Here is a 144179-nt window from a genome sequence, read left to right as displayed (position 1 = left end):
TTGCTTCTTTTTCTCCCCGTTTTCTTTGTTGATATATAATCATATAGTAGAGCATTTTTAGATCCAATTTCTGTCGGTAAAAGTACTTTTTTGTCCAGTTCCTCCTGTCTGGGATTCTCGCCAAGATCAGTCTCTTCACTGGATTTGCTGAATTCACTGGAGATTGATATTCCTGTCTCATAGATCTCCGATTCAGAGCCATCGGAAGCTTCTGCTGAAGCGTACCCCTTCGTAGCTCGGTTTATATTTGATAATTCTACTGAAGTGCTGCCTTTCACTTTCCACATATTTTCCTGTTCTAGATGTTCTACCTGGACTAAAACCTCATCTACAGCAGTTATGGTCCTATTTTGTAATCCTTGTTGATCCATTGTGATTGATGCAGTTTCATTATAAGAGCCGTTCTGCTGTCTTTCTTTAATTGCGGGGCTGAATATATTTGAAATTCTGGGTTGGGAGCCTGTTGAATGCCCAGTTATATTAGCCACAGCTTTTAGTTTTTTGATCGTCTGTAGTCTTTTGGCCTTTTTTGCTCCAATAGGTCAAGATTCTCTCTACTTGCCAATTCCTTTTCCTTTTCTATTTCTTTTACTCTCTGTTTTTCCTTGGCTTTCTTTTTTAATTTCTCAGCTTCCTTATTCCGTTTCTGTTCAATCTGTCCATTCTCGATGTTTCTATCTCTTCCATCAGATTTGATATCTCTCATTTTGCCATCGTCATTATTTTCGTCGTTATTTTCCATAGCTTTGTAGCCCCTGGTTTCGGGTCGTCTTTGTATTTCTTTTATCTTCTGAGATCCTTGTAAATTAAGGATCTCTTTGGTATTTCCTCTGTCCCGGTCCTCTAAGTTCTCTTCTCTTTCATAATTTTCTTGTATTTCCAGTTTTTCTTGAACAGCCTCACCTCCTTGAACCAGGGCCTGGGCCTTTGCTTTAGCTTTAGTATCGGTTGTTGTATTATTCTTTATCCCAGTCTGATTCTGTTTTTGAGTTTGAGTTTCATCTTGCGAAACAAAGTCACTGGTTCTATCATTGTTTTTCTCTTTCTCTTTATCTTTTTCCATATCTTTCTCCATGATTGTGTTAAAAGTTTGTATGGTAATTTCCGTTATTTTTACTAACAGTACTGCGTTACCTCTGGCCCCAGGTCCTCCGCCTTTAAATCTTGTAGTTGATTTAAGTAAACTTGAAAATCCAGCATACGCTCTTTTCCCCCAGAGAATCCTAGGTGCCAATTCCGATCCGGTAAAAACCGGGTACGAACCGTCGGACGGAGCCTTTTCTCCGTCCGACTCGTACCCGGTGCGAAATCCATCCGAAAATGCAAGTACGAATCATACGGAAACACCATTTCCGTACGATTCGAACAAAACACCGACCGAACAGAAACTAAACACAATTCCGATCCTGAAAGGAGCCGACGTGACGTCGGTACGCATCCAGCCTACGTTTCACGAACCAGGAAGTACGATTCGAACCGACGTCATCCCGCACGGAAAATATTTACCGGCTGCCAAAAACTGCCGGGAAATCAGGACGACACACGCAAGGAGCAGCTGGACGCGACGAACAGACATGGACCCGAACCTACGTGCCATCCCTGCCCTCCTAGCAGTCCACCTGGCGTACAGGAACCGACGCAGACGCCGCAGAAGGTCAGCACAACAACCAGGGGCAAAGGGGGGGGCAGGGGCAGGACACACAACACCAACACATGGTACCAAATCACACATGGCCTGGACATACCTGACCATCAGGGCCTGGTCACTTCCAGGGGGTGGGGGCAAGGCCAGCAACGCAAGCGTCCGCCACAACGGAAGTGGATGGTCACGCGAACCGGTACGTACCCTACCCAGGCCGCAAGAGCGTGGGTACGGAACGTACCACGCGTCCCCCTACGTCACTCCAACAATAGCGGTACGGCCCGTACCCACGTCAGAAAGGCCTTGGTACAGCTCGTACCAGCATTGCTGGGGTCATGTAGGGGTACGCGTGGTACGACCCGTAGCCACGCCCCCAAGGCCTGTGTACGGTGCGGACCCCACGGCCCGCAACAATGGTGGGACGCACCGTACCCACACACCAAAGGCATGGGTACGGCCCGTACCCAGGCACGCAGAGCGTGGGCAGGGGTATGTACGGACCGTACCCCCACCCGTGGAAGTACGGCCCGTACCCCCACCCGTGCATGTACGCCCCGAACCCCCACTCGTGTATGTACGCCCCGAACCCCCACCCGTGTATGTACGCCCCGAACCGCCACCCGTGTATGTACGCACCCAAGCGCCACCCGTGTATGTACGCCCCGAACCCCCACCCCACCCTGGTATGTACGCCCCGAACCCCCACCCGTGTATGTACGCACCCAAGCGCCACCCGTGCATGTACGCCCCGAACCCCCACCCCACCCTGGTATGTACGCCCCGAACCCCCAGCCGTGTATGTACGCACCAAACCCCCACCCGTGTATGTACGCACCAAACCACCACACCAGCCGTGTATGTACGCACCAAACCCCCACCCCAGCCGTGTATGTACGCACCGAACCACCACCCGTGTATGTACGCCCCCTAACCCCCCCCAGCCGTGTATGTACGCACCGAACCACCAGCCGTGTATGTACGCCCCCGAACCCCCCCCCAGCCGTGTATGTACGCACCAAACCCCCACCCGTGTATGTACGCACCTAACACCCACCCCAGCCGTGTATGTACGCACCGAACCACCACCCGTGTATGTACGCACCAAACGCCCACCCGTGTATGTACGCCCCCGAACCCCCCCCCAGCCGTGTATGTACGCACCGAACCACCAGCCGTGTATGTACGCACCAAACCCCCACCCCAGCCGTGTATGTACGCACCGAACCACCACCCGTGTATGTACGCACCGAACCACCACCCGTGTATGTACGCCCCCGAACCCCCCCCAGCCGTGTATGTACGCACCAAACCCCCACCCGTGTATGTACGCACCTAACACCCACCCCAGCCGTGTATGTACGCACCAAACCACCACCCGTGTATGTACGCACCAAACGCCCACCCGTGTATGTACGCACCAAACCCCCACCCCAGCCGTGTATGTACGCACCGAACCACCACCCGTGTATGTACGCACCGAACCACCACCCGTGTATGTACGCACCTAACACCCACCCCAGCCGTGTATGTACGCCCCGAACCCCCACCCGTGTATGTACGCACCTAACACCCACCCCAGCCGTGTATGTACGCCCCGAACCCCCACCCGTGTATGTACGCACCTAACACCCACCCCAGCCGTGTATGTACGCCCCGAACCACCACCCGTGTATGTACGCCCCCGAACCCCCCCCAGCCGTGTATGTACGCCCCGAACCCCCACCCGTGTATGTACGCACCTAACACCCACCCCAGCCGTGTATGTACGCACCGAACCACCACCCGTGTATGTACGCACCAAACGCCCACCCGTGTATGTACGCACCAAACCACCACACCAGCAGAGTATGTACGCCCCGAACCCCCACCCGTGTATGTACGGACCGAACCCCCACCCCAGCCGTGTATGTACGCACCAAACCACCACCCGTGTATGTACGCACCAAACCACCACACCAGCCGTGTATGTACGCACCAAACCCCCACCCCAGCCGTGTATGTACGCACCGAACCACCACCCGTGTATGTACGCACCGAACCCCCCCCCAGCCGTGTATGTACGCACCGAACCACCACACGTGTATGTACGCACCAAACCACCACCCCAGCCGTGTATGTACGCACCAAACCACCACCCGTGTATGTACGCACCAAACCCCCCCCCAGCCGTGTATGTACGCACCGAACCACCACCCGTGTATGTACGCACCAAACCACCACCCCAGCCGTGTATGTACGCACCAAACCACCACCCGTGTATGTACGCACCAAACGCCCACCCGTGTATGTACGCACCAAACCCCCACCCCAGCCGTGTATGTACGCACCGAACCACCACCCGTGTATGTACGCACCGAACCACCACCCGTGTATGTACGCCCCCGAACCCCCCCCAGCCGTGTATGTACGCACCAAACCCCCACCCGTGTATGTACGCACCTAACACCCACCCCAGCCGTGTATGTACGCACCGAACCACCACCCGTGTATGTACGCACCGAACCACCACCCGTGTATGTACGCCCCCGAACCCCCCCCAGCCGTGTATGTACGCACCAAACCCCCACCCGTGTATGTACGCACCTAACACCCACCCCAGCCGTGTATGTACGCACCAAACACCCACCCGTGTATGTACGCCCCCGAACCCCCCCCCAGCCGTGTATGTACGCACCGAACCACCACCCGTGTATGTACGCACCAAACCACCACCCCAGCCGTGTATGTACGCACCAAACCACCACCCGTGTATGTACGCACCAAACGCCCACCCGTGTATGTACGCACCAAACCACCACACCAGCCGTGTATGTACGCACCAAACCCCCACCCCACCCGTGCATGTACGCACCGAACCTGCTATAAGAATGGGGTGTGCAAAACACCCCCAGCAGTGCCCAGACACAGGAGGGGTGGGTGCAGGGTCCTCCCAGCAGTGCCCAGACACAGGAGGGGTGTGTGCCTATCACTCCCAGCAGTGCCCAGACACAGGAGGGGTGTGTACCTATCACTCCCAGCAGTGCCCAGACATCGGACAATATACCCCATCAACAAGTTCAGTGACCTACAAGGGTGATACCCCAGATGCAGGCGGAGACATCGCTGAGCCAGCATGGCTATATTGAAAGGCAACCCTCACACATCCAGGAAATGTAGACACAGCACAGCACAGCATTTGGGAGACACCCTGCAGGAAAAATGGGCTGGGCCACAGAGGACGGAACACACCTTGGGACAATGTCACCATACAGTGAGAGCAAACATGACCAAATACCATTTGCAGAGACCTTTGTGATGGCACGCAGATGGCAGGGTACACCCCATGAGCAGCACACTCCAACATTTCACAGACCCCTAACACATTATCACCACCCCAACGCAGGGAGCACCAGCACCAACAGCAAGTCCAGGAAAGCATCAGTGTGCAAAACAAAAAGAAAAGGCTTTATTCAGCAGGAAAATATATCAGAGAAAATGTCCACTATGTACAAGGGCCATGGGCCAGCCCAGCAGCAATGTCCGGGGGGGGGGTACACATCGGGACGTGTGTCCCCTAGCTTGGCTGCACAGTTCACAAGTCCATTTCATCCACAGAAGAGGGGGCATCAGGGGGGAGGGTGGAAACAGGCACCGCAGGGACAGGAGGGGAAAGGGTAGGTGTTGTGGGTGCAGGGAGGGATGAATCTGCCACAGGGGGGGTGCCAGCGCCAAAGGTGGAGGACAGAATGGCGCTGCACACGTCGGCAAGTTCCCCCAGCGACTCCCCCGTACCCAATCCAACCACAGGCCCCAAGGAGGGGGGGGGGGCAAAGGGATGGGTCGCAGCGCCACTGGGGGAGGGTGTGGACAGGGTGGGGGACTCAACTCCCCTGGCCGGGTCCCGCCTCCACCGCTTGCGGGGTGGTGTCATCCTGGGGCTGGGGGGCACACTCGCAGTGGATGATGCTGTCACTGACTGTTGGCCAGGAGAGCTAAGGGGAGTGGATTTGGAGGGAGTGGGTTGTGTGGAATGCGGACTCCCACTGTGGCTGCGTGTTCTACGTTTCCCCCCCGACCCAGTGGGTGTGCCTTCCTCACCCTGTGTGTGCGTGACAGGAGGTGTGCGCTTCGACTTCCCTGGTGGTGTGGTGCCTGTGTCTGTTGGGGTGCGTGCACGCTGACGTCTGGATGTGCGTGGGACAGGCACGGGAGTGGGAATTGGGGATGGGGCAGGGGTAGGGGGTGTTACGCAGCGCTGCAGGAGATCCAGTGCTGCAGTCAGTGTGGAGTCTATGGACCTCAGCAACTGCCGTTGGTCAGACTGCGCAGCCGACATGCCCTCCATGTATGCCTCCATCTGGGTCAGCACCTGGGTGTGGGCATGGAGGACATTTAGCATCGCAGTCTGACCAACCTGCAACTGCCTCAGGATGTCCACAGACTCCGCACTCACCGCAGCAGTGGTGACAGGGGCAGGGGGTGCGGTGCCTGGCAGGAAGGAGACATGTGGGGACCGAGCACGGAGGGAAGGGCCACGAGCATGTGGGAGGCCGGTGATGGAACCTGAGGTGGCGGGGGGATGTGGAGGGCTGCCATCAGCTGGGGGGGCAGACTCCGCCACCTCTGGGAGCTCAGCCTCGGACCCGTCTGCGTCATAGTCTGTGTTGGCAGTCAACAGGTCCTCCGCCTCACTCCCTTCGGCCTCCGTGCCACTCCATGTGCCAGACAGGACAGCACTGCTGGTACTGGTGCTCAATCTCTCCTCCCGGTCCGTGCTAGTGTCTCCTTCCGTGTCCCCCGGCGATGCTGTGGGCAAGGTGAAGAGACAGGAGAAAATCAGACACCTGTACACATATGTCACATGAGTCAAATATACATAGGTCACATTGCATAGCCTGAAAAGCAACAGGAGTAACACCTACAAAACAATGTACACATGTAGGCCATGGAACACACAGTTTTTCTACCCACCATGCCACTGAGACACAATGGAGATCATGACACAACAGCAAATCACTGCACCTGAAATTTTAGAGAGGAGTCAGCCTCTGGGGACAAATGTGCACAGCACCTGCACCACACTGCGTCGTCAAAAAGGGATGAGCATGAATCATATCCATTTACTCTTGCCGCATGCTGCAAAGGCAATACATGAAACCAGGCCACACATGACAGGGTCACTGCACCTTGAGCGTATGTCCAGTCAAACATCACACACAGGCTAAACCCAGCAAGGAGGATGAAGCTTCTGACATGTAGGCCTTGTACGCACAAACCACCCACACCTGAGACAATCTCATTGAGACGGAGAAAGTATGTACACCTCTTACTCTGGGATGGAAACACATGGCCTCCACTAATTCATGACTGTAAACACACAGCCCCTGGTGGCCATGTCCACACATCATTGACAGGCAAACATCATCAGATTGTCTCAACAACACACACAGGTAATGCCCACTGTGAGTATGCACAAGCAAAATGGGTCCCCCTGTACAGTGGACACATGTAGCAACCTGTAGGTCCTAACAGTTGAGCCCAGGGTACAATGCCACCCTACGCAACCCATGGCAAAGACACAGTGAATGGCCATATTGTTGGATGACGCACATGATACCTAGGAAGAGGTGCCCCAGGGCACAGTAGTGCCCACACTCCTCCATGGTCCAGGATGGACATGACTGCAAATTAAGCAACCGTCCCTGCACTTAGCAGGCCTCCCACTCAGGCACATCATGTCAGAGGGCACACAATTGGACATGCATGCTGGAAGGCTGTACATTTTGGAGACACACCCCTATGTCGTGATTCACAATCAGTGCCAAGTGACATGGACACCACAATGACTGAAATTGGCCATGGCACACGCAAGGTCCCCATACCTGTGGCACATCACCCCCACACATGATGCTGATAGCATAGGGCACCTGCATGAACTGCCTGCATAAATAACCTTGTGCAAGAGTGGCGACAGACCAGGGAACACATTGCAAGGAGGGGAAGGGAGGGAGTGAGAACAGCACTGTGCTACTTTGTGGAGAAGTTGACGCACTGCACAATCAAACCCTGGCAGTGTATCCATGCAACTGCACACTTACATTGGCTGGGGACACACAACTGACACACATGTACCTACCCCCTTCCTGCTGCTGCCTCTCCTGTAGGCGCCTGTCCATATCGGGGAAGACCACCGCCAGCACACGCTTCTGGATGTGGGTCAGACGACGGCGGCCACGGTTCTTACGGCTCTCAGGTGAGTCCCCCAGCAGGAGCCGTGCAATCCTCCTCGTCCAGCACCGGATGTCCTGCCAGCGTTTCCTCACCTGAGACAGGCTCCGCCTCCGACCCTCTGTACCCCTCACGGCACTGACGGCTTCCCTCCAGATCTCCCCCTTGGCAATGGCGCCTACCTGTGAGGATGCAAAAGAGAGAATACATTAATCCACATGAGCAAAGACACAGAGACACACATATAGAACAATCCTCATTATGAACAGGCCATGGTATGCATGCAACTAATTGCACCTTTGTCATAGGGACATTATCCACTGTGGAAGGCCAAATGCACTACGTGCCAGTGGAAGCACACGGGTGGCATGAGGGGTACCACACACTCACTGACCAGGGATCACACTGTGCCTCACAGGCTACACCAGGATTATGTACAGCACCTCACAGCAGTCACCTGCCCCAGCACACTGATGCTACCTCAGCAGAGTACACAGACACACACAGGTACAGGACAATCACATGGCATTGCCAACTGCGGGTACACACCTCACTCTGCCCATGTGCCAGTAGACGGGGGTGTCACAGGTGTGGGGCTGGCTCAGCACGGCATGCACACAGCACTGCTCCCTGCTCACATCCGATGGCCAGGCCATATCCATCCCTCATGCTGCTTGTGTGCAACACTCCCCATATGCACTCACCCACATGACAGGGGACTAACACACACACCAATGTGCAGGGGACGAACACGGCCTTTGGACACTCACAGCACAGGTACACTGAACAAACACACATCCATGGGTACTGACACCTGTCACACTGGGGGGAACACAGGATCACATCAGGACTGTGGAAACAACATCCCCAGGAGGAGTATGCAGGCAGAATGTGGCATGCACCTTGCATTCATTGTCACAGTAGGCACTATGCAAGTGAGGAGTGCACACAGGAAACACAGCATGCTCTGCATGGGTGACATGAGGCCTTCCACACCCTGGGACCCACTCCAAACAACAGTGCATGTCTGTCACACATGGACACAATGCCAGAAGTCACTGTCACACAAAAGGGGCACAGTCTAAGCTAGTGGAGTCTGCACTCACCTGAACCCCTGGTCGACCATACAGGCTCTGGAACTGTGGGAGGATCACATCTATCAGGGCAAGGTTCTCCTCCTGGGTGAATGGCTGTGACCTCTCCACAGTCCTGGACATGGTGCCAGAGGAATCACTATCAGCAGCAGTGGTAATGGATGAATGGATGTGCAGGCAAGTGCTCTCTCATGGGACCTGGCTGCCTTATATATGCCTGGCTGGCCTGTTCATGTATAGGAGTACAGATTGATTGGTCAGTCACATTAGCATCCTACGTTTCATCCAATCCCTTCAAACCTACCCCAGTGTGTGGCTTTGCATGGTTTCAGTTTTGATAATGATGTCAAGTCAACATCCACATTGCAACAATGTAGATTCTTTCAAACTGACTTCTGCTGTGCACCTGGTGCTCAAAATCAAAAATTTAACTCAGTCTCCATGGCAACCATCAGGCATTTAGGCCCTTATACTTGTCCCTCATGTGTCCCCTATGTGTTTTCATACATTTACACACAGGTACGGTGCGTTCCACGCCCTAGGGCACCCCACAAGCAGTGATACCGACCGTACATGCGCTTGTACGGTCCGGATCACAATATGGGCGCTGGCGTATGCGTACGCCACAGTAGTACGGACTGTACACGCGCTTGTACGGTCCGGATCACAATATGGGCGCTGGCGTATGCGTACGCCACAGTAGTACGGACTGTACACGCGCTTGTACGGTCCGGATCACAATAAGGGCGCTGGCGTATGCGTACGCCACAGTAGTACGGACCGTACAAGCGCGTGTACAGTCCGTACTACTGTGGCGTACGCATACGCCAGCGCCCATATTGTGATCCGGACCGTACAAGCGCGTGTACAGTCCGTACTACTGTGGCGTACGCATACGCCAGCGCCCATATTGTGATCCGGACCGTACAAGCGCGTGTACAGTCCGTACTACTGTGGCGTACGCATACGCCAGCGCCCATATTGTGATCCGGACCGTACAAGCGCGTGTACAGTCCGTACTACTGTGGCGTACGCATACGCCAGCGCCCATATTGTGATCCGGACCGTACAAGCGCGTGTACAGTCCGTACTACTGTGGCGTACGCATACGCCAGCGCCCATATTGTGATCCGGACCGCACAAGCGCGTGTACAGTCCGTACTACTGTGGCGTACGCATACGCCAGCGGCAATATTGGCCCAGGGACCCTATACACGCGCTCCGAGCGTATGTACGGTGCGTATTACAACTGTCAGTGGTGACAGGCGGCACACAGACAGGAATGGAGCGGACAGGTATTGCCAAGGGTGGACACCAATGCATTGTCTGTGCAATACCACCTGTGTGTGACACAGGTGTGTCAGGATGTGATGTGGCACTTTACCCCTGAGGTGTGGGCAAAGCACATGTACGATGAGCTGTGTACACATGTCGTGTGTGATGGTGCGCATTGTACCACACATCCCCTGCACTCCTTTGACATGTGTGCATGTCGTACACACTAGTGGAGCCATGAGTCACTTGCATGTCCCAGTCACGGACACCCGCACCTGTCCCCTGATGCCAGGTACACGGAATATTACATATGACACGTGTATGGCTGCGTTGCATGCTGCAACCATGTCATGTGTGTGGCATGTCTTTCCATGATTTTGCTGTAGGTGTGTGATTCAATGTGTCAGCAGTTGCTGCTGCCAACATGTGTCTGTGTGTCGATGGGCATGGCACACTGTTCCGCACACCAGCCCACATATGTGATTTGCCATGAGGTGTGTATGTATGCAACTACACGGAGTATCAACACAAGTACATATCCACATGCTCCCTATGTATGTTCTGTCTCGACATGTACTCCTCAAAGGCAATGTGTGTGGCCTGTCCTATTCCTATGACATGTGACCAGTGCATATCGCATCCAACTACCTGTCTGTACCATACGCATACTACTTCTGCACATGTGTGGATGTCTGTGAATCCTGTGATGCGTGTGCATGTTCACTTACACTGGCCCACAGCTAGTCTCATGCCATGTCATCGTGATCTTGCCCCCCTCCGTTAGTGGCTGTCCCTTGGTAGGAGTGTAACCTGACTGGCGTTCGTGTCCAGGAACTGTGGCACAGACCTGACTCACAACGTGGCATATGTGTATTGGCTGTGTAACATGTGCTCAGTGCATTGACGATGTTGTTGTACAGTGCTCACTCTTAGGTGTTCCTTCCATTTCACTGCAGGGCTCCGCCTCTCCCTCGACGTATGCCAGACATTGCTGCCCTGCATGAACGGGACTGTATACGCCGCTACAGATTCAGCCAACGGTTGATTGATGAGTTGACTGGCCGGCTGGAAGCACAACTCCTCCCGCGCCACAGGTATCCAAGTGCACTGACACCCAAGTTGAAGGTGATGGCAGCCCTACATTTCCTTGCCACGGGTACGTTCCAACATACCATTGCTGATGTCGGGGGCATGTCCCAGACGATGTTCAGCCGTGTTCTGCATGATTTCTTAGAGGCCATGTTGTTTCACCTGGATGAGTACATTAAATTCCCAAATCGTGAGCAGTTGACAGATGTCAAGCGTGAGTTCTATGCCCTGGGAGGGATGCCCCATGTCATTGGGTCCATAGATGGGACACATGTTGCGTTGGTACCACCACAGGCACAGGAGGTGGTGTATAGGAATCGCAAACATTATCACTCCATTAATGCCCTTGTGGTGTGTCTGTCCAACATGGTGATTTCACATGTCTGTGTTCGCTTTCCAGGATCAGCACACGATGCCTTCATCATGAGGCGTAGCAGGGTGCCAGAAATGATGCTGCAGCTGCGGAACGAGCGAGCATGTATTGTTGGTGGGTAGACTCTGGCAGTTCAGTGTTTGGCGTCATCTTCCAATCTCACTGCCTGTGCTGACACACTTCTGTCCATGATGTTTCCTTGTAGGGGACGCTGGCTATCCCAACATGCCATGGCTGATGACGCCTGTCCGCAACCCCAGCACGGCTGCCGAGCACCTCTACAACAACGCACATGGGCGGACCAGGAGAGTCATTGAGAGGACGTTTGGACTTCTGAAGAGCCGATTCCGGTGCCTCCACAAGACCGGCGGAGCACTCCCATATGCCCCGGTGAAGGTGTGCAAGATCATCATCGTCTGCTGCATGCTGCACAACATGGCAGTGGAGGAAGCTGTTCCACTCATACTGGATCAAGATGACCAGGACCATCCACCCGTGGAGGATGAAGGGCTTGGTGACGGGGCAAGTGATGTGGAGGAGGAGGAGGCTGTGGAGGACATGCGGAGTCGGCTCATACGCAACTTCTTTGCTTAGTGGTGAGTTCCAGTGTCTGAGTGTGCACGCATTGGGCCGTGTGTGGCATGTGTTGCAATGTGTGTGTCCATCTGCATGTCTGCCAAGTGAGTCAGTGGTGTGTATTGAAGTGTCACTCAAGTGATGGCGCAATGGAAGGATGTTGTCTGAGGGTCATCATTGTCACCTGTCATGTTAACAACATGATACGTGTTAAGTACATGCTTGCGGATGTGCTCCTTTGTGCTGAATCCTTGTGTGTCTCTCTTCCACAGGTCCATGTGCATGCTGTCTGCTGGTGGCATTGTTGTGCTCCTGCTACTCCTCATGAACACAGCGACATGTGCTGATTCAGCGTCACATGCACGGGCAAGTGTTGAAATCTCCTCAGGGTAAGGGATGCCTCACGTCGTTTTGGGTGTGTGAATTGTTTGTAGTCTGTGTGCACTTCTCCGGTTCATGTGTGTTCCATTTGCATACATGGTGATCCTACATGGGGAACATGACATGGGGCAGGCTTCACCTGGAGCCATGGTCAGACTTGGTGACTGTCATGTGGCAGGGGATTGGGGATTGTGATGAGGCCATCATTGTGTGTAACACTGGCCTCGGAAACATACAGGTTGCACCGGGTTGACATGGTGTGTGATTGCCCCATCAGGGCCTCAATGGTGTATAGCGGCCTCTCCGTGGCAGCAGGGGGTGTTTAGCTGTTATCCGTCACTTGTGTGCCAGGTCAATGGGATGCCAGCATCTGTGTTGCAATGGGGGGTGCCAGTGTTGCTCCCACATGTACATCCACATGACCTGTGTATGTGTTGACAGAGTATCATTGTCATTCCAACACACATGACTAATAAATTTGTCCCTCTGTCTCCAAGGTGCCTCTTCCCTGTCAATGGTGCCCTGTTGCCACTGTGCGTGCCGCAGGTCTGGCATAGTTTTCATAGGTGGTGCATATGTGTCTATGTGTAGAGTGACAAGATGCTAGGGGTTTGTCAGGGAGTGGGAACTGTATTATGCACAAGATGCACAGTTCCATCCACCTCAAGGCAAGAGAGACCATCCCCCAGGGAAACTACAACATCTGTGTAGAATCCTACCCTGCAGTCTACGGACATGTGCCTCACGACTCCCATGGTACTTGTCCATATCCGGAGTGCATCTGCACAGCTCTGCTACTGCGTCGGGCAACCAGGCCACATCAACGTCCTAACGGGATGGGGGGAATGTTTCACAGCCAGCTGCAGGATGACCTTCTAGATCCACGCCCACACTCATGATGCAGCCCACAACCCCAACACAACCATGTGGCACAGTGATCCTAAACTGCATTCTGGCATCTCCATGCATCCAACCTTGGCCTAGCCACCATTCTCAACATCCGCCTGACGCAAGCATGCTGCACATTGTAGGGACACATGTCTAGACATACCTGGGAGCGGCAAGCCAGGTCACTCCACATGATCCCTGACCTCTGCGCATGACTGTTGCTCCCCTGAATGTGTCTGTTGCCACAGTTGTGCGGGAACCACTCAGCTGGTTGGGCCCAGCACAGGTGAGTTTGGTACTCCATGTCTGTATCAGATGAGACATTGGGACCCATGTGTGTCCTGGGCAAGACTGCGACCCCACGGTTTGGATGGTTGGAGTTAATTCTGAGATCAGGCATGCTTTGACTGTACGACACACACATGTATTGTAATAATGTAGAATCACGGCATCATCTTGTAAGTGTGATTCATTTATTTGTGGTGGGGTACGGGTTTGTGGGGATGACAAGAGGTGCACAGCGGGAGTGTAGAATCCAGAGTTCACTGGGGGAGTTGGTATCCTTGTCGTAGCAAAATGTCAGAGTCCATGCCACAGTCTTCGTCAACATAGGTCAGACAGTGACCAGCAAGTCCATGTGGCAGAGAATGTCATGTGCTGCTATTGGGCCAGAGGGCCAGGTGCCAGGCCAGGTGACCTGGGAGATGGTGATGTTCTGCTGACTCTCACAGTCTTTTTCGTGGACGACCCACCTTCCTGCGGGGACCCTCGGAAGCAGTCCGTGACGATGTCTGTGACGCTCCGTCGGATGAATCCTCCTCCTCCTGATCCCTCCCTGTGTCTGGTAATGGCCTTCGCCTGGTGCCACAGGGAGGGTTGCCCATGTTGTCGGCAATCCGACGGAGTACACCGGTCATTTGGGTTTGCACCGCCACGAGCTCAGCCTGTCTATCCTCCATCCTTCCTTGGTGTTGCAGTTGACAGGCATGTTGCTGGGACTGCAGGCTCTTCATCTCCTGGAGGGTCCCCTTGATGTCATTGAGGGTGGACGCAATCTGGTCCATGCCCCTGGTGTCACGCCGGTATGTATCCAGGATGTTGCTGACCTGGGACACTACCGGGTCCTGAGCTGCCTGGTCAGGTTCGCGCCTCCGCCGTCCTCCACTCCCGCCACCCCTGCCCACGTGCACCTGGCCTGCCGTTGTGGGTGCATCGGGTCTCCGGGACCCCTGAGGGATGGCATCTGCGTTGCCGCCTGCCTCCTCCTGGGTGCCCGGAGGACCGTGTCCCTCCTGGGCAGACTGGCTGGGTGGTCGTGTGCGGGCAGGGCTCCTGGACGTCTCCTGGGATGTGGCAGGAATGGGGGTGGTGGTTGGCACAGTTGTACCTGACGCAGGTGCTGCAGGTGGTTGGACACCAGAGGGGCCAGGTTGGTCTGGGTCATCCACGGAGTGGTGAGAGTCATCGCTGGCGGTGGGGTCATCATCCCGCGGAGCCTGGTCCTGTGTGACTTCCCCCCCAGTGTTGGGGGGTGTTCGTCGACGTTGACCTGTGTGTGAGAGAGACAATGTTAACAGTGTCACATGTGGCATCCATGTTGCATGCATTTCTGATTTGGCACTCTTCCTCTGGGTAGTTGGATCTGTCCTGCATTCCTCTCACAGTGCACTTGTGCATGGCTATGTCCCTTGGCCACAGCTGTCAGGGCTTTACGCATGTGTGAGACACAATCTTAGTTGATGCATCTATTTGGGTACACAGTCAGCAGTGTGGTGTGCGGGCGTAGCGAGCCATGCAGAGGCGCCTTACGTGTTGCACTGTACGTGGCCAAATGGTGTTTTGGCAAGGCAATTTGATGTTGCAGGTAGGGGACTGAAGCATTTGTGACAGGGTTCTTACCGACACGGTGGGTGGGTATACTGGGTGTGTGGTTAGGTCTGTGCCTGCAGCACGGATGGACTCGTGCACAGATTGACACATGGACCGGTCTTCATCTACGGAAGGGGGGGTTGAGGCACTGCCAGACCTGGTCTGCATGCACACAGTCCACCGGCTGACGAGTGGACATGGCCACACCACCCAAGGGTGATTTAGTCTCCCTGTGTCTCCCTTCCTCCCTCCCTCTGTCACCCTCCTCCCTCCCTCTGTCGGTCTCCCTCTGTCACCCTACTCCCTCCCTCTGTCTGTCTCCCTGTGTCCCCCCTCTGTCTCCTTCCCTCTCATTCCCCCTCTCCCTCCCTCTCTTTGTCACTCTCTGTCACCTCAGGCCAGCTTCCTGGGCACACACAGTTAGCCGGTCTTTGAATGGCCATTGGCTTGTTCATGTGAGTTAGTCCCTGTTCTCCGGGCACCCATTGGGCAGTGTGTCTGAGTGTAGGCTGCTGCTGTGGCGGTGTGTGCTGAGACTCTATCAGAGCGATGCATCTTCATTGTCTGCTGTTATGTGCAAATTGTGCCTTCAGACCCATGGCATCCTGCATGGCAGCCATCATTTGCAGGCAAGACAGTACTGTGTGGGTACACACAGTTTGTATGGCTGTGCCCTGGGCCATATGGGCTGAGGGCATTGTTGTGTGCTTGTGAGTTGCTCAATGTTAGTTTTGCTGCCCCCACTCCCAGCATCGACCACATCCTGTGTTGTGTTGGTGTTTTGTGTGGCCTGTGACTTGGCATGGCCCTGATTGATGCATGGGGCATGGAGGTGCCAGTGGCATGTGTGTGTTTGTGGAGTGTTGTTGTGTCCGGTGGTGGCTTGGGGGGGGTGGCATGCATGATTGATTGTGTATGGCATCCCCCCCATGTGAGGTGAGTTGTTTGTGTACTCACCAGGGTCTGGGAGTCCTGGCAGTCCGTGTAGTCCCTCCACCGCCAGCGTGGACATCACCTTCTCCTCCCAGGGATGGTATAGTACCGGTCTGGGGGGCGGCCCTCCTCCAGTGATGTTCCCCTGGTTGTGATTGTCAGTCATCTTCCTCTTGACCGTCCTCCGCAGATCGTACCACCTGGATTGGCACTCGTGCCTGGTCCTTCTGGTTGTCCCAACAGCATTCACAGAATCGACGATCCTCTGCCACATGGCGGTTTTTTCGGATATGCTGGTCTGTCTGACCAATGTCCCAAAGAGCTGTGGCTCGACTCTGAGGATTTCGTCGACAAGGATCTCCAGCTCCTCCTTTGTGAACTTTGGATTCTTGGTGGTGGACATGGCGTGGGGTGTGGTTGTGGGGGTGTGGGTGTGGATGGCTGTGGGTGTGTGGGTGTGGTAGTGGAGGTGTGTGTGTGAATGTGATGAGGGGGTGTTTGTGTAGGTGGTTGTGTGAAGGTATGCAAGTGTGAGGTTCAAGTATGGTGGTGTGGGTCGTCTGTGGGCTCTGGCAGCAGTGGGTCTGTTGCAAAGGCTCATGGTTTGTGTGTGTGGTCCATTTTTATTGGTCCATTTGTGGGTGTGGCTGTGTTTGAAATTTGTGTGGGTGTGTTATGAGGAGTGATTGAGTTTTGGGCCTCTGTTTGGCAGTTTGGCAGTTGCAGGTGAGTGTATGTGATGTTTGTGGGGTTGTTGGGCCTGTTTGGTGGTGTGGGGAAACTCTACTTGACTCTCCTTGTGTAAATATGGTTTGTCCGGGTTCAGTACGTGTTTTTTTGGCGTCAGTACGGTCCGTACATGCACTGGTGGGGGTGCGGTCCGTACATTCCCTGGTGGGGTGGTGGTTAGGTGCGTAAATACACGGCTGGGGTGGGGGTTTGGTGCGTACATACACGGCTGGTGGTTCGGTGCGTACATACACGGCTGGGGGGGGTTCGGGGGCGTACATACACGGCTGGTGGTTCGGTGCGTACATACACGGCTGGTGGTTCGGTGCGTACATACACGGCTGGGGGGGGGTTCGGGGGCGTACATACACGGGTGGGTGTTTGGTGCGTACATACACGGCTGGTGGTTCGGTGCGTACATACACGGCTGGGGTGGGGGTTTGGTGCGTACATACACGGCTGGTGGTTCGGTGCGTACATACACGGCTGGGGGGGGTTCGGGGGCGTACATACACGGGTGGGTGTTTGGTGCGTACATACACGGCTGGTGGTTCGGTGCGTACATACACGGCTGGGGTGGGGGTTTGGTGCGTACATACACGGCTGGTGGTTCGGTGCGTACATACACGGCTGGGGGGGGGTTCGGGGGCGTACATACACGGCTGGTGGTTCGGTGCGTACATACACGGCTGGGGGGGGGATTCGGGGGCGTACATACACGGGTGGGTGTTTGGTGCGTACATACACGGCTGGTGGTTCGGTGCGTACATACACGGCTGGGGTGGGGGTTTGGTGCGTACATACACGGCTGGTGGTTCGGTGCGTACATACACGGCTGGGGGGGGGTTCGGGGGCGTACATACACGGCTGGTGGTTCGGTGCGTACATACACGGCTGGGGGGGGTTCGGGGGCGTACATACACGGGTGGGTGTTTGGTGCGTACATACACGGCTGGTGGTTCGGTGCGTACATACACGGCTGGGGTGGGGGTTTGGTGCGTACATACACGGCTGGTGGTTCGGTGCGTACATACACGGCTGGGGGGGGGTTCGGGGGCGTACATACACGGCTGGTGGTTCGGTGCGTACATACACGGCTGGGGGGGGTTCGGGGGCGTACATACACGGGTGGGTGTTTGGTGCGTACATACACGGCTGGTGGTTCGGTGCGTACATACACGGCTGGGGGGGGGATTCGGGGGCGTACATACACGGGTGGGTGTTTGGTGCGTACATACACGGCTGGTGGTTCGGTGCGTACATACACGGCTGGGGTGGGGGTTTGGTGCGTACATACACGGCTGGTGGTTCGGTGCGTACATACACGGCTGGGGGGGGGTTCGGGGGCGTACATACACGGCTGGTGGTTCGGTGCGTACATACACGGCTGGGGGGGGGTTCGGGGGCGTACATACACGGGTGGGTGTTTGGTGCGTACATACACGGCTGGTGGTTCGGTGCGTACATACACGGCTGGGGGGGGTTCGGGGGCGTACATACACGGGTGGGTGTTTGGTGCGTACATACACGGCTGGTGGTTCGGTCCGTACATACACGGCTGGGGGGGGTTCGGGGGCGTACATACACGGCTGGTGGTTCGGTGCGTACATACACGGCTGGGGGGGGGTTCGGGGGCGTACATACACGGGTGGGTGTTTGGTGCGTACATACACGGCTGGTGGTTCGGTGCGTACATACACGGCTGGGGGGGGGTTCGGGGGCGTACATACACGGCTGGTGGTTCGGTGCGTACATACACGGCTGGGGGGGGTTCGGGGGCGTACATACACGGGTGGGTGTTTGGTGCGTACATACACGGCTGGTGGTTCGGTGCGTACATACACGGCTGGGGGGGGGATTCGGGGGCGTACATACACGGGTGGGTGTTTGGTGCGTACATACACGGCTGGTGGTTCGGTGCGTACATACACGGCTGGGGTGGGGGTTTGGTGCGTACATACACGGCTGGTGGTTCGGTGCGTACATACACGGCTGGGGGGGGGTTCGGGGGCGTACATACACGGCTGGTGGTTCGGTGCGTACATACACGGCTGGGGGGGGGTTCGGGGGCGTACATACACGGGTGGGTGTTTGGTGCGTACATACACGGCTGGTGGTTCGGTGCGTACATACACGGCTGGGGGGGGTTCGGGGGCGTACATACACGGGTGGGTGTTTGGTGCGTACATACACGGCTGGTGGTTCGGTCCGTACATACACGGCTGGGGGGGGTTCGGGGGCGTACATACACGGCTGGTGGTTCGGTGCGTACATACACGGCTGGGGGGGGGTTCGGGGGCGTACATACACGGGTGGGTGTTTGGTGCGTACATACACGGCTGGTGGTTCGGTGCGTACATACACGGCTGGGGTGGGTGTTAGGTGCGTACATACACGGCTGGTGGTTCGGTGCGTACATACACGGCTGGGGGGGGTTTCCATAGCTTTGTAGCCCCTGGTTTCGGGTCGTCTTTGTATTTCTTTTATCTTCTGAGATCCTTGTAAATTAAGGATCTCTTTGGTATTTCCTCTGTCCCGGTCCTCTAAGTTCTCTTCTCTTTCATAATTTTCTTGTATTTCCAGTTTTTCTTGAACAGCCTCACCTCCTTGAACCAGGGCCTGGGCCTTTGCTTTAGCTTTAGTATCGGTTGTTGTATTATTCTTTATCCCAGTCTGATTCTGTTTTTGAGTTTGAGTTTCATCTTGCGAAACAAAGTCACTGGTTCTATCATTGTTTTTCTCTTTCTCTTTATCTTTTTCCATATCTTTCTCCATGATTGTGTTAAAAGTTTGTATGGTAATTTCCGTTATTTTTACTAACAGTACTGCGTTACCTCTGGCCCCAGGTCCTCCGCCTTTAAATCTTGTAGTTGATTTAAGTAAACTTGAAAATCCAGCATACGCTCTTTTCCCCCAGAGAATCTTAATGTTTAGACCTGACTTTTTCCCCAATTGTAGATCTGAATAGATCAACTGAGAGTTTTGGCCAACCACCAGAGAGCCCATACGTAGTTCAACTCCTTTTGCTCCTTTTCACTCCAGGTATATTATTGCTGTTGTATTGCTGTTGTATTGTATATGTTTATTTTTGGCTCTCTCTTTTTTTTTTTTTTTTTTGAATTTCCTTACTTTCCCTTGTTTTTTCCCATTTTCTGTTCCATTATTATTTGTCCAGAATTTTTTTTTTCAATTTCCAATTTTTTTCTGCCCTTTTAGTATTATACTATATTGTGCAGTGCTCTGTGCTCCTGTTTTTTTTTTCCTCTGTTATTCTAGGCCCCCCCGGGCATTCTGGGTTAAAGGCATCGTCTCCTTGGCAACGACGCGATCTCCCGCCTACATATCCCCCGCAGTCGTGTCTGCAGATGACAGATGATGTCAGTCAGCAGCAGCAGCAGCAAGCGGCAAGCGGTAAGCGGAGCGAAGCACAGGAATTTGGCGGAAAGGCAGAGAGGCAGAGAGGCAGAGAGGCAAAAGCAATTAGCACAAATCACGAAGAAGAAGCTTCGCTACAGATCAAATGGAAGGGAGAGCAAATCAACGCTGAGCGGAAGAGCAGGTAGAAATCCCTTATATCGTTTGATTTTCTTTTCTGACTATTTCCTCCCCCCCAGCTTACATCGCATCCCGGCTTCGCATCGCATCTTCACTCCTCACTCCTAGCTTTTCCATTATGGAGCCATGCGTAGCCATGTGTAGCAAGCAAACTCTGCTAGCGCTACGGCACCGAGGCAGTAAGTCCAGGGATCCGAGGGGGTAGCTGGTAAGTTATAACCGATAGTAAGAAAGTTAGAATTACCACAGCAGCCGCGTGATCGCGTCTTTTTTCCCCTTACGTGGCAGGCCTCAGCTTCTTTTTCCCAGAACAAAAAGTCTATTGCGCAAAGCTCATGTTGCAACAGTTACTGCCGCAATCAAACACGATAGAAGTGTGCCGCAAAAGCAATGGTATCCGCTTACATTTCACTTTTTCACTCTTCTTGCCACGCCACAGTCCTCCTGGCAAACATTGAACGTAATCACCATCTGAAGAGTCTTAGGGTCCGGCAGTTGAAGTTAGAGCTGACGATAGAAGATTAGGTTGACAACCAGCGTAGTACTATATTAGGCATCTTACAAGGTCCCAGGTCTCAGGAGCAGGCTCTGCAGCGACCTCTCACACAGACGCCATCTTGCCTCCAAGGAGAGTACCTTACTGTCCTTTACTCGTGGTGGGCCGGGACACTGTACTGCCTCCCTTCATTAACTGATTAGGCCTGGGACTGGTGCTGCTGCTGCCCGCCCTCAACCACGTCGTCGGGCTGACGTGAATGACGGCGTTGGGCTGTTCGTATTTTAACTGTCACAATTTTTATGTTTCAATTTTGGCTATTACTTTCTTTTTCTTTTCATGTCTGTGTTTGGTTTTAATGCACACTTGAGGTATTAATGCTGAGAGTGAAGATTATTAGGCCATCATTAAGGAAATAAATCCTGTACTTTAAAACCATACGTGTACACTAGTGACTAATTCAGGTATTCATTGTAGTACTAACCTATGTAGCATTGTTTCCCACAATATACAATTTTTATGTTTAGTCCATGCTTGATGGGGCACATATCAATATAATTCCCTAAATACTTAAAGGCATCCCTACATATTGGCATGTGAGCGTAGCTTTAAAAACTCTGCTCTTCAACAAATCTGTATAGTTCCTAACTATCTTCTTGCACGCGTTTGTCCGCAGCGCTAGGACGCCTTAGGGTAGCTATCGCGCTTAACAAATGGTCTTTTCATTTCATTCATTTCACATCATAGTTCCATCCTTCCCATCAATAGGGACCACCGGAGACTTAATCCAATTCACTGTGAGTTTGGCTGCATCAGCATAGAGACACAAAATTTGCATTATACGGGCACTGATTATTTGTGGGTTCTGCAGAAACAGTAGAACATCGTCTGCGTATAAGAATATGCAATCCTCTGGTTGATCCACCTACTGAAAGACATCCACTAATGCATATATCCTGATCCACTCTGTTAGGGGTTCAACTTCCAGGACAAATAAAAGTGGTGATAAAGGGCAATCCTGTTTGATGCCCCTCTTGATCAGGAATGTTTTTTGAAGAATACTGTTGACCCGTACATGTGCCCAAAGTGACCATTATAAAGTACGCAGGTAAACCAGAAATCTGGGGCCGAAGTTCATCTTATAAAGGATTTACAATAGAAACATCCAATTTCTGGAGTCAAAGACTTTCTTAAAATCTAATAGTAATAGAGTATGAGGACCCAGCAGCTCTCTTCTCCTGCCCAATATCAATGCAGTCTCCAAAGACAGTTCGAGTGCTATGTTCGGGTATGAAACCATTTTAGTCTTGGTGCACATGTGATGTAATTACCTTAACTAACAGATGAGCAGGTACTCAAGCAAGGATTCAGTCTCTACATTTATATGGGCAATCGGTCAGTAAGAAAAGCAATGTTCGGGTAACCTACCAGATTTTAGAATAATAACGATCTTTGCTGCTCACTAGTCAAGCAGTAACTCACCAATCCCATTACCTCTTCTAGCAGAGAGCGTAGATTGAGAGTCGTTTATACAGGTTTGTTATCTGAAATACCTTGTAATAAAATGGCTATGTTAATGACTACGTCGATACCTAAAAAAATAGAAATATGTAATCTAATCAGGAAATGAATGATTTAGCAAGGAGTAGAATGTGTATAGTCATTCAACAGGGTGCCTAGCCCTTCAGACATCACAAAGGGCCAAGAATTCTACCCAGTCCTGTAGTCTAGGGGATATCCTGGTTGTTGTTGAGTGATGAAGATGCCAAATGTCTAACTCTTTGTTCATGACTGCATTGAAGTCACCACCAATCATCAGTTTACATGGGGCAAGTTTAAAAATATGTCTGTTCGGAACTGTATTATGGTGTCCAAAAGAGCCAGAGGAGCATAGATACTCAAGAATGCCCACTGTTGCCGTTGTAAATGTCCATCACATATCTGCCTAAGGGATCCGCAAAGGACTTGTCAACTGCCACAGGGAATGACCTGTGCAGTGGGATTTCCACTCCCCTTGAACAGAGGTAATGCCTGAATGATATACCTTGTCAAATCCATAGCGGCCCAAAAGGTTACAATTAGTTCCACGTAAATGAGTGTACAGGAGGAGAAGAAGATGGGGGGCATGATGTTTGGAAAATTGGAGCACTGCATATTACTATTGAGCTGATTGACATTCCATGACATACATTTATATGCATTGGGCTTCAGTGTCAGGCTTTTTTGGCCATCAGGTTGTACTGGTAAAACCTTATCGAATAATTCCACCTGCTGTGCATCGTCAAAACATTAAACTTAAACAACAACAACATCCACGCCCCCCAAATCCCCTAACCCCTCACTTCTACCTGGAAATATCTGTCACCCACAAAGAAAAAAGAAACAGAAGCAACATCTGTCTGCTTCTTCCACTGACCTGTGATGGAAACTGGGTCAGGATAACAAAGAAGGGGGAGTCATAGGGACAGTCATCACCCTATATCTCGAATCTTGAGTCATATCATAGTAATATGTGAATATGCCTCCTCTTGTCCAAGACTACACACTATTGAAAGCGGCAGGAAAAAAGACCTCAGAGAATAACATGTTAATCTGCATATGGCATCACAGTGACAATCACCCCATCCAAGTTATAAGAACACAGCTTCCTCCTAAGGCTAGATGCACTGAAGATATCCAGGCCATAAGTAAAACCTCAAATTGTGCGAGTTTGGCTTTTTTGCACATTCATAGCAATGTCGTAATTGGAATTTGATTGGGTGTCCCCCTCCACCCACCCCCATGATCTGATCCTTGGACCAGGTGTTCCCATCCCATAAGGTGCTCGTTCCCATCCTGATTGCGCGTCCGCAGGTGGGATGCGTCCCCCTGGGCACTAGCCGGACCCTGTTCGGTTTCTTCATTAATGTTCTCTTCTCCAAACCAAATTATGTAGGAAAGAATGGTCGAGGTCCGAATTGCCTTACTGCTAGGTAAGCTTGCTTTCACCACAGCGGCTTCTCCTTCACAATCTCTCTCGACCACTCGTTGTCTAATTTCCCCTTTTTCACCGCAGTAACTACCGGTACCTTGCACCTCTTAGACGCTTTTCCTTGCGGAACATTTTCAGTTGTTCCCTCCGACCTTGGGCAATCTATGCTGCCCCTTGATGTTTGCTTCCTGCTTCCATCAGGTAGGCTTTGCTACGCCCTCCACACACCTCCACCTTGCCATGCGCACCGCCTCCCTGATCCCATCCCTCCCCAATCTCTCCCCCTTTTCCTCCCTTATACAGCACCTTCTATCATGCAACCCGGTCCTGAAGATGATCCTGAGTAAATAGGATCGAATCGTCGTCGACCATACTGCGCAAACTGCGGCGCAGTTTCTACTATGGTTCGCACAAATGTCTAGCAAATTCATGATCAACTATTGTAAATAATCTTTGATGAACCATATATTTCTGTACATATATTTTTTCACTTTGTCACTTTGCGCCTTCCGCTGCTTCCTCACTTGTCACTTGCGCCGTCACCCTTGTTTGTCACAAGCACAATAGTGCACCAAGTTCTTTTTGAGTTGCCCTGGCTTTTCGTGCTCACAGTGCTGATATAACTGTTCTGTTTAAATTGTTGTTTTAAATATATGATGCCATGAGCACTTTCTAAAAACATACCACAAGTCTCCCTTCTCCGTTTTGTAATGTCTTGTTCATGCATTTATACTTGCCTCCCTCAATGACACCGGTTGAGACATTGTTGTTAGTTTATTGTCTCCACTATGAAACACTAGGAGACTTTCTTTTGGTATCAAACACAGGAGCCATGTGGTCATAAATAGAGGTGGGTTCACCCCTTTTGTACCCACGGGTACTCGAACTATGCAGCCATTGTTACACTGGGAGTGGCCCTCCACATCTTCAGTACGATCTTCCCAATTCCCTGATAGCTTTGAAGAGTTGCAAGATTTGTTGGTGGAGTGTCTTTATTGTGTCTTCTGCTTCCAAGATGTTCCCCTCTGTCTCCGTCACTCTGGTTGCAAATGTACAGAGGTCTTGTCTATGAAGACCGAGATCCATAATAACTTCACTGATTTAGGTCTCTAAGGAGGAGCGGATGTCTCTAATAGCTTGTAGGATAGTCAAAGTTTGTTTTTTCTTTTATTGAATTTTGTCATATACAAAAAGCATAAACACAATGCTAACACATGCTGCATGCAGCACAACAAATCACATGCTCTGTGCAGCGCCAGTATCAAAAGCTCAAACATTCTAATAGCAGTATTGTGTGACATACAACGCCTGTTCAACCCAACCCACTAGGACATATCTGGAACCGTCAGCAGGTAGGCTGTAAGTGGGCTCCAAATATCCTTTGGCCGTGAGGGCAGCAGCAGTACTTCAGCAAACAATTCTAGTTGTTTTATGCAGTAGCCGTATCATTAAGCCACTGTTTGTTGGTACGGCCCTTTTGCCCCAGTGTATGGCCACACTCCTTTTCGCCAGTAGTATCGCCACTGCCACCAGTTTGCGATGGGCTGGTTGCAAATTTTTTAACTAGTGCAAGGAAGCATGTCTGGGGGTTGCACTCCACCAGTTCCATCGCCATGTTTGATGGGGCCTTCACAACCTGTGCCCAGAATAGACGGATGGGAGTGCAAAGCCAAGTTAGGTGCATGAAGTCCGCCTTCAGCCCCCCATTGCAAACCGATTGCTTCTCCCCTGAGACCATATTTAAACAGTTTGACTGGTGTATAATACATTTGTTATAAATACTTAAAGTGAATAATGCGCAGATTACAATTGGGTGTGAGCTTGCCTGTTAGTGTACGACAGAAACCTAAGTCTGCCAGTTCCAGTGCTGTGTCAAGTATTGTATTCCACTTGTCAAAAGCCGGGTTTCGGGCTATCGGGCTGTCACTTTGCGCTGCACTGTACAATTTAGTAATAAGACTGCTGCGTATAGTGCTAGTGAGTAAAATTTGGAGTGCCCAAGTGCCGGGGGTTCTGCAGGGAATTGGGGATACAGCTCCTGCATAGCAGCCCAAAGGACATAGTATGTGAAGGTGAAATAGCTGTGTCTGACGCTGCGTTTGTGAGATGTCAGCCAGGGCAACAAAGTTCTCTCCAAGATATGTGTCCCCCCATAGTCCTCAACCCTGCCTTGTCAAGTATGATTAATGCTCCAGTCTCGTATGTGACCGATATGGCCGAGTAAAACAGCAGGGGAAGTGCAGGAGCATACACAGGGTCCTTTTTCACTCGCATCCCAATCGCACCTCCAGGCCCTTGTGGTGCAGTGAATTGTATTATTCTCCATACGAGTGGCATCTGCACGTCCGGGTGGTAAAATGGCTTTACGTGGAGTGGGATGTCAGTCGTCCTACTCTACTACCAAATGCGGAGTGTAGTTGTTGGAGTGGTACCAATAGTGCACAAACTATGCCTGGGCACACAAATAATGGAAATGTAAGTCTGATGTGCTAAAGCTCCTCTGTGCATACGGGAGTGTGAGCGTGTCCAAGCTTATCCTAGGCTGGTTTTTCGCCCATGCCAGTGTTGTTCAGGTTAGAATTCCTTAGTAAAAATAGAAAGCAAGAGGCATTTGGCAAAACAGGAACAATTTTGTTTAATTAAACAAAAAAGTTACAGGCACGTGGTCTGAAGGCTGTCTCAATTTTCATTGGGTTCGCGTTAGTCTTTTATATATTTTTCCTCAAGCTACAAACACATCCGGAATCCCATATGAGGTAAGAGGTGTTGGTTACTGCCTCACAGTCATAAATACATGGTCAAATGTTACTACAGGTGGGTCTCGACCTAGTGTGTCCAGTGGTAAATGTGTCCAGATGTCCTGTGAAGGGAATGTGTGATCACTACATGTGCTAGGTCCTGATTGGCTATGTGTTCCTAACTCACTTGGCATCTGACTGTATGGTGTTTCTCGAAGCACGCGTACCTCTTTGGGACATGTGTGCTTTATTGGGGGCAATCTCACCTGATCATTGTGATGTCGCTGCGCCGTTCTGTGGGATTGATCAAGAGTTTCCTGCCCGCGTTTTTGCCTGCCAGCTACGTACCCTCCCACCTGTTACCTATCAATCAGGGATCCCGGGTCTATTTTGCAGGGCCTGTCTGACTACATACTTGTGTGTCAGGGTAGATGTGAAGTTCATGACAGGGGATTCTAATAATAAGGGTGATAGTTTATGCATCAATATCCATATTAACACCAGCGTTATCACGTGGGATCAAAGTATTTTGAAAAAGTGTTGCAGCAGAACTATAGGTATATTAATAAAGAGGTAAAGTAATTTGGGTAGTACTACTATTTTCATGACATCCACTCTCTCCTCCAACAACAGGGGCAGTCTGGACCATCTGTTCACCTGTTTCTCCAATTTCAAAACAATCCTACCGTAATTACATAGAACCACCAGCTCCAGATCTCTGTGGATTCAGATCCCCAATTTTTAACAGGCTCCATGCTCCACTCTAGAGGGAAGGTCAGTGGGTGTGTCTTTATGCTTGGAGTCTAACGAATTGCGGACTCTAGGGGTTCTAGGGTGAGTGCAGTAATGTTGGTGAGAGAGGGTACGCAGCACCCCAGACTTGTTACCATTAATACACACCTGTGTTACAGGGTTGGTGAATATCAGGTGCATCCACCTTAAGAATGTCTGAGGGATCCCTATGCTAATCAAAACTGTGACATGTATGTCCACTCAATGGAATCAAAGGCTTTAGCTGCATCTAGAGGAACCGCCGCCTCTTTCATAGAGGGATTTAGCTGGTGCAGCAACACGAAAAAGGTTTACAGATCATGTACTGTTGAGCAAGTGGGAATGAAGCCTGACTGGTCTGGCAGGGCCAGATTTGTGAGTGGTGGCTGGAGCCTGGTAGCTAGTATCTTAGCCAGGATCTTTGCATCAGTACTGATTAAAGATAGTGGTCTGTAAGACTCGCAGTGCTCAGGTGTTTTGCCAGGTTTTAATAATGCGATAATTAAGGCTTTCCTGAGGCAGGGGGGCAATAACTACTTAGCATACGCCTCCTCATATGCCAAAATGTTTTTTAACTCCTTATAAGATTCGCCCGTTAGGCCATCGACACCCAGAGCTTTGCCGTTGGGAAGCGAGAGTAAAGCATCTCTTACCTCGTCAACCGTAATGGGCTGCACCAGATACTCCCGCTGTGCCAGGAAGAACTACACCAGGGCCACATCACTAAGATATTCAGATATCTCCGCCTCTGAGGCCCGGGCAGTAATAGATGAGTGTAGAAGTATGTGAAAGCAGACAAAATGTCAGGCGTGTCATATCTATCCACACCCTCTGGGCAGTTATTTTGACAATATGTGTGTATGCCAAGTTTTCTTTATCTTGAAAGCCAGCTGCGCCCTGGGCGTCCCACCTCTCCACAAGCCCTTACAACATGTCTAGACAGGTGGTGCAGTTCCTGTGTCGCCATGGCAGTGACATTTGTGATTTTCTCCCCAATAGCAGCAAGGTCACTAGTGCAGGACGTGGTTTCGCAGCATGCATTTTATAGTTTGCAACTGCATGCGTATGACCCCCTTCAGACACCTGCCCGTGTGCCTATGCAAAGACCCCTGATTGTGACTTTGAATGCCTCCCAAAGTGTATCGGCCCACTCTACGGAGCTCACATTTTTTTCAAAGTATTCAATAATTGCAGAGTGCAGCCCTTCCCAGCATAACTGGGTCCAGCAGCACTATGCATGAAATTTCCGCGTGAATTGTGTGGGGGCATGAGTAGGGATTGAGATCACCAGCTTCACCGGGGCCTGATCTGACAGCTTTCTGGGCAAATGCCGCACATCCACACCCAAGCACTCACCTCTGTTGTCTTCAGCCAGTAATCCAGTTGGGACCATGAGCCATCCACCGAAGAGGTGAAAGAACCCTCCCGCTCAGAGGGGTTCTGCAATCTTGTCAGGTTTATAAGCCCATTGTCTTCCATACCCTTGCATATAACTTTGGTGGAGTGAATGCCATGGCCAATCGGTCAAGCACGGGGTCTAAATATATGTTAATGTCTCCAACCCATAGGATGGTGGTTGGTTAAATAGTGTGCATTGAGCGCCAAAGGTATGTTTAGAATTCATTGGGCCCATATAAGTTCACAGGTGTCACTAAAGTGCCACAAAACCTACCTTGTACTATTACATAACAGCCTTTTACGTCTGTTTCAGAATGAGTACCCGTGAAGGACACTTCCTTTTTAATCAATATCATTACCTCCCCTAGATTATGATGAGTAGGAAGAGGCTATCCTAACCACTGCCCAACGGACACCTATGGCAGTCTTTTTGTGGTGCGTTAAGGACGTCTCTTGAAGAGGAGCAACTTGTATAATGTGTCTATCAAAGTAGGCGAGCACCTGTTGAGTTTTGCGAGGGTTGTTAAGCGCCACACATTCCAGGTTATGAGAGATAAGTGCCCTGAGGTTAGGCCATATCAACTTCCTGTTGATACTATGGAGTTGCATGTCATTACAAGCGATATATGTTACCTCAAATTTGAACAGCATGTATTAGCACAATGTCGGCAACAAGAACAAATAATGGTAACCCCCCCTTCCCACTTCAGCATCCCAAACATGCCAAAGGCATCCCTACAACCTGAAAGAAAAAGACCTGTATGCTTAAACATGAAATCACATTTAACAGCATTTGTTGGTGTATCACACTCAGAGCTTACGAGGTGTGTCCTCATATGGGTGGTCAGAGTCCCAGTACCCCTTCAGGGTACTGGGACTCTGGGTGGCCAGGAGTGACAGCAGTGTACCGGCTAGTCTAAGAATACAGTGAGTGGAGTGCAGGATCAGCTGCGAAAAAAGGAGTCACTGTAGTGCTGTTGGGTGGCCAACTCACTGTAGTCCTAAGTAAGTAGCAGTTTGAGTGATCCATATGGCCACACATATTCCATGTCAATTACTCTCTATAATCACAAAAATGACTCCTGTTATCTGGGGTGCGTGCCTGTCCAGGCATCTCAGTCTCCCTGCGGATTGGCAAGTTCGACCGGTGTGAACAGTGACACAGTCAATTAGCTCTTGGAGCTTCTGCAGTCTTAAAAGATCAATTGCCCACATCATCCATCTCAGTGTCCAACTGCTCATGACATTGTGAGGTATGTCTCTTGACAAACTCCATTGCTGCTTCAGGTGTTTCAAAGATTTCTGTCTATGCACAAACGTGCCGGGTAGAGCATGGCATAAGATATTTCAGCCTTCTGTAACCTCTTTTTTACAGGCAGAAATTCTTTGCAGGCCGTCTGCACCTACGCCGGGAAATCCAGGAAGAACGCAGCACTGTTTCCCTGATAATTTATGTCTTACTTTTCCCATGCCAGATGGAGCACTGCATCCCAGTCTCTGGATCTTGCCCTAAAAACAAGACAAATGCTTAATTGTAACCCAATTGGCAAGGACCTTAGCACCCCGTAAGTCCTTGGTAAATGGTACCCCTGGTACCCAGGTCATGGGTACTAAAGAGGTGCCCTAAGGGCTGCAGCATGTATTATGCCACCCCAAGGGACCCACACACAAACTGCATGCAGACTGCCATTGCAGGATGCGTAAAACAGTGCAAGCTATTCAGATAACACAACATTGCCCACTTCATGTGTGCAATGCCCAAGTACACTACATGTACTATATGTAAGTCAACCCTTCAGGAGGCCTTAGAGCTCTAAGGCATGGTGCAATACATTACATGTGATGGCACATCTGCATGAGCAGATATGGGCCTCTGATGTCCAGTTCCATTGCTAGACATTACAAGTGATCAGGAAGCCATTTTAAAGATATGTACTGCACACTGGTCACTACGAGTTACCCAGCTACATAATGGCCTCACTGAAAATACTGATGTTTGGTATCAAACATCTTGTCTTAATAAATCTGTACTGATGCCAGTGCTGTATTTTTGAAGACAGGAACCAAGAGGGCACTAGGTGCCCCTTGTATCCCTACTAGTCTCTTAGTGTGCTGGCTGACTGGTACAGAGCTGGCTTTAGCACTGGTAGCGCCCTGTGCGGCAGGCTTTTTTGCCCCCCCACCATAACCTCACTCTACATGAATTTCCTCACTATCACACTCCAACAGGGCCCTTCATCTCTCCATAGCTCCTGTCTCACATGCATTTCATTTGATTTATAGTGCTACTTATACCAATGCAGAGAGTGTCAGAGCACTTTACATCAAACACACACATTCTACAGAAGCAATGCGAATCGACGCTATGGGAAATGTTACAAATGACAATGGAGATTATATTGTGTAGGACTCGCATGACATCCGAACCAGTAGGCAGTATATATTTTTGGGGGATAATCAACTTTATTGATTTAAAATCAAATATGTTAGCAGCACAGGACATTTGATCAATTTTACAAGCATTCACCATAAGAACTATTTGCGAGTACATACCAATTAGTGGATGAAAGCACCATCTTGGTGTGTTGGCATTACACCTGTATGTAAAAGGAAGGTTTAGCGCACTTAGTCCGCCAGGTTCCCCATCATGACCTGGGCTTCTAGCGGGCTGAATTTGGGAAGAGATGTGCCTGTTGAAATATGTATGTTGAGGGCATAACGGAGTTGCAGATATTTATAAAACTGGGAAGCGTGGAGAGTATTACTTCCCCCGCAGCTCCTGGAATGTCCTAATGTGGTCGCCAACCCATTTGTCGCCCAGCAGAGATATCCCTATGTGGTCCCATTGCTTGAACCCGGAAAGTGCCACCACTTCTCCCAGCCATGTAACGTGCCAGAGAGGTGTGTGCTGCCCCACGCCACCAGGCTTGGGTATGGGACACCCGTATAGGTATTAAGTACACAATATCCCTCTAGACCTATATTGCTTTATATCAAACTAGTGTAGGCTCATATATAGGAAGCACAAAACACCCTTATATACACATTATTATTGTGTCTTTTTATTGTGTTTTATTTCTTTTTTTCATCATTTTTATATATGAGTGAAATTCATCTCCTTTTTAAAAAAAAAATATTTTTTACAAAACAATCCAAGCCATACAGAAATATGACAATCTTTGCACGTATATTAAATATTAGAAAAACAGAATTTATACAAAATATGGAAAAAATTGCATATCTATTAGAACCAACATACGGATAATAGCATTTATTTATTATTTAGAATATCCAAAGACAAAAAACCCCCGTACCTTCTCACACCTCTTCACACTTCACATCCATATCACTATCATACATAACATACATACTACCCACCCCAGAGCCAAAATGCATGCACAGATGAAACCAACAGGGGTGAAGAGCTCAACCCTCTTATGCTGTGCTGAACCCTAGGGTGCGTCATTCAAACTGGTCGACGCACGTTTCGATGGCTTAATCCTCTTTGCATGCCATCTTCTTCAAGACCTGTTACTTTGAAGTTTTGTAACGGGCAAGATGAGGGGAATAGGCATTCTGAATTGACAATATGGAATATTATTTTGCTGGATGTCTGTTCTTATATTTATTTGTTTAGAGCCCACAGGAGATATCTTATATTTTCTCCAAAAACAATAACTAAAATTATATATTTATGCTATCAAAGTTGCAAATGTGCCACTTAGAGGCGTTCTCAGTGAATAAAGTAGACCCACATCCATAGGAAACATCCAAAGGGTGAATAGAAAAACTTAAACAACACCTGATACTGAGGCAGGTAATCTTAAGTCAAAATCAAAGAGAAAAGATTCTGCATTATTGAAACAACAGAAGCACTGATAAACATGCAATGTCTGTGAAGTCATTGGAGCCCCCCTATATATATCTCTCAAATAAAGTCAGGCATGCCACAGGATAAACTTTTTGGAAGGAAAGCTTATACTTTTTATTCCGACCCGTTTTATTTTGCTGTATGGATATCTGCTGACACCCGTATAGGAATGCCTGTATTTGGCGGAGTTTCATGTTTCTGAGTTTCATCATGTAGGTCGGATCTGACCACCCCCCGGTGAGCCAGTCGTGGATTACCAGAAGCCGGGTGGCCAAGTAGTAGAGGTCAATGCCTCCTCTTGTGTACCCTACGGGATCTATTATACGGGGTTTACTTTGAGAGCCACCGGTTAGTAATTTTGGTAGTAGAGTAGGAGAAACTATGTTACATTCAATATGGAAATGTGGCAAGTTATGCGAGCCATGTATCAAACCATGTGCATGCAGCATCTGCGTGGCCTTTAATATCTCTCCATATCTGGGGCATTAAGCCCACCCTCTGAGCATGGTTTAATTAAGTTGACCCATTTAACGCGAGGTTGTTTACCAGCCCAGGCGAGGTGTGTCAATGATGAGCGCAAACTATTAAAAAAAGGATCTAGGCAGACTAATAAGAATGTTTGCGAAAAGAAAAAGAAACCTAGGGAGGACCACCATCTTCATTAATGCTAAGCGGCCCACCAAGGAAAGTGGTAGTTTAATCCACTTTTCAATTGCTTCTGATAGTTTTTGCATAGCGCATCCATAATTTTCCAACGGTACAATCACAGGGTCAGTATTGTATCTTTATGCCCAGATACCTTACTGGGTCCGATGTCCGATGTCCACTTTATGGGGTAATTAATGTGAATGGGAGTGATGATAACCGGTACGGTAAAACTTATTGACTTATGCCAATTGATGTAGAGATCTGAGTGCTGCCTAAGTCAGCATCTGTGCAAGGTTTAGATCCGGATTGCATATGTAAAGTAATTTATCATCCGCATAGGCTGCAATAGTTAAATTGTATTGCAGTGCTCGTATGCCTCTATATGCATGATATTCGTGCATTGCACATGCCAGAGGCTCTGCAGCCAAGGCATACAGCAGAGGGGAAAGGGGACAGCCTGTCTCATACCTCTGGCAATCGCTATTGCACGCAACAGAGCACCATTCACTCGTACATGCACTAATGGCTGCGCATACAGGACCTCCACTAGTTTTAAAAAACTATCTCCCACACCCACTCTCCTCAAGACAGCATATAAAAACCTCCACTCTACCGAGGCGAACGCTTTCTCAATATCAATAAATAATGCTGCTGCCTTGACAGTGGGATAAATTCTAACGATGGTACCAAAAAGAGTATGCTAACGAGTGCCCCATGACAAACGCTGTCTGTTCTGGCCTCACCAATCTCGGCAATAGGGATGCCAGTCTATTTGCTAGCACTTTGGCAAATAGTTTGGTGTCTGTAGGATGAACAATGTTCCGGGGGCTTTCCAGGTTTTAATAGGGTAATCAGAGTAGCCTCCCTCATAGTCGGTGACATCGCACCCTGTTTGGCCATCTCTTCAAAGAGATTCACCAAATGTGGGTTGCACACGCAGAGATTACCGCGACCGTTTCATTATTGAAACTGCGCTATTGGTGGCCAGGACTCACTAAACAGACGAAGAATTTTGTCTGAAAGTGCGACATCTGCCAGCAGATGAAGGGTTCCACCAGAGCTTGCCCAGCGCAGACACCTTTACTAATACCAGACAGACCACTCACGTGTATCTATCTGGACCACTACGGCCCCCTAAAATCAGATGGGGCTTACAAGTATATCTTTGTGGCAGTGGATTCATGCTCAAGATTCCAATGGGTATGTCCTCAGTGCTCGGCTGACGCTCAAACTGTTATAAAAGATTTGGGAGTCTTTATAGGGACAAACGCAGTTGGCACATTACATTCTGACCGTGGCCCTGCGTATAGCTCTAGGGCTTACAAGGAAGCAATGGAAGGTTTGGGTGTAGCATTGCGGTACTCCTCTCTGTACCATCCCGAGGGAAATTTGGTCATGGAGAGGAAAAACCGGGACTTAAAACAAACTTTAACAGCAAGAGTATTAGGTTTGGGTGGTAGTTGGGTCAATCACTTATATGGGATACAGCGAGCCCTCAACAACATGCCAAGAAGTTCTCTAGGTGGTGTCACTCCTTATGAGGTTCTATTTGGGACAAGAATGTGGGTACCTGATCTTGATTGTGAAGGCACAGTGGCAGATGAGAAACCATTTGACATCAATTAACGTTTGGCTCTTTTACAGGATCTGGACAAATCCAGAGCCCTACTAAGTAATGTGCAAGTAAAACGCGCCGCCACTGGGGAAGTCAAATCAGTCACGGCAAGACCTGTGTGGATCCCAAAAGTCAAGGATCTGGTCAGATAAAAGATCGAGGAAAAGAAAGAATTTGGGCCATCGTACAGAAAGCCTGTACCTGTCCTGGCTGTCGAAGGGACAAGAACAGTACTTCTTTCGCCTCTTGCCGGCAAAAAAGAAAAGAGATTCGTCTCCATTGATCTGATCAAACCACACTATGTGGCCGATACTGAATGGTAGGCCTCGTGGGCTCCTGGGTAGCCGACGCTCTCCTCTCGCTACCATACAGGAAGTTCAGGCAGAAAAACTCAGCACATTAGAAGAGTCACCAATACCAACAATGAAATGGGACTCATTCCTCTGGAAACAGAACTTCAAACTACAAGTGAAAGACAAATATCAATTCGGCCTAACACCGATGTCTGCTTCAATATGCCTCAACAAGAAACACCTACCAGTTCAACACAACCTGCTGAGCTACCATGGATAGATTGAACTGCATCTTGCTACTTCATCGATTTTGATACCTTCTCTCTTGAGCCCAGCGAACCTGAGACAACACCAGCTCCAGTTTCTCATAAGCAGCAGATTTGTGATTTCTACATTTTTCTGAAAAAAACTTACTTAGTATCACCTTAGCTCCAGCTCTGGCTCATAACTGGAATATTGTTTTTTCTGTTCTGGATTGGCCTAGTGACTGTCTTTTGCTTACTCATAAATGGAAAATATCTCCCAGAATGCTCTGCAGTATCCAATGTGAAATTGGTCCTGAAACCTCATACATCATCTCATCATGAACAAAGAGACTTTTTTTGGGTGAACATTACAGCTGTTCCAATTCTTGTTGGTATTGTTTGGGACAAGGTTGATAATCATGTATTTGGCCCTACTGAACTTTTGAAAATACCACATTTGTTTAAAATTTCTCTAAATGATATCATTACCTCAAGTACATTCTCTGATGATTGGGATTTTGAAACTGTAAATAATATGTTGTCTGATTTGGAACAATCTGCTGCATTTTCAAACAATGAAATGTTAGAGGACATATCTGACTTTGATAGCATGTGCTGTTACCAACATTATGGTCATCACCTTTTACACAAATCCAGTGTCCCACGTAATGTTTTTTCTTACCACCAATGGAAACATTGCCCAACACCACCGAAAGTTAGTTCGAAAACCTTTGCACAGAAATGTTCATATTTTTCAGTGTTTAACACTTATGACCCGACCTCATATTACTATAAGTTTGTACCTCCACCTGCACAGAAACATATGCTAACTAACACCAAACAGATTTACTCTGCATCCTTTATTGCCCAACTTTCTGAACAGGGTTTCGACTTATGAAAGGACACAATTGACACAAAATCAGTCTGGGGTTCTAAGGAATGGCAAGTTCAGGCAACAGAAGCACTATTTAGATCGTGGCTCATCCCACATCAGATCATCTTGTTGAATGACACAGTGCTACAGACCTCCTGTCTTGGACTAGCAAAGAACAAGGATTTGAACACACCACAGTTTCCAACACCGTCACACTTTGAGGGGTGTCATAATGTTACATCACGTGGAGGGTATACGTTAGATGACATCATTCAGTACAATACTTCAGACCCCAATTGGAAGGGATGGTTAGTTTGGCCCACAGACACAAATAGATGTCAATCAAGATTCAGGGGTACAACCGAAGGGTTTAGTATCCATAGGCCAGACCCACGATATGTACAGAGAGAACATCCGGGGGTAGTGACATCATACAGTGTTGGGAAGTTATGCCCCGATTGGCTAAAAACCTCGACACTGTCCAGGGTGAAACAGCACTTATCCTTATTCTCAGATCAGGTGGAATCTATGGGATTTTTTATTAGATCCCCGAAAACCATGTCAGAAACGTTTCTATTACACTATCTATAATGAAATCTGGAAAATCTATCAACAAGAACCTGTGGAGAGACTCCATGAAATAGATAAAAATTAACCTAGAAAAGGTGTTAGCTGTAGTTGACATTGGCATGACTACATTAATTTCCAGGATTTATTCTCTAAGCAACATTGTATCTTCTGCTATTGATATACTAGAACAGGACTTGTCCATACTACAACATGGACAATGTCAACTGCGTTCTATTATGTTGAGCTGGACGCTGCAATCATTGCGCGCTGGTTATGTGCCTTGGCGATTTATCAACAGTATTTCTCTATTTTTAGTATACAATCTAACTGAAAAACAGATTACAATGGCACAAAGGGAAGCAAAATATACAATGCTGCATATTGAAAAACTTGACAAGTTACCTTTTACTGTGGCAGATACAAAAATAACTTAGGTAGTAGTGTTACTCAAAGAGGAAATAACAGCACACCAAACAAATACTAATAGTAAATGAACTAGCTACAGTCAAGGCGTAATAGTGTGAATGGATCAACAATTTCAAAGGGGTGCTCAATGCTTGTACTGGTGTCTACTACCTAAAGACATCGTCCGTATGTACAAGACATACACATATAGCTATTTTCAAGAATTAGACTTAGAAGGCACACCCAAAACAATGCGGAGGATAAGTTCGCCACTAGTATAAATTTTCAGCTATATTCAAGCCGCATGGGACACTAAGAGAATCAGTCCCATTAGTTGGTCATCTTGTTTGGTAACAAATCCAAGACCCCTTGGTACTTCAGTTGCTTCTCATCTTTATTTTTCAAATTCCAATACACGGACCAGCCGACACGTGTTTCGTCTTACAAAGACTTTTTCAAGGCACAAATCAGAAACGACGTCGTATTGAAGGTATATGTGTTGTATGTCTAGATTTGGGGATGATGTCGTCATCAACCAGTCATCTAAATAAGGGTAGAGCAAGACCTTTAACTTTCGGTGATGAGCAGCTACCACTGCTATGCTCATTGAAAAGGTGTTAGGTGCTGACTTGAGGCTGAAAGGGAGAACTTTGAATTGGTAGTAATGTTTTCATATGATAGATCTTAAAAACGTCCTGTATTTCTTTATGATCAGACTTTGGAAATATGCATCTTGAAGATCTATTGCACACTTCCAATCGCCCTGATGTAATTTGGGATAAATTTGGTGCAAAAGCCAACATTCTAAATCTTTCTTTATCCATTTGTTTGGTAGTCTCAGATTGAGAATGGATCTTAATTCTTGTTTTAGTCCTTTCTTTTTTTACCATAAAGAAACTGAAACAAAAGGCAGGTCCTCCACCAAATTATTTTACAGTAAGGTGTTCACTTCTTCTTGTAGTAGGTCTTGATGATGATAGAAAGATTTTGGGTGTGGTATAGTAGGAAAAAGATACTTGAAATTGAGAGAATATCCATTCTGTACAACATTTAAGAACCATTTATTTTTTGTTATTTCTGCCACTCTTGGAAAATGTTTTGAAAACCTCCCCCCATCAGACTGACTGACAGACAGAGGAGAAGGAGGGATGTCTGCTGGCCTCCTCTCCTTTTTTGAGGACCTTTTGGGGTGATAAGGCTGACTTTGTTGCTGCTGTTGTTATGTGTGCCATTGAGGAGTTTGAGCCCTCTGCAGGAAGCACTTACTGCAGCAGGGCTTGTAGCACCTTCGAGATTCTTTCTTCTTTTCAAGACCTATTGCGTTCAGTGTGTCTATTTTAGTTTTCATTCTGACCATCTCATCATCCACCTGAGTGCTGAAGAAGGAATTTCCTGAAAATGGGAGATTGAGAGTTATTTGCTGGGCTTCTGGTTCAAAGCCTGGTAGACTCAACCAAGGATATGGCAAAATACTTGAATCTGTTGTTGCACTTTATTATCTGCTTTGACACCATCATTCATTCCTGAAGGATCTCTTGAAAATCTTGCTGGTTGTCCCTTGAAAGTTTTTCTGTGAATCTTTAAAGAGAATTCTACAGAGATCTATCTCTATCATAGGGACATACCAAGGCAGTTGCCCTTGCAGTTTTTATGCTTTTAGCAGCTGTGCAGCACATTTTCCTCCCCACTGAATCTATACTCCTGCTTTACTTGACTAGAGGAAAGGAAAGTTGAAGCAGAAACAGCATGTGATTTCTTTGCTGCAGAGATGTTTGCTGAATCAGGAACAGCATATGATCTTAGACAGAAAGAGTCCTGATCTGGTATTTTATATTTGTTCAGCTATCTGGAAGGAGCAGACTTAACAGAAGCTGGCACCAGAAACAAATGCATAGCATGTTTCGGAGACCCAGAACCGAGAGCAATAATGGTCTTGAAGATACCTTGAGATGCAGTTCTTCAAAAATCAGTGATGTAGAGTTGGTAGACGTCAGTATGGAAATGTTCCGTTTATTTGCTACTCCTACTAATACTTCATTGAAAGCATTAAGGTCATCTGTTGGCAGTACTCTAGCTGGAGAATCTAAAATGGCCTAAGAGTAATCCCTGATGAAGGAGCCATTTGTGGAGTGCGATAACATTGATGGAGAGTGATGATGTCGCCTAGAGGTCCTGCTTGAGGTTTATCTTCCACTATGGAGGCATCTTGAAGGCGTGCAATATCTTCTCAGGGATCTATTTTAGCTTGACCTACTGACCTAGGAATCCCAAAAGTTGATTTATAGGCCTTGACTACTAATAAATCCAGTAGCTTTGCATCTTTCCCTCTGGTAATGGGTGAACCACATGAAAGGATTGGCTGTAGCTTTGCTTTCATGACTTTAAGAATATGTTCATAGGATTGACAATTCAATGATTTTTGCAAACATTTAAAAGCGTTAATTAAATCCATAGTTTTTGCCCTTAGATCTTTAAAATGATACTTTAAAAAACTCTTATCAAACACCACCCCCACATATCTATAGGTTTTTTTTTTAATAAATCTTTTTATTAACAATTCAAGTAGGGTGATCACTCCATACAGTAAGCAGTAATAACAGTTGTGTCTCAAACTCACAAATCAAGCAGTTGTTCCGTACATTATTTCAGTGGGGTAGTAAAGGATGATGGTTGGCTACACAGTTCAGGCTGCCAATGATTCATCCGGGGGGGTACATATGGGGGTTCACATATATTGCCACGACATACATTCCATTTAGTCTATATCGCTATCCATTTCCGGAGACAGCCACGTGCCACATAGACCGTTTTCTCACGCACCATACACCAGCCCTTATCATTTTTCCAGGCGCTCAATGTCGTGATGTTGCCGCTCCCCACAGGCTGGCGATGTTTCATTTAGCTACCATCTGGCCAAGCGTTGCCCAGAGTTTACCCAAGGTGTTCAGGTCTGTGGGCTCCCAAACATTCTGGAGACATCTTTTGGCTTCTAGCCGAATCTCCACCACCCATATTTCACTCCTACATTCAAGTACTTTCTTCCAATAACTTTGGATCGGCGGACATTCCCAAATGATGTGGAAAAAGGACCCCACTAGGCCGCAATGCCTTTTACACAGCCCCTCTTCGCTCCTGCTCATCAGTACCAGTCTGGGACCCGAGAGATACACCCTATGTCAGATTTTTAATTGGATCAGTCTCAGTTTTGCTGAAATGGCGACCTCCTTTGGTGAGGAGAGTGCTTCCCGCCATTCGTCATCCTCCAGTTCCAGGCCGTCTCGTCCCCATTTCTCCCTTAGTGGTGTTAAAGGATCTGGGGTGCTATGTATCAGCTTTTTGTATGTAAGGGAGATAGATTTTTCGGGCAAGTAGCCGTTGAGCAATCTTTCTTCTAGAGGAGAAGACTCCGGTATAGGGGACCCGGGCGGGATGTTAGCTTGGAGGGAGTGTCTGACCTGTATGTATCTAAAATATTCCGATGCGGCTAACTCGTGTGTCTCTATATCTATATGTTTTGATGACTTAGATTGGCCCTGCTCTGGCCCTCCATGCATTAGACTTCTGTTTTGCTGGTCTAATTTTCATAATTTTAGTTTTTTTGACATTTAGTTCAAGGCCATTTATTTGTATGTAATCATCAAAGGCATTTATGAGTCTTTGTAGGCCAATAGGCGTTTGGCTCAGAAGGATAGTATCTTCAGCGTATTGAAGGTAGCTAATTTGTTCCTCTCCCAACTTTGGAGAATAGGCGTTAACAGAGTCCAAGTGCTGCAAAAGATAGAAAACTACCATCACCCAGCCTGACTTGAACACAGGTATCTGTGTACAAAAGAGTTATAACCATTAACAGTTTCCATAATAAATTTTGGGGCACTGAATCAAAAGCTGCCTTTAAATCTATAAAAGCAATATATAAATTTTGTTTTTTAAGGACAGCCCGCTCTGCAAGTAAAGAAAGTGCCAACAGGTCGGTAGTGGTAGATTGGCCCTTCTGAAAACCAGCTTGATTAAGCTGAATTTTGCCTTGCTGCTTTGCCCATTTTTCCAATTCTCTCGACAGACTTGAGGCAAAAACCTTAGCATCATCGTCAGTTAACGAAATTAACCGATAATTAGTGGGATTGTCAACCTGGACCACATTTATAAATAGGCTGCAGTATACTATCTTGCAATGATGCCGGCACAGTTTCCAATGTCATTACTTCATTAAACAATTTGTTTAAGATTCCAGCCCACATGTCAGTATTGGCACAGAACAAGGCATTAGGCAGTCTATTAGGTCAGGGAGCACCATTTGTACGAAGGCCACGTAGAAGAGTAGTTATTTGATTACAACTTATACATTTTAGGGTAATACTCAAATCAAGACAGGAATCACTAAGTTTCACAATATTATTCATGCCCTGGCACATATCACTCTCCATATCGGTCTTTGATGTACTATTTTTCCCATAACTAAAACACGTATCTGGTTGATATACAGATTGATCCTCCGTGCCATACAGATTTGTAATAAAAGTTATCCAAATATTTTCCGATATATTTACACAGAATGCCCTACTGCCTCCCCTTTCAAGCTTGTTAATTACTGCCCTTAAACTTTTTGCATTATTTCGTTTGGAGGCAAATAATAAGCAGTTAGATTTAGCCTTCCAAATTTCTTGTCTATAAACTTTTTTTAGTGACGTCATTTTATCCTTATAGACAGTTGAATTGATGGAATCTGTAAGAGTAAGCCCCCTGTATAGCTGTATTAAGTAATTTCTTTAATTTAAGTAATTTAGAAATGAACCATTTGTTCGACGATAGATTCTTTGGTTTCATAGGCTTTTGAACTGCATATGTACCCACCAGGGATGTTGTTATGTAGTTCCTTTTATTAATCCTATTGACAGCCCCCAACACGCACTGCTCACCTTCATTTATTAATGTTTTAGCAGCTCGTGTTATTTCCTCCTGTTTGTCCAAATGCCAAACTAACCTCTTCAGATTATATGAAGAGTGAGCCATGTTGGGAAGCTCGTTACATCTAGGGTCACACTTCACTAAAAAATTCAATATTACTATCTGAGGATTATAATCACTTTCGAGTAGATGGATTACCGTGTATTCAGACAATTTTGAGCTTAAATTTTCTGAAATAATCGTGTAGTCAATAATTGACCCTTGTTTCGAGTTTTAAACAATGGAATGAGATTTTCTTTTAACAAATTAAACCCAGCCTGGAACATTATATCATAACACTCTTTTGCATTTCCGTTAGTCCTACCATTTACAGAATGAAAGGAAATCAGGTGCAGATTAAAATCACACGAGACTATAAAACCGGCCTCAGGATGCCGGAATAATAATGCACTTAGGATATCCCGCAAGACATACAGCTGCATAGATTTATTTTCCTGGCACTTAAATATATATTAAGTATAATTAGACTAAATTCTGTGTTATGTAACACAAGGCGTTGTAACCAGTCCAGATCAAAGTCCACAACTTCAACTACTAAATTTAGGTCAGCCGTAATGTAGCACGAGAGCCCTCACTTTACACAACCTGATTTATTGGTACGCACTGCCGGGAGACTATACTAATTAAACCCTAGCTGAGGTGTTGCTTGTTCTCTCCATGTTTCTTGAAATAATAGAATTGTAAAAGAATTTAGAAATAATATTGTATCTGGGTCAGACAGTTGATGGATCAGCCCATGCACATTCCATGAGCATAGTCTTAATTGCACAGCTTTATCAACTGGAGCTAATAACATTCAATTTCCATCTCGTCGATGCGCATTCACAAGACTAGCTGGAAGCCAGAACCAATCCTCCACTCGCATGTTAGTTTTAGGTAACCATTCGCAGATACAACCCCCTGATTGAGAATTAGTATTCAGCAGGCCTGTACTGCAAGATTGATTATCTGTTGGACCTGTTGCACCTCTAAGTACTGGATTTAGCTTATTACTTTCAGGCTTTATTCTTTCCTTTTTGACCTCGGGGGCCAATACCTCTAGGATCCGGGGATATTCTAAGGGGGTCCAATTCTCAACCTTAACCCTTTTCATGCGCATGACGGAGCGGTTCCGTCATGCGCGTCGGTTGCGCTGTGCGCATGACGGAACCGCTCCGTCATGGCCCGGCCAGCACACCGAACCTTCAGCACAGCGCGGAAATCCACGCCGCGCTGAAAGGGTTAATACCACATTCCATAAAATACACACTTGAATCTAAGATTTTAGTCACAATTTTATTAGAGATCCAAGTTGTTATAGTTGACTCACGAAGAAAGTTAGATTGTATTTGTTTGAACTGCACAGACAACAGATCAGTGGTTTTAATAAATGATGAATCAGGAATGGTTGAGATTATTTTCAATATTAAACTCCGATTCAGACTGTCATGAGTACCCTAAGATTCATACAGGGGATGCAGTACTAACTTTCCCCGGATATGGGTACTATTATCCTGTATTGTGCATAAAGAGCTTAATGGGTCTGATTTGCTATCATTAGATAGATTGACATTTTTAAATTCTTTTAAGGATGTTAAACTCTGGGTGGCACTGGGCTTTATCATATTGACTGGACTTAACCTGTGTGGTATATGGACTACCTGGTCTTTGGATGGGAACATAGTCTGTTTGTATATTTGCAATTTAATCTCTGGTTGAGGATGACAATTTATTTCTCTACCTGCAAACCCCAGGGTCGGCTTACACTCAAAATCTGGGGCTTGCTGTCATACTTCTCCATTGTTAATGCCTACTGTATCAGTGATTATAGTACCAGTGGCAGAGAGAACTGAAGTATATTCCATACCTTCTTGAGCAGAGTCCTTATCTGGGCAATCCTGATTAGCTTGATTAAAAATGGGATAACAGCCCTTCATTTTACTACTGTGGCTGCCGGAACAACTGACCTCTTGGCATCATTCCGAACCTTCCGCAACCTTTTTCTTGCCCTTTTAGATAATGGCGGAGCATCACTGAAGCTATCTCCTGAGCTTGAACATAAGTAATTAACAACCTGGATTGTCTCGGTTTCTTATTTCCCTGAGGAGCATGACATTCATCGATTTGTGTAGCTAAGCCCAGACAAACCTCTGGCTCCCCACCAGACTCCACTGGCACACTAATATTATTGCGGATCGCATCTCCCTGGGGTGGTTGCTGATTCATGTTCACACTAGGTACACCGACTCACAGGTTGCTATAACAAACAGGGGTTCGTTCCCAATATGAATTCCCAACTGTTTTTTTAACTTTAACAAGTGATCCTCCTGTTGTCAGGAGGTACCTTATCTAAAATGTGAGAACACTTGTGTGAGAAGTTGGCCTGATATATTCCGTCCACTACTTATAGTGGGCACCTTGTATCAGTCCAAGCAACCCATTATGGTGATAGGTTAAAGACAACCTTTATTGAAAGCTATCCTAGTGGTAGCTATGGAGAGCAGCCTTCAGGCTAAGTCTTGAAGGAATGTAAAGCAGCTTGTTTTACCAGTCTATAATCTCTTGAATGACCAGATGAAAGGACAACCACACTAGGTGTACATTTAAAATATATGTATTTAAGATAAAAAACACCCCTCTAGTCTCTTTATAAGGCTGGAGTTCGAAGTACTTAAGTTACAAGTCAATATTCAACAGTAAAAGCACAAATACACGTTTGGACCCTAGGGGCATACCAAACCATATACCAATAAAGTGGTATAAGAACCACGACTGAGCTAAACACAAGGCCTAGAGCCTGTAGAAGTGCTTGGATCACAAGGAACCACCCAAGGCAGTGAAACAGGGGACCCACGGGGGACGCGTGCAGTGTGAGAACATAGCCGCGAATCGCCGTTAACTTCTATGGGGAAAGTCGCTGTTGAAAATGAAGAGTTTAAGGACACTTAGAGGACGACTACAAGCAAACCCTTTTGGACTTAGAGGTGTCTAGGGCCAACACCCATGGGAGCACTGGAGTACTCGAGTTACCTCACCCAGGGAAGCCGGGTGCATAGGTGTCAAATGGTGTCGGGTCGCGGCGTCGTTTTCAATGGAAGCTGCCAAAGAAGTGCTGCTGCCGTGAAGAGGAGAAGTGTCTGGAGAGATCCAAGCCTGGATCGATGATGGAGGGAACCTGAAAGCAGAGGGGACAGAGTCTGGGTCACTTACCAGTGACCAGGGGCACGATAGTCCAATTCCCACAGATGTTGGGTGCTTCAGGTGAGTTGACGGGTGTCTTGACTCTTCAGCCACGATGTCCAGGAGGCGTCGACGACAACCAGGAGCTGGATTCGAGCTGTCCCACGAAGTCTATCGAGTGATGCAGTGTCGGCGACCAGATTGGACCCAACAAGCCTTGGCAACGGCAAGTCACTTGGAAACAGAGAAAGGACTTCGGTGCAGACCAGCAAGATCTGGGGGACTCACCCAGCGAAGGTAAGTCGGGGCATGTCTGGAGCAACCAGAAAAGCCCAATCAGAAGAGGAGTTGCCTTCATGGGGACCCACTAGTCAATGGGCAAGCGATCACGAAGGAGCCTCGAGCGGTCGCACTTGAAACTGGCCCACGGGTCACTCATTGAGTGGAGGCAAGAGGTCTTCGGTGCGGGAGGTGCTAAAGGCTGGGGCTACTTGGAGCCCAAAGCACAACTTCGAGGAAGACCAGGAAGATGATGGATCAGCAAAAGATCACGGTGTCCAGGGGTCATGGTTGCTGTGGACTCAGGGTAGCCTCGGGAAAGTCTGGAAATCCACCTCTGGTGATGCAAGGACTTCGGCGTCCGGCGGGAGCTTCAGCGATGCAGACCGGACAGTTGCTTCTTTGGTGCCTGCCAAGCAGGGGAGTCACTCCTTGACCCCAAGGGAGATTTCTTCAGTATTCTAGTCGAAATAGAACATCGAAGGTCCAGGATATATGTTGCAGAGTTTCATCCAGGGTAATCCAAATTCTTAGGGACTGGGTTCCCATACTTATACGAAGTTTGGGGTTTGGACATATTCTAGGGACCCACCTATGGGAGGGTTTGGAAAGAGGGGTGGTTACACCCATTTCCTTTGTCCAGTTTCGCGCCAGAGCAGGGGCAGGTAGCCCCTGCAACCGGTTTGAACTGGACTATGCACAGGGACACCAAGTGTGCCCCCAGTGTAGGAGTTAAAAGCACCAGAGAGTGCTCTCGCCCAGCCCCAATACACATCTGCCTGCCTGGGGAGGTGGTTACACCTCCCTGGGCCAGGTAACCTATTGTCCAGGCCTCCTCTGCCGGAGTTTCGGTCAGCAGCAGGAGGCCAGACCCGTGTCTGTGGCAGTGGTATCCATTTTGTGATACCAGGGCTTTAGAAAGTCTTTACCGGGTGAACATGTCTCTCCCTCTAGAAGGGTGGAATGCTACCCCCGCTGCCAGAACTGGTGGTGGGTAGTATTCCAAAGCATTTGACACCAAACACGACATGTTTCCGTGCAGCCAGTCCAAAGTTAGCATTTACCGCGAGGTTATAATGCACTTAAGAGTATATGGTCAGGCTGCACCACAAACAGCATCAGAGGAGGTACTCCAAACGCTGCAGAGGGGCTCTGCTCATGCAGGGGCACACTCTCACATAAAAACCAAGCACTCTGCCTTCAGGATTATCAAGGCCTGCCATAGGAGTGACTTATAGGTTTTATATGCGTGTGCAATGGTAGTGATGTAGGTAGCCTATACAACAGTAAGGGTTGCAGGCACCACCTTACCCAGGCTGCAGTAGCAGACCTGTGGTGTCATTTTGGAGTGCTTCCCAGGGGTGGCATAATACACGCTTCAGCCCCTGGTAGGCCTCTGAGGTAACTATGCCCTAGGTACATAGTATACCATATACTAGGGGCTTATAAGGCACTCCAGAATCCAATTAGAAATGTACCTAATGTATATGGAAACCATTTTAGAGAGGAAGCAGCTAGGCTGGGGTCCTGATTAGCAGGACCACAGCCAGACTAAGGTCGAAAAACAGTGAAACACCAGCAAAAAGTGGGGGTACCCATGCGAAGCAGATCCTACTCTCCTACAACTTGCATCTAATTACTTAATTGTTAATCTCAAACTAAGCCTTCACCACCAAATTTGTCAAATTTTGTAATTTTGATCAATGCCCACCACATAAACTACTAAAGTATTTAGATGTTTCACCTGTATATCAAGCTTGTTTGAATGAAACTTTAGTGCAGTTGTTATTTTATTATCTGCATGTTTATGTATAGCAGAACGCTCATCAGGTATAGGCGAAACGTCATATTTATCTAGGAACAAGAGGTCTGCAGAGTTCAGAGAATTATCTACTAGGGCAATATTCTGTAAAACATGTTCACTATTTATAGGTTTACTCTTTAAAGGGACTGAAATTGGATGTGCATCCAGTACCTGTTCACCAACACATAACCCAGAACTAAATAGATTTAAAAAACTCTTATTGTTTGATACTTCTACTATAGATGATCCTAGACTCTCACATACTCTCTCAGACCCGTTCTTAGGCAACCGAGATATAAAGGAGCATTGGTTAGCTTGAAGTTCACCCAAACAGATAACAGAGGCATCACTGTCATTTGAGAGCTTATTACATTAAGATATGGCCCAAGGATTGTCTTCCACCTGGAGTGCACAGTTCATTGTGGGCCGCTATGTAGTTTGGGTAGACCGCAAATTTACCTGACCAGCTTTTAAGGCATTGTGGACTTGAGCTTTAGCTACAACTACATGGGAGTCCCCAGATTCACATGGGGAATTTGTTACCACAGAAGCATTTGAGGTTAAAGGCAGCAAACTGTTTTCCACTTTCTCTCAGTTTGTCCCTGTGAGATATAATGTCTTCACAAATTTCCTGGACTATAGATAGACACATGTTTTTGAGTGCAGGCGTAGATAAATGCACTTCAGCTTCACATTGATCATTACGTTGGGCATTGTATTTCTGTTTAAAATAGTCCATTATGTTGGGCTGAGAAAAATGGGTCACACCCCAAAGCCCCCCCGCCCCTGGCAGAAGTTAGATTGTAGATTTGACCCACTGTACTTAAAGCACCCCCCGGACTTGATGCTGGCCCATTTACGGTTGACAGATCCTCAAGGTCCATATCATTTACCTGCAAATTATTTTTGGGGGAAAGGGTTTGAATTTTCCTTGCAGCTTTACGCCTCTTTGTTGATCTTGGAACAACAGTTGCACTGGCCGCCTTGTGCGATCTGACCTCATGATGTGAGCCTAATTACTCCAACGATAGCAACATGGAGACAGATATCTCAACAACAAGTTCTTAAGAAACAACACCTCACCTTTAGATTTTTCTTAGAGCCTCTTTGCTTTCTTTTTCTTTTCACAAGAGTGTATGACTCCTGCGGCCTGCTTACTAACAATCTGGCTGGTTGATCAGCTGCCCGGTTGACTTGCTGGTTGGTCCACTTGCCACAGGTTATTGCAGGTTATCTTTAATGAATGGGGCACTAGTGGGGAACAGGGCACAACTGCAGGCTGCACCTGAACCTAGTCAGGCCACCTCCGCAGTCCACCTGTAGCTCACACTCAGCGACCGCCGACTATCAGCAGCCTTACTCAGCCACACACCCACACCCGTAACAGGATATTGGTTATCGTGATATGGGGCAGACCACGGTAACCGTGGTCTCTCCTGGTCTGGTCCCTGGTCCCGGTCTGGTCCCAGAAGGATTGATTACTATTGTTCTGCCCGAGGCCCAATTTCGGATGCAAGGACAGAAGCAGACTAGTGGTGGACATGGGACACAGACCACTTATGTCACATCAGTGGGTATCCAAGCAGGGGCTTGAGGTTGTTGCAGATGTAAGCAGCTTTGGCGAGGGCTACGAGTGGTGCTCTCTTGGCATACCCACAATCCGCACCCGTGTCTACATGGGCCGCTTCCACAGCAGCCTAGGGCACACTTGTGCGGCCGACTACGGCCCACCACACTAGCTCCTCCTCCGTCACTGCCAGTTCTGGACAATCCTGGCCGACTTCTGGCTGGTTTCTGGCCGGTTGGACAGTTGCGCAGGCTGTAAGGCCTTAAGGTCGTTGGCGTTACGGGGGGGGGCGTTACGGGGCTCTCTAGGCTCTCTAGTTTGCTCAGGGGAGGAGCAGGCCTCACCGGAGCCTACCAGAGCCTACTGCCCCACCCCTATTGAAACGCCGAATTGCCGAATTACCGCTACGGCTGTGGTTTCTCTCCGGCTCTGCGTCGAGACTGCGAGAGGGCGTGGCTCAAATACAGGAAACCCGGCTCCATCACTGCTCATCACTCCGTCACTCAGCGCTGCTCTTTTTTCATGCTAGCTTTCGCTGTGCAAGACTTTCTTCCACCCCACATAAAGAGTTCCAAAAAGAATCCGCCAACTATCCAATCAGAGAGGAAGTTGACATTTTGACTTGGCAAAATTAACCTATTGCCAGGTCTAAACATTCCTTTTTGATAAATATAAGTCACCCTTAGGGTAGGCCCTGATCAGCTCAGAAGGCCTGATGCAGTGTATTCAAAACATAGGACATGTACTAAGTTTTACATGTCCTGGTGGTGAAAAAGTCCTAAAGTTGTTTTTCACTACGGCAAGCTCTACCTCCCCAAAAGATGGTAATGGAATGAAAAGGAAATTATAAGGCATATAATGCCAGGAGGTGTCAAAGCGTTGAAATTTCCAAAGGAAATGAGCAACTGCTATCATCCAAAGAGCTGCCATCATGGGAGGGAGAAGAGCCAAGTTTTCTGTTGCTTCCGGAAAGCTGCAATGGAGTCCAGGCTTGCGATGTGAATGGGAGGAGTGTTCCACGGTTTAGCTTCAGCTACAGAAAAGGAGTGGCCGCCCCATCTGGCTTTCCCAAAATCCCCACCGTAGTAGAGGATGATCTAAGATGTCTTTTTGAGGTGTACCAGTGAAGAGGTATTTTTGTAGAATTTTAGCAGGTGGGTGCAACAGAGAAATTGGGTGCAGATTTTTAAGGTCCTCAGAATCCCCATTAGGCTGTTTTTGAAGGGGGATGACTACTGCCTCCTTCCAAGTTTGAGGAAAAACTCCTGTTGACAATATCTGATTGAAGACCTTTGCCAAGAAGGTCGCAATCAGGTCCTTGGCAAGTTGAAGAATTGTAGGAGGGCAGGGATCATCAGGTGAGCCTGAGTTCAGGCTCATAAGGAGATTTTCTACTTTAAGCAAGGAGATGTGATGGAAAGCAGACATAGCAAATGATGAATGGTAGTCTGTGGGGTCTTCTGTTGCTAATGTAAGGGGGCCCTTGCACATGGAAGTCTGAGTAGATCTTCAAGATCTTGTCTCTGAAATATCCTGCAACATTATTGCAGAAACTTTGTGAGCTTGCGAAGAATTGCTCAGTCGGAGGCGTAGAAAGTTCTTTAACCACCTTGAACAGTTCGTTGGTAGTATTAGTGGCAGTCCTGACTTTATAAATGTAATAAGAGGATTTGGCAGCAATGATAGCACGCTTATACTCAAGTAGCAAATCTTTATATTTGCCTTTTTCCTCTAGCATGGAATTTGCTCTCCATTTTCTTTCTTGCCTCTGACACTGCCACCTGAGTTCTTTAAATTCTTCTGAGAACCAGGGTACGATTGCTTCAGTTCTAGTGCAGATCATGGATTTAATAGGGATGACCTGGTCAATAGGGGCAGTAACATAGTCCTTAAAATTGTCTGTGCATGGTTTCTGTGCATAATTGTTGTTCCCTAAGGCTTCTCTGAGCGCAGATTTCATGTCTTTAGTGGAGATTTTGCTCCAGCTTCTCTAGGATACGGGTTTACCCTGTGCCTGTTCTACTCTCCTCTGTATTAAAATTTTAAAGGTCACCACTAAATGATCTACTCAGCTCAAAGAATAACCCCCACCTGCAATGTGCAATGGTTGGTAATGATCCCGTCCAATGTATGACCAGCTGTGTGGGTAGGAGATGTGACCAGTTGGGTGACTCCAAGGCTTGATATAAGTTCAAGCTGATAGATCCAATCAATACCCTCCTTATCTTCCAAATGGTAGTAAACGTCCACCAGTATAGTGAGGTTAGGGTTGACAATATATGGTTCTAAGATATGGCTCCTGGCCTCAATTAACTGAGTCCAGGAACTATGGGGGGGTGATAGACCAAAATCCCAGAGAGTAGGGTTTTGCTATTCACTTTGAGTTTGAACCCTGCCACCTCACATGTGCCTTGTAAGTCCACGTTAATTGGCTCAAGGGTGCAGTTAATTGAATTTCTAACTATAATGGCCACCCCAACCTCTGCGTAGGGGCCGATAAAGCATAGCAATTGCAAAGCCTGGGGGAACCGCTAACACCAGGTCCTGAATCCTCCTTAGCCCAGCTTTCAATTATGAACAAGCATTCTAGATCCAGCATTTGTATAAATTCACAAGCTTCTGTACTACGTTTAGCCGTGGAATGTCCATTGATCAGAGCACGTACGATCTCCTTCTGAGTATACCCCTTTTCTTGGCCTCACACCATTCCTTGTTGTTAAGTGCAGGCGCTGCCTAATCCATGTTTAGCATGGTGTGCCAGTTGCAGTGATGGCAGCAATATGTCCGAGTGTTAGAAAAATTGAGGATAGTACAGCCCTCTCTTCTATCTTTAAAACCCCAATTCAGTAAATCAGCACATGCGTATTGAATATTCTTACCCTCCTTAAGAGAAGTATCAAGACAGGCAGCATTCCTAGCCCTGTCGCTGTCCAGGCACAGACAGGCGGAGGTGGCCTTGGCTTTGGTGCACCAGTGGCACGTCCGAGCTTCGGCCCCACTTTTGTAGGAAGTTGGGCACATTGGCAGGTCAGCACTAGAACGGTGACCTCCTCCTGCTCCTCACCGTGGCCTCACCAAAATTAGCCATCAGGGAAGGAAAACACATGACTCCCTCACCTCAAAAAAGGTAAAGTGAAAAGTACAAGCTCTAACAGGCTCTGCATTATGCCTCAAAGAAAGAGCAAGGTAGTGTGCAAAAATGTGTCGAAAGCAGCAGGTTTAAACACAGTACAACATTACATGTTTAAAGTACCTAAAATCATGTTCTAAAAACTATTAAAAAGCCCCAGAATCAAATAGCAGCAAAAACGTAATTTTTTAAAAATCAAAGTGCATTGTGGTTAAACAAGCGTTTCAAGCATTCTAAGGGTAGCGGATGCTTCTAACCAGGGCGTCCGTGCATCAGCCTGATTTGTGTAGGCAGTTGGGCACATTGGCAGGTCAGCACTAGAAAGTTTACCTGCTCCTCACCAAAAATGACCATCAGGGGAGGAAAACACACGATCCTCCACCTCAAAGAAGGCAAAGTGAAAAGTGCGAGCTTAACATGCTCTGTGTACTGCCGCAAGGAAAGAGCAAGGTAATGTGCAAAAATGCATTGAAAGCAGCAGATTTAAACACGGTACAACAGTAACTTTTCAACATATCTAAAATTACGCTCTAAAAAGAATTAAAAAGCCCAAGAATTAAATGGCAGCTAAATTGTTAATTTTTTAATACAAAGTACAGTGTGGTAAAACAAGCGTTTCAAGCGGTCAAAGGGTAGCGGATGCTTCTAGCCAGGATAACATTGGAGGTACCTCATTACATCTAATAAGCAGTAACCACCAATTCAGAGCAGATAGGTAGAGTTTAGTGTCTAAAGAATTATAGTTAAAAGCTCTCTTTAATGCTGAATTCAGATTTTTAATCACAATTCTGAAAATGTCACTTTTAGAAAGTAAAGACAAATACCCAGAAATGTATCTGGGAATACCCAGTGCACTACTCATTGGTACACTATAAAGTGTATGCTAAAGTTTGAGACTTTGATTAAACAGGATATTGCAAAATTACCATCTGTAATGGCAGGCACCCCCAACCTATCAAAAAAAGAGAAATTCGCATTGAAATCTTTACAAATGAGTGATACTTTACATTTCACTAAAGCTGATAAAGGTGGAGCATTAGTGGTAATCGATCGTATACAGTATGAGAACAAAATTAATCAGATGTTACAAGATTCTTCAACCTATTTACCATTATTGAGTGATCCCACTGCTGAATTTCTATCGGCATTGGATTCTGTTCTCACACATGCGGTCGAGATGAAATGGATTAGCACCAAAACCAAGGAGTATTTATTTACTCGTTTTCCCAAAAGACCGGGGTTATACATGCTCCCCAAAATACACAAAAATCTTAAGGACCCTCCGTTGAGGCCCATCGTCTCCGGATGTGGTTCTATTCATGATCCATTGGGACATTATATTGATGTCTTTCTCCAACCGATTGTTCAAAACTGTCCATCATATGTGCAGGATACGACACATTTGTTCAAAACATTAATATTCCGGACACAGGAGACATTTGGCTATGTACGATAGATGTTGTATCTTTATACACATCTATTCCTCATCTTGAAGGAATTGAAGCCATAGAATGGGCATTGCTGAGACAGGATAATGTTAGAGCTAAAAAAATGTTTCTTCTTGAAATCCTTTACTTCTGTTTATTCCACAGTTATTTTCAATGGAAAGGTCAGTTTTTTCTTCAAGCAAATGGAACATCTATGGGCTTTTCGGGAGCTCCCAGCTACGCTAATATTTTTATGTTTAAGTTTGAGACCGAACACATTCTTTCTAAGCCTACTTGGACCTCCAGATTGATAGTATATAGACGTTTTATTGATGATATACTGATCATATGGCATGGATCACGTATTGATCATGAATTACAAATCATGATATTGAATGATATCAATCCTAGAATTCAATTTACATATCAAATCGAGTCCCAAAGTATTGCCTTTCTTGATGTAAAGCTCACTTTGTCTGGCACTTCCACTCAGACCACTATTTTTAAAAAGTCTACTGATCACAACAATGCTTTGCTTTATCAGAGTTTTCACCCCCTGTCTCTGAAACGTCATCTCTCTTTTTCTCAATTTTTAAGAATTAGACGCATCACCTCAGACTCAGCATTAGGCCTGCAGACTATTCAAGATTCTAAAAGCAAGTTTCTCAGTAGAGGTTATCCACAACAGATAGTTGATCAAGCAGCCATTAGGTCATCTGCTATTCATCGGGATGATCTGCTGAGAAAGAAACCAATTGACACTGGTATAAAAAGAGAAGTCTTTGTCTCTACATTTTCCACTCATTCGAGTTTGTTGAAAAAATGTATACTACAGAGATGGGATCTACTCCAATCGGAATCTGACTTCAAAGGAATGTTTTCTGATCCCCCGTTATTCGCATACAAGAGGTCCTTCAATCTGTAAGAAATTTTAAATAGATCCAGAGATAAAACTCAAACTATGTATAAAGGTATGTCCAAATGCATGAACTGTTCGCACTGTAACAATGTGATTATGGGTAGTAGTTTTCCACATCCTCGTACAGGCAAAAAGATTTTTTTTTAATTTCAATGCCAATGGTAATAGTCATCATGTGATCTATGTGATTAAATGTCCATGTGATTTGCACTATGTTGGAAAAACTGAAAGGATTCTACGAACCCGGATTACTGAGCACAAGACTAGGATTCGTACTAAGACGATCAGTTCTCCACTTGCACAGCATTGGTTATTGTCCAAACATACCATCGCACAATTGAGATTTGGGGTCCTTGAGGTCTTGGAGGACTCTTCTGACAGAGACATGTCTAAAGTTCTCTCTCAGCGTGAAACTTACTGGCTATGGTTCATGCAGACAATGTCCCCAAAAGGGTTGAATGACAAATTCGAACTGTCTTGCTTTTTATAATGTTATGATGTTTGTCCTTATGATTGATGCTCTCTACGCCCGCTCTAAATTGGATATAGATTTTTTCTACACATTGTTTTGGTAAGACCACACTTGCCATCAATTTAACATTTAAGTCATTGACTGCCATGCTTGAGGTTTGGTCTACATAATTTTCATCTTGTCTGTATTATATAAGGTCATGTGTAAACGTGTTTCATCGATTGTTGAAATCTTTTTTGTATTCTTGTGTTCATATAACATTTACAGACAGCTTTTGCTAAATTTGTATTAGATCAGGCACTTTTGTGTTTATCTGTTTCACATTAATCATAGTTATTATATCCATCATTTTCAATTTTTCTTTTATTTTCCTCTCATTTTATTTTCACTGTTTATCTCATCACTACTCATCCACACTGTGGTGTTAACATTTTCACCTACAATATTTTCACTCATGACAGGCTTTTCGGGTTACTATCATGTCCGCTGTTTGTATACGTCAGTCCTATCTCTATGATCACTGTTTAACTAACTGGAACATATCTACACGCGCTCGATTAGACCAGTGCTTCCGGTAGCATTGGCGTTTGCAGAACAAGTGGAGATTCATTACATGAGCGCGTAGCTGGTAAGCCCTGTTTTTTTCACAAGTCATCCAGCGTAATTGGTTTTTATTTCCAGAATGGTTACATTCATATCCGCATTTTGCTTATTTCAGGTGCCATTCATATCCGCAGTTGGCTTACCCCAGGTGCCGTCTACCACTATTTTTTGCATCATTCATGGTGTATTTGTCATAAGATTGTTCGGTAAGCGTGTAGTCTATATCACTGCGAATACTTATGCGTATACATTTGGTTTTTTAGAGGACTTTTCATCTTCTATTCCCATCTCGCATCTTATTTCTGTAGATGCGGTTGATTACGTTTATTTGCAACACTGATGTCGCAATCAGCATAGGAGCAGTGGGTAAGCGCGCCCCACGCCTTGATTTGGTGTAGGCTCACGTATAGATTTAATTCACCATTACATCCTCGTGCACCTTTGATGCTGTCTTTTTGGACCTTGATGGTTGGCATAGGTTTCGTTTATATCCAGCAAACTATATGTTTTTTCACTTCACGTCACGTTATTATCACGCGTATCTTTGTCAGTGTGGCTGGTAGTATTGTAGACGCTTTGCAACGTATGTTTTCATGTTTTCACATTGCACAATAACTTGGTGTGGAGCCGGTTTTGTTGACAGTAGTTTCCACACCTCACTTCGGGATGCATGACTCATTCTCTTGTTGATGCACCTGGCATTGGGCCATTCCTGTGTTGTGTATGGGTCTTTACACTTTTTATATTTTCAATTAATCTTTTTCCTCCTTGTGCTCTCTTGTTTCTTGATGAGACTGTATCAGCATGGTGTTCCTGTCCTCACGTGACCCATAATGTCCCATAAGTTGTTGTTACATTATTGTACTCACTAGAACTAGCACGTTGTTATTTTCTAGATTCCCCTGACGAAGGGCTTATGTGAAAGGCCCGAAATGCATTGGGAGATTTGAAAAACCCTGGTGTTTCCGCTGATTACAAGCTGTTTCATTTATTACCTTCCACCATTTTACATCTGCAATCTTCGAAAATGAATTGGAAAGAACTCATTCTTTGGTTGGATGATTTGACTCCTAAACTTCACATTTGGATTCATGGACAATTTATGGACCACTTTTGTTTACAACAAATTGAATTATTAATTGTATTTGATTACTTTTACAAAAACTTTAGCATACACTTTATAGTGTACCAATGAGTAGTGCACTGCGTATTCCCAGATAAGTTTGGTGGCCCGCAGAGCCCCCCACTTGGTGCACACACAATTTGTTCACGTTTATTGATAGTTTATATATTGTATTATTGTTTAAGTGAGATTACTTGAGTGCATCCCAGCTGCGTCTCTTCTATTGTTCTACTTTTAGAAAGTTGGCATTTTCTTCTTCTAACCAATTGGTGCCTGCTGCCTGCTGCCTGTTCCTGTGTCATATGACTAGGTGTAGCTGGCAGTTAGTCTTTGTGTATTGCTCCTAGACAGTGAGACAAAGGGAAGATAGGTGTTGGCAGGATGGGTGTGAGAGGCCGGCTCAGTATATGATGTACACTTATGTAAGTGGACAACTTGCACTGACCCAGACAACCCTTATGGTGATTATAGTGGTCTTAGACAACTTTAGAAAGCTCTCTAAGTGGTAGTTGGAGAGCAGCCATCAGGCTTAGTCCAGAAGGAGTGTAAAGCAGCTTGTTTTACCAGAACACAATCTTGTAGGTGTAGATTAAGTGACATAGAACCACACAGTGTATTTATAAAAATATGTATTTATTATAAGACACTCACTAACACATACAGATATCTCCTAGCCACATATACACAATGCATACAATACTTTGCAATAGAAACAGGTAAGTAGCACTGAATACACAGTGGTTCCCAAGGGGACGAATGCCCACCGATGTCTGGTGTTGCAGGAGAGCTGATGGTAACCTTGGAACTGCAGCTGTGTGGATCAGTCAACGCTATGGAAGACCAGGAGCCGTACACTCGCTGACCCACGTTGGATATCGAGAGTTGAGGGGTCAGTGTCTGGCGGGAGCACTAACAAGACTTGGCATTTGCTACCAAAGTGGAAGTAGAAGAAAGTGTAATGTCGGAAACAGCAAGGTCCAGGAGACTCACCACAAGTAGGGGAGTCAAGGCAGGCTCCGAGCAATCAGGGGAGCCCAAATAATTCAAAGATGACCCTCGATAGGACCCACAGGCTGGAGGCACTGGAGCCGCAAGAGGACCTCAAGCAGCTCACCAAAGAAGCAGGCCCACGATGCAAATGACGAGGTGAGGACGAAGATCCTGGTCACTGGAGGTGCTACTTGGGGCCCGAAGATATTGGTGGAAGGAATCCAGCAAGCCGTTGCAACTGCAAGTCGATGCGGTGCACAGGGGTTCGATTGCGGCAGCTCCGACGAGGGATACTGGCCTCAAACTTGGTGAGAGGACAAGGCAGGCCACGAGGGATTTGAAGAGCCACCAATTGTGTTGCTGAGCCTTTCGGAGTCTGTGGGAGCTCAGGATCAGCAGACTGGTCAGCTTAGTTGCGGTGCCTGCAGATGCAGGTAAGTGACTCCTTCACTGCAAGGAAGATTTCTTGAGGTGTCTTGGATGCCCACAGGCCTTGGAAGGTTTCCTGTATGGAGCACAGGCATGGACGTTGCAGCAGACGAGCAGAGCAAAGAGATCAGGAGCAACAGGATTCTTCCCGGTTGCAGCCTTGATGCCCAGAGCGAAGTCCAGAGTCCCCAGACAGTCAAAGTTGATGTGGTGTCTGAATTGAATTGTGTCCAAAGAGGAATATAGGGACCCACCATCGGGTAAGCCCTAAAGTACCTTATGGAAAGGGTTGGAATGATTCAGGGTTCCCTCCCAGGGGAGGGGTTGGACAGTTGGGAGGATACTCTCATGTCCTTTGTCCAGTTTCGCGCCAGAACGGGTGCCAACGACTCCCTGAGCTGGTTTGAACTGGACTATGCAAGCAGGGCACCAGACTGAGTGGCAGACTGAGTGGCGCTGGCAAGCGCTCCCACTGGGTCCAACACACTAAACCCTGACCGGGAGGTGGTCACACCTCCCTGTGACAGGATACCTATTGTTTTGCTTTCCCCTTCTCGAGCTTGGCTCAGCAGCAGGAGGGCAGAATCGTGTCTCTGGTCAGCAGCAGCCATGTTGTGCTGTCCGGGGCTAAGAAGGCTGGTACCGGGAGCACTGAGGGCCTAATGGAGGACATTTACAGTACTTTAAATCATACCTCCATGATTCCAACATGTTTCATACCAAACATGATAGGGGTTGTTACAGGCAATTTCGAGATGGTCATCGCATAATGAGGCAGTGTCCCTCTATATGTATGGCTGCAGGGATAAAGTAAATAAAATGTATTCAAAATTTGAGGCTGCAGCATCTTGTGACTCCATAGATGAAAATTATTTTACCAATTTGACATACAACTCATATTCAAATTTTTCTCCTGTCACCGCTGAACAGGTAGAAAAACTGATCCTAGCAGCAAAATTGGCTTCCCCTGTGGACCCCTGTCCTCCGTCTGCTAAAAAACCTGATGTTGATGGATCTAACCCTAATAATTATTACCCAATATCTCGCCTGCCACTCCCTGCTAAATTAGTGGAGAAGACTACGAACCAACACCTGGCCCAACATATGCAGGACAGCCATTTGCCTGACCTTTTGCCTGTCCCCACTCAATTTGGTTTTCATTCTAAACACAGTACGGAGACAGCGCAGATTAAAGCCACAGAGGAGATAAGGGCGGTAATGGACAAGGGCGGTGCAGCAGCACTGATTCTCCTCAACTTATCAGCAGCATTTGATGCTGCTGAGACAACGTCTGAGAGCACTAGGTATCACAAACTCAGTATTTGCGCTGCTCACTTATTTTTTAGTAGACAGAATACAATCAGAAGCTCTAGATCAATTTCAATCTGCCCCTTATTCTCTGCCCTTTGGGGTTCCACAGGGCTCTCCCCTCAGTCTGACTTTATTTAATGTCTAGGTGTCTGAGTTAGCGGCATTGATTCAAAACTTTGGCATCACCCTGACTTCATATGCTGATGACATACAAATTGTGGTTTCAGCGCTCAAAAGCTCAACTCCTCTTGGTGACCGGATGAGTTAGGTGATCTTCCTAAACCTGTAACTAAAGCCAAGAATTTAGGTGTGCTGTTAGACAATAGGTTGACTTATGCAATGCTCTCCTCCTTTTTCATAATCAGGAAAATAAAGAACATGTTTCCTTATCTGCCAGCGAATACTAGGAAGACTGTTATTACAGCATTAGTGTTATATATATAAATATCCAAAGTTAACACTTAAGAAAGCTGCAGATGGTACAAAATGCAGCCGCCAGAATATTGTTAGGATTACTCAAATTTCAGTCTGTTTCAAAAGAAATCCAAAGACTGCATTGGCTTCCAGTGGGAAGCCTCCTTAAGTTCAAGGCCTTATGAGTCGCTTATAAAGCCTTGAATAATTCTGGCCCTGATTTTCTCAAACATCTATTTAATTGGTACCAGCCCACCAGAATCTTACACCCTGCTGGGGCCAAACTAATAGTTACTCCCAGATTTTAGAAATCTAGCTGGTGTGGAAGAGGTCTGATTTCGGAACAGCTAAGTTATGAAACACCCTTCCCCTGCATATTAGATCCTCGCCTTTCCTGATCTCCTTTAGGAAGGATCTCCAAGCTTGGCTTTTCCAGAACTAGTTTCCCCTTCCAGTTGTGCTCCTCGGAACTCAGTGCCAAGACACCTCAGGGTATTTGTGCCCTAAATACGTTATAATAACATAACATAACTTGTGACTTTCACCTGGTCTCGCATGACCAGATGGCCGCAAGTGGCGCTTGGGGCTTTTTTTGACGCTATTTTCACTTAAATCTTTAAAATGTCATGTCTCCGGTTCTACTAATTGGATTTTTGTCATTTTTATCTTGATTTGTTTTTTTACATTTGCTCTATTCTAAATTGGAGCTGGATTTTTCTTGTGTTGTGTTTTTACTTTATTATTGTTTGAAGTGCTGCGTAAATACTTTACACATTGCCTCTAAGTTAAACCTGACTGCTCTGTCCCAAGCGACCAGAGGGTTAAGCATAGGATAATTTAGGGTTTGCTTGTGCCTCACACTGACAAGGATTGTGGTTGTTGCTTGAGTAGGGATTCACCCTTGTCAACCAGTTACCCAATTTCTCATACCAAGCATCCAAACTTCTCAGAGGAGTTCCGTTTTATCAGGATATTCCTCCGCAAACTATAGTCACAGATGCATCGCTTCTAGCATGGGGTGATCACATAGACAATCTACAGACACTGGGAATATGGACAGAGAAGGAGAATATCAGTCTGTTTCAGTGGAGCGCTTTCCATCTAGCTCCGAAGTCCTTCTTTCCTTCTTTCAGAAATCAGTTCACTTCTTCTTCAGACAGACAATACAAGCACACTGTATTATCTAAGCAAGCATAGAGGAGCACGCTCAAGACAACTGTCTCTGAAAGTTCAAACAATTCGGAAATGTTTGTTGGCGAGAGGTCTAAGTATTACAGTAGTCCATCTACCAGGCATAAAAGATGCTCATGCAGAAACCTTAAGTTGAATACCACTAGAAAAACACAGCTGGATTCTCAACAAATAAGTATTGCAAAGCGTATTCAAGTAAGGGGGTTACCCTCAAATAGATCTTTGTGCAGACACAAACAACCCAAAATGTCCTATATTTGCCTCAAGATACTTCCAGACGGGGTCCATGGGCAATGCCCATTTGATCAACTGACGCTATATACAACAGGAGTCACCCATAAACATAAACAAGCATTTGCAATGCAATTGTTCTCGCCTTAGAGACGTTATATGTATTGAGCTATGCAGCACATTAGCCTGGGTGATGAAACATATACTGTTCTTTAACATGGAGGGACAGTAAGCACCAAACTGCATGACGCGCCAGGTATGGGAACACATGGAGAGAAATATTGCCTTTCAGCGGGAAATGGTATAATCCAAAGCTCTGTTTTTAATATAAAATCAGGGGCTTCGGTGGTCATATCACTGAAAATGCAGGATTTGAAAACAATATTGTCTACGGGCGCTCGTGGAAGACAATTCCTATGGACTGGAATCTAGAGAATGCTAAAGTGATTCTGGTATTTTACTGACCTCTGCTGGTCGTTTTCTATCAAGAAAGTTAAATAGAGGCAGTTACCAGAACATTAAAAAAAATAAAGTCCCTCAGCAGACAGCAATTCTGGTATTTTCCTGACCCCTACTGGTCGTTTTCTATCAAGAAAGTTAAATAGAGGCAGTTACCAGAACATTAAAAAAAATAAAGTCCCTCAGCAGACAGCAATTCTGGTATTTTCCTGACCTCTACTGGTCGTTTTCTATCAAGACAGTTAAATAGAGGCAGTTAAACAAGCAGAAAGCAATTGTGGTATTTTACCAACGTCTATTAGTCGTTTTCTATCAAGACAGTTAAATTGAGGCAGTTGAAGAATCAGAAAGCAATTGTGGCATTTTACTGACGTCTAATGTTTGTTTTCTATCAAGACAGTTAAATAGAGGCAGTTGAACAGAAAACAAAGTCTCTAAGCGGAAGTAGACCAGTCCTAGGGCTGATCTCCAGAGCCCACAAAGTACATACACATATAAGTATATACTAAAGTATATACAAGAGGTCTTGAATGCTCGACCTAAAAAGGCCAGCAAATAGCTCAGCTGGTGAGGCATTTTATTCTGTTCTCATGACAGAAGACAATAAGTTACCAATGGTGAGATTCAGATAAGTAAATGCTCAAAGGTTGGTGATTCCCACTCAGCAACATTGGCATCTCAAATTCTCAAAGTGTCAGTGTTGAAGAGGAAATGGAATCAGAGAACAGAGCCTAGGCATGAGACAAGCAGAAGCCAATGATCTCTGGAAGACACCCATCTGCATCAGAAGGCCTAATGCTGGCTGGCCAAATGCTCAACTGGGTGAGTTGTGACACTCCACTACAGAAACATCAGGAAGCTCTAGAAAGGTACCATTTAGCATCTTACACAAATTGTAATAGCTGTATTAGTAATGACCCTATTTCATGCATCACCAATCACCACAGAGACAGAAAAGGTCCTGAAGGGCCAGAGAAGTACAGGTGTAGTCTCACTTCAGAAAAGAAAGCAAATCACACAGGCAAAAGCAGCCTGGCAGATATCAGCACAGGTGAAATGAATGTTAATCATAAAAGGAAAGAATATGTGATTGTGCTGGCTCAACACAAGAAACTTCAGAGCTTCCGAATAAAGTTATAGTGCCTTGCAGACTACTACTACCAACACACTGCGGAAAACTAACGGTTAGCCTTCGCAAACACTCATCTATGACATGGCTTACCTTTCATCGTCTTTGAAGACGGACTTTTGGAGCTTGAGGTCCCGCAGTGCCAGTCCACCCTTGTGGCAGTGTGCTACAGCAGAGGCTGTGTGACAGAACAGTCTGGCTGTATCTTCTTCCTTAAGCTTTTTGCAGGTCCCCATGGCTCCGCTCAAAGAACACATAGGCCTTTGTCTCTCCTAGAATAATCTCAGTGATTTGGTTAATGTTGTTGTGTGAAGTTAACGACACACAGGCCGCCAGGGACTCCTGGTAGCAGCGAATGTCAAACACCTGAAAAACCAAAGGGAGAACAAAAAAACATCAGAAATGATTCTTCAAAGAAGAAAAAACTGCATCACTGCATTGCAACCCCTCGAGCATAAATGGTCAATAAAAAATAAATTTCTAATCCTAGAAGGTGCATGCATTGAGGACTGGTTTAGATGAATTTAGACCTTCTGGGTAGCAAGAGATATCACCAACATCGGACAGAACTTCTCTAAATACAGGGGGATTATTGGGCAGAAAAGATTAAATAATTCTAAATGAAGCAGCAAGGGTTGATGGAAGTGGTCCTTCGAGGTGCACACAGTCAGAATCAATAGTCTGACTGGCACATGCATCAAAAATGCCTTTTGCGATTCTTTATTAGCGAAAAATAAGGATTCGCTAATAAGGAAGCGCAAAAGCCCGTGCATGTAGAAATCGTTTAAAAAATAGCGATTTCTAAACATTCCTTAATTGCGACTCGCAAATTGCGAGTCGCAATTAAGGTATACCTCCCCATTCATTCCTATTGGCCTAGAGGCCCATAGGAATGAATGGGAAGACATTCTCAATTTACGATTCTCAATTTGAGAATCGCAAATTGAGAATGCAATTTCAAGGGTGCCAGGGTGTCAAAAGGACACCCTGTTGCACCCCTGTAATCTGCTATGAGTTCATCTTCGACACACACATGCCCCAAGGGGATGTGTGTGTGTAAAATGGAACTTTGAAAAATGCACTTTAGTGCATTTTTCAAGGTTTTTGCAAATTACCATGAAGTCCAACTTCATGGTAATTTGCACCCCGTATTAGCGAAATCGCTAATTTTTTTACCTTAATGGATTGCATTTCAGGAATCTCAATTTGCGATTCCTTAAATGCAATCGCAATTTGAGAACTCGGCAAATATTTGCGATTTCTCAAATTACGAGTGCCATTACCCATGCATCGCAAATGGTCTTTTTGCGGGTGCAAACGGCCGATTTTTGCGATTCGCACCGTTTACGCTCGCAAAAACCTTTGATGCATGTGCCCCTTAGTTCACAAAAAGTGAATGAATCTACAATCTGAATAAAAGTGTACATTTCCAGAATTCAGAAACTCGATAAATACTGCAGTCAACCTGCTTGAGAACACAGGGTGGATGCCCCCCACGATGACGTTTTTAATTCTGCAGAAACCATATGCCCCACTTATGCAAGATATGTGAGGTGCACCCATTTTATTATCAATCTGGTATATGACTTCCTCCTACTCTTAACAGCAACTTTCTAGATTAGGAAAGTATCGACAGAACCTTACACTTAGTGATAGAAAGTGCTAGGTTTTTTTGGTGGTCGTGAACGTCTTGCTGGACAGCCTAGAAGGAATGACCCCTTTCTCACTTTTGGTCAGAGAATTACCCTGAAGTACATACCGCCCAATGAGGAGATTGTCTGCAGGATTAAAGTGATCTGTAGCCAGAAATGACTGCTCACACTGATTCTGTGATTTAAGAAGTTCTGTTCGGGTTAGTACACAAGTACATTCCACTGAGGCATGCACAAGAATTTGGTACAGTGTGACATTAGTCTGTTAAAGGATTTGCCTGATAAACCAATGTGTTGTGCCTAGAAACAAATACGATCCCACGTGCAGGACTCTGTCAGCCCCCCTTAGAAGAGGGTGCTGTTGGTATTTCAGAGTTTAAGACAGAATATACAAGGTGTGTGACAAGAAACAACTAGTGATTTTTCTCCTCATCATATTGGCACCTGGGAGGAGGATGACAATTGATCTCCTCTAGGTTTTTCAGGACAGTTGGGAATGTAATGAAATTAACTTTTAAAGCCCGTGGAGCACGTATCAGGTCTGATGGTTCAGATTCTTCTATGGTCTCCCTGCTCCCACCGGTACAGGAAAAAGTTAAGTACGGCAACATAACCTCTGGTGAGGGGTGGCACAAGCAATGGAGACTTCGATGACATAGGCCGCCCAAGGAGAGGTGCTCCCTGAATTGTACACAAAAAGGCCAAAAGGTGCATAGCTGGTAGCAAACCACCACCTTCCCTCATCCTTCAAGTGTTAGTCCCATCCCCCCAATAAATGCATTGATCCTGGGGCTTCCCCAGAGTTTTGGACTCAATATTGGCAGCTTGAATGCAGCTCTTCTATTGCTGCTAGACACTTGCACGTTTCAAGCTTGCAAAGACAGGGGCGACATGGAAGTGGTGCCTTCTCAGTCCCTACTTGCAGAGCAGATCCCTCAGGTCCAACTCCCAGAGGCCACTGCAGATCCCTTGGGCCAGACCAGGGGGAAGGTCTTTCACCTTTCTGTCAGCTAAGCTGTGGAATACGCTTCCTCAGTCTCAACCTTCGCCTGGCTCCTTCCAAGAGGATCTTTAAGAAATGCCTAAAGAACCACCTGTTCAATGTTTAGTCTCTTTCCTCTGATATGGCAGTCCTGTTGTTAGTGCTGGGATGCTCTTTCCGGCGCATCCGTGCGCCTACAAATGGCTTTGTATTGTATTGTATTGTACTTTACTACTTTGGTTCCTTACACCCATTAGCTAAAAATAAAGGAACCTAAAAAACTAGGGTCCCTATAGCCAGAAAATGCAGTGAGCAATCTCTGAAAATAGACAAGACCCAATAAAATCTCCATCTCTCAATTCCAAGAACCCTCAGATGCTGAACCACACCTCAAGAGTGCCTACTTCCACTCTTAGCCCTTTCACTACCCTCATTGCAAGCCTCCTCTCAGAGCCTATTCCTTCTCTGCTGTAAATGCTTGGATTTGATGTTTACGCATCATCGCCTTTCACAGCGACTCCCACTGTCCACCACTTCCTTGCCGTATAGCCGAGTTAATTAAAAAGAAGTCACAAAAAATTCGCAATCAACCTTCAGCGGCCCATTAACATTTTTTGCAAAAGGCCCAATATGATTACCTGAAAGCGACACAAATGTACAACTGCGCTTAAGGCAAATATTACCCAAAAGAGGTAACAATGCTTTCCTGGAGTCGCACCAATGGGAATCAATGTTTGTCTAATAATACCTCGTCCCAACTGAACAAATCTCATCCGTAGTTCCCCGAATGTCGGGGGGAGGGGTGTCTGCATTTGGCATCACACAATAACCAGTCTGTAAATATGTTGACAGCTTTTGGTCAATTAATATATATCAGAAGAGGATGCATAAAAGTGCTCTTTCACTAACTGGACAAAGCTACTTTGTTGAAGTGTCAGTTGTCCCAGAAAGATATTGAGACAAAAACAAATAACCTTTTTAAAATACATGTACTCACTGCAATGTGCCACTTGTGGCCTGCCCCAGCGCATTTGAGGTGCTCTCAAGTATAGTTAGTTCTATGCCAGGGGCAGTGTTTCTTCAATATTTAATGCTAGTGTTGGTGCGCCATGTCACTGTTGCAAGCATGATTTCTACAGTGTATATTAAGTAGCAAGGCAATGATTTCCTTGAAAGTAAATATGTAGCCAGGTTTATTGACCAAAAAAACTATTATATAGCTCAGCTTTGCAATGCCAACACGTGTTTTGAAAACATTTCATCGGCGCAATCTGATACAATGTATCAATAGATCAAGAATCCATCTGCATACCGTGATTGTGTGCATTTTTTTTTTGCTTAGCTTATTCTCGTCAGTCTTTGGTATGGACTCAGTAATGTAGTTTTCTGACCCGTCCTAGAAATGGTCAGTGTGTCGAGTCTGGTAGCCAATATGAAGAGTACCTGTTGAAGCTGAACTATATAAACTACACATTTCCTTGGGCAATAAACTGGCGGCTTGGTTACCTTTAAAATCAAAAGTGTTTGAACACAATGGGGCAAACTTGAGCAGCGTCACGTGTGTAAAGATGAAACAGGAACTTTAATCCAGATGGACCCACGGCTGCTTCCGTGCACCACAACACGACAAGTGCTTACCTGGTGCTTACATTCTAGAATCCCCAAGTGAATACATAATCCACATTCCATACACTCTAACTTTACCATACTATAAAGTGACTAAAAAACCGTGCTTGTAAATCTATTGGTACTGCATGTCCTTGTCGGACGGTCAGGCCTAACACCACAGCTGAAGGAACATGTTCTGCTATGGAGACGTCGGGCTGGTGATGCAACAAAGCGTACAATCCACACATTAGCGGAGATCTGTTAGATTGCATCAAGAGGTGTGCTGAGGGTCCAGCTAAGTGCGACTGCGCTCACGTATGCCCCTAGCACGAGATGTCCTGCTGGCTGCACTGAGGGTTCCAAGCACACTGTGGTGCTGGGGGTGGGATGGGGGCAGCTATACTAGCATACACTGAGTATGCTCCAAGCACGAGATAGTCTGCTGGGTGCACTGCTGAGGGTTCTCGGCCGCACCGCAAAAACTGTCTTTGGTCCAAGCACCAGAACGACCCGCTTGCCGCACGAGATACTCCACTGCGTGTCAGAGACCAGGGCGCTCGCCCTCTGCAGGTCACTGCATCTGGTCTATTGGATCACTGAGCAGGGCAGTGCTCGATATGCCTCACTGATGAGCGTGGCTTTTGTTCTTGGCCGGCTGGTGTCCCATGCGAGCACATGGCAAGCTGTTTCCGGAAGCGATAATAACTAAGCCAGTCGTAAGAGGGCGGGATATCCGGGGCGCAGCAAGTCGACTTCAGCCGTCGTTACCTGTGACCACAGGGACAGGGGGCTACAGCGGCGGCGGAGAGGGAGGTCCTTCCTGCACGCCGACGACGTTAATTGCCAGCACTGGGTGCGCTCCATTTGCCAGCCCAGCCGTCCGCCTTGGCGATAACCTTGTGGTGCAATGAGTTATTAAAAAATAAATAAAACGATGGCGTACAAAAACAAGCATTTGCAATGCAATAGGACTCACATTTACGGGAGACCTATTGCATTGCAAACGGGAGTGCGGGCGGGTGAGAAGGCACGGACTGCAGAAGGGGGAGGCACAGGCAGAAAATAGTGCTCAGAGTATAAATAAAACCAATAGCTGCTCGCATGGGGCGTGCTGCGGGGTAGGGGAAGGGCAGGATGGGGGATAGTAAACTTGGGCATACGGAGTAACGTAATCGTTACTTTCCTCCATTCTGTTGTATGTCCGAGTTTACTTACCCCCCACCCTGCCCCTCCCACGCCCCGCCCCGCAGCACGCCCTATGCGAGCCGTCACTGAATAGAACATACTGTGCAACACTCGAAGTAAAGGGGCCAGTAGCCATGGAAGGATACAAATGACGACATGCTCGTCATAAGGAGGGACTAACAAGCCTAAAACCAATCAGGAGGCAGCATTTATTAACTAAGCCAATGATAAAGATGGGCGGAGAGTGGGCGGAGCTTCCACCGAGCTTCCACTTCATACTAGGCCTGGGCGGTGAACTTCTGTCGGTTTGCGGAGTTTGCAGGGTTTTCTGCACTCCGCACTCCGCGGAGTTTGCGGAGTGCAGAAAACTCCGTTTCGCGATGTGAAGCAGAGTTTTTCCCCGCTCGTGAACGGTTAGTTTGTGATCATGAACAGTAAGATCGCGAGCGCGAGCTGCCGCTCTGGTAGAATTTCTACCCGAGCGGCAGAACTACCAGCACGTACTGCAGTTCGCACTGCACTCCGCCACTCGCGGAACTTCACAGAATTTTTTTGTAACTTCGCAGAGTTCCGTGTAGCAAAATTCCACAAACTATGCCCAGGCCTTTTTCATACTGAATACTGCATGCCTCGCAAATAGAGCAGTGCATGCGCGCTGCCGCTATAAGTTCAACCTAAATAGGACCCAGGTATAACTGATATCTACAATAATGTCCTAAAGGTATCATTTATTGATATAATAATACATTTAGTACCATACTTTAAAAAATGTATTTTATGTTGCCATAGAGGAACCAAAGAGATAAAGAGGAGATATGGCCAAATATAGTCAAAAAGAAACTTACATATTTAATAACAATTGAAGTTTGAGCAGCATCAAGGATACACAACAAGTGAGAGGTGCCCAAAGCGTATGTGTATAACGTGCTCAGAATTGTGCAGATGATGCAGATTGCTAAACAAAGAAAGTCAAAACATCAAAAAGAGTAATAATTTCACAAATGTGCATGGAAGAGTAGATAATTCATAATGATTCTATTGCTCATGTATGTATATAGTAGTCCACATCTTTTTCAGCCAGTATCTTTTCGACCTTTCATAGTTCAGCAGGTCACAATTCTTTTGTGCCCTCTGGTGCGGTGCTGCTTTTGGATACAGGATCCATTTCTTGCCAGGCTTCATTTCCTAAGACTGGCCACCTCGGGGTCTGGTCTCAAATTTGCCTCAAGCAGAACGCCTTATTATTATTATCTCTTGATTGCAAGCCAAATTTATGACCCCAGTACTGATTGTGCAGCAATCCTTCATTTTTGGGTGTTCCTTTAATAAGTTTGTCCTGAGGATGTCACCATGGGATGGGACTCTGCGGTTCAGGAGACGGTCTTTGCAGTAGTGTTCGGTGGAAACTCTCCAAATTTGTAAAGTTTATTAAACCTGTTGATTGAAAATAAGTATAGCAGCACCACTGTTGTTGATATTGGACATAGTGAAATAGTAATTAATGGTTAGATTGGTGAAAACATCAAAATGGTGGACGAAAACATTATACCATAATTTGTAGGATATCGCCCTGAGGCAGCCTATGTTTAAGCGAAACTCTTTGACTGCGCTTACTGAAAAGGAATGGAATTAAAGCGAGAAATTACAAATAGTTACCCGATTCAACCTGTTTCTTTTAGTACTGTGCTTAAATTGTTGCCTATTACACTGAGGATTGTTGTTGCCTCTCATTCCATGTTCTATACCCAGTTCAGTGAGTACAGAGACTTGCACAAGGGAGTCAAGAGCAGCTCCAACATTACATGTCTATTACAAAGGTCCTTCTCCTAAATCCTTAATCACCCTCGCGGTTGGCTTCCTGCTACTTACCTTCATTATACCTGTAAATGCAAAAATACTGTGAGATTAATTTGCAAGGGAATTTTAGAGTTTGTAAATTGTTTCCAAATACAGTTTTATCTCCAAAGCTGTGTACATGATTTATGTTTTTTTAGGCAAGCAAGCCTTTGTCAAAAATGTAGGTCTGTTTTCTGGAAGGTCAGTTTTGTATCTGTCCTCTGATAATGGTCATAATGCAACTTGTCTTCAATGTGGGCATAAAAATGCTCTTCATTTCAGGTATTTGAACATTTTAAAAACTATTTTAAATATCGCTGGTGATCTTTTTGGCATTGGTTTTGATTCACTAAAATGCCAGTGGTAGCGGAAGTGACATCGCATACATTGACACACACACCCCTTATGACATTACAGGAAGTGACCCCCATGGTCATGAACATTAGTAACTTTTCAGGAAGGGATATTGTTGAACGTAAAAGGCCTGCATTAATAGAAAGGACACTAAAACAGACACAACTATTTAAGATTTCACACGTATATGAAGCAGGATGCCACATTGTATGCCTAAAGTTTAATAGTGATAGGCCATGGGACATGCCTTCATAGGTTCAATCATCTAATGCTCAAGTACAATTGCATTATTTTCAGACATATGTTAAATCACATCATCATAGTCTCAGGCAAAGCAGGGCGCAAACCATGAAAAGAATATGTAGGCGCTCGACTCGCAAAGGGATCCCAATTGTGTGTCCGTCCTTCATCAACCGAGTGGTTGCTTAGGACACTGGGTGTGCATTCTAGAGCCATCATGTTTGGGTAATCACTGATTTGTGTACCGTAGATAGAGTGAAATATTATGGAAACAATAATACTAAGAGTTTGGTTTTATATGCACTACACTACTTATAGATATTTATACATCACTGTCCACTTGTGGATTTAGTAATAATAATTGTTCCTATTCCACAAACTCATTGGTAATTGAAGAAAGAGAGTCTGAATCTTCCCTTTAAAGAATCAAAATGATGACTGTATGCATTACACATAGGCTTCTCCAGCCATCATTCAACCTACTGCGTTATTGCACCAGCTAAAAAGTCACAGAAATGTTTCCAGAATAGAAGATACAGACTCCTTTGCATCAAAATGCACAACACACTAATATTGTGTGGATTGGGACTTCAGAGATAGGTGCAGTTACACTTGTGTTTGAGAGATTTTTATTAAAGTGACTAAGCACCTGTTCTCACATATCCGTACCAGGGGCATAGCTGCCATCGGTGCAGCAGGTGCAGGTGCAGTGGTACCAGGGCTCAGAAGCCCCAGGGACTCCCTGAACCCTGATCATTTATGTATTTTGTCATTGGAACAGGTGGCAGTATCCTTCCTCGCACTCTGGCCAATGACACGCTATTTACTGAGCAGTACAGGTACCAAAGTTCTACCAAGGATTCCCACTCCAATCAAGGATTCCCGGCCCTGCTTCCACATTTCAGAAAGGAGAGGAAATTTCTTCCAACACTCCTTAATTCAAACCCTCAAAGTCTCCTAATTTCCGTACCGAGACAGAATCCACAAGGCACCCTCCTTCTTCTTCTGCAATACTGCTTTTCCACACAAAGGCTATGACTAAACTCGGTAAAGCATTGTATAGCACCCCACTTCATCCACCCCCACCCCGTTTGTTGGAAATATACGCAGATGGAATAGTTAAGAGCATGTAAAGATTATACAGAAAACAACAATGATTTCTTAAGCACTATAAAAAAAATCATTATATTTGAACGCAGCTGTTACCCCTGGCGACCACTAATTCGCAGCCTATGCTTTGTGGACACTAATGTTTTTTGCCAATGTATTTCTCTTGTTCAAATACAGGATATCAACACCTGCAGTGTTTTTAATGTTTGCCTGGACTAATGCAGGTTTCAACCTTTCATTGCACAAATGTTCTTTAATTATTAGAGTTTCGTAAAGCTATTTCCTAATCGAATACCTGTTCTTTTCAGTCTTTCCGATTTAGACACTGTACCGCACATTTCATGTGTCAAAACAACTGCAACTAAAAAAAACAATGAAAGAGTTTTTTAACATAGAAATGTATTCAACGTATTGACGATCTGATCATTTTTCAAGGTTGGACAGCAATTCATGAGGCATCTTCGAAAGGGTTTTGTGAAGTGGTCTCCGAATTACTGAAAGCCGGGGCTGACGTAAACAGCCGCAGCCTAGATGGGAGTATGCCAATATATGATGCTGTTTCTGGAAATCATTTTAAGGTAATCATGATGTAAAATGAATATCTAGTTCAGGAGAACAAAGAATGGAACTGAGTTGAAAATCCTTGACTGTGTTGATGTAATATCTTTCAGCTGCTCCCATGTCACTAGGGGGATTTTTTCCAGTCCTGTTTTTCGGCCAGCAGCAAATTCCAGTCAACCAATGAGCTGGAATTTGCACTCTAATTTGGGGCATACTGCCATCACTCACCACATTTCAGATAATTGGTTATATGCTGGGAGTTTTCCCAAAATGTATGATGTTAGTAACACAGGTACGTGAGTATCTTTTCAGGCATCACCATCAGTGCACGATGCTCTTAGCGATGGAGCCAAAATTCACAGCACTTTTCACGGAAAAACATATTTCAACTTTATTTTTGTTGTCATTCGAGTCGCCCATTGGAGGACTCATATTTTTAAGTGGGAGGTGTGGCCTCTATGCCAAAATGACTGTCGCGCCTCGAAGAGTGCAATGAGCACGAAACGCGTCAGGCGTGAATCCACAGGCATGCTGTATATTATATTCTTTTATCACTATAGGTTTTACAGTACTGTATGTATACACGCACTTTGCACTTTACCTCAACACGGTTTTGCACTTGGCATATCTTTGCACATGTCTATAAGTACTGTAACACCACATTCTTACTTGGGTAATCAAATAGGTGGTCTCTTATAGAGTTTTAGTGAGTTAGTAGCATTCTTATCAAGTTCTAAAAAGGAAGAGAAATATGATATATCAACAACCGATTAAATATGAACTTACGTTTTAACCTTGCTAGCTTTGTTACATAATAGTTAATAAAATATCTATTTTCTTTGCAATGGATTGTGAAATTTCATTCATGATGGTGGTATATGAGGCATTTAAGCAGAAAAGAGGGTCAAATATAATAATGACTCATACTATATCTCTTTAACCTGCATTGGTAGGAACTAAAATACAATTCTCAATCGACATATATGCAATATTGTATATAGAAAACTACGGAACTAGCAGGCTGTACATTTTTAATGCATTGATGCGAGCAGTTTTGATGTATTTTACGGTTCAAAATAGTTGGTTTTAATTATTTATCAGTGTATTTGTATATGATTTTATCATGTATTTATACTATGTATTAATGTTTCAATAGCCGGGTGGCACAAGAAATATTTACATGTTTATAACTCACAAATGCTTTTGACATACACAAAAAACTCAGAGAGTATTTCTTATGCTTATTGTCATGTGACACAGTGTGGTAGTATAAAACTTTCAGAGTAACGCTGTTCTGTAAATCTGAACAAGGCCGGTTTATCCGGCCGAAACGCGTAATGACTTTGTAAGTGAGCTGAAATAAAATTTTCACGCCAAATCCAAGAGGAGTTCGTACCTTTTTCATCGCCATTGGGAGGTTAAAGAAGGAAATCCCGTTTTGAATCTGATACAACACAGAAGTGGGCCTGCTTCCTGTGCGCGAACCCCCTCCACGGCAGGTGGCCGCCAGTTTCAGCCGGAAGCTTGTTTGAGTCTCTGGAAGAGAATCACGCGGTGGCCCCCTGTGTGACTACGAGATTGGTAACCAGCCACGGAGCAGTGAAAGGCAGCGTCGGAGGAGGCTCCTGAAGCGGCTCCACGGCAGTGAGTACGAGTAGTGTATCACAGGTGGGGAGGTTTTGATGCGTTTAGATACACTGCAATAGTGAATCGCTCACGGAATACAATATGTCAGCAGACGTGTTACGAGAACGCGAGGCAGAGGCGGAAGAACTGTTTAGTAACTTGCCTATCTCTTTCAACCGCAGTCATGCACCACAGAATACCCCCAATAAAATGGATGTTAAATCACTTTTGAAGGCATTAGAAAAATGCCAGCATAACGAAATGACAAATTGGTGGGAACAAAAATCATTGCAAAAATATAAAGAAGTGGGAAGAATACCAAGAGGGCTCCGGATCATGCTGGCCCCGAGTTTTGAGAGTCCCAACCTGGATATGCTCACAGAGTGGGCCGAAAGCAATCTGGGCGCATCAATGAACCTCGTCAGGATTTTAATTAAATATGCCCAGATTGATCGGGATGTTATATGGAAAGAGATCGAGAATATCAATGAGCAATTGGCTAAACTGGAACAAACTGAATTCATCGCTAAAAGTAAAAAGGAAATCCAAGAAAGAATAAAACATCAAGAAGACAAAATAAAAATAAGAAAGGTGCACAAATTTGCTAGAGATAAAGAAGATTATGAACTTGGGCAAATTTTTACATTTGCACGCCGCTATGAAAATGTGAGAAAACTGCGAATGGATGCAATGTCAAAAACAACTTTCAATGCGACCACAGAAACAACAGAAACTATGAGTAATCCAGAATCATCGGCCTCTGATGCCACCTCACTTACGAGTGGCAACGAGCCAGAGGAAGAAAGGAGCAATGTGCGCAGTGCTATTGACATAAGAAACACATTACAGCCAGAAGAAGAGCTGAATTTTTTAGCGCAGGACGGCCGACAGACGCTAAGACCATGAAATCCACAGAAGCAAGCAGAATAAGTGGAAATAAGAGGTGAAAAGCAAGGCGCAAAAGGAGAGGCACAAAAAACAAAGAAACCACAATGGCGGCGGTGCTAAATGACAATACCATTATCACTTGGACTTTCCTTTTGCCCCGAGAGCAATTTTAACTAAGGGAAAACTAGAATTGATGTATTTAGCTACATAAGGAAATTAAAGCTCAAAAAATTCGACATGATCAAAAGCGGTAATAACGGGCAAATATTGGCTGAACAGACAAACGCACATGATAATACTGCTAACAGCAATCTAGCAGCATCAGATACCCACATGCTATTAACACTCCATGATATAAACGCAGAAAGCAACCTAGGACCTGATGATCGTCAAACACAAAGTTCAACCCAAGAAAGAGTGGGAGCTATTATTGCAACGGAACCAAGTGCCGGAATGAGTCATTTAAAAAAGAAATCGACTTTCATTCCGATGATGACAAAAGACGCGGCAGACATCTTTCATGAAAGGGTTACCGAGGATCTTAAACAATTATACTATAAAGTATGCCATGCGAAAATAAAAAGGAAACATCATGAACTTCAATATGACAATTTAATGAACAAGTTAAAGAAAAACCATTAAATCATAATCAATAATTCTGATAAGGGCGGCAATCTAGTAATTTGGCCTCGGAAGGAATACATTCAAGAGGCATAAAGACAGCTTGCAGACACCGAGTGCTATGGAAAAGCACAGATGACAGACTTCAAAAAAGCCAAAGAAAACTTGAAACAAGCATTTGCAATGCATTAGGACTCGCATTTACGCAAGTTTATGCTATTGGCATTGTAAACGACAATGCCTTTTATTTGTTTTAAAAACAAAAACAAAAATAAAAGGCATTGTTATTTGCTATGTCAAATATGCATGGCTAAACTTATAATGTCCCAAATGCGAGACCTATTGGCTATGCCAATGCTTGTTGGTTGTGCAAGTGAGTAAATTCAAGAAAGAGTCAATGGGTGGAAGAATGCTCTTTCGTATCGGCCAGACTTGATTCCTGAAATACAACTTATTTAACATACCCCAACAATATCAATAAGCTTCAGCTGAATCAAAACACCACATACTGATACATCCTAGATTCGAAACAATCAGATCATGCGTCACAGGGAATGGTGAATGCATTGAATTCCAACAGCTGGAAGGAGATCATTCAAGTCACTGTGTTTTGTAAAAACAATGGTGTAAGGTCAAAAGACTTCACCAATGCGATCTCTTTTCCATTGGTATATCTCACCAGGCCTATTACAGATGAGCTTTTCAGCCCTCTCGTTTCTCCCAACTTAAAAAAAAAACAAACACACAGAGACCATGAGACAAAGTCTGCTCAGTATTTGAAGTATGTGTTCGTACGTACCTGCTGTTACAGATCAGTCTGAAAGCAAACTGAAAACATATATATTAAGACTAATATGTGATTGTAGTAAGCACTATCAGCCTTCAGCATAAGGGCAAGCTTTAGACTTAAACATCAAAAATACAAGTACTAAAGATTATAGGGCTGTTGACTGATATGTATATTGTATGTGTGCTTCATTGTTTAAATAAAGTTTTAAGTATGCTATGTGCATTTCAAATTGCAGGACTTTGTTCTACTACTTTCTCCAGTTTGAGATGTTCCATTTTAGCATTTTATGAAGTGTTTTAGTGCACTTATCGCTTACAATTTTAAAACTTGCTTTAAATAGGCTTATCAATTAATGGCATTCACATAGTAGATGGTAACTTTGTCATAATGACACAGTCATCAACCTTTCTGTACAACTGGCCAACATTAATTTAATCTCTATTAGCCTAATAAAGACCATAGTTGTGATTGATAGACGCAGAGGAGTCACTCAGCTGTACTCAGGTATACCTCGATTTGACACTGAGCGCACGCAGACCCCAAGCACAGCTCATACATGAGGTGAGGAGCAAAGGAAAAACGAGACCTATTGGCTATTCCAATGCTTGTTTTTGGTGTGCCCGGGCCCATTTTTTATCCCAATCCAACCCTGCAATGGAGAGCAGTTGTCACCCCTAGCAGATCGCCGTCCATGACAGATCTCACCCTAAAATACATTTTCTTGCTAAAAGGAAGGGGTCGCTGAAGGAAGTCTTTGACACTGGTGGGTAAGTTGAGGGCTTTAATGTGCCTCATTCCACCGCTGTGATATCTCATAAAAGTCGAAGAACAAGACCTCTGCAGAGTTAAGTTAAAAAAAAATACTCCGCCCGCCCTCCCATGAAGGAAGTGTACAAGCCATATTCCCATGCTGCGTTTTATTAACAGATCTCAGCCAATTGGGAGCCCTCAGAGGGAGTCTGCATAGAGCTTCTGTTCGCGCATTGATTCTGTGATGACGTCTTTCAGCCAATGGCTGCAGGGGGCTAGGTGGCGCCATTGTCACTGGGACGAGATCTTTTCCTACCGCATAACATTCATAATCATTTCAATTAAGGCCTTGCACTGTTGCACACATGTAGGCGGCGCAGAAGGCGGAGATTGGGCAAGGCACTCGTTATTGGACCAGTACGCGATGGAGTGGAAGGGAGGTTGGGCTCCGCAACAGTGAAAGTAAAAGTAACTGTTTTGCCGCGCCAGTTTTGAACAAGTGGGGAGGAGGAGTGCGGCCGAGAGCAGGCAGCGTTTACCTTTGGGAGCGAGCGCGATAATTGCTACCAGATGGCGCCGCTCGCTCCCGCAAGGTAATCGCCAAACGTGCACGCGTTGCCATTCAACGCAATGCAATGCATGCACGTTTTTGCCTCAAAAAGGGAATCCACGGCTAAAGGTCACTTTCCTATGCAGCGCATGCGCGCTGCATAGGCGAGAACTAAAAAGAACTACTAAAGTACAAAAGACAAGGACTAATATCCAATCAGGAATACGAATTCCTGCATATTGAATTTCCAGTAATTCCAACCATGTACCTGATTCCCAAAGTGCATAAAAAAATATCACCACCACCATGGAGGTCAATAATCTCTGCCATTGGAGGAGTAAGTGAAAATATCAACAGATATGTGGACTCTTTTCTCCAAAGTCATGTACACAACCTCCCTACATATGTAAAGGACACTGATGACTTTTTAAACAAAATTAGTTCTATCAACTGGGAAGAAAGATACTTGTTAATTACCTTAGACATTGAATCATTGTACACCAGTATTGACCATCAAACTGGAATATTAGCTGTCAAACACTACTTAGATACTCGATCTCTGTGCTTCTATAATCATAACATCATGTTGCTAGAATTGATACAGTGCTGCCTGTACAACAATTTTTTCATGTTCAGTAAGGATGTATATGTGCAGAAGAGAGGTGTTGCCATGGGAGCCTGCTTTTCCCCCAGCTATGCGTGTTAAAACGTTGGCTGGTGGGAGGAGCAGGCCCAAAGGGGAACCCATGCTGAGATGTATAATGCTCATGTAATCTGTTGGCTTCATTACATTGATGACGTGTTTATTGTCTGGAATGGAGATCGGACGGGTGCAGAAATATTTGTGGGGGCTATCAATGGTAACAGCACTAATTTAAAGTTTACATCATACAGTGTTGATTTCTTGGATACAACAGTATATGTAAAAGAAGACAAATTGGAAACTACTCTGCACAGGAAATCTACCGCAGGAAATTCCACATTACATGCCAAAAGTGCACATCCTCAACATCTAATAAAAAATATTCCATATGGGGAATTACTTAGAACAAAAAGGATATGTAGCACAGAAGAGGAGTTTGCCAAATGATCTCAGGTATCAATGGAGAGATTTTTTTTTTCTCAATTTGCCTAGGCGCTGGGTGTCCCATAGTGGTGTAGCCTGTGTTAGTACTCCCTTCCACCCCATCTTGCGCTGAGCTTTAAACTATATTCGAACCGTATGTGCCGTTGGACCCGTGAGTGTCAGTCGGCGTACGTTATTGTAGAGTGTCCCCATGATCCCTTCCTTGTCGAGGAGGTGTCTGTCCATTCGAAATGCCGGTTCATCCTGTGGCACATGAAGCCACTGGTTTATGACCATAAGGTGCAATGCTAAGTAGTACTGTTGGATATTGGGGAGTGCAATCCCGCCATCGTAGCATCCCCGCATTAATTTATGCAGGGCAATCCGACCCGCCTTACCATCCCATAATAGGCACGTTATGTCCGCGTTTATTGCCTTGAAGTATGCAGGAGCAACTGGGAAGGGTGTGTTTTGTAGGGCATAGATGAATCTAGGGAGCGCCATCACCTTGAAGAGGGCTGCTCTCCCGAGCAGTGTCAACGGCAAGGAGCTCCAATGTTTAATATCGTTGTGCAGTCGCGTCAGGGGTGGCATAAGATTTTCTGTTATGAAGCGTGTATGGTTATGCGTAACATAGATACCTAGGTATCTAAAACCATCCATCGTTGTTTGCAGTGCGCAGTTACATGGGAGCCGGGGGAGACTGCTAAGAACGTATAGGAGCGACTTCTCCCAATTTATCGTATAGCCGGAGACCCGCCCATATGCCGCACATATATCTAGCAGCACATTTATGGAGCGGGCAGGGGACGCCATGTAAAGGAGTATGTCATCCGCATAAAGCGAAATGCGGTCCTCCCAGCCCATCGTCCTTTTCAGTCCGCGAATAACCGGATCCTCTCGGATCCATGCCACCAAGGGCTCCAGCACTAGCGCAAAGAGTAACGGGGATAGGGGGCAGCCTTGTCTAGTCCCCCTGCCCAGGGGAAAATCCGCCGAGATGCGGCCATTCACCACCACGCGTGCCAGAGGTTTTGCGTAGAGGAGCTCCACCCAGGCGCAGAATTTAGGGCCAAACCCCATATGGCGTAGCACTGCAAAGAGGAAGGGCCATTCAACCAAATCAAATGCCATTCTGGCATCCAGGGACGGGATAGCTGCGTCTTCCTCAATCGTGTCTTTGCGAGCTATGACACTGTGCACTCTCCGCAGATTAAGTGCTGTGTTACGGTTTGGCATAAAGCCGGACTGATCCGGGTGGATTAGTGTCGTAAGGTGTGGCTGGAGCCACAGGGCCACTACTTTGGCGAGTACTTTCACCTTGGCGTTAATTAGCAAGATTGGTCTATACGACCAGCACTCTTCTGGTGGTTTTCCTGGTTTAGGTATCGTCAATATTGTTGCGAGACGTTGGTCTCTGGGTAATTCTTTTCTGTCCAGACTCTCCATAAACATATCAAGCATATGCGGCACCAGGTGAGTCGCTACTCTTTTGTAGAGTTCTACTGGGAGCCCGTTTGGCCCCAGTGCCTTCCCCGTGTGTAAGGCCCCTAATGCTTTCAGCAAATCATCGCTCGTTAGCTCCGTCTCCAGGTCTTGAGCCACGGATGGCCGCAGTGCTGGCATTTGCATGTCTCTGAGAAAGACTAGGTTATCAGCGATCGTAGTCGTGGCCTGGGCCTTGTATATCCGCTGGAAGTGTGTTGCAAAGGCCTCAACAATTTACTCTGGGTCGTGTGTGAGCTCTCCCGTTGCCAAGCGGAGCTGCGCCACCCACCTACTAGCCTTTTCCTTTTTTGCCAGTGAAGCTAAGAGTTTTCCGGCTTTATCCCCCATTTCATAGATGACATTTTGGGTGATGGACAGCTTAGATTTCGCCTCTTCCCACGAGTATGCCCTATATTCTTGTTGAGCTAAGTGTAACCGTTGCTTCTCTGACTCTCTAGGGTCCATTGAGCATTCAGTTTCTGCCTTAGCTACGTCCTGTTCCAGGGTCTCGATCTGGTGCCTTTTGTCCCGTTTGTGTTCTGTCACTAGGGAAATAACCTGCCTCCGGATCACAATCTTGTAAGCTTCCCACAACGTTGTCGGGGATGAAACCGTGTGCACATTTTCATTGAAATACTGTTCCGTAGTCTTGACCAGTCCCTTCCCAATTTTTGGGTTCTTAAGGAAACCGGCGTATAGAGGGAATACGCGACGTCGCCCCATGGTATGTGAACTGTAGGTGAGCAACACTGGGGAATGGTCTGAGACACCCCGGGGTAAGTGTGTGATCTCCTGCATGTTGTTGAGCCCCGCTGCCAGCATAAATATATGATCATTCCTGGATAGGCTGCCATGTACCCCAGAAAGGAACGTGTATCCCTTCTCCCCTTGGTGACTAAGATGCCAGACGTCCACTAGACCAATCACTTCCGTGAATTTGTGTAGTTGTCGATTCAGTCCATTAGAGTCTCTAGGGGGTTGTCTATCTAGTGACGCATCCATTGTGGTGTTAGGGTCGCCCCCTATTATGAGTTCTCCTGGTGGGAGTGATAAGAGAAATTTAGCCAGGGCCGTAAATGTCGTCAGGTGCAAGGCCGGGGGATATACACTGAAACCAAATTATATGGTCGCCACTCCCATTGGCAGGCAACGGTTGCGAAGCGTCCCTGGTCATCTGTCCATGAGTCGTGTACCATGAGAGGGAAATGTTTATGTATTAAGATACCCACTCCCCGGGATCCTGAGGTGAAGTCGGAATGTGCCGCCATTTTGTAGCCCCACCTGTCCATGGCTTTGCGTTTCAAGCCCACCACGTGTGTTTACTGTATTAGAGCGACTGCGGGGCTTTACGTTTGAGGAATTGCTGGACCAGTCCCCTTTTTATTTTATCCCCAAGACTGTTTACATTCCATGAGAGTATGGTAAGTGGAGGGCATGTCGTGTGGTGCGTCACATCCCGTGTTTTAGGGTCTGGTGTCTGTAAAATTAAGTTATACGAGGTACGCAGGATAAAGATTAGCACAGAAGTTTATTGAATAAACACCTCAGTCATCACTCTCAGATCCAAACTGACTTCTGAGAATTCTCTATCACAAACAGTGTTCTAAGTTCTAAAGAATGCACAAGAAGGAGGAAGGCATCACACATCTCCCTTCTATTAAACAAGAAATAACACATTCAATTACATACTGAAAATCCAAAGGACCATCTTTAGCACTAAATAATTAAAGAATGACTTAACTGACAAAGTCTTTTAAATGTGAAGGATAAATAGACTTCCGTCCACTCCTCCTTGGTTCAACGCACACTTTAGAATGATTGACATTAGATTTAATATCACTATCATGTGATACATTTGAGAATGACTTAAAAATTACAACACGATTTAAATTCCAAATTCTCCCATCTTGTAATTTCACAGCATTTTTAAAACATTTTACCACACGCAAAGGCTTAGTAAATTTTGACCAAGACATTGTTCCCACCGGTGCCTTAACTCTAACAATGTCCCCCACCTTAGCATGGAACATCTTAACATTCTTCCTTTTGTCATAGTATACTTTGTTTTTCTCTTGTAATTTCTTTTCTTTCTCACGCCAACTACCAACACTATTGTGACCCTTGACCCGGTCACTCCACTCCGCACGGCCCCGGTGTGCCCAGATTCTGCTGCTGCTGCCTTCTTGGCCTCTCTTGCTGCTGCCTCTCCTTAAGGCCCCTGCTCTCCAGGCTTGCCCAGGCTTGCCCTCGCTCTCCCGTACGTCTTCCTGCTCTTTCCACCCCCCCTCTGCTCCCCGCCGCTGCTCTCCTGCGGCCCCGCCCCCTTCTCTTGGCACCCGCTCCCCATTCGCCGCCCCGCTCCCAGCTGCTCCTCCCTCCCACTTCGCCATATATGGCAGAGACCGCGCGTACTCGCAGCGGCCACGCGCAGAGGGCGCGCCGATTGTACGCCGAAGGTGCGCCAAAGGCAAGCCCGTCTACGGCCGTCAACGCCTGGACCGCGCCCAGCGCCAGAACCCCTGGACTCCGCCAGAGCCAGCCAACCCGACAGAGATACAACGCCGCCACCCTCCACGCACTCAACACCGTCCGACAGCCAGCCTGCTACCAAGCCAACCCGAAACGCACCCACAGAGCATTCACCTGCCACGCCTGCAACTTCACCTGCACTCGATCTTGCACCGCACCCACCAAGCCAGGCTCCAGCAACGACCACCTCAAGTGCATCTTGCTCAACACCCGCTCCATCCACAGGCACGCCGTCGAACTCTGGAACCTTCTCGACACAGCATCACCAGACGTCGCCTTCCTCACAGAAACATGGACGAACACCTCCTCAGCTCCCGACATCGCCATAGCCATCCCGGATGGCTACAAGATCGCCCGGAAGGACCGCGTCAACCACGCCGGAGGAGGCATCGCCATCGTCCACAGAAACACCATCCGAATCACGACCAACTCCGACGACACCCTCACCACCGCCGAACACCTTCACTTCCAGATACACACCGACCCCAAGACCACACTCAGAGGCACCCTCGTCTACAGACCCCCGGGACCACGCACACAATTCAGCGAAGCCATCGCAGACTTCGTCAGCCCGCACGCCCTTACCTCCTCAGACTACACCCTCCTAGGAGACCTCAACTTCCACCTGGAGAACAACAATGACAGCAACACCGCCACCCTGCTGGACAACCTCGCCAACCTCGAACTCAAGCAACTGGTGAACACCCCCACCCACATCGCCGGCCACACGCTTGACCCCATCTTCTCCTCCAGCAAGCACATCTCCTTCAGCCACTCCACCGGACTGCACTGGACAGACCACAGCTGCGTCCACTTCAACTTCAGGAGAACCACGACCCACAACCACACTCAACAGGTTCCCCGCATAAGCTGGAGCAAGATCACCGCCGACCAGCTCACCACCTCCCTCAGCCAGAACCCCCCCACCAACACGACGGACCCCAACGAAGCAGCCCGCAACCTCACTCAGTGGCTCCCCAACTGCGCCGATGACCTCGCACCACTGAAGAACCCCCCCAGCAGACACGGCAGCAAGAAATCCTCCTGGTTCACCAACGACCTCAAAGACTCCAAGAAAACCTGCCGTACCCTCGAGAAAGCCTGGCGCCACGACCAGACTACAGAAAACATGACAGCACTCAAGAACGCCACCCGCAAACACCACCAACTGATCCGCACCACCAAAAGGACCACATTCAAAGAACGACTGGACAACAACTCCCACAACAGCAAGGAACTCTTCAGCATCGTCAAAGAGCTCTCCAGCCCCAGCGCCTGCAACAACGACATCATACCCTCGCAGGTCCTCTGCGACTCACTCGCCACGTTCTTTCACCGCAAGATTGCTGACATACACAACAGTTTTGGCGCACAGACCGCGCACCCTACCACCGATCCAGCGCCCCCCACCACCACCCTCCGCACCTGGACGACGGTCAGCACTGAAGATACCACCCACGCGATGAACACCATCCACTCCGGCTCCCCAACCGACCCCTGCCCACACCACATCTTCAACAAAGCCGACTCCCTCATCGCACCCCAACTCCGGAACATCATCAACAGCTCCTTTGCATCCGCCACCTTCCCAGAGAGCTGGAAACACGCCGAGCTCAGCGCCCTCCTGAAGAAACCCACCGCGGACCCCACGGACCTCAAGAACTTCCGCCCCATCTCACTCCTCCCTTTTCCGGCCAAAGTCATCGAGAAGATCGTCAACAAACAACTCTCCGCATTCCTCGAAACCAACGGATCCCTCGACCCCTCACAGTCCGGCTTCCGAGCAAACCACAGCACCGAGACCGCCCTCAGCGCAGCCACCGACGACATCAGGTCCCTGCTCGACAACGGGGAAACAGCTGCCCTCATCCTCCTGGACCTCCCGGCAGCCTTCGACACCGTATGCCACCGCACCCTGATACAGTGCCTCAGCAACATCAGAATCCAAGGAAAGGCTTTGGAATGGATCATCTCGTTCCTCGCCGGCAGAACCCAGAGAGTCCGCCTTCCCCCGTTCCGGTCCGTGGCCACCGAAGTCATCTGCGGCGTCCCGCAAGGATCTTCGCTCAGCCCCACCCTCTTCAACGTCTACATGAGCCCCCTCGCAGCCATCGCATGCCAACACAACCTCAACATCATCTCCTACGCCGATGACACCCAGCTGATCCTCTCCCTCACCAACGACCCCGCCACAGCCAGAGCCAACCTCCAGGAAGGAATGAAAGACGTCGCGGAATGGATGAAGCTCAGCAGGCTGAAACTGAACTCAGATAAGACGGAAGTCCTCATCCTGGGAACATCCCCCTCCGCCTGGGACGACTCCTGGTGGCCCCCTGCCCTGGGCTCCGCTCCAAAGCCAACGGACCATGCTCGCAACCTGGGCTTCATCCTGGACTCCTCCCTCACGATGACCAAGCAAGTCAACGCCGTCTCGTCATCCTGCTTCAACACCCTGCGCATGCTCCGAAAGATCTTCCGGTGGATCCCCACCGACACCAGGAAGATGGTCACCCAGGCCCTCGTCACCAGCCGACTGGACTACGGAAACACACTCTACGCTGGAACCACAGCCAAACTACAGAAAAGACTCCAGCGCATACTGAACGCCTCTGCACGACTCATCCTGGACACCCCCCACTTCAGCCACATCTCTCCCCAGCTGAGAGACCTGCACTGGCTCCCCATCAGCAAGAGGATAACGTTCAGACTCCTCACCCACGCACACAAGGCTCTCCACGACATGGGACCCACATACCTCAACAACCGCCTCACATTCTACACACCCACCCGCCACCTCCGCTCCGCCAGCCTCGCCCTCGCCACCGTCCCGCGCATCCACAAGACCACCGCCGGAGGAAGATCCTTCTCCTACCTGGCAACCAAGACATGGAACTCCCTCCCCACCCACCTACGACTGAACAAGAACCATCTCTCCTTCAGGAAACAGCTCAAGACCTGGCTCTTCAAGCAGTAGCGGATCCCCCTCCCCCCAGCGCCTTGAGACCCTACGGGTGAGTAGCACGCTTTACAAATTCATTGATTGATTGATTGATTGATATTGTCTTTGATACCTTTACCCCAAATCATCCAACCTGGGCTTAGTATTGTATTTGGAGTCCTCCCTTTAAACAATTCAAAAGGTGATTTACCAGTAGAACTGTGAGGAGAGAACCGATGAGCCAAAATACATTTCTGCAATTCATCTTTCCAACACAACGAGTTAACCCTTGATAACTGAATATTTTCCTTTATCACTCTGTTGAACCTTTCCACTGTGCCATTTGTTTCTGGATGATAAATTGAGCACCTTTTATGTTTAATCCCACATGACTCCAGAAACATTTCCATCTGTTTTGAACAAAATTGAGGACCATTGTCCGTCAAAAAACTTTTTGGAAGGCCTTCCCTTCTGAAAATTTCTTTTAAGAAAGAAATTACACTGCTAGAAGTCACCTCAGACACACTTAACACTTCTACCCACCTAGAATATAAGTCAATAAGGACTAATAAATAGGGTGTGGAGTGTTCTCCAGTAAGTGGACCCACAATGTCCATTGCAACCTCTTCCCAAGGAGCATTAGGTAGATTTTGACAGACCATGGGCAAAGTTCTTGGAGAAAGAACTTTATCGCTAACTTTACACAGTAGATATTCTCTCACCTCACGTTCAACCTCCAAATCCATTCCAGGCCACCAAAAGCTATATCTTAACCTCTCCTTAGTTTTTACTATCCCAAGATGACCTTGATGAGCTTCCTCTAATAATTTCTTCCTCAATGACCTGGGAGAAATTAACTTATCACCTCTCAAAAGAACACCATTGTCCACCGACAATTCATTTGCAACCATACTCCAGACTTTTGTTAACGACTTATCACCAGCGTTACCTGATTGACACATTTCAATAACTTTCATCAACTCTGAGTCACCGTTTAATTCTTCTTTCCACTCTTCTTCACTAGTTATTCCACCAGTTACTTCACATACTCTTATGCCGTTTTCAAATTCTTCTTCACAATTTTGATCCTCCTCAACATTACTAACTAATCTAAACAAACAATCTGCTGTTATATTTTTCACCCCTGGAAGTTGTTGAAGCACAAAGTCAAAATCCTGCACACCAATTACCCAACGTCTTATCCTAGAAGATATAAAATCAAGACCTTTCTTTTTAAACACTTCTTTAAAAGGTTTATGATCTGTACATACCTTGAAACTAGTCCCCCATATAAAATTCCTAAATTTATTCAGAGCCCAGTAGATAGCTAATGCCTCTTTCTCAATTACTGAATAATTAATCTCTGCACCTCTCAAACTCCCAGATGCACATGCAATTAACTGTTCTCTTCCATTTCTATACTGTTTAAGAATTGCTCCCAAACCTTTCGAACTGGCATCTGTTACCACTGGTGTCTCTTCACCAGGAAGAAATGCCTGTAACTTTGGTGCGTCCTTCAAATTCAATTTTAATTCTTCAAACTCTTTTTGACATTCTTCTGACCAAATAAATTCTCTATTTCTTACAAGCAATTCCCTCATTGAAAATGACTTACTTGACAAGTTTTTAATGTATTTCCCATAAAACTCCACCATCCCTAAAAAAGAAACCAGTTCTTCTTTGTTGATTTGATCGGAGCTCCCAAATTTACAATGGTATCAATCAACTCTTTCTTAGGAATCACACCCATAGAAGTTATGCAATGACCCAGATAGTTTACTTCTTTTACAGAAAATTTACATTTCTCATATTTTAACGTAAGACCTGCATTCTCCAGTTTCTTCAAAACAAGTTCCAATCTAAAATCATGTTCTCTTTGATCTGCACCAAAAATCAACAAATCGTCTTGGTAACATTTCACCACTTTGATACCTTTTAATATAGATGACATTATTCTCTGGAAATCTGAGGCTGCACTTACTAAACCAAATGGCATTCTTTTATATTTAAACGCACCCATGGGAGTGATAAAAGATGTTAGAACCTGTGACCTTTCGGTAAGCTCAATTTGGTGATAAGCTTGTGTGAGATCCAAGGTCGTGAACAATTGAGCACCATCCAAAGTAGACATAATTTCATCTATATTGGGTAAAGGAAATTTATCTACAACCACCTCTTTGTTCAGCGAGCGAAGGTCAATGCAAAGTCTAATCTCGCCATTGGGTTTGTTGGCAACCACCACCGGAGCCAACCACTCAGACGCTTCTACTTGAGTAATTATATCTTGTTTTAATAACTTATCTAATTCTTGTTCCACTTTTCCTTGTAATACCACAGGTATTCTTCTTACTTTAGCTATGGATGGTTGTGCTCCACATTTAAGCTTAATGTAATGCATATAGCCTCTCAAACACCCTAACTTGTTCTTAAATAAATTTGGAAATTTTTCCACAAAATCCATCTTTCCCTTTTCATCTATTTCTTGAATTTGAAACTGTGGTTCAGCATTTGGATTAAGCGTAACACCTAACAAACGTTGATGCGGCCAGCTTAATAAATCATCTCCTTTGTTTGCTACATAAACCTTACCTAAAATCAATTTGTTTTCCATCTCAATAGTAGCATTGAAATAACCTAGCATTTTTATGGGTTGACCCCCATATCCACCTGGACTTACATCCATTTTGTGTAGACAATTCTTCCTTTGAAACCACTTATAGAAGATTTCCTTATCAATAATGGTCAAATGTGAACACGAATCTAATTTCATTTCTAAATTAACTCCATCAATTTTTACTTTACCAACATGATGCTGATTTGAAACATCCTTGTTAATTTTACATATTACTTCTTTTACCACTTTATTTTGAAACCTTCTCTGTTTAGTTTTGTAGTATTTTAAAAAATGACCTTTTTTCCCACAACCAAGACAATTGACATTCATCGCTGGACATTTTTTGTAATTTGCCTTATGACCATTCATACCACATCGAATACAAACAACAGAAGTATCCGTGCTATCTTCTTTTTTCTCTTCACTTTGAGCGGAGGAAGTTTTTCCTTCTTTCACTACACAAACATCTTTTTGCACTTCTTCTGTAGAATTTTCTACTTTACTTTTCTCATTTTTCAATTCTGTTACACATTTTAACATATGCTCTACTCTTTTAGCAATAGAAATTACCTCTTCTGGCTCATCCTTAAGCCACAAGTCTTCCCTTATTTTCTCTTCTCTGCATTTCAAAACAATTGATCTCTTATTCGCTCCTCATTCAGCCCCCCAAACTTACAGCTTGAAGCAAGCTTTCTTAATGCCGTTACAAAATCTTCTATAGATTCATCTTTACCTTGAGCCCTTAGACCAAAATGATATCTCTCCATGATGGTGCTAGTTCTTGGCAAATAGAGTTTGTCTAATTGTAAAATGCAAATCTCATATTCATTTAGACCTCTCTGTTCTTCATTCGTTAGAGCCGGTATATTTTCTAATACTTCATGGCCTTCTCCACCTAAACAATGTAAAAGTAAGGAGTGTTTCCTTTCCGCACTTAAATTAGTTCCACAAACTCTTGCATAATGTGCGAATATTTTTTTCCATTTACTCCATTTGACTAATGGTTCACCTGGACTAGGTAGAAAAAACGCCGGAGGAGTTACGTTTTGCATTTTAAATGTATAGTTAACACACTACTAAACCCTCAATATTTTCAGAATACCTAAATAATCAATATATAGAGACCCTCAATGTTACATTTTTTTCACATATACTGATTCTTCTTATGTGAATTCTGATTATAACAATTCCACTATGAATCTTTTACACACATATATATATATATATATTAGCCTGATATATTATTAATATCCAATCATAAATATATATATATATATATATTCACTGAAAAAACCATAGGTTTCACACATGTTATAGTTAGTGGAAATTTTACTGATAAAAAACCAATGAAATTCCCCCGTTATAGTTAGTGCAGGAAACTATAACTCACGCGACCGCAATCTTCTATATATATATATAGCAAGAATACTACGTTCACTTAAGGTTGTACTATACCTATATCTATTTTTCCTTTTTTTTTTTTATGAAAAACCAATAAAAAAAATAAACAATTATCTTCCTGAAATAAACTCCCTTCCTTTCAATGTAGATCTTTGGACCGCGCAGGCTGACTTTTACATAAATATTAGAACAAATTCCCCTTCAATATGACTAATGCGCGTTAACCAATGAGTTATTTTTAGACTGTCTCCCCAGCAAAGACTCGTTCGCCTTCGACTGCTGACACGTGATCAATGACGCGCGCAGTTCACCGAATCCTTCTGCAGAATTCTACTGCGTCACCATTTGCTTCATGTCTTTCAACAGCACGGAGCTCCGATCCCACCAACGGCACTAGACCAAGATCTCCCTCGAAGCAATTTTTGCCTCTAAAAACATGCAGCAGAGTCTTGTAGTCCCACGCGTAACAATCAACGTGACAACTCCTGCCCCTCGTCTCGTTACTTCAAAGTATGCTAATTTCCGCCGCCGGGGAAGCGCAAAACAGACTTCCCTAAACAATATTCAGCCGCTGGAGGGGAACATTACTCAACACGTGAATATTACTTCACCTATATTCGCGCATGCAATGTTTTATTTTCCCTTTTCCTCCAGAAAGCAAGTCGTCTTCCTTTTAGTTTTTCTAAATATATCCGCTTGGCTTTCCTGAATAGGTTTAAATTATTGCGCGCAGAGTAACCTTTATTTGTCACAATACCTTGTCGATCCGTTAACCGATCTGTTCAGCATATATTTCAAACTTGAAGTACAGTACCCCTCCGTACTTTCAACCTGTTCCTGGAACATGTAGTTAAAACGCTTGATGTTGAGGGGTTTCTTTTACTCCTCCATTTCTGATCCCAAAATCGTCGCCAATGTAAAATTAAGTTATACAAGGTACGCAGGATAAAGATTAGCACAGAGGTTTATTGAATAAACACCTCAGCCATCAGTCTCAGATCCAAACTGACTACTGAGAATTCTCTATAACAAACAGTGTTCTAAGTTCTAAAGAATGTACAAGAAGGAGGAAGACATCACAGTGTCAACAGCTCTCAATGGAGAGGTTTAAACAAAGAGGATATAGTGATCAGATTCTCCAGGGAGCATATGAAAAAACGAAATCCCGGGATAGGAAATCACTATTATCTAAACAAGTTCACAGTACTGATACAGATCCCCACTGCAGTAGTACAAACATATCTAAGGATGATGCAACATCAAGATTGATTACTGCTTATAGTAAACAACAAATGCAGATCAGGGGTATAATCAATAAGAATTGGTCTATCCTTCTAACAGACGGAGTATTGTCACCTAAATAATCCACCACACCCACATTAACATTCAGACAAGCTAAATCCATGAGGTCGGATTTGGTCAAGAATAATCCAGAAATTGTTTCTAGTACTACCTGGTTCAAACCTAAACAGGGCTTTTTCAAATGCTCCACATGTTGGGCTTGTAAATTTGGTGAAAACAAAACCCACTACAAAATACCGTTTAGTCCCAAAGAAAGGCTTATCAGTGAGCAGCTTACTTGCCGCACTGAATATGCGGTTTACGTGCTCACATGTACATGTGGACTTAATTACATAGGGAGCACGAAACTGCAGGTGCATCTGTGCATTTTACAGCATTTGCGTGCAATATTGAACAACGATTCTAATTACCCAGTAGCATGTCATTTTAAAGCTGTACATGACAACAACCTCAACTGCATCAAATATTTTGTGATAGATGCTGTTCCAGTATCGCACCAAGGAGGAAACCGTGAGCGCAAATTGAGGCAGTTGGAAACGCGCACAATTATCGACTTTGACAGTAAGACAACATTGGGACTAAACACTATGGAAGATCTCCATTATTGCCTATGATCTAGTTCCGTCTACTTTTTAGGTTCAATATATATATAACAAGATCCGTTCATTGTAATATAAGACAAATTCTGTACAGGGTAACCAACATGGTATAAGGCATACTTAAAATATTTCCTGCCTTGCATATATGGTTTTACCATCGCACACATTCAAAACATTTTTTACTTACAAATCCCAATCCCCCCAAAAAATAGTTTTTTAGATGTAATTTTAGTAATAAATTATATTCTTTTATCACTATAAGTTTTACAGTACTGTATTTCTACATGCACTTTGCACTTTACCTCAACACGGTTTTGCACTTGGCATATTTTTGCACATGTCTATAAGTTCTGTAACACCACATTCTTACTTGGGTAATCAAATAGGTGGTCTCTAATAGAGTTTTAGTGAGTTAGTAGCATTCTTATCAAATTCTAAAAAGGAAGAGAAATATGATATGTCAACAACCGATTAAATGAACTTACGTTTCAACCTTGCTAGCTTTGTTACATAATAGTTACTAAAATATCTACTTTCTTTGCAATGGATTGTGAAATTCCTTTCATGATGGTGGTATATGAGGCATTTAAGCAGAAAAGAGGGTCAAATATAATAATGATCTGTACTATATCTCTTTAACCTGCATTGGTAGGAACTAAAATACAATTCTCGAATCGACATATATGCAATATTGGATATACAAAACTACGGAACTAGCAGGCTGTAAATTTTGTTTTGATGTATTTTACGGTTCAAAATAGTTGGTTTTAATTATTTATCAGTGTATTTGTATATGATTTTATCATGTATTTATACTATGTATTAATGTTTCAATAGCCGGCTGGCACAAGAAATATTTACATGTTTAAAACTCACAAATGCTTTTGACATACACAAAAACTCAGAGAGTATTTCTTTTACGTTTGTTGTTAATCATGTGACACAGTATGGTGGTATAAAGACTTTCAGAATAACGCTGTTCTGTGAATGTGATCAAGGCCGGTTTATCTGGCCGAAATGCGTAATGACTTTGTAAGTGAGCTGAAATAAAATTTTCACGCCAAATCCAAGAGGAGTTCGTACCTTCTTCATCGCCGTTGGGAGGTTGGAGAAGGAAATCCCGTTTTGAGTATATATATATATATATATATATATATATATATATATATATATATATATATATATATATATATATATATATATATAGATATAGATATATATATATATATATATATATATATATATATATAGATATAGATATAGATGTATATGCGCAGCCTAAAGGAATAAGACAGGCTAAGAAATACTCACATTACATAGACTTTTTTTATCTACATAATATTGAGGACGATTATCGTCATAAAGTTTTTTCAAGCTTTTTCAATTGTATAACATATCACTGTGAAAGCAATGCCGAACAGAGCAAAAACTACAAGTCTGTTTTCACCTTTTATTATTGTGTAGTTTATCACGCGTGTCGCAGTAACCACAGAAAAAAGTTTAAAAAATGGCCGCTTTCATAACTTTGTTATCAGTGAGCAAGGAGCAGGATGCTCCGAAACGCGTACGATTGAGGCCGATTAATTTTGCTGCACCACGCAAGGTGTCGTCATCCTTGTTTTGGAAGGATTTGTGCTATATATATATATATATATATATATATATATATATATATAACTATATCTCGCTCCAAGGTTTTCCTCTCTCCCGTCCGGGAAGAAGATATCTGCACTCGCGGGTTAGGTTGGTAACCAGTTTTTATTTAGCGCTTCACAAACGCGTTTCGGGTCTTCCCTTCGTCAGTGTGTTATATGACAGATACAGCGCGGCGCCATTTTATATACAAAAAATACATCACATTGACCATTACGGGCACTAGAAAGCAAGGAAGGACTGTTGCCACATAGTTTGTGTGGGCGCCATCTTTCAGTATACATATATCGTATTCACACTTGTTTGTTAATAAAGTTATATACAATATTTACAACAATGTTATCGACAAAATTCATTCTTTATCAAGTGTACTTCATCATAAGTTAAATCTTAATGAAATTAGTATCTCGCCGTGGATCGGCATTAGTGGTTCCATTGAACCACCCTATTCCTCCTCGCTTTCTTTTATCTCGCCGTGTATCGGCTAAAACCCCCAGAATGTGTGTACTTTATATTAAGAGGTATATACAGGTTTGTCTATCTTTTTAGTTTATCACCTAGACCCCCAGGTGCACCGTTAACTCTTCATTACTATTCAGACCTTTTGGGCTTTTTGTTTGTAGATCAATGATAAATCTCGACTCCAATCTCCTCAATTTGAGTACCCTGTCCCCTCCTCTGGTATGGAGAGGCACATGATCTAGCCCGAAAAATTGAAGTAGGTTCCTGTTGCTTTGGTTTTTGATGGCAAAGTGTCTCGCCACTGGATAACTCATGTCCCTGTTTGTTATAGCACGCATGTGCTCTAGAATTCTGATTTTAACACTGTGTATAGTGCTCCCAATGTATCTTAGCTTACAGGGACACATCAGACAATAAACTACATGTGTAGTTTGACATGTGATGAATTTTTTGATGGTTTGTCTTTCTTTCATACCCTTGATTTCATAGTTAAGGGTTCTTTTACTGAATGCACAGGCTTTGCATTTCCCACACGGGAAAAATCCCCTTAATTCACCAAATGCCCCTTGTTTAGCTGTGGGATTTTCTAGATGGCTATGGACCAATTTGTCTTTTAGTGAGCTCGCCTTTCTAAAAGTCATTAATGGGACAGGTGGAATATCTTTCCCAATAATCTGATCAGTTTTCAAAATGTGCCAATTTTTTCTGAAAATGCGTCTTAAAGAATCTGCGTCTACAGAAAAGGTCGTAATTATACAGAATTTGCCCTCTTCTTTCTTTCCTTCCTTTATGTTAACCTCCAGCAGTTTTTCTCTCGGTATCTTATTGACCTTTTCTAGGGTGTTGTCTAGTAACTTTAAGTCATAGCCTCTGGCAGCGGATCTATCAATGCTCTCTTTGGCTGCATTTAAGAAATCGCATTCCCTTGAGCAGTTGCGTTTCAAACGCAAGAGTTCCCCGTATGGGATGCTTCTCTTCAATTTTTCTGGATGGCCACTAGTTGCGTGTAAAGTACTATTGCCTGCAGTCGGCTTTCGATATAGAGCCGTAGTGATCCTGTTCTCTTGAATCCTCACTTCCAGGTCGAGATAGTTCACTGCCACCGAACTAATCTCGCCTGTGAAGTGTAGATTAAGATTGTTGTTGTTAAGATGGGCTATATAGTCTTTGGCACTATTGGCAGACCCTCTCCAGATTATAAAAAGGTCGTCAATGTACCTGTGCCAGGTCACTATATTGGCTGTCCATACGGCATTAGTAGGGGACCGGACCACCTGCTCCTCCCACCAGCCCACGAACAAGTTCGCGTAGCTGGGGGCGAAGCAGGTACCCATCGCGGTCCCCGACACTTGTCTATAGAGGTCACCTTGGAAAAAAAATATGTTGGTATATAGGCAGAACCGTATGAGCTCAATTAGCATCTTACTATGTTCTAGTAGTTTGATCGCCCTTTTGTTCAGGAAATATTCCACCGCCTCCAGTCCCTGTTTGTGGTCTATGCATGTGTATAGTCCTGTGATATCCAATGTTATAAGAACAAACGATGACTCCCATCTAACATTTTCAATGCATGAAATGAAATCTTTAGTATCTCTTATATAAGAGGACAACTGTAGGACAAATTGAAATAAAAAATGGTCCACAAAGACAGACAACTTTTCTGTTAGACTGCCCAATGATGAGACTATGGGTCTGCCAGGTGGATTTACTTTGTCCTTGTGAACCTTGGGCAGATAGTAGTATGTTGGAATTATAGGATTGATGGCTCTCAGAAAGAGAAACTCCTCCATAGTTAGCATCAGTTTGTCCTTCCATTTTTTAATCATTTGATGGTACTCATTAATGCTCTCCTCATATCTCTTCTTGGTTGTCAATTCGTAATTATGTGTGTCTAACAGAAAAGTTGTCTGTCTTTGTGGACCATTTTTTATTTCAATTTGTCCTACAGTTGTCCTCTTATTTAAGAGATACTAAAGATTTCATTTCATGCATTGAAAATGTTAGATGGGAGTCATCGTTTGTTCTTATAACATTGGATATCACAGGACTATACACATGCATAGACCACAAACAGGGACTGGAGGCGGTGGAATATTTCCTGAACAAAAGGGCGATCAAACTACTAGAACATAGTAAGATGCTAATTGAGCTCATACGGTTCTGCCTATATAACAACATATTTCTTTTCCAAGGTGACCTCTATAGGCAAGTGTCGGGGACCGCGATGGGTACCTGCTTCGCCCCCAGCTACGCGAACTTGTTCGTGGGCTGGTGGGAGGAGCAGGTGGTCCGGTCCCCTACTAATGCCGTATGGACAGCCAATATAGTGACCCCGCACAGGTACATTGACGACCTTTTTATAATCTGGAGAGGGTCTGCCAATAGTGCCAAAGACTATATAGCCCATTTTAACAACAACAATCTTAATCTACACTTCACAGGCGAGATTAGTTCGGTGGCAGTGAACTATCTCGACCTGGAAGTGAGGATTCAAGAGAACAGGATCACTACGGCTCTATATCGAAAGCCGACTGCAGGCAATAGTACTTTACACGCAACTAGTGGCCATCCAGAAAAATTGAAGAGAAGCATCCCATACGGGGAACTCTTGCATTTGAAACGCAACTGCTCAAGGGAATGCGATTTCTTAAATGCAGCCAAAGAGAGCATTGATAGATTCGCTGCCAGAGGCTATGACTTAAAGTTACTAGACAACACCCTAGAAAAGGTCAATAAGATACCGAGAGAAAAACTGCTGGAGGTTAACATAAAGGAAGGAAAGAAAGAAGAGGGCAAATTCCGTATAATTACGACCTTTTCTGAAGACGCAGATTCTTTAAGACGCATTTTCAGAAAAAATTGGCACATTTTGAAAACTGATCAGATTATTGGGAAAGATATTCCACCTGTCCCATTAATGACTTTTAGAAAGGCGAGCTCACTAAAAGACAAATTGGTCCATAGCCATCTAGAAAATCCCACAGCTAAACAAGGGGCATTTGGTGAATTAAGGGGATTTTTCCCGTGTGGGAAATGCAAAGCCTGTGCATTCAGTAAAAGAACCCTTAACTATGAAATCAAGGGTATGAAAGAAAGACAAACCATCAAAAAATTCATCACATGTCAAACTACACATGTAGTTTATTGTCTGATGTGTCCCTGTAAGCTAAGATACATTGGGAGCACTATACACAGTGTTAAAATCAGAATTCTAGAGCACATGCGTGCTATAACAAACAGGGACATGAGTTATCCAGTGGCGAGACACTTTGCCATCAAACACCAAAGCAACAGGAACCTACTTCAATTTTTCGGGCTAGATCATGTGCCTCTCTATACCAGAGGAGGGGACAGGGTACTCAAATTGAGGAGATTGGAGTCGAGATTTATCATTGATCTACAAACAAAAAGCCCGAAAGGTCTGAATAGTAATGAAGAGTTAACGGTGCACCTGGGGGTCTAGGTGATAAACTAAAAAGATAGACAAAACTGTATACACCTCTTAATATAAAGTACACACATTCTGGGGGTTTTAGCCGATACACGGCGAGATAAAAGAAAGCGAGGAGGAATAGGGTGGTTCAATGGAACCACTAATGCCGATCCACGGCGAGATACTAATTTCATTAAGATTTAACTTATGATGAAGTACACTTGATAAAGAATGAATTTTGTCGATAACATTGTTGTAAATATTGTATATAACTTTATTAACAAACAAGTGTGAATACGATATATGTATACTGAAAGATTGCGCCCACACAAACTATGTGGCAACAGTCCTTCCTTGCTTTCTAGTGCCCGTAATGGTCAATGCGATGTATTTTTTGTATATAAAATGGCGCCGCGCTGTATCTGTCATATAACACACTGACGAAGGGAAGACCCGAAACGCGTTTGTGAAGCGCTAAATAAAAACTGGTTACCAACCTAACCCGCGAGTGCAGCTATCTTCTTGCCGGACGGGAGAGAGGAAAACCTTGGAGCGAGATATTATACCAGGGCACCACCGTGCAAGCAGCACCCGCCAGCGAGTGATCCGTTTCAAAAGGTGCATTGGAGCAGGCATATATAACTATATATATATATATATAGTTATATATATATATATATATATATAGATCCAGCTTCAAGTTTGCAGCAAAGGCCATGACACTCAGAGGCGGGTGCTCGTCGTGGCAGTGCTCCACATAAAAATCAATGCTCCAAGACTCGCACACCTTGCAGTAAAAGTCCAGCACTCGGGGGGTCGCTTCACAGATGTTTATTAAGCCACACAAGAAAACAGACGCGTTTCGGAAATTCCTTCGTCAGTGTTTACAAAAATCGCGGTGTAGCAGCATTTTTAAATTTACGTGCACGTGATTGCGGAAGTGACATCTGTAGCCGGAGACTACTTGAATTAATCTGTGAAAGTGGCGGCCATCTTTGCATGGTGTATCGCATATACAATGATGCATGGAAACTCATATACAACGACCCTCTCTCAGTCCCAACATAAATTATGTTCAAAGGAAGATATCGATATATAAAAACTAAATAGTAAGTAATCTGCTATCGTGATTATAAGCTTTTCGAAGTCGATATCGACAAAAGTGACACCGTATATCGGTGTAATCAGAATGTGTACATCAGTTAATACTATATAGTACCTGGGAGGCCACCTCTCTCCAGAATTACATCGATGTCGAGAGGGTTCCTCGCTGTCTAAGAATCTATACGGTACCCGCATATGAGAACCCTGATCCACAGTTGTTGGAGCAGTGGGCTGAATACACTGTGGCGTCCTGTAAAGGGATGCTGGGCATTCTGGTCTAATTCGCATGGAGCGATAGACGCCTTGGATGAGATTGCGAATTTGGAAGATGAGATTGGTAAGGATAGTGACATAGATCTACTTAAGGAACTAAAAGAACAAATGAAGAAACGGCTACAGAAATACGAACTTAAAATCAGACAAAGAAAACAAGAGAAATTCGAGAGAGATGAGCGTGACTACATTCAAGGCGGAATTCTAACATTCGCAAAAAAATGTGATGCACCCCGCAAAGAATTAAGTAAGAACAAGACCGTTTCTCCACCTCCGAGAATTGAAACCTCCGAATCAGACCTCACTGAAAATGAACAGTCAGGGGATGACGGAGCGACCCCAGCCAATGACCAAGCCAAGACTCCTTTTCATCTGGAGTTCAACTTGATCCGCCAAACGTGGCTCAGAGATGGGAAAAGCAAGCCACCAGAAAGAGACGACCAACGAGACGAGGCGGTTGGAAGAGGCAGGGGAAGAGGCAGAGGAAAACGCGGCAAGAGGGGCAACAGATGGTAGAAGTTGAAAACAATCTTACCATTGTGAATTTAACATCGCGATACTTTCACCAGCAGAGGAATCTGCCCTGCAACTCGGACTAACATTTTGCCCTAATGAGAAAATGGAATTCACGCAGACTAGGATAGATTTGTTTAAGTTCATCCGCAAATTGAAATTGCATACATTTTTCAAACTGAAACCATCGATTACTGAAGCACGACGGTTAAAATTAAAACCAACAACCAAAGATACCGACCTCCTCACTATACAAGATCTTAACATGCTTGAAATACTTGAAGAACTGAGGTTAGAACAAAGTAATGCTGCAAAAGAAGGCACTGACCTTGTGGCAAGAACTAGACAAGTTGGTATTGAACTGGTGGCACCAGTGACGGTGTTTAAACCTCTGTCTCAATTCAATCCACAAATGCCTTATGACGCAATTGACACTTTCTCGGACGCAGTTCTAGGAGATCTTGTAAAATTTCGAAACAACAACAAATTTATTAAGAACAGACGTAAGAACCTCACTAAGGAGCAAAGTGAGATCCTTGTAAATCTGAGTAAAGAGGAAGGAATCATTTGCAAGCCATCAGATAAAGGCGGCAACATCGTGCTGTTAACTAGAGAACAATATTGCGGTGAAGCTTTAAGACAATTAAATGAAGTCAAATCCTATGAGAGGACAACGAGAGGACAATATCAGGAGAGCATTTCAATGTTTCATGATCTCATCAATAGATGGCGTGACCAATCCATGCTGGACACTGACGAATTCCTATTCCTGAGAAATAATGATACTGTGTTGCCGACCTTTTATCAGCTCCCGAAGATCCATAAAAATCAGGTTGATCCACCGGGGAGGCCGATTGTCTCGTCCAAAGGAGGCTTAACAGAGAATCTGTCAAGATACATTGACTCTTTTCTTTTCCAGTTTGTCCTACAACTCCCTTCGTACGTAAAAGACACTAAAGACTTTATTATTCAAATCGATAAGGTGCAATGGGGATCAACTTTTGTACTTTTGACTTTAGATATAACGAGTCTTTATACGTGCATAGATCATAGACAAGGGATTGAAGCGGTGCAATATTTTCTTGATAAAAGATCATTGAAGTTTTTGACACATAGTCACATGCTGATCGAATTTATCGAATTCTGTCTTTTCAACAAAATTTTTTTGTTACAGGATGAGCTGTTTAGACAGGGTTCCGGTACAGCAATGGGCACCTGCTTCGCCCCTAGCTATGCGAATTTATTCGTAGGCTGGGGGGAGGAGCAGGTGGCCCTGACCGGCAGTAGGGAGAAATGGACAAAATATGTGGTTGTTTGGCATCGATATATCGACGACCTCTTCCTGGTGTGGAAGGGATCTGTCGAACAAGCGAGGGAGTTCATCCATGAATTAAACGATAACGAACTAAACCTGAGATTTACATATGACATTAGCCCAACGGCAGTGAACTATTTAGATCTCAGAGTGTATGCGAAGGATGGCAGATTAGAGACCGAACTGTTTAGGAAACCCACGGCTGGAAATTCGATTCTGCACGCCGACAGTTGCCATCCTCCCCAATTAATTAACAGCATACCTTACGGTGAACTCCTTTGCTTGAAACGTAATTGTTCCTGTGACAAAGACTTTGAGAGAGCAGCTATTGGCTGCATGGCTAGGTTTAGCACGAGAGGTTATGATCTGGGTTTGTTACAGACCACATATAAGAAAGCACAGAGAATTCCCCGCAAAGAGCTTTTTAAAAACAAAGAACAAGCAAAAGCAAAGGCAAGGGACAATGCAGACCCTGACACAGGTACCTTCTGCATGATTACCACATATTCGGAGGATGCAAATTCTCTAAGAAGAATGCTAAAAAAGAACTGGCATATCCTCCAAACGGATTTAGTAATAGGTAAAGATATCCCATCTAGACCTCTAATTGCTTTCCGTAAAGCGAGATCATTGAAGGACCGATTAGTCCAGAGTCATCTGTCACCAATTACATCTAAGACAGGGACTCTAAAAGAGATGAAAGGCTTCTTCCCGTGTGTAAAATGCAGGGCCAGTGGCAATAGCAAAAGAGTCCTTACATATAACATCTTCGGTGTCACACAACAGAAAGTGATTAAAAGATTCATTACATGCTCCACATCACATGTTGTGGACTGTTTAGTCTGTCCTTGTGGATTTAGATACATTGGAAGTACCATCAATGATGTCAAGTTACGCATTCTTGAACATCATCGAGCCATAGCAAACAAGGATGCGAATTATCCTGTGGCTAGGCACTTTGCGATCAAACATCAAAGCAACAGGGAGCTGTTGCAATATTTTGGGGTTGACCATGTCCCTATAAACGCAAGAGGTGGAGACAGGGTTATAAAGCTGCGTAGATTAGAATCCCGTTATATCATTGATTTACAGACTAAGGCACCCAAAGGACTCAATAGCGGGGAGGAACTCACAGTACATTTAGGAAACTGATCCTATTTGATCTAACCGAATGTTTTTCTAGTTCTTTTGTTCTATATATTGTTGAAAGTTGGTATTGTCATGGTAGATTCAACGTTTCAGGGGATAGCCATGTATTTAAACCCTCTCAATCATAACTGTTATCGTTATCACTGATCTATAGTGGGGAAGCTTTCAACCATGACACAAGCAAATGTACTATTTAGTATTGTAAGATTGTCATATTTGATTTTACCGATACACGGTGTTATGTTGTTTATGACCGATCCACTGATGCTGATGGTGATCTTGGTAATGAATAGCTATGATAGGAGATAATGTACTATATAGTATTAACTGATGTACACATTCTGATTACACCGATATACGGTGTCATGTTGTCTGAAACCAACCCACTTTTGTCGATATCGACTTTGAAAAGCTTATAATCACGATAGCAGATTACTTACTATTTAGTATTTATATATCGATATCTTCCTTTGAACATAATTTATGTTGGGACTGAGAGAGGGTCGTTGTATATGAGTTTCCATGCATCATTATATATACGATACACCATGCAAAGATGGCCGCCACGTTCACAGATTAATTCAAGTAGTCTCCGACTACAGATGTCACTTCCGCAATCATGTGCACGTAAATTTAAAAATGCTGCTACACCGCGATTTTTGTAAGCCCTGACAAAGGAATTTCCGAAATGCGTCTGTTTTCTTGTGTGGCTTAATAAACATCTGTGAAGCGACCCCCCGAGTGCTGGACTTTTACTGCAAGGTGTGTGAGTCTTGGAGCATTGATATATATATATATATATATTATCTACTGGCGGTCGCCAGTAGATAGTTATAGTTAGGACCGTGTTTCCATAGGAAATCCGCAACATTCTATTTGGAATAACTTTGGCGCCGCTTGACGAATCCTCGCGAAATTTTCAAAATAGGTGGGACGCTCCGCTCCTACCCTGAAAGTCTCGGGGGGATTCGTCAAGCGGGGGCTGAGAAAAAAGGGGGGTCCCAAAACGCATTTTCCCTATGCAATTTTCCATAGGGACCTTTAGTGCAAGGTACAGCCCGAACGGCTGAACAGAATTACTTGAAATTTGGCAGAGAGGTAGTTCTCAGGTCAGAGAAGTGCCTTTTGCAGGTCTGGTGTCAATCTGTTCTGTAGTTCCTGAGAAAATCAAAAGTAAAATAATATATATATGTGGGTGGAGCCTAACCACACATCTGATCCTGAGATCTGATTGGCTGTCAGCACTTCATCCAAGAAGTGTTGGCAGCCATCTTGGGACCAATATACATGATAGCACCTCATTAAAAAGCATTGCAGTTAATAGAAGGTTTTAAGACTTTAGTTACATTATAAATCATTTGTTGATGGTACCATACTCATTTTAGGAATTGTGGTATGTTCTAAGGTGATTTCACCATGTGAAAAAGCCTTCTGCTGGGATATCATGATTGAGAGAAAAATATTTTCTCATGCTTTTCCCACAGAGGTTTGGAAGGTGATCTATAAGCTAAACTGAGAGCTTATTTTCTGTAAATTCACATTATCTTTCTCAGTCATGTGAGAATGAAGTCTGACATTCTCAGTAAAACATGTACATCCAACAAGGGCAGAGACTGTCAGTTGATTCCTTTGTGTTCTACTGCAGCTTCCCAGAGTGTTCCAAAGAACAACTAGAGCGCAAACAGTCCTACTTATGATAAACATATGGCACACCTGAAGCCATCTTGCTTGGATTAAAGTGGTAACTCTTAAAACATTTAATTTAAAAAGGAACAAAATGAGGGGGTTCATTTTTCCATAAAAAGTATGATTAGTGCTGCAGAAAGAAAAATTAGGGCACATTTTGAGTGACTTCTCAAATCCTCTTTTATTTCATAAAAAAATTCTGACATGCAGACTGAAACATGCACTTTCAATACCAGCAGCAGTTTTCCCTGGTGAGCAGTAGCTTTACTACAGTGATCTAATGAGCAAAAATAGTGCTAACATTCTGAATTTATGGCAAATGTGTGACACATCTGAATGCCTTCTTGATGGAATCAAAGTAAAAAACTGAAAGTATTTCCTACTGAGGAGACTGCAGTAAATGAGGAAATTAGGAAACTTCATAACAAATAAGTCTCCCAAGATGGCCACCAGAGACAAAAGAGCCCAAATGTAGCCCAAATATCACCCAGATGTAGCCCAAGTATATCCAAATGACAGAATGTCCCAGAGTGTTCTTAAAAACAACTAGAGCGCTTACTGTCTTCATTATGACAAAAGTATGGCACATCTGAAGCCATCTTGATTGGAATAAACTGGTAACACTTAAAACATTTAATTTCAAAAGGAACACAATGAGGGGGTTCATTTTGCCATAGAAATTATGATTAATGCTGAAGAAAGAAAATGAGGGCACATTTTGAGTGACTTCTCAAATCCTCTTCTATTTCATTAAAAAATTCTGACATGCAGACTGAAACATGCACTTTTAATACCAGGAGCAGACTTCCATGGTGAACAGTAGTTTTACTACAGTGATCTAATGAGCAACTAGAGTGCTAACATTCAGAATTTATGGCAAATGTGTGACATATCTGAATACCTTCATGATGGAATCAAAGTAAAAAACTGAAAGCATTTCCTACTGAGGAGACTGCAGTACATGAGGAAATTAGGAAACTTCAAAACAAATAAATCTCCCAAGATGGCCACCGGAGACAAAAGAGCCCAAATGTAGCCCAAAATCACCCAGATGTAGCCCAAATATAGCCCAATGACAGAAGTGTGCAAAACACTTATTATTTTGTGTTTTTGCAGTGTTATATAGTGCAGACTTGTCAGGTATTGGAGTGCTTTACATGAGCATTGGTTACATCACACAAGAACAAATTCATTTTGGTTGTAGACATGGGGAGACAAAGTGATTTGACCAGAATCACAGAATGTCGAGCTGAAGCAGAAACTCCAACCTGGTTCCCCAGTTGCAAAGTCTGCAGTTCTGGAAGTAACACCACATCCTCTCCCCTAAGTGCAACATTTAATCAAGTGGTCAACTGGATAAAAAAACATAAAGATAACAAATAATTTAAAAGTGCTTTGTCGCTATTTGAAAACTCAGAAAATATGTCCTTATTTTAGTCTTTTAGAGCACTAACCATAATTTTGATGCCAATAAGACCCTCTCATATATGTAATTTCTAAAGGAAATGCTCTAGGTATTACAGTTTTGATTACATCAAGATGACGTCAGGCGTTCCACACTTTTGCAATAAATATAGAATGTTAGCAATCTAGTTGTTCATTAGGATACTGTTGAGAGGCAGAGGCCAGGGGCACGGACTCTGAAAATTGAAGGCAGGTAGGAGGGTGCAAAGGCAACAATTTAACCACACTGAGCAGGCAGGAAGAGCCGTGGCAGCACAACAGACTATGGAGGGCAGTGGAAAGGGGGGCAGGGGCAACAAACCAACAATACAGGACTTGCAAGAGAGGCTGTGGCAATGTAATTGACCATTGTGGGCAGAAGGAAGAGGCAATGGTAGTACAACCATACATGCCAACAGACCCGATTCAGCCAGGAAACGTCCAATGTTTTTAAGCTCAAAAGTATGGTACATAGGATCATGGAAGGAAATGAGGTAGGGACATGGACTTGGATAACAGAGGACAGGAGGGAAATGGAGAGGTGCACCAAACTTACCCTGCAGGGCAGGCATCAGGGTTTGCAGCAGCACAATACACCACACAGGGCATGCGGGACGGGAGTGCAGCACAACAATCCATAGAAAGCAAGAGGGAGGGGACAGGACCATGCACATGGACAACAGAGAACAGAGGGGCAAGAGGCAATGGTAGCTAGCTGACCATAATGGACAGACAGGAGAGAAAGCTGCAGCATAACAGACCATAAAGGGCAGGAGGGACGGATCAGGGGCATTACAATGGAACAAGCCAGGAGGGAGGGAGTAGGGGTCTGCACATGTAAACAGAGGGCTGGGGGCAAGGGGGCAGGGCAGGAGCAGCAAGATAGCCATGGAGGTCAGGCAGGATGGGCACTAGAAGCAAGACACACCATGAAGAGCAACACTGAGACTGTGATGGCATACACACAGACCATGGAGGGAAGGTGAGAGGGGGTCAGGGGCAGCTAACTGACCACACAGGGAAGGTGGGAGGGGCCATGGCAGCACAGAAGACCATGCATGGCAAGTGGGAGGGTTAGTGGCAGCACAATGGCTATGATGGGCAAGAAGGAGGGCGCAGGGGCATGCACAAAGGACGATGGAGGATAGAAGGGATGGTCAGGACCTGTGCACAGACAAGAAAGTTCAGGGGAAGGGGCCTCACAACAGACCGCACGGGGCAGGCAGGAGGAGCAGTTGCAGCACAACAGACCAGGGAGGGCAGAAGGGTGTGGCAGTACAATGGACCATGTAGGACAGGAGGAAGAGGATAGGGGCATGGCATGTGGACAGGCAGGGTGGAGGTGGCAGGGACAGGTTACAGTCATCTGACAATGCTAGGCAGGTGAGAGGGGAGTGGCAGCTCAACAGAACACTCAGAGTAGATAGGTGTGGCAGGCCCATGGAACATGGTGGGCAAAAAGGATGGAGCAGGGGCATGCACAAAGACATCGGAGGGCAGGGGGAAGGAGAATAGGGGCAGCAAGCTAAGCACAGAGTTTAAGCAGGAGGTCAATGATGGGGAATAGAATTGGGCAATGGAGGGCAGGAGGAGTGGACTGGTACATCATACTAAATTGAGGGCAGTGGCAGCACTTCAGACCATGCATGGCAGGAGGGAGGAGGCTAGTCCATGGATTCACATAACAGAGGATAGGGAGGAGGGGGATGGGGCAGCAAGCTAACTGTTCAGAGAAGGCGGGTATTAGGAACTTCATTGTTTTTAAAACGTGTGTCTGTGCGAACTACTTAAAATATGAACAAGTATGCAGCATAATCTCACTTTTATTCAGGAAGAAGAGGACGTTTGTGACTGTGACTCCGGGCTCACTTGGCAGAATCACCCCCTGACCCTCCACCCCCTATCGCAAAATGTAATGCCCGTGAAAAGGGTAGGTGAACACAGTGTTATATAGAACATAGTCCTGAGAGCACGATTGAAAATGAAAACTAGATATAGTGTATGGTATAAACTATGCACCAAAAAGTGTGATATAAGATAAACCGGCGTGAAATATAATATGCAATACATTGTGCGCAATTACAGATTCATTGGAGAGCGCGAGATAGCACAGGCACTAGCGCGTGCTATGCGATATGCGCCTTGGAGTGTAATATGCACAGAGCAGTGTTGTGTAACCTAACTAGTCTCTAAAGTTGTAATATAAAATATGTGCTGGGGAGTGTAACGTTGCATATGCACTGTGACAAAGATATGGATCCCAGATTGTAATATGTATGGCATAGCACTGTGCGTTATAACATAGGCATCGAGGAAGGCAAGTTAGATGGGGCAATATAACCCATGCGAAGACAAGTGTGGCATGACATATTCACGGGGTGGTGTTACAGTGCACATGGGCTAGAGAGTGTCATAGCATATGCACTAGCTAGTGGAATACAACACAGAGGTGTGTGGCACTCAGCAGGCAATGGTGGGTGTAACACAGCATTGGGCTCTGCCAGGAGCGCGCTGTGACTCTCAAGTGATGTTTGTCCCCTTTCCAGTGAGTAAAATGAAACGTATTACACATCCGGCAGTGGATGTGTGTTTTATTAACCGTGAGGGAGGTTTCTTGCATAGTTTTGGTCGAATTTTTGTCGAATCCCCTTTGAATGGCTTGGTGTGCATGTGTATTAAATGTGCCCGTCAATAGCTACCCATGTTTGTATAAATAAACGACAAGGGTGTCTACCGGGATTAGGCACGGTAGGGCATCAGACATGTCAGAGCTTCACTAGTAGTGTAAATACATTCCACGTGGATTCATTGTATGCATAGTCGCCTTTTCATGAATATCACGCAAATCGTCATGGTGATAGGTACGTACGGTTTGTCCAGCATGTCCTAGGTGTGTCTATAAATATATATTTTTTTAAAATAATAAAAAATAATGGCCGGCCCTGGGGATTGGGGTCAAAAAAATATAATTAGGAGACAGGCCCTGGGGGATGGGGTCATCAGGGCCAATACATTAGAATAAGAAGGGGAACCACACAGCCCCCCTTCTTAAAAAATTAAAATAAATAAAAGACTGGCATCGTGCCGGAGGCCACGCCCCCTCCTTGCAGCACTCTGCAAACGCGCCCCCTGGCGAATTGTAAGTTGGGGAATTAATTCCTCTTCAATACTGAGGGTCCAGGAGGGCCAACTAGCCCAACAGGCATCTCCAGTATGCGCCAGGGAGCTGCGCTGCAGACAGGTGTTCTGAGGCCAAGCCCCTTTTTACACCTCTCTGCAACGCAGCTCTGTGGCGCTTACTGGAGGTACCTAGTGGTCTAGTTTGACCCTAGGGACCCTTAGGATTCAAGTGGTGAAGGGAGGGGACGGGGCCTGAGGTGACGTGTGCAAACACGCACTATGGCACGTTTTAAATTGGGGATATAATTTCCCTTCAATACTGAGGGCCCCTGGGGGCTAACTAGCCCACCAAGTGCTTCCAGTAAGCGCCACTGAGCTGCATTGCAGAGAGGTGGTCCAGGCCGTGCCACTTTTTACACCTCTCTGCAACGCAGCTCTGTGGCACTTACTGGAGGTACCTAGTGGGCTAGTTGGACCCTAGGGACCCTCAGGATTCAAATGAACTTAATCTCCCAACTAAAAACGGACACAGGGCGTGTTTACACAGTGGTGAAGGGAGGGGACGGGGCCTGAGTTAACGTGTGCAAAAACGCCCTGTGGCCTGTTTTAAGAGGTAGTTTTAATCCCCCTGCCCTATTATATACTAGGGGCTTACAGAGGAGGTCATGCTAATCACAGGGGGGACCCCAACGCATAATGTTCCCTAGTGCATGTAGGTGTTTTAACTGTATTCTAAGTGTCTTTTAACATAGCACTGGCTCTAGGACTGGTTAGTCAGACTCAGTTACCACCAGTATCCGTCTGAAAAAGTTGAGGGTACAGGATGATTTTGCAACAAGGCTTCTTTCTGCTCTTCTTTTTGTTCTTTCTGCACGTTATCCTTCTTCCTGCACTTTTCTTCGTCTTTGAGGACTTCTGTTGCTTCTTTCTGCACTTCTTTTTTTTCTTTCTGTGCATTTTTTCATCTTTCTTCACATGTCCTATCTCTGTAGGCATAGTTAGAAATTAGCATTTAAAAAACCTTTGAAATTCACAGAAAAAAACATAGGTTTCAGGCACGTTATAGTTAGGAATTAGCATTTAAAAAACCTCAGAAATTCACTGAAAAAACCATAGGTTTCAGGGGTGTTATAGATAGCTGGACTTTTCACTTGTACAAAACCATTGAAATTCCCCCGTTATAGTTAGTTCAGCTAACTATAACTCGCGCGCCCGCAATGCACTGCTGATGACGTCATATATTACATCACTCATGACATGGTCAGTGACATCACTCATGACATCACTGATGACATCTCAAATGACATCACTGATGACATCATCCTTGTGATAGAGTGGCAGACCTCCTCTCACCCTAATATAACCTCTGATACACACATTCAAAAATAGAGACTAAAATTTTCAAAACAATGGACATACCAATACCAGTTACAACAACCTCTTCAGTAATTCTAAGATCCACATACACATCCACTCATTCACCAACAGTCCTATACATGTACTCACTCATCATATGTACTCATACACCTATACATCCTGTTACACAATGCCACTCATCCATAGAGTTACTCACACACATAGTCACTCATGCTAATAAAGAATCAAACATACATTTACTTGCATATACAGTTATACACACACCACCACACTTACTTCTACGGAAACTTACACATACTTAGTCTTTTAAACAATCACTTATAGAAACACATACTTATTCATACAGGAACTCTTTCAATCTCTCACTCTCACATATACTCACTTATATACACCAATAGTCACATATACTAGTTTAAAACATATGTAGTTACTCATAAAGACACTATTGAGACAGTCATTCACTCACTAACACACCCATACACACACTCATCCACCCATACAGTCCTGCACACATGCTGTCTTCAACACATACAAACAGTGAGTCACTCATTCATGCACCTATGCACTACGTAATACCCCCCACCGAACCATGCAGACACTCAGACTGATACTCAAAAAACCAACTAATAACCTATATAGACACCCATGTAGCTACTCACCAACCCATGCAGCCAGTTATACACAAAGTGCGAGACTGATACAGATATTTACATATTTAAACATTACTCACTAAGCCATGTATTCACTATGATACACTTAATCAGTCAGTTACACAATCAATTTTTCAAAAACAAATCATCCATTTAGACACTTATATACCCATTTATTCTTCCATCGACCTTGAGATATACATATATAAAACATATTTAATTTTCAGAGAAACACACATTCACTGGATGATGTCATCAGTGATGTCATTTGAGATGCCATCAGTGATGTCATGAGTGATGTCACTGACCATGTCATGAGTGATGTAATATGTGATGTCATCAGCAGTGCATTGCGGGCGCGCGAGTTATATTTAGCTGAACTAACTATAACGGGGGAATTTCAATGGTTTTGTACAAGTGAAAAGTCCAGCTATCTATAACACCCCTGAAACCTATGGTTTTTTCAGTGAATATATATATATATATATATATATATATATATATATATATATATGTGTGTGAATTTATTTATTTATTTACATACTGCTCCTTAGACTTCACCTTAAGCCCTGTTACTCTCGAGCGGGTGCTGTGAGCGCGATGGTGAAAACACGCTTAAATCTCACAGCTGCGCGGCATAAATACACCAGCACTCTCGGGAGTAGTTCACCCAGACGCGTTTCGGCTTCCGCCTTCCGCCTTCCTCAATGACATAGGGCACCATAAGACGACGTCATTAAATACACAGTTTCATTAGATGAACAATTATCTGCCATATTGGAATATTCTTTTACCACAAGTAGTTTGTGAATCATTTTACTTTTTTAACAAAAGCCACTTCATATCGCCCTGAATGGGCATACCACTCAATTATCATTTCATTTCAATGATAAATAATAGTCCTTTCACAAGATTCTCTTTAAAACATATTACTCCCATATTTGCAAAACAATTGTACAAAAGAGAAGAAAAATCAAGCTTCATAAATTCCTCAAATTGAAAGGACCTGCGGGACACGTCAGACAAACCGATGCTTATGAAACAGACATGGACTCTCTAACAATAAGGGGCCTAGAGACATCAGCCATCTTGGAAGATCTACAAAATGAAGATAATACTAACATGGAAATAACCAATAGCGTCTCAGAACAAGCAGCATAGCTGGGAGTGATACAAGTAAGATTGAGAAGTCCTTTTAGACCAACGTCTAAATTAATTCCACAGGTGCCATGGGACGCCATTGATCTGTTTACTGAAATGGTAAGCAAAGATCTCATGAAATCCCGAACGAAAGGACAAACGAAAGGAAGAAACAACGGATCTTGGAGCAATATAACCAAGGCACAGGTGAAAACCTTACAGGAGGACCGTACTATCGTATGTAAACCATCTGATAAAAGTGGCAATATTGTACTTTTAACAGCATAGTACTATTGCAACGAAGCATTGAGCCAATTAAACGATACCTTGAGCTATACTAAAATCACAGAGAAAGAATATGACCCAAGCGTGGACAAATACCAACAGCTGCTCATGAAATGGAAGCAGTAAGGCATGTTGGAGAAGGAGGAACATGCTTTTCTCGATTGCAGACACCCATGCTTGCCTACATTCTATCACCTCCCCAACGTCCACAAGGACAGAATAAATCCCAATTGTTTAATCGCAGGGAAGCCTTACAGAAAACATGTCAATTTATGTGGACTATTTCCTGTCAGAATTTGTCACTGCATTGGCTTCTTATGTGCAAGATACCAAAGATTTCTTGTGAAGAATTGAAGGGGCGACATGGGAGTCAGACTTTTTCATGATCACTCTCGATATTTCCAGTCTGTATACTAGCATTGAACATTGTAATGGCCTGGATGCTGTGGAATCCTTCCTAAATGGACGTTCCCTTGAATACATTGAGCATAATCAAATGTTAATTGAGTTTGTTGATTTCTGTTTACATAACATCTTTCTATTCCAGGACCAGCTATTCAAACAAATACAGGGTACGGCTATGGGCACCTGCTTTGCCCCCAGCTACGCAAATTTATTGGAGGGCTGGTGGGAAAAACGGGTAGCCTGGTCAGAACCATATGAAGAATGGACCAGTAGACTGGTTAGCTGGAATAGATACATTGATGACCTTTTTTTATCATATATAAGGGCACTGAAGAATCAGCTAGACAATACATTGAGATGCTCAACAGGAATGATCTCAATCTAATGTTTACAAGGGAAGTCACCAAAGAATCTGTAAATTTCTTGGACCTAAGGGTATTTGCCGCAGGGGGCAGACTCTGCACGGTGTTGCATAGGAAGCCAACTGCAGGCAATTCCATTTTACATGCGAGCAGTTATCATCTTGATAAACTAAAAAACAGTATCCCTCATGGGGAACTGTTGCATATCAACAGAAATTGCAATAGGGAATGCGACTTCCAGACAGCTGCGGCTGAAAGTATAGAAAGATTCATGGACAGAGGATATTCTCCAAAGATTCAAACTGAAGCAAAAAGGAAAGTGGACGCCAAACCTAGGGAAGAACTACTCAAGGTTAAACAGAAGATCAGACCGAATAAAAGTGGAAGAAAGGCTGCTAATCTAAAGGATTTCAGAATGGTTATAGGTTACTCAGATAACAGCGATGAGATCAGAAATATGTTACGAAAGAATCGGCATTTTTAAAGACTGATCCGATCGTAGGTGATGATCTACCAAGATCGCCCCTACTATCGTTCAGGAAGGCGCGATCTCTGAAAGAACATTTGGTACAGAGTCATTATTCAAAACAAACTATAATCTTGTTTTGAGCACATCACAGGCTTATTCCCATGGGGAAGATGCGAAGCCTGTAAAAATAGCCACAAAGTCTTAGCGTATGATGTACCTGGTCTCAGCAGTCCCAAGAAGATTAGAAAATTCATAAACTGCAATACTACATATACCGTGTACTGCCTGGTATGTCCATGTGGTCTAAGGTATATTGGTAGTACCATTCATCCCACAAAAGTGCGGATTATGGAACATCTCAGGGCCATTGCAATGAAGGATGTGACATATCCAGTTGCACGGTACTTCGAAAAACATTATGACAGTAACAGGGATCGTCTGAGATTCTTTTGCATGGACCATGTAGCCCAGGATAAAAGAGGAGTTGACAGACTTCTTGCACTTCGTAGATTAGAATCCAGGTACATCATAGACACCCAGACCAAAATTCCTATGGGATTAAATAGTGGAGACGAAATGTCTATACATCTGTAATATATTTTGATCTAGAACTCAGTATATGTTGCATTCCTAACCGCAATAAGATTTTATGGGGATATTAGTTGTGATGAGTGATGCCACATGGGAAAGCTTTCAAGCAGTTTTATAATATGTTTTACAATGATTAGTTGGGATGCCGGTACCCGTTATGCCCATCTGAGGGCACAATAATGAAATAATAACGAGGTAAAGTAATTAGGGCATCGATGTTCTTTTAAAGTTCATATAGAACGAGGTATTAAGAAACTTTTTTTAAACTTAGCCCAATGACAGTATATGGTTACCACTCGCCAATGTTTGCTCCTATATAATGGCAATATGTGAGTATTTGTACAATTGTTTTGCAAATATGGGTGTAATATGTTTTAACGAGAATCTTGTTTGAGGACTATTATTTTTCATTGAAATGAGATAATAAATGAGTGGTATGCCTATTCAGGACGATATGAAGTGGCTTTTGGTGAAAAAGTCAAATGTTTCACGAACTCATTGTGGTAAAAGAACATTCCAATATGGTCGAAAAGTAAATATATGGGCGTTTGTCTGTCATCTATGTGGATCAATTGTTCATCTAATGAAATTGTGTATTTAATGACATTGTCTTATGGCGCCCTCTGTCATTGAGAAAGGCGGAAGACGAAACGCGTCTGTGTGTATGATGACCCTAATAAAATCTGGGTGAACTGCTCCCGAGAGTGCTGGTGTCTTTATGCCGCGCAGCTGTGAGATATATATTGACATATATAGATATTTACATATATATGTATGTTGGGGAGTTCTACATACAATATTAAGGATTAAACATACATATATATTGTATTTTTTATGTGCTCCGGATCCCTGCGCATGGGCGGGCTTATTCAGGGCTTATGACTGATGTTATCCCCTGAAGAGAATTAGGATTACAGGTAAGTAACTTATCATCATCATCAAGATAGCTTTATTTGACTGAACAAGTCATAAAAGCACATACAGATAAAAACAAATAGATTAAAATAGCTCCGCAATACAAAAGTTAAGATCTAAGTTAAAATCTAAAATCAGTTCATTTGTGTAAAAAAGCAAACAGCACCATCCTTTCAAAAATTACATACTAGAACAAGGCTAAGAAATAACACATTGAATAAAATCAATCTCATGCGCCAGATTTGGTCTTAAATGAACCGCTTAGCCTAATTTGCCCCCGTATTCATGTTGGGTAGTAGGTGGTTTCATTGAGGACAATTGCTAGCCCTAGCTAATTTAGAGCGGATCTACCACATCCACATCAAAACCTTAGCCACAGGGATTGCATACCTGGAAGATGAATCGGAGCGTAAAATGCGCAAGGATACTTTATGTAATTATGTGCCCAGATTCTTTCAGAGCTGGGCCAGCCAAACTTTTCACAGGCTTGCGTAAGCAGGGCAGGCAAAGATCACATGGGAATATGATTCTACTTCTTTAACACAGACAGGGCATTTATTATCCCCTGTAAGAGACCATTTGGATGAGAAGTACTTCAGCCGCAAGGTGCCAGATCTAAATTGGAAGTAAAGTTTCCGATCGAAAGGATTTGTAATTTTATCCCAGTAAAGTTCTTGGCTCGGGCATGGTTTGATTTGTAAGAAGAGCCCCGTGAGTGAACATGATGTGAGTTCTTCTTGTGCAACCATTTCCCAGTAAATCTCTTTAAGAATGTTTTTGGGGGGGAATGTCGAGGTGAAAGGGAGATCCCACAAGTGTGATAGCCCCATTTTATAAAACGTGTCTCTCATATCTCGCAGCTAGCTAATTTTATGAAATTGATCCGAATTAATAACATCCCTTAAGCCCTCAGTGTATACTGACAATTCCTGTGTAACCCATAGTCTTCGCCAGTAGAGAATCAGGTGAAGTCTAGCATGGTCCTTTAGAGCTTTCCTACCCAGATCATTCCTTAAGGGGTGGGTGGGTGTGCTCGTGGGAGGCTAGTAATTGCGCGTAAGAACGTGTTCTCTGCTAGTGTGAGCTGATTCAGGTTTTCTAAGCCCCACAGCTCCGCCCCATAGAGGACTGAGCTCACCACTTTACTATCGTAAATCTGAAGAGCCGGGCTAATGAGCTTCGTCAGAGAGGTTTTAACTTCCTTTCTAAGGGTGCAAGCTAGCTGTCAATGCTTTAGTGCCATAACTTCAATGTGAGGTTTCCACCTCATATCCTTAAGAAGTTTGATGCCCAGAAAGACAAAAGCGTCCATCTGCTCCAGGGGGAGCCCATCCATCATCATTTTCCCCCTGAAAGATCTATGCTGGTTAAATGCCATAAGTTTTGTCTTTGCGGCATTGATTTTAAGGCCTCTCAAAAGACAAAACTCTTCGTAGCGGTTAAGGGCACGCTGCAATCCACTAGATGTTTTAGAGATTATCAGCGTGTCATCCGCAAACATGAGAATGGGTATTTTCCTTCCAGCTAAAACAGGGGCATCAGTGTGAATGGCATCAAGGAAATTTGCAACACCATTTATAAAAAGAGAGAACAAAGTTGGTGTTAGCACACATCACTGACGAACGCCCTTGCACACAGGGAAAGGATCAGTTCTATTTCCTGCCGCCCCCCACCGTATTTGTGCATAATTGTCCTCATGATGGCGGCCAATTCGGGAGAGCAGATCTAAAGGTACCCGATCTCCTTTAGGGCCTTCCACAATTTGTTCCTAGATGCCATGTCGAAGGCGGATTTAAGTTCGACAAAGGTTATGTAGATGCTGCCTTTGCCGAGGATGACTATACGCCAGTAAATAAGAACAAAGTGGAACACCTGATCTATGGTGCTAATGTGGGCCCTGAAACCTTCCTGTAGAGGAGAGAGAGCAGCAATATCATCAACCAAGTCCTGGACCTTGATCAAAACAAGCCTAGCCGCCACTTTCTGCATGCAATTTATAAGGCTGATTTGCCTATAATTACCAGGCAAGGATTTGTCTCCCTTTTTGTCAATGGGTATAATCTCCGCCCCCGCCAGGTTTGAGGAATTGGTGCTCCTTGGCCATGGCATTAGCAAATAGAAGTATGTAAGCAGACCATTTGGGCTTGTCATACAAGAAAATGTCTGCGGGAATGTAGTCTAGGCCTGGTGCCCTGCCACCAGTTAGAGCCCTGAGTGCACGACTAACATCTTCCTCGTTAAAAAATGTAGCAGAGGAGAAATGGTGGATCAAGGATGGTACCCCATCATCAACTTCTTCCCAAGCATATTGAGTACCAAAAAAAAAAATTAACCCACACATCGGGGTCAATGTGGTTATCCGGTGGCTATACTACTCCTCCCCTGCCCCATTTAACCACATCCCAAAACCATTTTACTATCACTGGCGTACTTTAGTTCATGCCATCTGTCCTCATCCCAGGATTTTTTGGCGCTGTGAATCGCTTTCTTGTATGTTGACCTAGCAGTTTTCACCCTAACCCCACTCCCCAACTTATTGCCTCACCATGAATTTTGCATGCACTTCTGCACTCATGGTTGTACCATTGATATTTGGGCTGGGTATGTTTCATCCTGGACTTGCTCTGTTTTTGAAAGTGACAGCGTATCTTTAAAAAAAAATGAATTGTGCTGCTCTGTGAAATCTATGGCCGTTTCAGGGGTAAGGTGGCGAGTCTCCATCAGTTTAGTTGCACGTCCGAGCTCACTGCTTATAGTGATTAATGTTCCTGTACATGTTTGGATTTTAGGCCATTTGACTCATCGCATATTGTTAGAAACTAAGAGATCACTGATTGTGGTTAGGGTAGCCGGTGCCGCCAGTACACTAAGATCCTTAAATCTAAACAGTGAGCAGAGCGGATCATGATCGCTCTTTATGCGTGCATGTATGGTCATGTCCTCAAAAGTGTACCATAAATTCAAGCTGTTTAAGAGGTAATCAATACCGCTAGAATGGTAGACGTTATTAAAGGTATCTAGACCTTGTCTATCTGAGATGAACCGACCATTGGCTGCCCTAAGGCCATGCTCCAGACACAGTGCTTTCAGTTGGATTGCGGCCTCGGTCCATCGTTTAATCGGGTTTAATTCCAATACTGGGACCACCAAGTATTCGTCCTCTTTCCTCGCTAGGTCATTATCTTCATTATCGAGCGGTTCAAAAGTGGTGTTTAAATCATCAACAACTACAACACCAGAGTCCCCGGGAAGGTAACTTATCCATTCTTCTCTTACCAAGCGACGTGTTAACAAATCTTTTTGGTGGTCAAGAATGGACGCTGAAATTTATGAAATGGTGGAAGAGTGTTGTATTTTCAGGACAACTGGCAAAAGTCTTTAGGTGGCTACTCCATCACTCTTACCCATTGAGTGTCCTTCAGGACCGGGATCAAACTTGGGCTAGACATTATGTGACCATTTGACTCTTTGCCGAGTGGTGCAAGATTTATCATTATACTTGTTGATTATGGTTCAAAGTGGCCTGAGCTCAGGATGGCAAAAGAACCTTTCTTAGAGATATTTTCATGAGAAAAGATTTTCCAGAATTTCTAGTTTCAGATAACGGTTTGTTAGTAAGGAACTGCAAGTATTCCTGTACATGTGGTTTTCAAACATCCGGGAAGTTCTCAATACCACCCTTAAATCAGTGGACAGGTGGAGAGGATGAACCGTGTGGTGGAGGAGTGCATTAGGTGGGCAAGATTGCAAATATGTATGTGGTAAAGTCTGTTCGTAGCATACTATGGTTTTATTGAACTATTGCATAGCCCCTAACGAGGCGTCAAAGCGCTTTTTTGGCGAGCAGCTTGCTGCTCCAGAACCCATAAAGGATTAGTGGTGAATTAGTATAGTGAAATAAGAAAGTAATTTTAGTGGTGGATGTTAGTCAGTTATTTGGATTGAGAAGGATAGTGGAGGGATAGAAGAGGAAGAAAGGTTTGTATTTATATAGCGCTTGCTACCCCTGATGGGGTGTTGAAGCGCTTTTTCAGCGAGTAGCATGCTACTCCGGAACCCATAAAGGATTAGTGGTGAATTATTATGGTGAAATATTATAGTAATTTGCATGGTGGATCTGTTAGTCAATTATTTGGATTGAGAAGAATATTGGAGGGATAGAAGAGAGAAAAGGTTTGCATTTATATAGCACTTGCTACCCCTGATGAGGTGTTGAAGCGATATTTCGGCGAGTATCACGCTACTCCGGAACCCATCAAGGATTATTGGTGAATTAATATAGTGAAATATAAAATTAATTTGAGTGGTGTACATATTTGTCGGTTATTTGGATTGAACAGGATAGTGGAGGGATAGACAAGAGAAGGATTTAGATTATTTTGTTTTCATTTTTTGGGGGGGCTCATTGCAGGAGGAGGAGGAGGCTTGGGATGAGTAAAAGGGAGGTGGATTTGGAAGAGTCAGAGGTAAGGGTTTAGAAAGGCTTGTTTGGGAGATCTAAATAGTAAAATAGGTATGAGATTATGCTAGGAGTGGTAGAGTAGGGAAGAGTCTAGAAAGGGTTATTTTTGGGATCATGGTAGTGGTATGCGGTTTTGGATGAATTAGAGACTGGAGGTAGAGAATTTATTGATAGTGGTATAGGGTGAGAAATATTGTAGTGCATCGGAAGGAGTAGTAGAGTGAGGTCTGAGATGAGTGAGAGAGTTGAAGTAGTGGATATATTGAGAGCGGTATAGGGTGAGAAATAGGGTAGGGCATTGGATATGCTGAATTAGAAGAAAATGTATAAATATATAGATACATAAGTACATGGAAGGTAAATATATATATTATCTACTGGCGGTCGCCAGTAGATAGTTATAGTTACAACCTAGTTTCTATAGGAAATCTCAAAATTCTATTTTGAATAACTTTGGCTCCGGTTGACAAATCCTCGCGAAATTTTCAAAACTAATGGGGCGCTCCGTTCAGCTCCTACCCTGAAAGTCTCGGGGTGATTCGTCAAGCGGGGGCCGAGAAAAAAGGGGGGTCCCAAAATGCGTTTTCCCCATGCATTTTTCAATAGGACCTTTAGACACAGCTACAGCCAGAACGGCTGAACAGAATTACTTGAAATTTGGCAAAGAGGTAGTCCTCAGGTCAGGCATGTGCCTTTTGCATATATGGTGTAAATCCGTTCAGTAGTTCCTGAGAAAATCAAAAGTAAAATCATATACATATGTGGGCGGAGCCTAACCACACATCTCATTGTGAGATCTGATTGGCTGTCAGCACTTCATCCAAGAAGTGTTGGCAGCCATCTTGGGACCAATATACATGATAGCACCTCATTAAAAAGCATTGCAGTTAATAGAAGGTTTTAAGACTTTAGTTACATTATAAATCATTTGTTGATGGTACCATACTCATTTTAGGAATTGTAGTATGTTCTAAGGTGATTTTACCATGTGAAAAAGCCTTCTGCTGGGATATCATGAATCATGTTTGAGAGAAAACTATTTTCACATGCTTTTCCCACAGAGGTTTGGAAGGTGATCTATAAGCTAAACTGAGAGCATATTTTCTGTAAATTCACATTATCTTTCTCAGTCATGTGAGAATGAAGTCGGACATTCTCAGTAAAACATGTACATCCAACAATGGCAGAGACTGCCAGTTGATTCCTTTGTGTTCTACTGCAGCTTCCCAGAGTGTTCCAAAGAACAACTAGAGCGCTCACAGTCTTACTTATGACAAAGGTATGGCACACCTGAAGCCATCTTGATTGGAATAAAGTGGTAACATTTAAAACATTTAATTTAAAAAGGAACAAAATAAGAGGGTTCATTTTGTCATAGAATGTATGATTAGTGCTGCAGAAAGAAAAATTAGGGCACATTTTGAGTGACTTCTCAAATCCTCTTCTATTTCATTAAAGAATTCTGACATGCAGACTGAAACATGCACTTTCAATACCAGCAGCAGACTTCCCTGGTGAGCACTAGCTTTACTACAGTGATCTAATGAGCAACTAGAGTGCTAACATTCTGAATTTATGGCAAATGTGTGACACATCTGAATGCCTTCTTCATTGAATCAAAGTAAAAAACTGACAGTATGCCTACTGAGGAGACTGCAGTAAATGAGGAAATTTAGGAAACTTCATAACAAGTCTCCCAAGATGGCGACCAGAGACAAAAGAGCCCAAATGTAGCACAAATATCACCGAGATGTAGCCCAAGTATAGCCCAATGACAGAAATCCCAGAGTGTTTTAAAGAACAACTAGAGCGCTAACAGTCTTACTTATGACAAAGGTATGGCACACCTGCATCCATCTTGATTGGAATAAAGTGGTAAAATTTAAAACATTTAATTTGCAAAGGAACAAAATGAGGGGGTTCATTTTGCCATCGAAATTATGACTAGTGCTGCAGAAAGAAGACTTAGGGCACATTTTGACTTCTCAAATCCTCTTCTATTTCATTAAAAAGTTCTGACATGCAGACTGAAACATGCACTTTGAATACCAGCAGCAGACTTCCCTGGTGAGCAGTAGCTTTACTACAGTGATCTAATGAGGAACTAGAGTGCTACCATTCAGAATTTATGGCAAATGTGTCACATCTGAATGCCTTCTTGATGGAACCAAAGTAAACAAGCATTGAAAATGCAATAGGTCTCGCCCTCGTTTAAGTTAAAGCAATTCTGTTTGTAATTAGGTTGCTTTTTAGCTTTGCTTTTATTAGTGTTTTTCAAAATTTCATGTAAATAACATGCATATCTGTATATGTATGCATGCATTTATATTTGTATTTATATAGATATGCAGATTATGTATATGTTTATATATGTATGTATATACATATATATACACATACATATATATAAATGCATATATGTGCATATGTGTGCGTGTAGAGAGAGGTAGAGAGGTAGAGAGGTAGAGAGGTAGAGGTAGAGATGTAGAGGTAGAGAGGTAGAGGTAGAGAGGTAGAGGATGAGTACTAGAGAGTAGAGAGTAGAGAGAGAGTAGTAGAGAGAGTAGTAGAGAGTAGTAGAGAGAGTAGCAGAGAGTGAGTAGGAGAGAGTAGTAGTGAGTAGTAGAGAGTGAGTAGTAGAGAGTATTAGCTAGTGAGAAGTAGAGAGTAGTAGAGAGTAGTAGAGAGTGAGTAGTAGAGGGAGTAGTAGAGAGTAGTAGAGAGTGAGTAGTAGAGGGAGTATTAGAGAGTGAGTATTAGAGAGTGAGTAGTAGAGAGTAGTAGCGAGTGAGTAGTGGAGACTGAGTAGCAGAGAGAGAGTAGTAGAGAATGAGTAGTAGAGAATGAGTAGTAGAGTGAGTAGTAGAGAGTAGTAGAGAATGAGTAGTAGAGAGTAGTAGAGAGTGAGTAGTAGAGAGTAGTAGAAAATAGTAGAGAGAGAGTAGTAGAGAGTGAGTAGTAGAGAGTGAGTAGTAGAGAGTGAGTAGTAGAGAGAGAGTAGTAGAGAGAGTGAGTAGTAGAGAGAGTAGTAGACAGTAGTAGAGAGAGTAGTAGAGAGTAGTACAGAGTGAGCAGTAGAGAGTGATTAGTAGAGAGTAGTGGAGAAGTAGAGAGTGAGTAGTAGAGAGTAGTAGAGAGTGAGTAGTAGAGTGAGTAGTAGGGAGTAGTAGGGAGTAGTAGAGAGTGAGTAGTAGAGTGAGTAGTAGAGTGAGTAGTAGAGAGCAAGTAGTAGAGAGTGTGTAGTAGAGAGAGAGTAGTAGAGAGTAGTAGAGGGTGAGTAGTAGAGAGTGAGTAGTAGAGAGAGTAGTAGAGAGTAGTAGAGAGTGAGTAGTAGAGAGTGAGTAGTAGAGAGTGAGTAGTAGAGAGTAGTAGAAAGTGAGTAGCAGAGAGAGTAGTAGAGAGTAGTCGAGAGTAGTAAAGTGAGTAGTAGAGAGTGAGTAGTAGAGAGAGAGTAGTAGAGAGTGAGTGGTAGAGAGTAGTAGAGTGAGTAGTAGAGTGAGTAGTAGAGAGAGTAGTAGAGTGAGTAGTTGAGAGTGAGTAGTAGAGAGTAGTAGAGAGTAGTAGAGAGTAGTAGAGAGTGAGTAGTAGAGAGTGAGTAGTAGAGAGAGTAGTAGAGAGGGAGTAGTAGAGAGAGAGAGTAGTAGAGAGAGAGTAGTAGAGAGAGAGTAGTAGAGAGTGAGTAGTAGAGTAGTAGAGAGTGAGTGGTAGAGAGTAGTAGAGAGTAGTAGAGAGTGAGTAGTAGAGAGTGAGTAGTAGAGAGTAGTAGAGTAGTAGAGAGTAGTAGAGAGTGAGTTGTAGAAAGTAGTAGCGAGTGAGTAGTAGAGAGTGAGTAGTTTAATTTAAAAGAAACACAATGAGAAGGTTCATTTTGCCATAGAAATTATGATTAGTGAGGAAAAAAGAAAAATTAGGGCACATTTTGAGTGACTTATCAAATCCTCTTCTATTTCATTAAAAAATTCTGACATGCAGACTGAAACATGCACTTTCAATACCAGCAGCAGACTTCCCTGGTGACCAGTAGCTTTACTACAGTGATCTAATGAGCAACTAGAGCGCTACCATTCAGAATTTATGGAAAATGTGGGACACATCTGAATGCCTTCTTGATGGAATCAAAGTAAACAAGCATTGAAAATGCAATAGGTCTCGCCCTCGTTTAAGTTAAAGCAATTCTGTTTGTAATTAGGTGGCTTTTTAGCTTTGCTTGTATTAGAGTTTTTCAAACTTTCATGTACATACCATGCATATGTATATGTTTGCATGAATTTATATTTATATAGATATGCAGATTATATTTATATGTTTATATATTCACTGAAAAAACCATAGGTTTCACACACGTTATAGTTACGAATTAGCATTTAAAAAACCTTGCAAATTCACTTAAAAAACCATAGGTTTCACACATGTTATAGTTAGCTGGACATTTCACTCGTAAAAAACCAATGAAATTCCCCCGTTATAGTTAGTGCAGGCAACTATAACTCACGCGACCGCAATCCTCTGCTGATGACGTCAGATATTACATCACTGTATTTAGACACTTATTTACCCATGTCTTCTTCCATTAATCTTTAGCTATACATATATTACAAATATTTATTTTTCATAAAGACACATATGTCATCAGTGATGTAATATCTGACGTCATCAGCAGAGGATTGCGGTCGCGTGAGTTATAGTTGCCTGCACTAACTATAACGGGGGAATTTCATTGGTTTTTTACGAGTGAAATGTCCAGCTAACTATAACATGTGTGAAACCTATGGTTTTTTAAGTGAATATATATATATATATATATATATGCATAAGGAAGGTATTAAATGTAGATTAAAGATGCCTATAATAAACTCTGACTTTCAAGTGTTGTACTTTAAATTAATGTATTTGTTTGTTTTTTGTTGTTGTTCAATAATGAAGCAATTGTAGTTAAATAGTTATGATACAAGATTTACTTATTTATGCAGTCACATTCATGTTAAAAATATAGAATAATGTAACTATCAGTATTATGTACATTTGTTAAGCAGAACAAACAAATATCTATATTTTTAGAAACAATTATTATACACATTTATACAAAGCACTACATATATATAGGTACATATCTATAGTCCATATAAATGCTTATATACAGAGGGATATGCTGTATATTTCTATTTGCGTATGGTGGTTATGTGGGGAAGAGCCAATTCTTAAGTAGTTTTCTGAAGATAAGGTGGTTATCCGTGGATCTTATGTTGGGGGGTGGAGAGTTTCATAGTTTGGCTGCGTGATCAGATGAGCATGTTCCACCCATGGTTTTTTTCTTGTACGTTGGGATTTTGACCTTTAATAGCCCTGGCAATAAGGTGACCCCTTCAGCCAATGGGAACCCTAGCCCTAACCCTTACCAATCACAACACTAGGCCTAAGTCATAGAGGCAATAGGACAGCAGCCTTTTATAGCCAATCACAGCCCTAGTCCCAGCAGCCAATCAGGCACCAAACCTTAAGCCCTACGTCCAATAGAAGGCCTAACCCCAGCCGTAGTCCCAAACCTTTTCCCAGCAGCCAATCATGCAGAGCACCCTAAGCCCTACGTCCAATAGAATGCCTAGCCCCAGCAGCCAATCATAAAGGAAACCATAAGCCCTAGGTCCAATAGAAGGCCCAGCCCCAGTAACCAATCCGAAACCCTAAACCTATTCACCAATCAGACCACTTACCTCACACCATACATCAATAGAATCATTGACCCAGTAACCAATGAGCACCCTCAAATACCCAACCAATGAGAATACTAACCCTAATTTAATAGAAACACCTGATACAACCACCAATCAGTGCACACATGTGGCATCCCATAGCAGCCTATATAAGGTCCCTGCGCCCTTAGGCAATGTTTGCTGGCCATGGGGATGGAAGCTGCTCCTCATTTCCGAATCTCCTAGGAGACAGACAGGCTCAATCCACACTCTGAAGTTCTGCAGGCAAGGACCTAAAAAACTTTACCCTCTAGCAATACAGTTTTTGCAAAACTTTACTCACTCTCCTAGCCAAAATATGAGTAAACAATAACAAAAAACACAGCTTAAAACAACTAACAGCAGATTACTGCTGTCTTATAGCATCCTCTTTTCAGTCTCTGATGTGTAATATCTCTGTTGCTAAGGGAGGTGGTGGGGTAAACTGGATTCACTCACTTGCTAAGACAAAATGGGAGCCGGGAGTGAACTGCTTAACACACAGGTCTGTGGACTGATCAAGGGGGAAATCAGGAGGGAGAGCAGGGAGTGGACTGCTTAACACACAGATCTGAGCAGAAATACATAAAATCCGCCTGTGCCTCAGAAACAACGTTAAGAGATCTTACATGCACTTCCAGGACGTGAATAGTGAAGCGTACAACACCTATATATAATTTTTAGTCCTCGTGCTGCCACTCCGCTCTATGGAAATCTCAAAGGACTACTGGTCCCATAACGCCACAGAGAGGCAGCATCGTTACTGCTTAACCTATTAGTGCAGGTAACGTGCATGATTGCAAAACATATTGTGATGTACTGTTTAAATATAAACACCAATGAAAGTCAAATGCAACATGAAATGTCATAGTTTCTGAATTGTTCTCAGGAAAAATAAATCAGCCTTCGAGTATAGTGTATTCAGCAAAAAATACGCTTACAGCAGCAGGTCCAAGGCATCCCGATCTGCTTCACCAAGACGACCTCCAGCCAGGGAAATCACCAACTAGTTCTACTGCCCGGTGTGAATCAACTCGCAGGGTCGGGGGAGATCTTCACTTAAAAAAAGATTGATACACGCCGCAATCCTCACCAAACTAAGCAAATGCTTATACGGTGCCCAGTCACCAAACCTCCCTCGGCCTGCTGAGTGAAGTTGTGGTGTGCATGGCAAAACTCCGTCCCCGCGCTGAAAATCAACCAATTTCCTTGCACCGAGTCTCCATCTCCCACACAGCCCACGCTTCATGTTACTCATCCCGAGGCTTGATCTGGGGGCTAATCAGTAAGGCACTACCATGCTGACAGACTCCAACAAGTTGCGGTTTACTCCGACAGCCCAAAACAACTGGTGGTGCGTGGAGAACATCAACTGTCGATGTTCGAAAAAATGAACACGCCCCTGTTCCCAAAGGAAAAGAGCATGCACACGAAGATTGCAGAAATACGGCTTCTTTAATGTAATGGGCCACCCTGGACCCAGCAGCCAGGAGAGACACTTTTCGGCTGAGAGGACAGCCTTTGTCAATCTGGCGAGCGCCATTAATCACATTCAATATATAGTGTGACAAATTAATGGATACAGAAAATATACTTCATTTTAATTTCAAAATTATATAAAATGCCTAATACATGAAAGTAAATTGCATTAAATACAGTGAATACTCTGAATTAAGTGATAACACTATAACGCAACTAAAGTTTACAGCGTGGAGATCTAGGGGATAGATTATACCAATACTCATTTTGTTGCCAGTATTAGTGTGCTCCCATAATATATCTACATTACATTGCACATTGACATGAAATATAAAATAACGTACTTCATGTGTTTGAAACCACTTCTATTCATTTATTAAAATGATTAGCGCAAACCTCCTCAAGTAGCACTACCATATCACATGGGCTGTTACTATTTATGTTGTGGTGTAGATGAGAATTGCCTAGACTAATTATTGATTCCGCTTGCCTCACAAGTGCTGAACTACGTAGCTCTAATGCCATCGAAATACATAAAATCCATCCGTGCCTGTTGCTAAGGGGGGGGCGGGTGGGGTAAACAGGATTCACTCACGTGCTGAGACAAAATGGGAGCAGGAAGTGGGCTGCTTAACACACAGGTCTGAGCACAGATCAAGGAGGAAACCAGAAGGGAGAGTCAGGTAGTCACTGGCAATTTGAAAATACAACAGATTTTAGACTGCAAAGCCCACAATTCAACATGGACAAGTAAAAATGTCACATTTCTAAACAACAAAGAAACTATGGTACATGGAAAAGACAGACTTCTCCTGCGCAGTAAGGGCTGAGAGGGATTCTCTAATGGGAGTACGTCCTCCCAAACTCAACACTATTCCACAGAAAGTACCCCACAGTCTTGTAAACCTCGTTTACAGGTTCTCTCAAACAAACAATAGTTAGTTAGATATGGGAAGGTTTTTTAGAAGCATCCTAGTTGTTACTCACTAGATTGTGAGGAAGGAAACAATTCCTTTTGCTTATATTACCCACACACATTTCAGTAGTGTCATGCTTCATCGGGTCACCCTGACTCCTAAAGGTCAGGGTGGGCTCGACCATTTACCTGGGAGCTCTTAGTAAGATGTGGCCACAGGGTATAAAGATTAAAAATCCTTTATTCTTGGAACTGTCGGGGATATTAAAATATGACATTTTAGGGGGTGAATTAGAGTTTTATGGTCCTACGACCCTAGTGCCGACATGTTTCAGTCTAAACTTGGCCTAATAAGGTCCTGGACTTTCATCACGGCAAAACAGAAAGATGGTTGGTATTGGGTAATCCTCCCTGGTTTTTGCGCACAGGACGGAACGTATCCATATTTATGTAAAAAAGGGACAACTAGCTGCTCCTTGTGAAGAGCACCAGATAAGTTATCCTGCTCTTTGTGTGCGTCTTTACTCCATCTGGAAAAAAAAAGAGAAGAGAAAAAAGACATCCATAGCGCAACTATGCTTTTATAGTAGAAACGCTTCCCAACGGTGATGTGCTTTTTAACACCCATGCTTGACAAACAGGGAGGGTGTGTAGAGGACATCACACTTCATACCAACTCGGTATGTTTTTTCTACACAATCATCGGTTTGCCTTGTGATATATACCGTGAAGTGGCGATTCTTAAGTGCACACACATACTTTCCACATATGAATCTCTCCCTTACCCCAATTAAAGAGAGTGTATACATCACTGGGGACTGCAGCGTGTCTGGGGTATCCCTCCAGTCCAGCTCTGTTGGTTATCGTATGCCCATTATAACTTCAAAAAGAGTAGGGAGACAAAAAGAAAATGAAACGGTGCTGCTTTTGCCTTTAGTCACTTGTGGCAGCATTACATTATCAATGAATACCTGTTCGCAGAGTATTCTGCAACCTGCCCTCTCTTATACTCACTCCTTCAAGGTTCCTGCCCCGTGATACCACCTACTTGGTCTGCTTCCCCGGGCTTGTGCTCCGAGCACCGTCTCATCCTTGTCTTTAAAGATGGCGTTCCCGCATTGTTCTCGGCGGTGACCCCGCCCTTGGGTGTGTCAGCTTGTCAGGAACTCCTGGCTAGCGGATGTGCTTGTTGCGGAGATTCACCGGGTGCTGGGAATTGTAGCACCGATGTGAGTCTCAGTACTAAATCTAGTTATGTACATGAGCTTTTTGTGAATTCATGCCCATCAAGGGCTTTTGATTTTTCACGAATCCTTGCGGATAAAAATCGGTCAGGGGATTCGATTTATCAGAAAACACGGTTTTTCATCGATGATCGCTAGTGTACAAATAAACTCGATATCAGTGTAGCTGGTATTAAATTGATAAAAACTTTCATAAAAATATGAAATTGTAAAAGGATAGCTGTCCCTGGGCCAGTGAATTTACACTATGACTCTTGCTTATGGTTTTAGTGATTCCACGGGGTGCCATGTGGCGGACAAATCCCGGACTCTGGGACTTGTAGTCCTGTAGTACGTCACAAGCACCGGATTGCGTTATTTTTATAATTTGCTTTCACCATGTAAATCCCCCTTCTGGATTCATGGCCATCAGGAATTTTTTTTTTTAGCGAACCTTGTTTCACATTAAAGGTTGCTAGTTGGTAATGAACGTGATGTCGTGATATAAGTGTCTCAATACAGTACGGACAACCTTATTCATTCCCATGTGGAATTAAAGGGAATAGCTGATCTTGGGCCAGAGAACCTACTAAATAGTTTTTATTTCTGGTTAAGTTGGTTCCACGGGATGGAATCATTTAGCCAATTTTTGTGGGTTCTCAGCCGGTACACCCAGCGTTGTTCTCTTTCTAGCAGTCTCCTTGTCAGGTTTCCAATACCATTAATTTTCTCTATAATGGACCACTTTATGTCTTTTTCGCTGTGGCCCTTGTCTAGGTAGTGGGCCGTCAGTTTTGTGTCTGATACAGATTATCGTACTGCGATGTTCACTTATTCGTACCTTCACCTTTCTGCTGGTCATCCCAACATACTTCAACCCGCATGGGCATGTGATCACGTAAACCACGTTGTCAGAATTACAGTTTGTGTGTGCCCTTTGTTCCCATGGATACACTAGTCCCAGGTCTATCTGTTTAGTATGTGCGGTGAATGGCCATACCACACACGACCCACACGGGTAGTGACCCATCACCATGGGTTGGTTCCATGTGAGTTGGTTCGTAATCTTAGGTTTGTATGTGTCTATATGGATGAGAGTGTCTCTAAGGTTCTTGGGCCATATGTATGAAACAAATTTTTACTCGCAAATGCTGCGAATCGCAAAAAACAGCGTTTGCGACTAAATATTTGCTAAACGCGATGTATGAGGCATTCTCGCATCGCAAAAATAAGGAATCGCTAAAAAAGCGATTACTCATACTGCGAACCAATAATTCTGCGAATATCAGTGCAAAATCCAAAATTGCGATTCCCAATTTGTGAAAATCGCAATTTGAAAATTCGCATTTTCAGAAATCGCAATGAAATGTATGGAAAAATCGCAATTTGGGATTTTACCAAAATCACAATTTTGAGAATTGCAATTACCACCAAGTCTGAGCAGGTGGTAACCAGGTGCAAACTATTTAAGGAGGCCCACAAGGCAACAGATTTTTTCACAATGGCTGGGCTGTATGTGATAGCCAGGAGGCTGCAACTCAGAGCTCCTGCACAGAGGAGGAGTCGCCAGGAGAGGACCTTTCGTGCGCGCATAACCCTGTTCCAGCGGACTGAGGAGGAGGCCCATACAAACTACAGGGTGGATGAAGAGAGCATCCTTGATCTAATTGAGGAGCTCAAACCTATCCTTGAACACCCCACACACAGGACACAAACCCTCTCCACCCACATCCAGGTCCTGTATCAGGACCTCAAGTTCTGTTTCAGAAAACGTATGTTTTCTTTTCCTCTGTGTTTCCCCCTGCTGCTGTTTGTCCTGGCTGGCCATGTCACCAGTGTCTGCCATTGGTTCTTGCACTGCAGAGTTCCCTCACCTCCACTCCTTCTCTCTCACTGTGCTTCAGAAACTCAGTTGCAGCATGGGTAGTCACACTTCCTGGTTGTGATGTCATCATGCTGCACCTGAGTTTCCGATTCTCTAATTTGCAAATTTCACTAAATTGCGATTTCTTAGGATAAAGAATCGCTATTTGAAATGTCGCAATGTAATAGCGTTTTTTGGGAATCGCTAATTTATTGCGATTTTTTATTTACATCCCGTTTTGCGATTCTCAACTTGCGATTCGCTAAAAATCGCAAATTGAGAATCGCCAAAAGGGGGTTTGATACATATGGCCCCTAATGTTTTTTTAAAAGAGAACATCGTTTTATCAAACGTTAATTTGTTTGACGTCAGGATTGGACATTTCTTATTTATGATCTTTTTTACTTCATTCGAGGATGAATTATATGTGGTGACACATATTCAATTAGTCTGTCTCCGGCCTTATGTTAGTTTCCAAAAGTGCTGCTCTCGGGGTGTTTCGTGATCTTTTTTGCGCCTTATCTATGATTTTCTTAGGATAAGCTTTTTGTTGTAATTTGCTAGTTAATCTTTCAGCTTCTTTTTTGTAGTCAGCTAAATCAGCACAGTTTCTACGCACCCTGAGGAACTGACCTACGGGTAAGTTCTCTTTCAGGGCACGTGGATGTGCACTATCAAAGTGCAACAAGCTGTTCTTGTCTGTGGGTTTCGTATATAGAGAACTCGTGAGTTTCCCTTCCTTCGCTATAATATTTACATCCAGGAAGGATACTTTCTCGTTACTCGATGTCATGGTGAACCGCAGGTGTGGGTTTAGCTGGTTTATCCACCTTGCAAAGTTTGTCATACTGGGTCCTTCACCTTTCCAGATGACAAGGATGTCGTCCATATATCTGTAGCATTTGCATATTTTGACTGAGCATGGATTAGTGGCCATATGTGTTCTTCCTCAAAATGACTCATGAACAGACACACTATGCTTGGCGCAAACGTGCTGCCCATGGAAGTCCCATGGACTTGCAGGAACAGTTGATCCTCAAATTTGAAGACATTTTCCGTGAGGACCAGATGCATCAAAGTAATCACCCAATCCACTGGTGCATCCCATTGCCATTCTTCCTTGCTTAGTAGTTCCTTAATTACACGGAGGCTATCCTCTTGAGGGATAATGGTCTACAGTGCCTCTACGTCTAAGCATGTCATTGTGTTCTCTTTTGGGTCATATTCGCGGTCCGCTAGAATGTTTAAGAGATGTTCATCAGCCAGGAGTGTCAGGCAAGCTTCTCTGTAGGTGTTCATGCTCTGTATGACGGTTGCTCCGCCCTTTTCAGCCGGTTTTATAAAGATATCATCCCTGGTACTGAGGGATTTCAAAGCCTCCCGTTCATTCCTGCTCAAGTTGTTATATGCATTCCTCTTCAGTTGGAGTTTCTTTTGTCACCCCTTCCTCGAACGCGATGATCTCTGGAGGCATAACTGATGCAGAAGGGTAAAAAGTGGACTTCTGGCGGAGGGTTGTATGACCCATGTCTTTCTCTGGTTCTTCCTTCCCAATGAAGAATGATTTTACTCTGATCTTGCGAAAGAATTCGCTGATCTCACACCTCAACTGGAACTTCTCCACAAACGGGGTTGGGACAAATCCCAGGCCTTTGTTGAGAAACAAGAGTTCATCTGGACTTTAGGTTACATCTGTAAGGTTGACCACTAGTCCCTCGTCGTTCTTGTGCTGGACTGTTGGCCTCTTGTCTGACTCCTCGTGTTCATGCTGGCCCTGTCGTCTTCCGACTGGACCCTTTTGTTTCCTCTTCTCCCACGTTTTCCTCTCCTTCCTCCTTGGCCTTGGTTCTGATTGAAGTTGGGCTGGAAGAAAGGTGCTGATTGGTATTGGTGGGGTCCCTGGAATAGGAGTGGGCCAGACAGACCTGGCCATGGCCATGGGTACATCTGTTGTGGTGGGTATCCTTGATTGAAGCCCCTCTTCTGTGGTCGTCTTGACTTGCCCCTCCAGCTCTGTGATGATTTTTCACTGGACCATCCATCTTGTTTGGAGTCTGATGTACCTGAATCCCCCTGATAAGAGCATCCAGCATCCGAGTCTTGCTGTCCTTTGTAGTCATCTTTTATGTAGGGGTAGACCTTTTCATGGGAGAATTTCTTCAAATCTTTCTGGAGCTTGTTTACTTTCCTCTGCATAAGATATTCCTTATGTTCTTCAATTTCTTTGTTCACCTCCTCTAATTTCTTTTTGTAGAGGGTGATCTTGATCTCTGTCATTAGTGCATCCTCACTCGTTTTAATCTTCACCAGGAGTGCTTATGATAGACGTTTTGCCTTGTTTATAATTAGGATGAGCCAATCGCGTGTGCATCGCAATGCGATTAATGACCACTCCTTTTAAAACAGAGGATCGTCCAGAAATACCCCAGGTGTATTTGTGACCAATAGATCCGAGGGTGCAGCATTGCCCCGCAGGTACTCTGTCATCATGGCCTCGTGTAGTAGTATCTTCATTTGGTTATGTTTCAGTTTCTTCTGCTCATCCCGATTCTGGGCCTGGCTGAGGCTCTGATTGATATTAGTGTCTGGTAGCAAAGATGGAGTCGCTAGGATGGCTGATGCCATCTCGTCCGAGTAGCCAATGCCTAGGGCCTCTGCCATGTTTTCTCTGTGATTTTTCTAGATATTTTTAAAAGTGTGCTATATTCTTGGCGAGAGCCGTGCTAAGTGCAGCGAGTGAGTGGAAGGGGTGATATCTTGTGACTACAACTCTATATTTTGGACTCTTGTCCTGTTTGGAAATTTTCTAGTGCCCCACAGCTATGTGCTTCTCAAATTACAAAGTAACTGTGGTACATGGAAAAGACAGACTTCTTCTGCATCGTAAGGGCCGAGAGCGATTCTCTAATGGGAGCACGTTCTCCCGAACTCAACACCATTCCACAGAAAGTACCCCACAGTCTTGTAAACCCCGTTTACAGGTTCTCTCTAACTAACGCTAGTTAGTTAGATATGGGTAAATTTTTTAGAACCATCCTAGTTTATACTCACTAGATTGTAAGGAAACAATTCCTTTTGTTTATATTACCCTCACACACTCTAGTAGTGTCATGCCTCATCATCGGGTCACCCCAAGAGCAGGAAAAGGTATCTTGTGCACAAGGAGCAGCTATCTGGCTCTTTTTAACATAAATACAGATAGGTTTCGTCCTGTGCGCAAAACCAGGGAGGATTACCCAATACCAACCCTCTTCTTCTTTTGTCCTGATGAAAGTCCAGGACCTTATTAGGCCAAGTTTGGACTAAAACATATCGGTACTAGGGTCGTAGGACCACAAAACTCGAATTGACTACTGGCTGACTATAATGTCATACTGGGATCTGTCCGAGGATTTATAATCTTTATACCCCCTGGTCACATCTTACTAAGAGCTCCCGGGAAAACAGTTGAGCCCACCCTGACCTTTAGGAGTCAGGGTGACCTGATGATGAAGCATGACAGTACTAGAGTGTGTGAGGGTAATATAAACAAAAGGAATTGTTTCCTTCCTCACAATCTAGTGAGTAACAACTAGGAAGCTTCTAAAAAACCTTCCCATATCCAACTAACTAGCGTTAGTTTGAGAGAACCTGTAAACAGGGTTTACAAGACTGTGGGGTACTATAATTCTAAACAAAACAGGTGAAAAATGTTGCAACCACGGGCAGGTAAAAAAGTCAGTTTTTAAACTTGTAACAACGACAAGCAAAACAGGTGAAAATGATGCAGTCACGGGAAGATGAAAATCGCTTTTTACATTTCAGGAAAGAGACAGCACAACTCAGCCTTCTTACCACCTCCTGGTCCTTGGTTCACTGCAATCTTAGGCACAGGGAAACTGCAGCTAACAAAATGAAGGTGAATGTTTTGGGGTTCACCCAACAAACCTTTAAGAGGCCTCGGCAGGTGTGGGTGGAGGGCCCATGGTTGCTTGGGAGCTAGGGAGCAAATCAGCAAGCTTAGGGCTGCTGGCCAGGGGGCTGAAAGCTGCTCCTCAATTCAGAATCTCCTAAGAGACAGATAGGCTCAATCCACACTCTGGAGTTCTGCAGGTAAGAACCTAACAAACTTTGCCCCCTAACAATACTGTTTTTCCAAAACTTTACTAACTCTCCTAGCCTAAAATATGAGTGTGCAATCCCTAAAAAACACAGCTTAAAACAACTAACAGCAGATTACTGCTGTCTCAAAGCACCCTCAGTTCAGTCTCTGATGTGTAATATCTCTGTTGCTAAGGGGAGGGGGTTAATCTGGTTTCACTCACTTGCTAGGACAAAATCGGAGCTGGGGGTGGACTGGTTAACACACAGGTCTGAGCACAGATCAAGGGAGAAACTAGGAGGAAGAATCATGTAGTCATGGTCAATTTGAAAATGAAACAGATTTTGGACTGAGCTAATCTACACATGCATATTTGCTCGTGCTAAAATGTAGCTCACAAATATTTTCTAGGAGTACTATTTCTTGGCCTACATCTGTAAATTCCTGAGAATTCACGGAAGTTGTATATCTGCACTTAATGCAAGGACTTATACCATGGGTGCACTTTTGAGACTTTCTTTAATAATTTGGCCCCTAATTAGGTCTGGCGTTAACCATGACCTTTTGTGTTTATTAAACTTTTAAACACTCTCCCGGTCTAACGGCCACCTACACTGTTAGTGACAGCATTCTGCTCTTTCACAAGGAGCATATCAACACACAAAGTAACTTTTTTGTTCAGTGCCAGGAACTACTGTGGCAATGTGTGCTTTTTGAGACAAAAAACGATTTTTGCTTTTGCCAATGTTTGTTATAATTGTGAGGGACTTGCAGCTCCCACACCAATCAGGTTTTACAAACACCATGCCAAAACAAGTCGCACATTGACAACACCAAAAGGCTAATCACTAATTTCAGACCTGCTGGCTTTGCCAATGCTTGGTTATTTGTATGTTTCTCATAATCTTATTGAAACTGGCAATAATGATTTTCTATTATGAATATCTTTGGGAAATACTAGCATACATCACCACATTTTACCATATGACTCTGCAAAGAAATGTTACCTAAAGTTTTACAGTAGTTTGGTTAAATGTTTTTTTTCCTACTTGTATTTTTTGTGAACGTTTTTCTTGAAATCAAAGACTCCTCAATCTTGCTTTCAAGCTTCTGCAAATATTTGCATCTAATCAGAGAGCATTCTGGGTGCATTATACATAGCCTCATATTGCTAAACTTTGAAAATGTGTTCGCACATATCTGAAAGAAACACGTTTAGTTATAGATTCCTTACCTTAGAATTACCCCCAGGCGTTGGACTGGATCCGGAAAGATTTTTTGTCAGCAGTACCCCTGCGCATTGGAAGGTGACGTCAGTCGTCTCTGCGATTGTCGTTGGCGCCGTGGTCGTCGGAATTACGTCACGGCAGCTACTTAGACGCCGCACTCGCCCGCTGACGTTAGTTCTTTCTTTTTCCGCGCCAGCCAACGCATCTCCAGGAAGAGTGGTACATCAGTCATTTTTTGACTAAGTTATTCTCAACTTTTGTCGACGTCTTGTTTCGTGTCTCCCACTCGGAACAGGTGCATGAGGGATGCCCGGTTTTAAGGCCTGCGGTTCCTGTACCTGATTGATGTCGGTGACGGATCCGCACCTCGTGTGCCTCTTTTGCCTGGAGTGCGACTACGACCCCAAGTCGTGCTCCGACTGTCAGTTGTTGATGCCGAAGGCTTTGCGGGAGTGGTCCCGAAAGCTGCTTGAAGGACGACAGTCGGCTCCGTGTCATTCGAGGTCCCGGTTGAGAGGGAGGTCGAGGGACCAGTCACGGAGCCACCATCATTCCGGCTCGAAGTCATCAAAATCTTCGCACTCCCAGTCGGGTAAGTCGAAGCATAAGAAGAAGAAGTCGAAGAAGCATCGCCGCTCTTCGCCTTCTACTCGTCAGTCGGTCGATCTGACGAGGTGCGTGGGTGGTGCCACTCCCGTGGCTCCGGGCACGGAGCCCGAAGTGTCGACTCCGAGCTTCCCTCCCTTTCCGGGACCCGGAGCGACCCCCGCCCAGCTTCGTACGTTCTAGGAGACGATGCATGACATCTTTGGGCAGACCGAACTCCGCTGCCGCGCCTTCGGGCCCCTCGGACTAGGTTGGGGGTCTAGGTCCTTACTGCCGGTGGCTCCTGCCCCGGCGCCGCAGGTCCCCCTTGGATCCAGGCCAGGATCCGGATCACCGCAGGTTGACCTCATTACACCTCCACCGGCGCCGCTTCCGACGGCACCACTACCATGCCCGACGACAATCTGCCTCCTGGCCTGCGTCAACCCCAGCCTCCTTCCAGACGTGGACACGGAGTCGGATCGGCGTCGTCCGATGCCGGATCCGGCACCAGGTGGGGTTTTCATGCCCCTTTCCAGTCCTGGGGCCCATTTCCAACAACAGTGGCACCCAGAGGAAGATGAGGAGGACTGGGAGGGGTCAGGAGAACCCCTAACTGACCAGCTTGATAATGAGCAGGACTGGAGAGAGGAACTGGGGGATGCCAGTGGTCTTGACACTTCACCCGACCTTGGCATGTTGTCTCCTCCTACCGTGGCTACTGAGGAGGGAGCTTCATACACTTTGGTGTTGCGTAGGGCGGCCGAGGCTCTCAACCTCGAGCTTCCTACCGTGGCGGTCAGGACTAACCTCCTGACTGAGGCGCTTCAACCGGCGGTGAGCTCTTCGGAGCCCCTGCTTCCGTTTAATGAGGCCCTCACTGACGTCGTTTTGGGCACGTGGTCCAGACCCAACACGGGGGCTCCCGTAGACAAGATGATAGCCCGATGCCACAGCCCGGCTCCGGGTGACCCCACTTTCCTCTCCCAACACCTCATACCCGGAGAGCTTCGTGGTTGAAGCCTCCACCTCCAAAAGCGCCTTCCCTACCACTCCACCGGAAAGGGAATCCAAGAAGCTGGACCATCTTGGCAAGAAATGTTTTTCTTCCACCAGCTTAGAACTGCGGTCCGTAAACACCGCATCTCTCTTGGGCCGTTAGTCGCACTTAGTGTGGGAAACGGTGGCCAAAGTGCTGCCTCAGTGTCCAAAGAGGCCCGGGCAGTACTCTCCCAGGCTGTCGCCGCTGGGAGAGATGCAGCTAAGTTTACAATCCGTTGTGGGTTGGACACTGCCGACTCTCTGGGCAGGACCGTTTCAACGTAGGTAGCGCTTCTCCTCTACACCTGAATGAGGTCCACTGGCTTTTCAGGGGATGTCCACAACACCTTCATGGACATGCCCTTTGATGGCCGTCGCCTTTTTGGCGACAAAGCAGACAACGCCCTAGAGCGCTTCAAGGACTCACGGGCTACGGCCAAGTCCTTGGGCCTCTCCTCACGTCCGGCGCAGTCTGCTTTTCATCCCTTTCGTGGCTACGGAAGGGGTGCCCTGCTGTGTCCCACCCAGGACCACAAGCCGCAGCAAGTTAACCAACCTTCGCGCTGCCAGGGATGTGGAAACAACCGGCAAGGTTCCGGGGGCCAGCGGCCGGGCCAGTCCACCAACCCCCCTCTGCAGCAGCCTCCAAACCCTCCTAGTCCAACCTTTCAGGCCCATCAAACGCCAGTGGGCGGCAGGATTCGCCATCACCTCCCCCACTGGCACACCATCACTTCGGACAGCTGGGTTTTGCAAATAGCCCAAAAGGGCTACTTCCTCCCCTTCTAAACTACCCCTTCGGCCATGCCACCGCAATACCACTGCATGTCGGAAGATCATCTGGCCCTTCTCCAGCAAGAAGTTACGGCTCTCTTGGCCAAGAGAGCCATCAAGTGCGTTCCTGTCCCAGAAGTAGGTTGTGGTTGTTACTCCCACTACTTTCTGGTTCCCAAGAAGGACAAAGGCCTGCGTCCTATCTTGGACCTCAGGGACGTCATCCTCCAGAAGGAGAAGTTCAAAATGTTGACGCTTGTTCAGGTCTTGTCTGCCCTCGACCCGCAAGACTGGTAGCGTTGGACTTGCAGGGCACTTATTTTCACATCCCCGTCCTGCCCGCCCATCGGCGTTACCTGCGGTTCACGGTAGGCCACGAGTACTTTCAGTTCACCGTGCTCCCCTTTGGCCTTATCAGCGCCCCTCGGGTATTCACGAAAGTAAGGGCGGGGGTCGCAGATGATCTGCGCAGATTAAGGGTTTCAGTCTTTCCTTATCTCGATGACTGGCTATTGAAGGCGGGCTCGCCCCGGGCAGTCGTCTCCCACCTCCAGACTATGGCCGACCTCCTGCATATGCTGGGGTTCTCCATCAATGTGCCGAAGTCGCACCTGATTCTCTCTCAGAAGCTCCTCTTCATTGGAGCGGTTCTGGATATGACACAGTTTCAGATCTATCGTCCCGAAGAGCGAGTCCGGGATTTTCAGGCAATGATTCCGATCTTTCAGCCTCTGTCCCGGGGTTCGTTCAGAATGACCCTGAGGCTGCTGGTCCTCATGGCCTCCTGCATCCTGCTGATCGATCATGTCAGGTGGTATATGCGGGCTCTCCAGTGGGACCTGAAGTTCCAGTGGGCGTAGCATAAGGGGAATCTGTCCGAATGCGTCCAGATCTCGGAGGGCACTGCTTGATAACTGCAGTGGTGGCTTACAAACCAGGATTGGGTCAACCTTCCCCAACCTGACCGCACTGCGGTGATGGATGCCTCCCTTCTGGGATGGGGCAGCCACATGGGAGAGGCGAAGATCAGAGGCCTCTGGTCTCTGGCGGAGTCCCAGCTTCACATCAACCTTCCGGAGCTCCGGGCGATTCGTCTTGCACCGAAGGCATTCCTTCCCTCTGTCCAGGGAAGAGTAGTGCAGGTGTTCACGGACAATACCACCACCATGTGGTATTGCAACAAACAGGGCGGGGTGGGGTCGTGGACCCTATGTCAGGAGGCCCTTCCTCTATGGACATGGCTCAAACATCAAGGCATTTTCTTGGTGGTTCACCACCCGGCAGGTTCTCTGCATGCCAGGGCAGATTAACTCAGCCGTAGGTGCATGATGGATCACGAATGGCATCTTCACTCGGAGGTGGTGCAAGGTCTCTTTCAACAGTGGGGAGAGCCTTGGTTAGATCTATTGGCCACCGAAGGGAACGCGCAATGTCAGCAATTCTGTGCGTTGGAATTTCCAAGGTAGTCACATAAAGGGGATTGATCCAGTTATGGACCAAGAGGCTGGGATCAGTTAAACAGAACAAAGAGCAAATACCTCTTGGACCATAAAAATGTCCAAGGTAGTCACATAAAGGGGATTGATCCAGTTATGGACCAAGAGGCTGGGATCAGTTAAACAGAACAAAGAGCAAATACCTCTTGGACCATAAATGCTAACATCTATTTTTCAACCCCAGATTGTCTTTTATCTGCGGGGAAAAATTGTTTAGTTAAGTACATTTAGTATGTTTTAATTCTCTATACCACATAAAAGAGCCATCAATGTATAACTATTTATGGACACCAAAAATCTCAGTGAAATTTTACCATTACCATGTTTTTACTTTTGATATCGTTATCACAACGTCAACACAATTATACATTCATTAACAATTAATTTTTTACATGACAGAGTGTGAACAAATCTATATACAGTGATAAAAAGACAAATCATATGTTACATTAAATTCAATCATCTTATTCCCAATCACTTAATCAGTCCTACTGCATTTACACGGTGTTGGGTCTCATTAATTTCTGCAACCTCAAAACAAAATGAATTCCAGGTCCAAAGTGAGGAGGTCAGGGAGAACCTGTCGAGATCTTAACCATGTAAACTGTCTCAATCCAGCTTATCTCAGAGTCATTTCAGTCTTTGAACAATTGTGAACAGGGGGTCCCTTGGCCTCAGTGAGGGGGGTGCCGATGCATTTCGACCTTCGTGTTGGGACCGAGAGGATTTTTAGAAGGTCTTCCTCAGGGCTGGGAAATTCAGTGTAGGACTCTGTGGGGGGTAGGGAGAGGGCTGGTTTGCTTGGCAATAGTGGGGAATTTTTGATATAGCACAGTTTGGTCACATGTGTATAAGCCAATTATAAGGGTTACCCATACTTTGTGCGGGTCATCAGTTGAAATTAACTGGTTTCCTGCTGTTTGGCATGTGGCGTCTCTATTGGTTCTTGTAGCTTATTTTCAGAATTATGTGCAAATTTCTGAAAAACATTAAGGGGAAAGATCGTGGAAGGAGTCATTTCAGGAGCTTAAGGGCGTTTCGTCACTTCGACATGTGGCCGTTAACCAACAGATGGAAATTGAGCTCATGCAGGTGGAAAAACTGGGGGTGCCTGTGGTCTTTTCTCACGTGCATTTACCAACATTGTTAGTGAGGCTGGGATATCACCCATTACAGTCTGGTGCTCAGTTGTGAAGTGGTTCATGCTAAATTAATCGATCTAGGTTCGATTTGCGTGCTGAATTGTGCACAGGCATGCAGTTGTTCCAGCCGGAGCTTATGTGAATTGCTAAGTTCTTAAATGCCGCATGTGGTGGGTTACCTTTGGATTCCCGAGTCTGAGTTTGGTGGATGCTTTGGTTCATCTCCGCGTATGCTTCATCTGTATGTCGGGTAGCGTTGTTAGTTGAGTGCCGGATTCCGAATAACAATCTCAGACGCGGACGTGCTCTGACGTCATCGCGTCTATGCAAGGGGGCATCTCAGATGTCTAATACTTTTTGCCTGACTTCCGGGATCCAATGTGTGACTTCCTATTATGACACTCTAGTTGTTGATTCGGTGTTTGTTGTTGTGACAACACAGACGCTACGTGGAAGCATTTTGGAATGCACCTGTGTTAGTTATTGTTGCAATTTTCATATTCGGTGCATGAAACGTGCCACTCTGGACTTAGGGGCTGATTGTTTCTATTTTTTGAAGGTACTAAGTACAATCACATTTTGTCCAAGAAACTGACCTATTTTAATTGAAATCGGAAGATGGAACTCGCACCATTGATGTAGTGGTTAAAAAGCTCGGCATGCATACGTGGACAATTCACGACCTTCTCCGATGGCTCTTTCTACTCAGACAGCTCTAGTGACACTGAACCGACAACAAGTTCAAGGGGCAAACAACATTTACACTTCTACCAGGGACCACCTCCTTTTTTAGAAAGAGGCAACAGCCGCCCAGGGGTACGAAACAGAGCCCGACAATGGTTCAGTCCCAACCCTAATCCCAATCAGTATCAGGGGGAGATAACCACACGGAGGAACACCTACAGGTGGTAAAAATTGCACAAAGTCCGATTCACAACTTAACAAAATATGAGCTCACGCCAGAAGAAATCCAAGTGTTAACCAAAGGACTTTCCTTCATCCTGGTCAGTCCGCCAGATATAAGTCAGACGAAGGTAGAAATGGTTCAGCTCTTTCGTGAAATGTGACTCAAAACTTTCTTTGCGGAAAGGCCATACATTCAGGAAAAGAGTTACTTGGGACTAAAAGACCAGTCAACGTTTTTTCCTCCCACAAGTAGTACCCCAATTGAGCTACTCTGCTTTGAAAAAAATGTGATGAGAGAGTTAGACCTTCGAGAGTTCTAGACAATAAACACAAATACATAAAATGGAACATGACCAGTAACAAGAAAACACCACTTGAAAAGATGACGAACAACCAAGACATGATAAGTGCGGGGCAATTGTCCTAATGGAGAGAGCAAAATACGAAGCTGAAATCAGCAGACAACTTGCCTATACAGATCACTTCCGCAAATTGGAACAGGACCTCTCACAAATGGTATAAAAACAAATTACAGCAACAAATTCAAACGGGAGAAGACAACAGATGGTTGTCCAAAAAAGAAGTCAAATATCTACTTAACCAGAATCCACGGACTCCACTCTCGTATGTCCTCCCAAAGATACATAAAGATCCAAAAAACCCTCCTGGCAGACCAATAATTTCGAGAGTGAACTCTCTACTAGAAAGACCGGCAAAATACATTAACGTTTTTCTAAAACCACTTGTTAGCACCACCGGGAGCTACCTCCGGGACACAATGCAGGCAGTCAATATCCTTGAAGGGCACCCGTTTGATGAAAAAAATGAACTTTTGGTCACCCTAGATATTGTAAGCCTTCACACCAATATTCCGCAAGAAGCTAGCCTGGAATCCCTACACTACTTTTTAGAAGAACGGACAAGACCACATAATATCCCAACCGAGTACCTGGTGGAAATGGCAGCAATCTGTTTGAAGTTCAATTTCTTCCAATTCAATGACGAACAATACCTACAAATCGAAGGAACTGCGATGGGGTGTCCATTCGCCCCAGAAATGGCAGTTATGTTTATGGCACTCTATGAAGACCAATGGATATACAATCATAATCCATATGACGGCCACATAATTTTGAGGCATAGGTACATAGACGATGTGGTGATGCTATGGAGGGGCCAACTAGAAACACTTGAAGAGTTTAAAGAATAGTTAAATCAGAGGAACACCAATATCCAGTTCACTGTGAACGCAATTAATGAAAAAATCAATTTCCTTGACCTTATGATACGACATGATGAAGGCACCATCTATACTACACTCTATACTAAGGAAACATGTAGGAATACACTCCTACACTTTTCCAGTTTCCACCAACGCAATTTGAAAGAGAATCTGCCTTTCAGCCAATTCTTGAGGATTAGGCGAAATTGTTCAAAAAAAGATGACTACTTTGAAAATGCAAAAATATTACTTGAAAAATTAGTTGAGAGAAACTACCCACGAAAAATAACCAAACGGGCAATAAAAAGGGCCTGGTACTCGCCGAGGGAGGTACTTCTAACCCTCAAAGAAAGAATAAAAGAAACACCTTTGGTATGCGTGACAACATTCTCAACAATGACAAATGAGATCAAGAAAATCGTAAAAAAGAACTGGAGTATAGTAAGCGGAATGGACATTTTCAAAGATCTTCCAGTCTTTGCCTTGAAGAAAAACAAGAGCATTAGAGACCACTTAGTACGGGCAAACACACCAATTAAAAGACAGCGGCCCACGCTCCAGATAATGTTGGCCCTCCCACCAGTAACAGGTCATCATAAATGCGGGAACTGTAACTTGTGCCCCAGCACTATAGAAGGTAGCCTTTTCAACTATGGGAACAAAAGTATTCGCCACAATGAGTTCACCAACTGCAACACGACAAACGTTATATATTGCATTATGTGCCCCTGCAACTTAGCGTATGTTGGCAAAACAACACAGCATAGAAAAGAAACGGATAACATAGCACAAATCCCAAATAAAATGTAAAGTGCTGAATGCACCAATGGTTGAATATTACATTCAGAAGGATCATGGCACTAATGAAATACAGTGGACAATCTTGAAACAAGTCAAGGGCACAGACATAGATAGACCATTGGCCCATTTTGAAGCAAAACTACTTTTGAAGCTGGGGACAACTGATCATTGGCTGAATGAAATGACGGAAATCATGCATTGCTGTTAAACAACTCAACCACCTTCAAAGCTCTGTGAGCGAATACACCCAGTCACGCGATGAACTGTTTCCTTTTCTCAAAAAGTGATCTGGTAAAGCTATTCCTTTGTGCACCATGCAGAAACAAAAGCTCTTACTCTTCCTATTCCTGCACAAGCATGACTCAAACTAAGGCAATAGATACAGACAGGAGGTCAGCTAGATGGGGATAACTGATACAGGCAGCCAAAGACGTTGGACACCATGTATGCATGCCAACCTTTTTAACCACTGCATCAATGGTGCAAGTTCCATCCTCCGATTTTAATTAAAATAGGACCGTTTCGTAGACAAAAAGTGATTGTACTTAGTACCTTCAAAAAACAGGAACAATCGGCCACTAACTCCAGAGCAGCACGTTTCATGCACCGAATATGAAGATTGCAACAATAACTAACACAGGTGCATTCCAAAATGCTTCCACGTAGCGTCTGTGTTGTCACAACAACAAACACCGAATCAACAACTAGAGTGTCAAAATAGGAAGTCACACTTTGGATCCCGGAAGTCAGGCAAAAAGTATTAGACATCTGAGATGCCCCCTTGCGTAGACGCGATGATGTCAGAGCACGTCCGCTTCTGAGACTGTTATCCGGAACCCGGCGCTCAACTAACAACGCTACCTGACATACCGACGAGGCAGACGCGGAGACGGACCAAAGCATCCACCAAACTCAGACTCGGGAATCCAAAGGTAACACACCACATGCGGTATCTAAAAACTTAGCAATTCACATTAGCTCCGGCTGGAACAACTGCATGCCTGTGCACAATTCAGCACGCAAATCGAACCTGGATCGATTAATCCAGCATGAACCATTTCACAGCTGAGCACCAGACTGTAACAG

General features: G+C 44.8%; 1 long non-coding RNA gene across 1 annotated transcript; it reads right to left on the bottom strand.

The window, feature by feature from the left end:
- Positions 1-63207: 63207 nt before the first annotated feature.
- Positions 63208-127816, bottom strand: LOC146865498 (uncharacterized). The gene is made up of 3 exons (XR_014976648.1): positions 127744-127816; positions 127515-127609; positions 63208-63474 (listed from the first exon to the last, which is right to left on the bottom strand). It is a non-coding gene; the product is annotated as an uncharacterized LOC146865498 (long non-coding RNA).
- Between the last annotated feature and the right edge of the window lie 16363 nt (positions 127817-144179).

Source organism: Triturus cristatus, chromosome 2_1, assembly GCF_964204655.1.
Source record: "Triturus cristatus chromosome 2_1, aTriCri1.1, whole genome shotgun sequence".
NCBI classification, from domain to species: domain Eukaryota; kingdom Metazoa; phylum Chordata; class Amphibia; order Caudata; family Salamandridae; genus Triturus; species Triturus cristatus.
Note: the sequence above shows the minus strand (reverse complement) of the source record. Positions and strands in the feature narration are given on the sequence as shown.